Source organism: Mauremys reevesii, linkage group 10 (assembly GCF_016161935.1).
Source record: "Mauremys reevesii isolate NIE-2019 linkage group 10, ASM1616193v1, whole genome shotgun sequence".
Classification (NCBI taxonomy): Eukaryota; Metazoa; Chordata; order Testudines; family Geoemydidae; genus Mauremys; species Mauremys reevesii.
Genome location: NC_052632.1, coordinates 76,901,409 through 77,041,869, shown reverse-complemented (window position 1 = coordinate 77,041,869; position 140,461 = coordinate 76,901,409). Strand labels below are relative to the sequence as shown.

Below are 140,461 nucleotides of genomic sequence, written 5' to 3'. Positions count from 1 at the left end.
AATGATCACTAGTGACTAGTGGAAGGGTTGAGTTTCTTCTCAAGGAAAATTGTGGCAACCACCAGGATGAATGGACTTTGACCAGAAGAGACATGGCTAGTGTCTCCGATTGCATTGATCTTGCAAGGTAGTGGGCACTTCAGTCCAATCCACGAAAGATACAAATATCATCCAGATCTGACTAACTTGTGCCTTGTCCCCACTGAACGATCTCCCCAACCAAACCAACCCCTTCTTATCTGGCGTTGGTCCCTCGTATCCTTTCCACCAAGCCACATTCTAGGACAGGGGTGGCCAACCTGTTGGTCGGGAGCCACCTGCGGCTCTTCAGAAGTTAATATGCGGCTCCTTGTACAGGGACCGACTCCGGGGCTGGAGCTACAGGCGCCAACCTTCCAATGTGCCGGGGGATGCTGATCGGGAGGTGCTGCTGACGTATTACTGTGGCTCTTTGGCAATGTCCATTGGTAAATTCTGGCTCCTTCTCAAGCTCATATTCCCCCCCCCCCCCCCCCCGTGTTCTAGGAGTTGCCAATCCACACATTCCCATAACGGGGTTCTACACAGGTGGCCAGCTGGTCTGCTCCCCTTTTTCTATATTTGGGGGGCAGCTGGTGAGGCTCATATCCTGCTGCTCCTCAGTGTCTTGACACCAGCTAGGGAGAAGGCTACTTGCCTTCTCAGGAATGGCCCCTGTTCCTGCCATTTTCATTTCCCACTGAGCAGGCTGTGCCCTGAGGTGCCCCAGAATGCCCCCCACAGTGGGCTAGGGTTTTATCCAGTGAGTTTGGTCAACTAGGGAACCCTGCAGTCAGCTCCCCCAAAGCATGAGATTCATGCTGCTTGGCACATGGATGCCCATCCCCACCACATCCATCCTGCATACAGGAAGTGAGTCTCCCACGCCAGCAGCGCAGGGTTCACAGGGGTGCAGATGGGCTGGACTGTTCCGAATGCTCAAAGAAAGGAGGGAGGGAGCCATATTCCATTTTGACAGCCAAACTTCCCTTCAATCAAAGGGACAGTCTCAAAATAATAACGCAGCCCGTGCCCTTCCCTCGCCCACCTACATAAGGCTGCTTCTGATTGGTACCACTGGAAGAGTTGGAGAAACCTGATTTGCTGTTCACCCATCAAGGACGTTGCTGACTGTTTTTGCACTTTGCTTAGCTTGAAGCTACACCTGGTCAGTTTCACTTGTGGGGCAAATTTTCAAATACTCATCACCCACAATTAAGGTTGCCACCTGCCCTGGTTTTCCCAGGCTGATCCTTTTTGTGAGGTAGCACAGGGAACCTGTGAGGGAGCTCAGTACACACTGCCAGCTCACCAGTATTATGAGCTCAGGATCATCCCGGATGTCCTGGGTTGTCTTTTTTTACACCTCAGAGGTGACAGCCCTACCCACAACTGGGGCCTGATTGACAAAAGCATTCAGCTCCCAATTAGGCACCAAAGTATGTGGCCGGATTTTCAAATGTGTTCGGTCCCCAGCAGCTCCCAGTGTCACATTTTGTGGCCAGGTTTTCAAAAGAGACCAGTCTCTGATGTCCTGAGCTGTTTTGAAAACCTGGCCCTGATTGTGAGCACTGAGCCTTTCAGAAAAATGCTGCCCACAATCAGTTTCCCTGCCTGCGTCGCAGGCACAAGCACAGGGCTCCCCTGTTAAAATGTAAAAAGCGATCCACTGTACAGTGACATTTTGTTCAATCTTCTTTATACAAAAAACCCCAAGCTAAATGAAGTACTAACCACAGATAATCAAACCTGGGGGGGCACTTTGTATGATAAATCCAATCCAGATCCATTTGACTTTCCTTTATTTAGCTGTGGTTTAATTATACCACTAGATGCAACACTGAAGTCTTGGTATTGTTCAGCCTGATGTTGTTTTTTCCTCCCTTCATGAGCATCTTTCACTAATTTTTAATGGCTTGTCTTGAGGCCATTTCTCTTTTTGAGGAGAATTTGATAACAGGCAGGGGCTGATTTTCCATTGCAGGATTTCCATGGAATTGTTACACTGGTATAAAACCAGCAGTGGAGAACCAGGGCCCACATTCTGAAATGTTATTAGCTATTCTTTATGAGTCTTAGCATGGAGGTTTTCTATTATTTTAATAGCTTCTGAAACGTATAAATAATTAGTAAATAGAGCAGCAATAGCTCAGTGTAGTAGCCTAATTTACCTTCGCTTTATTGCCTGGTATGACAAATCCCTACTTCAGCATTTCCTAAAGTGTGGGGTGCATCCCCCTGGGGGGAGATGTATCGGACTAGCTGAGGGGCACAGACTAAGTCTCTCCTTTGTTCGCCAGGGTCTCAGTTTTCCTTTTCAAAAAAAAAAAAAGCCTCTAGCTCTTATGGTTGAGAAGAAAACTTTGAAAACGTGACCCAAGTGTGACTGACACGGTGATGTCTGCCTGAGTCTGCAGGGAGCCTGAAACAGTAGCTCTGTGGTGTGATCTGCCATGTTCATTTCCGTGGGCACTAACTTAGATGCCACTGATGATGCTTTAAACACCAGCATTGTTAACTGTCTCACTGCTCATCACAGCATGTAAGCAAGGAGGAGACAGCTTAGGAAGAGCTACCCAATCTACTCTGAGTGACCACTCCATTTGTGTAGGCCTTTAACAACACATGAGGGTGCTAAAGATGTGTGTGTGGGGGAGGGGGGATTGGTTTAATTTTCCTGGATGTGGGCTCAGCTTTCAGAAGGCTGGGGAACGCTATCTCACTCTATTGACATTTTAAGTAACAATGTCATTAAATATCTTTATCTTTCAGGAAGCAACACTCTTATCTCTGCATCTAATATGACCCTACATAGGGATGGTTGACTAGGCTTTCCTACCCCTATAGTTTTCCATAGACCATGCCCAATGCACGGCTGAAAAGGGAGCTAGTGAGTGGGATTACGTGTTTCCTGTCCAATGGAGGCTGCAATGTGCCATTTTACTGTGTGAAAGGAGAGGAAAATATGGGGCTAGATTCTCCACTCAGTTACATGACCACGTTGGCTCCCTGTAATTTAGTGGATGGGAGGCTAGACTGGGAGTTGGAAACCTGGGTCCTAGCCCCAGCCTGTCTACTGGTTTGCTGCCTGAGTAGGTTTCTTCCCTTCTCACTTTCTTCACGTGTAAGCTGGTGATCGTGATATTCGGTAAAGCGTTTTGAGACATCTGGAAGATAAGCACCATATCAGAGTTCAGTATTTACAGCCAAGTCAATGGAGTCATACTGGTATAAGTGAGAGAAGAATCAGGACTGTTGTATTGTATGGAATGATTTTAGTGGTATAGTCAGATTTCCTCTTCTTTTCAGAAGCAGCGTGTTATAAGCGCAGGACTTGAGAGGCCAGGAGCTCCTGAGTTCTAATCCCCCTCGCGCTGACAGAGACTCCCTTGGTGACGTTGGCCTGGCTGCCTCGGTTTCCACAACAGTACGATAGGTGTAATAATAATGATGTGATAGGGCTGTTGGAAGGCTTCATTAAAGATGAAATGTTCTAGGTGTTGTGATTTAGGTGGAGGAAATTTTTTTTTTTTTAAAAAGCATTTTGATGACACTTCCCAGCTATCTCTGTCTGCATTGCCAGGGTTCTCACGGACTGTTCTGATTCTGACCTGCTCCCAACACCTGCAAAGCCCAAGTGGATTGCCTGAGGATCTGCAGGTTGCTAACACTGCAGATGCGCGGTGCCGTGTTTCTTTGGCAAAGCTGGGGTCCGGAACTGGACACTGCAAAATGCATTTCAAAGGAAATCCTTGGATCCTTGCGAGATGGGTTGATTTAGCCACAGCAGCGTGCATCTGGCACTGCTCCTGTAGCTGTGATGCGGGGCCAGCCAACCAATCCCCAGCCTACAATGTGATGGAAAAGGGTATGCTTGTTACATTGTATCCCCGGGCACCAGTACCGATTGCAGGAATTGACTGGATCGATTGGTCTAGCTGGCCCTGTGAGATAAACACTAACACGTACAGCTTGGCCAGCTGAGCTCCATGACATTGCTCCTGTCTCAAGGCATCAGCGAAGCACTGGGGTGTCTGGAGGGAATAGGGGTGTCAGGAAGGATCCCCCACTCCACCTCTCTCTGTGTACAGTATTGCACAATTGGCTAGTGCCCAGCCAGGATCCTCTGTACTGGTCCCTGGCCAGGGCAGGGTGCTGGGCTTGATGAGCTGACCCAACATGGCAAATCCATGTTGTTGATTAGCAGGAGAGCAAATGGCACCCAGGGATTTTGTGAATGGTGCTGCCTCTAAGAGGTAGAGTAAGTCACTTCACCCACCACCGAAATGCAGCTACCTCTGGGGAGGAGCACACAGCTGTTTGATACAGCGACACTGCAGAACACATATTTGCTTCCATTTTGCCCTGCTCCGGTTCTGTGTCTGAATGGTAACATGTGTCTTTGTTTTCTCATTGCAGAGTTTCTCACTGGATCTGTTTGGTGAAGTAGCAGCAAAGACTTTGCAGCCTTGGACTTCTCTTCCACAACAGCAGTATTTGGGGGGGAGGGAGGGGCAGGGAAGGGGGGAGGGGAACATCAGAAGGAGTCAGGGAGACCTTGCACGTTCTCTACATGCTTGACTCAGGGATGAGCACAGGCAGAGTCAACGCATACAGCATAGTATCCTCTGAGGAAGACGGGCTGAGGTTGACCACCATGCCAGGAATCAACGGCTTTGGGAACGGTAAGATCCACACCAGAAGGAAATGCCGAAACAGGTTCGTGAAGAAGAATGGCCAGTGCAATGTCGAGTTCACCAACATGGATGACAAGCCTCAAAGATACATCGCGGACATGTTCACGACATGCGTCGACATCCGCTGGAGGTACATGCTGTTGCTCTTCTCCCTGGCCTTTCTGGTGTCCTGGTTATTATTTGGGCTGATTTTCTGGCTCATTGCACTTGTCCATGGAGACCTAGAAAACCCAGCCGGGGATGACAACTTCAAGCCTTGCGTTCTTCATGTGAACGGCTTTGGGGCTGCTTTTCTGTTCTCCATTGAAACCCAAACGACGATCGGCTATGGATTCCGCTGCGTGACAGAGGAGTGCCCGCTAGCCGTCTTCATGGTGGTGGTGCAATCCATTGTGGGGTGTATAATCGACTCCTTCATGATTGGGGCAATCATGGCAAAGATGGCCAGGCCCAAGAAAAGGGCCCAAACGTTGCTTTTCAGCCATAACGCTGTCGTGGCCATGAGAGATGGGAAGCTCTGCCTGATGTGGAGAGTTGGGAACCTTCGAAAAAGCCACATTGTGGAAGCCCACGTGAGAGCTCAGTTAATTAAGCCTCGAATCACCGAGGAGGGGGAGTATATCCCCCTGGATCAAATAGACATTGACGTTGGGTTTGACAAAGGCTTGGACCGTATTTTCTTGGTGTCACCAATCACTATTCTTCATGAGATCAATGAGGAAAGCCCGCTGTTTGGAATTAGCCACCAGGACCTGGAAACAGATGACTTTGAAATTGTGGTGATCCTTGAAGGGATGGTAGAAGCCACAGCCATGACGACACAAGCTCGGAGCTCCTACCTGTCCAGCGAGATCCTGTGGGGTCACCGCTTTGAGCCCGTCCTGTTTGAGGAGAAAAACCAGTACAAAGTAGACTACTCGCACTTCCACAAAACCTACGAGGTGCCGTCAACTCCGCGGTGCAGTGCTAAGGACTTAGTGGAGAACAAATTCCTGCTCCCTAGCACCAACTCCTTCTGCTACGAGAATGAACTTGCCTTCATGAGCCGTGATGAGGAGGAGGAGGAGGAAGAGGATGATGACAGCAGGGGTCTGGATGACCTGAACCCGGACAACAGGCATGAATTTGACCGGCTTCAGGCCACAATAGCACTGGATCAGAGGTCCTATAGAAGGGAGTCCGAAATATGACCCAGGGCCCCTTCGCTAACTGTTCTGAGGTTATTTTTCCTCTCATCTCTTCCCCTACCACCTGCTCAAATTATGCAGAACAATGCAAGTGCCATAGGAATGCTTGAGAAATTAGTATTGTTCGTAGTTTTAAGTTTCATTGCAATAACCACTGAACGGTCTGTGATAGGAAACCACAGCAGGCCACAGAGTGTTTTGAACTTCCGGTGTTGATAAAGCTATTAGAAAATGTACTGGAAGCAGATTCAATATGGCGGCACAGCTAAGGGAGAACACCGGGGGCGGGCTATGCAGGAGTATCGTCTTTGCACGCAGAGAGCTGGTGATTTTGTCTTCTTTCACTCTGTGAAAATGAAAGCATTTTCATGGAGCTGAGCTCTGCGAGGTTCAAAAGCAGGAAATATCAGGAAACAAATCCTTTCTTTGTTTCGTTTTTTTTAACTGAACACAAAAATTATATATATATTTCTGGCAGGAGATGTGATTCAGTTGCACAAGAACGACACTTGAAAACATGTAACGTAAAGTCCTCCTTTTTTAATTTGGGGGAAGGGAAATGAGGTTTTAATTTGTCAACTTTGTGCTCCGGAGACTGTTTACCAATAATAATAATAATATAACAATCATACATTCAAAAAGTGAGTCAATATATTTTTAAAACAAACAAGGCAATGAAGAAGCCGCATGAATTGTTTTAGGGCTGACTCCCAGGGTGCTCAGCAGGCTGCCTCCTGGTTATTGGCTGGCAAAGTTTGTAACCAGGTCGCAGCACTGACTGGCCGAAGCCCAGTGGCAGCGAAAGCAAGGAGCACAATTACTGGCAACGTAGCACAGGGAATGCTAGACTCTGGGATAAACAAATAATTAATAATAATTAACACGCTGATGGAAATATTTATTTTGGGGATGGGGCGGGATTGGACGTGTCTGCTGGGTTAACATTTTTGAGCACTGGTTATTTTGGTTTTTGCACCTTTGGCTAAAATGAGCTGGATTCTCGGTTGGGGTAAATCAGCTTTGCTCCGTTGAGTAGCTGAGGAGCAAGCTTTCTGGTCTGAGTCACTTGCAGTCAGTGGGGTTGTTACTGAGGATGAAATGTGGCCTCATGGGCCAGCCTTTAAATGATGTGAATGGAGCTGCCATCTACTCATTGACTTCAGATTTACACTAGCTTTGGATCTGACTCTCCAGTGGGACCATTCAGAATTTTGATTTTTTTAAAGAATTGAATGGAAGTTCTAGAAGTCAGGTATTGCCCATTTTTCCAGTGAACCTGATTTTTCCCCCCTCTCTCAAACAATTCAGTTGTTTTAAACATGAAAACCTATGTGCAATATTTTTTTTTTGGTACTTTTGCACAAAGCAAAATTCACAAGGAGTTGGTTGCCCTCCCTTGTATTAGCGTCTATTCTATTCTTGAGCGTGTTTGTAACTGATGAATTGCCCCATCATTGGACAATGCTACGTGCAAAGGCCAAAAAAGAGAACCAGTGATTTCTCTGATTCAAACCTCATCTACTCTCAAACCAGGGGTCCCATGCCTTAGAGATGCAAAATTGTTCAGCTGTGCACAGCAGAATCCCTGCTTTGAAATTGTTTCCTAGTCAAGCGCTCTTCCTCCAGCCTTACGGCATGTCATGTGTCACTCCATATGGGTTCAGCCATGCATCAAGAGCACAGAACAAATCATATGCAATAAACAGGGCCCACACTGCACACATTACAGGCTATTATTGATTACCGGCTGTTTGTTATTCCAAAAGGCACAAAAGATCATGCCTGTACTTGCGTGGGAGCTTTTGCTCCCCGAGGGAAAGGACATCAGGGGCTCTCTGGCACTGTGCAGAGAAAGGATCCATCTCAAATCATTACCGGGCCTATCATTACCTGTATCCCAGTGGCCTAAGGTTCATGTGGCCAGCTGTCACTTTCCTACATACTGAACTTCCCAGTGACAGCTCGTGGAGAGCTCAGAAACTCCTGCTCTAAAAATCCAGACTCCTGCCACTTCAAGTAAAGGAGAAACTCTAGTAGCTATTGGCAGCATAGCGCCTATGACACACAGTTGCGCAGCTTTTATTTTGGCCAACAGAGGGCAGTGGTGGGTGCACAGAACCACTAGCCAATTCATTTGCTGCAGCATTCAGATCAGCGAAAGAGGGAATGAAAGGGAGGTGAAGGACCTGAGATATGGTCATCAGCCAAATCATTCATGACCCACACTCAGCTCTCGTTATCTTTCCAGGGCATTGCAAACAGTAATGAACGTCGCCTCCTCCAGTGCATGCGAGGAGTTAAGTATTGTCATCCCCTGTGGCACAGAGAGGTTAAAGGACTTGCTCAAGGCCATCGAGGGAGTTGGTGTCAGAGACAGGATTAGTCCTGTGCTCAGACCACCTGTGTCTCTTGAGACAGCGCCCACCTTTTCCTCAGCAGACCTGCTTCTCCTGTACCGCTGCGTTCTAAGCACTGGCTGGAATGTGCAGCTTGGATGGTAACAATTAGCTCTAAAGAACAGGAGGGGTCCCCAAAACAGAGGTTACCTCTCCAGGGGATTTCCCTCCAAGTTGTCCTGGTACCATTTCCAGCGTCCGTTAGCCTTTCCAGCAGTGATTGAACGCTCCATGCTGCTCACTCAAGGGGCTGCTTTATTTTTGGCTTCCTCTAAATGATGTGCAGTCCTGCTCTGTGGGGAAAGGGGGGAGAAAGCATCTGCTTCTCCTTGACAAATGTCAGCACTGCTGTGACTATTTTCAGCTGGCCTAGCGCCTGGGCCTCCTGAATTCTAATCCCAGCTCTGCAAAGGACTTGATGTGTGGCCTTGGGAAAGTCTCTTAATATGTCTCCCTCATTCCACCTGTAAAATCAGGGCGCTGCAGAGGGGTGCTTGGAAAGATTAACTGTTTCATGTGACTGTCTCCCATGCTGCAGTGGTAGGGTTGCCAATTTTGGTTGCACGTATGCCCGGAGGTTTCATCACATGACACAGTCTTTAATTAAAGATGAGTCTTTAATTCCTGGAGACGCCAGGACAGGAATGGAGGGTTGGCAACTGTTGCAATGTCACTGATGTCATGGGAACTCTGCATCAGTGTATGCCAGTGCAGGATGAGCAATGTTTATCCAGTGCCCTGAAAACGTTTCAGAGCTGAGAATTTGTCCCTTGTGTAACTGGAGCATATGGTCACACCATCAGAGATGGATATAGTCACACCTGCCCTGCGAAGCCCCAGGCCAGAGGCATAACTTTTTTGTGTTTCTAAGGCAGAAAAATGTAGATGTGATCCCACCCCCTTCCCTGCCTGGTTCCAGCTGAACCACACAACTTCCTTTTTTTGATCCGAGGGACAGTTTTGGTGCCTGCTTCTTGAGCAACGGTGGGGACGGGGGAGGGAGGGCAAGGATCTTTCTTGCGGGCATTATTTATTTATTTTTATTTTTTCTAAAATGCTTTCTTTGGGTGGCTCTAGGTTCTTTTGAGAAAGATGCACAACTTTGCTGCTGTCGGGTTCCTTTCGTAATATATATATAAATATTTGTATATAAACCTGAAAAGAGAGAAAAAAATAGAGATGTCTTTAAGTAAATTATTGCTTTTAAAAAATATTATATAACTGTACAGTCCCACCTGGGAGAATAGAATAATATATACATATGTATTTTTAAACTACTGCATAGGAGGATGTGAACTAGCTTGTGGAAAACCCATGCAGCCCTAGTGAATTGAATTTCAAAGACTTTTCCTCAGTCTTGTTCACACGCCCCCTACCCCGAACATCTCGCTAGTGAAGCGCTAGCTCTGGAGAGTAATGTTATATATAATGTATGGTTCTAGAGATGGAACGTGCTGTTACATAATGTATAGATTTGGGTTTTTTTGCCTAACTGTGAGTGCTATAGCTGATCAGTCTTTTTACAACTATCAGGGAACAATATAAGGATGTCCCTCCAGTTTCCTCTAGGCTAACGAATAGTATTATTGCAGCAGAACGCAAACATTCAAAAAGAAAAGAAGCCAAAGTAAGTCTGGGTATTTGACGTTTGTAAAGAGGACCATCTCCTCCCCCCCGCCCCCGTCAAGAAGCCTGCCATGCAATGAGCTGGCTACACGCTAAGAGCGCGCTCCAGGTGCATTGTATGTGTCGACAAGCCAGTCACGCAAAAGTGGTTTGCTCTTAAAAGGGGTGGTCCTGGGTACGGTGGTGGGTGTGGCCAACCCATTAATGAAACGGGGATTGCCTTTAAAAGGCGTGGCCTTCTGAAAGGGATGTGACACCACACCGAAGGGCTGAAGTGGAATAGGTCTGGAGCCACTGGACGGAGTTACTCTGGTACGGGTACATCTAAAGCAGAATTTGCCATGTGAAGAGATACTCTATCAACTTCAGTCCTGGTGTCTTCAGCCTGGATTCCACACAAATCTCAGCCCGACTCAGGGATTTCCTGACTGGCCAAGGAAACAGGATTCTCCATGTGACTGGACAATGTTTGAGCCAAGCTCTTTGTGTTTCTTTGGTTGGTGTGTGGGATTGTTTTGTTTGTTTGTGTTTAATTTCCTGAGTTCAGGGACAAGTAAGAGACCTTCATAGCCAACCAGAGACCGACACCTTTCTGGAAAGGGCTTTTTGAGCAGAGCAGGTGAAGTGGTGGCTAGGCAGAACACCTGCCAGCCATTTCCTTGAAGCTTAAAACCCTGGTTATGTCTAGTTAACTCCCTGGTGTGACTCTTGGTCCTCAGAGAATCTTTGACGTCAGAGATGGAAAAGACCCACCAAGTCCTCTCTGCAATCCCCTCTGTATATAATGAACGCTCCCTTAGTCAGGGCTCGAGCTTTGGAAAGGAATCATTTTGATTGGCTGGCTGGGACCCTGGGCCAGATCCTGCTCTCATTTCTGCTGGTGCAGCTCCAGTGAGGTCAATCCAGTTGCACTAGCGAAAGCAGAAACTGGTCTCTATCCTAAGATCCCTGGTTCAAGAGCACATTCCCTGCATCCTCAAATACAGCCACACCCTGAGGCTTTGCAAAAGAAAAGCTGCTCAGCCTGCACTGGGGAAATCAAATCCCCATCCCTCCTGCCCAGGGGTTGGCAGAAGGTCTCCCGTCCCTCCTTGGCTGGTTTCTGGGTGACTCTTAGCCCAGCTTTCTCCAAATGATAAATAATTCAGCTGTCGCTTGCATACAGGGAATGGAAACTGTCGTGATAAGCCTTAGCTGCTTCTTATTTAATCTAGTGCACTTAGTCTTTAGGGCTGGGACAATCACTTACTTGTAACCTTTTGAGATTCGGTGCCTGCTTGACCTTCAAACCTTTTGTAGGAGATGAATTCAAAGCCACCTTTTCTATCTTTAATAAGGCAGAACAAATGTGTTTATTTTTAAACTTTCCTGCTCTTTTCTTTTCACTTGTGCTGAAGACCAAAAGAGTCACTCCTCTTTTCCTTGCACTTCAAAAGGGAGCGCTGATTGGAGGAGTGAGTTTATAGAGCATGTGTAACAGAGAGAGGCCTAAACCTGCACGTGTCTGATCTGGAGCTGCCTCTCAAACCCCTCGCAATTCAGGGATGCTGGGATCTGGGGTGTGGCCTGTCCGGTTGTAGAATTAAAGCTCAGCCGTGAAATGTGGATCTGGGTTTGGATCTAGGGAACCCCAAACTCTCCAAAATGTCAGGTGTATTTAGATCTGGATCTTTGTTTTAGTCCCATCTTCCAATAACTACCAGTGCAGAATCCTCTTTGAGTCCCCCGTTCGGCAAAGCACTTGAGCGTGTGCTTAAAGTTAGGTGCATGCTTAAGTGCATTGCTTAATCCTGTGGCTATGCCATGGGTGAATCAGAGCCATAGGGCCGACTCCTGAAGCCCTTACTCATGCCTTCTCAAGCTGACGTCAATGGGAGCGTTGCCTGAGCAAGGAACAAGTAAGGAACATCCTGATTGGGTCCATCGTGAACCATTTTCCTCCAAAGAGCACAACCGGCAGATGGTGATGCACAGAGAGAATTCGTTGAATTTCATGTTCTTCTGTTCTGAAAAGAGCTTCGTTGTCTGTCACTTCGCTGTTTCTCTGCTCCACTGTCTGTGTGCCTGTGTGTGTGTACACTGAAAAGCCAAGTGGAAGTTTTCTCCAGACCTCGCCGCCTTTGGCTGGTGCTTTCATGGCCCCCAGTTGACAATGGAATCTGGAACTAATTCTCCAGTGCCCTGATTCACAACTGAGCCTTGTGGAGTCACTCTCACTAGTGCAAAGTGAGTGAACGATCCCACCATTCTGACCTGGATGCACTTGATGCTCACTTTGCACTGGGGTAGGGATTTGTCTAGACAGTGTGGCAATGCGCACTTAGAGGGATCTGAATTGTAAATTGCACCAATGTGTTATGCACTAACTGGCCCGTGTGGACCCTGATGGCATGCAGGGAATGTTCCCAAAGGCATGTTAACATAATACAGTTTCAACAGTACTACGTCAACGCGAACTTTCAGTGCACACCAACAGAGTCAGCACTGGCCAGTTACTGTGCAACACGTCGCTCTTTAGAATTCACACCTCTCCAGTGAGCATTGCTGTGCCGTGTAGACAAGGTGCCAGACACTGGAGAATCAGATACTGTATGCTCAGGCAGGTCAGTTGCTGGAGAGCATTTGCTTCCTGGAAAATAAAAATTAAGTGGTGATAGAGTCCATTCTTGGAGGATTGTTTTTATATATAGTGGTTAGAGACGTTGCTGGGCCTTCTGGGCATATCTGTATCGTTTCCATCAGCACTGTTTGTTATGTGTTTCATGGCACATATATCTGAGATATATGTGACAATATACATATAGAAGTAAAATGTATTTCACGCGACAGAACTGGCCAATTTTCATGTTCTTTTAAATATATATAAATATAAAAGTATCCAAAAGCTATAAATAGCATAGAGAAAATAATCTAAATATGTAATAAATGTATTTTGATCTATTTAAAATATGCTGTATATTTTAAAGATCATAAAAAAATGGTCTGGTTGTATCGTATTTTAAATATATTTTATTACCTTGTTACTTGTCACATATATAATTTAAATGCGCAGCAAACTTGGTGAGACATTGAGCAAAGATCTGGGCCAGCCAAGCTGATCCGTAGGACGTTACAATGAAGAGCATCAAGCCAGTAAGAGCAAAGAAGGAAGAAAAGATCTTAATCCCGTCGTGGTTAGGTTTCCCTGCATCCTCTCTGTAGTAGTAGAAAGCCCAATGATTGTTTGAAGCACTGATCTCTCAGTGGAAAGTTGGCATTCAGAGGTGATGGATCCGGTTCATGGGGCAGCAGCTAAGGGATTAAAAGGGACTTGCTTGTGCTAACAAAACAGAAATTCCCCATGAGCTGAACAGATCTATCCACTTGCTGGTTTGACTGAGATAGCAAAGTTTCAAGGGCTGTGTTTGGGGTGGGGAGGAGCATTGTCAAGCTTCGATGACAGGAAGCTGATGAAATATTTTTTGGGACGTGACGTTCTAAGTTTTTTAAGCTTTTTAGGAGACTGTAAAAATGCGACATTGCTTAAGAGATCTTTAGAGCCACGGGGAATGATGATCTCATTTACACCGGTGTAAATCAGGAGCAACTCAATTGAAGTCAATGAGGTTACGCCATTGTAGAAGTGAGATCAGCATTGGGCCCTACAAAACAATAGGGAAAGGAGTTTCAGCCAACTCTTCTTTCCATCATGCTGGGAGGTTAAAAATCTCCCTCACTTTCAGCAGACACAGGGAAAGGGACACAGGAAGAATCAGTAGGGGGGAGGAGGGCAGCACAATGCCAACAAAGAGATGCTACTGAAGAGAACCTACAATAGACTGGGTCTCCTCTCTGCTTCCACACCCTAAGAGGAAAGGGTGTGGAAGCAGAGAGGAGACTGGAAATGTGTATTGAGCCAGGACAAAAATAGCCCAGCCGTGAAGATGGCTGAGTCCAAATCACTATCCAAAAGTTTCTCCAGAGCAACAATATTCATTGTCCCACATGGCAGCAACAAGGGACCATTTGTCTGAAGTGTCCTTGAATTCCAGTGGGAGCCGTTTTCCGAGTGCACTGCTTCCATGAAAGGATGTTACATGACACCGTGTATAGACTTGAGCTCACATGACAGCTCTCAAGATCTTTTAGCAACAGACGGGAAATATGCTAGGAAGTAAATAATACATAGAGACTTATTACGTGGTGGACACGACACTGGGTCAGCCATTCTGGGTTTTCCTCTTAACTCTTGTACGTGAGTTTTTTGGGGCCGGAGGGCACAGGGGTTGCTGATCTGATCTGGAGCCTTTGCCAAATAGGTCAGAGATCTGAATCCAGGCCAGGTTAGTAGTGTCCACAAGTCAACATGCTTAGATGGCTCCTTGTTTGGTAGCCTAGTTTTTTCAGTCCAGTTCCTTAGAGAGCTCTCAGCATCACAAAAACCATGATCAACAGCTGGCTCTAATCAGCAACCTTTTGGTCACCTCCACAGAAAGACCAAGAACACAAACAATTCAAGGGCTGGAGAAAATGCCTTGCAATGAGAGATGTAAAGCACTCAGACTCTTTGGCTTATTAAAAAGAAGATTGAGAGGTGACTTGATTACAGTCTTCAACTAACTTCCTAGGGAGCAAATACTGGGTTCTAAAAGGTTCTTTAATTTAGCGGAAAAAAGCACTGTGAGACCCCATGGCTGGAAGCTGAAGCCAGACACATTCTGATTAGAAATTAGGCACAAATTTTTAACAGTGAGGCTGATTAACCACTGGAACAAACTGCCAAGGGAAGTGGTGGATTCCCCATCTCTTGACGTCTTCAGATCAAGACTGGAGGCCTTTCTGGAAGAGACGCTTTAGCCAAAGACAAGCTCAGTACATGGGTAACTGGGTGAAATGTAGTGATAGCCAGGAGGTCAGACTAGATGATCTAATGGTCGCTTCAGGCTTTAAACTCTGTGACTGAATCTGTAAACGAAACAGCAGCAGCCCTGGAGGGGAGAAGCGTGCAGAACGGCCAGTGCTGTACCTGTGTTGTGGATAAACAGAGAACTTCGGCCTCGGATCTGGCACCCTTCAACAAAGCAAACATCCACTCCAGAGAGCTCTGGGGCCGGCGCTCTGAGTGTTTGCTTTTCTATTTAATCATAATGAATAACGAAGTCGCTTGCACTATAAAAAACAGAACTCCAAATAAATAAGCACCTGTCTTAATAGCACAGAAGCTAGGAAAGCCCCAGAGGAAGCTCACACTTTGGACCCAACTTGTCCCCTTGCATCTGGTTGGAGCAGGCGTCTCCGCGGCATGGGGGCGACTTACCCATTGAAGCAAATGTGCTGCAAACACATACTCTGCATTTCACTTTAGCGCTACATTTCTGGGTCCTGGTGGGTTAAACCTGAACCCCATTTCCCAAAGCGGATGCACCAGTCGAAAGATGAATATGCCTATAGCAGCTGCAAAAGCTGGGTAGCTGCACGTCTAGTCACTGCTTTGGACTCCTAGCAGGCAGGGAAGTTAATTTAACTGGGGAGGCACCTGATTTGCATGTTCAATTGCAAGTTTCCACAGCAAATGGGGGTGTGCGTGTGCATGTGGCACATGGGTTGTTGTGGGAGTGGCAGGTTCAGGCACATCTTTTGCAGCCACATCCACTGAGTCCTTGTTTGGTTCTTTTTTGTTTTCTCAAGACAGATGTTAGTGGATATTAGGGTGACCAGATGTCCCGATTTTATAGGGACAGTCCTGATATTAGGGGCTTTTTTTAATATGGACTCCTATTACCCCCCACCCTTTGTCCCGATTTTTCACACTTGCTGTCTGGTCACCCTAGTGGATTTGCCTGGGAGGCTAGATGGCTTATATCAGAGAACATGGGTGAAAGGAAGAGATTGAATCTTTGAAGAAGGATGGGGGCCTTGTTCTGTAGGAGACAACCTGTGCCCCCTATTGTCGCTCACGAGTGAGTAGACAAAAAGAATTTCTATCACCACGTCCAACTTGCCAAGCACCATGGCCCCAGCAAATAAATTAAATGCCTATTAGCTGTTATAAATGTTGTGGTTTCTTAAATATGCTAATAGGAAGCGTCTGTGTTCAATCCAGTGAACCCTCAACAAGTTTTGAGGGTTAAGAATCTAATTACATTGCTGATCAAATGAATGTTACATGGCAGGCAGAGGCATTTGGGGCTATTTATTACACCACCAGAAAACCTTTTTAACAATCAAGGCTTGTTTGGCTGCTTAAACACTGACTAGGCGGAGAAGTTTTATCTATTTTCTATTAATCACCACCCTGCCCAAGTACCTTCCTACCTAGATCACAGCCCGGCTTCAAGTAAGTGTCTAGTGCTGTTTATTCATGCACCACTATTGGTACACATAGAACAAAGGACCCAGGGCCTGATCCAGAGACGGGAGTCTTTCCATTGTCTTCTATCGATTTTGGCTCCCATCCGCAGTGAGTTTCAGACAGGCTGGAGTTCGGATCAATGTTGTTGATAGCAGGGCTGACAGGCAGGCAGCCATTACTCGCTAATATATTGTAACATCAGTTGATATTTTTTCAAACCTGTCAGTCCCTGGAGATTCTGTTACTCCCAGGACAGAAGGGTTATGCCCAGTGAAAGATACTCATGTGATGCCAGGAACACACCTTAGCATCAGTCCTGACATCCAAGGGTATAGCATGGGAAGGGTTAAACTGCAGCTTATCTTGGCATGCTCTGTCTCATGCCCAGTTCACTGAAAGAGTGAGAAGGCAGAAGTGGCTGTGCTAAAGCGAACAGGCTGACCAAAGAAAGCTCAGTGTCCTACAGCTAATGGCAGGGCAGGACGGCAGAGTCCAGCAACAAGGGGAGAAGATCTTTTGCTTTAATCTGTGTTTAACTGTGTTGTCTTCCTGTGGGAATTATCGTTAGAGCCAATACTGGGGTCTTGGACTTCATGCACCAGACAACGTCCCCCAGGAAATGCCCCCCACTAGCCCAAGGTCACCGGTGGGGTGCGGGGAATCTTCGTGGAAGGAACCTCACCAGGGAAATCCACACCTGAATTCCCGCCACCAGGCCTCACAGAAGGGAAGCTGGGGTTGCAGCTGATGCGAAAGCCAGACGCTTCTCTCAGTCACTCCAGTGTAAATCTGGAGCGACTTCATTGACATGCACGGGAATTCTGGATGCTCCAGTGTGTGGCTGAGACAAGAATCTGGCCTAACCAGCAGGCAAACAGAATGGTGCGATATGCTCAACAGCATTTCTCTGACCAAAGCGTCCTGAGCTAAATAATAATAATTAGTAACGTTGCCCTTGTGGGGGGGGGTCAGGAGAGCAGGGAATGAGATTTATTAAATTTCTCCCTGTCTTGAGATTGGCTCCCTCTGTCCAGCCTGGAGATGGGTTGACGGTTGCTTGTTTACTGGGCCCAGCTGTTTCAAAGAGAACACAAACCTTTTTGCCCCAGCCCTGTTTATGTCTTTGCAATGCCTTCTGGGAAGGCCCGAACAACCTGTTGTGTGAGGATCTTTGTATCTACCCTAGGGTCTGACACCTCTGGGATGTTCAAGGCATGTCTCACATGAGGTAACCATAGTAACGCATCATCAGCTTCTCTCTGCTTCTACTGTCAATTTTGTTTTTCCTCTTGCATTAAGGTGGAACCTCCCTGCCTTTCTTTTTCTCTTTTGCTCTCCTTTCCTTCTGCCTGCACTACCAAAGGCAAGAAAAACAGCTGGGGTTCGAGTCTCCATTTCCTTACACTAGTTTTGCCCTGGCATAACTCTGCTCCTACTCCAGATTTGCCCTGGTGTATTTAAGAGGCAAATCAGGCAATTAGAGTCCTTTACCATGATGATAAAAACCTGGCTGCTTTAATTTCTCCATCCAACCTTAAGAAGCACTTAAGTATGACTGGGACATAATTAAGGGTGTCCCTTACATTTGTTGCTAACAGGTCACTGTCAGAGTAAAAACCTTCAGTAAGCTTTTTCCTTGAAAAAGTCCCTTATTTCTATTAGTAATAACCCTGTGCATTATTCAAATGGAAAGAGTTTTAAACATCTAATTTAATTCCCACCCTTTAAGTTCTTTGTTCAATGCTCACATTTAATTTAGCTTAGACAGAGAAAACAGATGAGTCAGTTTCACTTTGTTTCTTGTCAGTTTTTAGTCAGTTTTGCTGACAGATCTCCAGGAATCAGCAAAAGGCTGCAAGGTTTGGGTCTGGTGCACTGAAGGGGGAGTATTTCTTTGTTTAAGAAAATCTGTCTCCATTCCAGTAACTTTTTAAAAAATGCAATGGAAATATTTCTACTGGTCTTTAAGTAAAAATTAAATTTGGGCCAAATTTGCCCTGCCAGTACCCCTTTCAAGAGAAGATCAGTGAAACAGTAGCCAATCAGTTATCATGGAGGATAATTCCTGTGTCACTTACAAGTTGCCATCCACTACTCCACAAAGTAGATTTGATGCCCTTTAGGGTTTTTAGTTTTTCCTTTTAGAAAGGGAAGATTATAAACGGCCAAGTTAGTTATGTTGGTAAATGAATGTCTGTGCACAGACAGCTGTTTTCTCCTCGTCTTTTTCTTAAGGGGCATATCTGCATTTGCGATGCCTGTTTAGCACTTTCAGAGCAACTTTTATCTTCAAAGCACTTTACAAACAGTAACTAATAACTCCTCACAACATGCCTGTGGGGTAGACAAGTAGCCCCCATTTTACAGAGGAGGGAAACTGAGGCAGCGGGAAGTAATTTGCACAAGGGGGCATGAGTGTCAGAGCTGGGACTTGAACTCAGGGGTTCCTGGCTCCCTTGTGTGTTAACCACTAGATCTTGTTGCGGAGTAATGAGAGAAATACAACACCAAAGATGGGATTCCAGGATAAGGCCATAAGAGCAGAACTCAAAGGCTGTTGCTGTTTTCTTAAACAAACTTTATAAAGAGAAAAAGCATTTCTACTTTGTAACTGACCTGTGCATTGGGGTCCTTGGCTGGCTCAGTTCTTGCAGACTGCTAGATAGCACTATTTGGGTAATACAGTTTTTAAGGGGCGGGGTGGGAGGTGGGTATGGAGCTCCTGAAGATTAGAAAAGTGGAAACCTTTTCAGTGTTTGACTTCAGTTGCCTTGTGGCTGAGGTTGCTCTGAGGCACCTTTTGCCACCGGTTGTATTAGAGGAAGCAAGACATTAAAACTTGCTGTGTATTGGATTCTGAGCCACTCCTTTCCCAAGGTGACAGGGGACGGGAATGGCATCTCTTGCACACACCCCAAGTCTCAGTAGCTCCTGAAGCCATATGCTTCCAGATTGTCCAGCGGTCCATACACAGCAACATGTGGCTTTTCCTTTCATTTCTCCCTCCTTACACCTGTCCTTTAAAACGTCGCTTCACCGCCCAGATTCCGCACTTAGCCCCCACTCGCTATCCTGTTCCACCTGCTGGCCCTGGGCCCAGGGCAGGGCAAATGGAGCGATGAGTCGCCAAGCGTTGTGGTGGGGGGAGCCTCTGGGTGTGTGTCTTTGTGCACCTCAAACCCTGCTCCGCCCCTTTTCCACTTCCGTGGGTCGCTGACCGCTAAGATCTGCCAGTAACTCTTGCAGTTGAGTTTTCCCGTGTTCTTAGAGCCATCCGGGTAGGCGGTAGCCTTCTGTTTATAGAGACACCCTCCTGATACATGGGCCCTGACAGGACATTCAGTTATTCAGCTGTAATATGGGTCACATAATATCATAACATTACCCCTGGCCCCATCCTTCAGTTATTATTCTTTGTTTTAGCGTTTCATTGTTTTAGGGAGGAAGGGGGTGGCCTCTTCACATCTGCAGGCCGATGGTGGGGCCGTCCTCCAGGCATGCCCCCTCCCCCTGGGATTGTGGCACTCAGACCTTGGTTGCATTCACACACAATCCCCCTTAGCCCTCACCCACCAGAGCCTTCCTCCCTTTGGGCGCTGTCTCATTAACCCCCTCCTGCTTCGTTGGTTCACAGTGTCCACCAGCACAGAAGTTTGTGGTTGTACCGGAGAAAATGGATGTTTATTTCTCTTAAAGGGATGATTGGTTGACCTTTGACCTCTGTAGAAGTCTTCCTCTTTTGCCCAGTTTACGACTTACATGTAAACACAAAGATGATCCTTGTTTTTTGGGAAGTTTTATTTTAATGCTATGGAGATTTAATAAATAAAAACGATTCTAATATGAATGAAGTGGCTGGTGCTGTGCCCTTTGTTTGAAGGTCAGATCCTAGAGCACTGAGCTGATTTTAATGTTAACTAATACAAAAATATTACTGGGTGAAATCCTACAAAAACTACATGCAAAAACCACCTTCAGATTCCATCACATTGGCCCCAAGAGAGTCAAAATCCAGCTCACCATATGGTCAAAATGCAGCAGTAGCACTGCACGTTTCTCTAGCACATTTTAGCCAACAATCTCAAAACTCTTTACAAAATGTCTCATTATCCTCATTTTACAGATGGGGAAACTAAAATGCAGCGAAGGGGAGTGGTCACAAGAGCAGCCAGGAACAGAATACAGATCCCTTGATTCCCACTCCAGGGCTTGACATCCAGCAGGCCATGCTACTTCCCTTTTTGTTAAAACCATCCAAAGCGTCATCCATATCCCTGAACCATTCAAACGCCTGCCCAGTCACCTGCAAGGGCATCTGTGCAAATGCCACGCCGAGAGCTCATTGTGCAGAAAGGAAATCTCCCCACGCTCTGTCTAGACAGCTTCCCAAATACCCATCACATCTTGTGAGCAGGGGGGCCCAACTGACTCTAAAATAAGGTCCAGACACTGTGTAGAGTCAAAACTCACCCCCTGTCTGCTGGGCAGTTTTATTAACCAAAAACTAACAATAGTTACAATTAACAATAAGATAACATCAAGTTCCGCACAATCCTGCCTGCACCCAGCTGCTCCTTGCTCAGCCTATGCCCTAGGATTTGGGTCTCTAGATCGGCGGGACCAACCTGAGCCTGAGAAGGAGCCAGAATTTACCAATGTACATTGCCAAAGAGCCACAGTAATACGTCAGCAGCCCCCTATCAGCTCCCCCCCTCCACTTCCAGCACCACCCACCCCCCGGCAGCCCCACCAATCAACGCCTCCCCCTCCCTCCCCACACCTCCTGATCAGCTGTTTCATGGCGTGCTGGAGGCTCGGGGGCGGGGGAGCGAGGGCACAGCAGGCTCAGGGGAGGGGGCAGGAAGGGGTGGAGTGGGGGCAGGGCCTGTGGCAGAGCCAGGGGTTGAGCAGTGAGCACCCCCCCCCAGCACATTGGAAAGTTGGCGCCTGTAGCTCCAGCCCCAGAGTCGGTGCCTGTACAAGGAGCCGCATAGTAACTTCTGAAGAGCCGCAGGTGGCTCCGGAGCCAGAGGTTGGCCACCCCTGCTCTAGATAGCCACTCCCCGGCTCCATTATTTCCAGGTGGGGTAATGAGCCACCTGCTTCAGTGATTCAGCAGAAGCCAATTACCATTCCCCAACAGGCTCACCACCTGCTACCAGGGTGTGGGGTGTTCGAGGCAAACATATCCATTCCCCTTGACTGCATAGACACCTGCGTGCATGCACACACACACACACACACTCACACACACGCACGTGCGCACGCTCAACCTCTCTGCCAAGGGCTCCTGAGCTAGTTCAAGAGTTTTCTGTTTTGTAGACAGGTGACTCCCAGACTCTTGTGCATGTCCAGGGGACTCTGAGTTTAATACTAATCCCAAGAGCCCAGTGGCAGGTTGGCTGAGCTTCTTCTCATCCAATGGAGGATGAATGGTGGCTTTATTGACTGTTGTTATTATTTATTATTACTACTGTGGTGCCGGGGATCAGGACTTCATTGTGCTAAGCACTGTACAGACATGGAACAAAAAGACAGTCTTTGCCCCAGGACTTCTCCTCCTCTTTTCCAACATATGGGCTCCACCAGCCTGAGTCTCTTTCCACTTGTACGTCCCAAGAGGAGCTCCAGTGGAGCAAAACCCGTGTGAGAGGAGAATCAGGCCTTCCAAACTCATGACTCTGAACTTAAATGCATCCTGGAGACTAGGGGAGCTCAGATATGAACTGAGCGTAGTTCTGAAGAAAAAGCCCAAGCCACGATGTCCAAATTTATCCAAAGACCAGGAGAGTTGGGACCCAGGGTTTCAGTCCATGTTGGGACCCAGGGTTTCAGTCCCAGCCCTTCTCTGGACAGGAATGAAAATGACTGAGACAATTCCAGCAGCTGGGGAGCAGCTCCCATTGAGCTCTCGTTCTCACCAGCAACCGCTTTCCCTCTCCATGGTCCTGGTCTTGGAGGTGTTTGATGCCACAAATATTACTGGGGCAAGTCGAGAGCTGCAATGAGCTGGGGCAGGTTTGAATGACAGGCTGGGACATATCTGGGTTTGTTTCACTATGGGAGATGCACAACACTGGATAAACAACACACGGTAACAGCGCCAATGGTAGCAGTGAAGGGCCAGGTCCCACAGCCCCATCGTCCTGGCCGAGAAACTGCACCGAGTGACATCCAGTCCTGGGTGGAGGCCTATGTGCCAGGACCCTCACTGACTGGGAAGGTGATGTTAATGGGCAGCTGAAGGCTGAACTGGACATTCGTACCAGACTGTGAGAGGACTGGGATGTCTGCCTGGAAGACCATAAGGTGCTGTGTCATTACGGAGTTGGAATGAACCTTCTCCCCTGGAGTGCAGCAACAGGCACTGGGCCGAGAGATACCGACCCAAAGATCCTGGTCAATGTGGGGGTTAAGGGCTGGCTAAAGGGGCAGGGAATGTAACCTTGCTTTGGTTGGATGGTCCATTGGAGGCTGTGGCTGGCTCACCTTAGACTTCCAAAGGTGGCAGAGGTTGGAGCAGCGCAGGGCTAGCAGGCGCAGCTCCCAGAGGGTTGGGGTGCTGAGGCAGGGAGTTTTGTGTTGTTCCCCAGCCATGCCTGCCAGCTGATCAGGAGAGGTTCAGCCAGTGTCTGAGGCAAGCTCTGTTTGCCTCTCCCAGCTGGTGGGTAGTGGCAGGCCCATGGTGGCAGTTTGCAGGGAGGTGGGCTGTACATGGAGGGAGAGGACAACATGGAGACCCTTCCCCAGCCCATGCAGTGCAGGATTTTATACCCAAACAGATTCTCTTCTTGGAGTCCTCCGCTGTTTGGCTGGGCTGTGCCCAAAGTGTGGGGAGCCACTAACTACAAAAACTCATACATCTATAGCATCTTCTCTCCAAGGATCTCCAAGCAATTTACAAACATTAATGGCCTGAGCCTCTCAACAGGTAGGGAAACTGAGGTATGAAGAGGCTAAGTGACTTGCCCCTGATCATGCAATACGTCAGTGTCACAGCTGGGGAGTAGAACCCAGAATGCCTTAATGCTAGTCCAGGGTGCTAATCACTAGGCAACACGCCTGCCACCAAACACATGGTTAGCAGAGGGAGACTAGAAAAAAACTAAGCAGAAGAAGCGGGCTGGCACTCGAACCGAGCAGCTGCAGCAGACGCCCCAGGCAAATATGGAGCTGGTAATTAAGAGAGCACCAAGGTTAAACACAATGCCCTGTGTGAGGCTGGCATTTTAATGAACTTTGCTAGATTACTGAGACATTTGTACACACTAAAATGATTCAATAATCGTTTTCTTGCCCCAGGCAACTGGAAGCCCAAGACCCTCTGCCTGGCCGGGTTTGGATGATTTCCCTCTCCGGAGAGAAAGCAGCAGTGCCCTGTGACTCTGCAGAAGTCTAGCCTCAGGGATGCTTGGGATTCAGACCTGCCTCCAGCCCCTACCCTGACTGCTGTGGGTTGGAAGAGGCTCTTTATTCAATGTGACATGCCTGGTAATTAACCATATGCTGCAATTCACAGGCTGGGCTAAGCACCAGGAGTGGCTTATATATCACCCTATTGTGTATGTGCTTCTCTTTCAAGTGACTTTCACGAAGTGCTCGTCCCCTCAGGCCTGGCCCCGAAACATGGAATCTGGCTCAGTATTATGGCACCTGTCTGCTCCCCATGTGTTCCCTGGGGCGCAGCCGCATAGCTTACCCACAAAAGTACACTCCCACCGGCGTCGGCCCTGCAGAGCTCCCAAGCCATGACCTGGGCTCTCCTCGGCTTTACGCACCTTCAGCAAACTGTCCCCAGTTTTTCACCGATGGCTGCGTCCTCCCCTCCTCAGGAGCGCAATGAACACAGCTCAGTTTCCCAGCCTGGAAGCCGGGCCAGCAATGCTGGCAGTGGGCAAAGGCCAGGGTTCACTTGCAAAAGTGAAGGAAAATCACCCCCGAAGCACTACGGGGAGAATAGGAGCGTTGACCCCTGCTCTAACAAAGTCACTTTCCTGCCGACAGCCAGGCTTCGGAGGCTAGAGAAGGGCTCAGACCACAGATTGTTTTCTGGATTTTGGGAAAGGAAGGGTTAATCTAGGGGGGTGGAGGTTCAGCCCATTGTAGAAGTGGGGGCCACTTGCAATAGTCAAATTCTGAAAGATCCCCATTCACACTTTCCCCACCCTACCTCACCCTCCTTCAAAGGTTGGGGTGCTCAGAGCAGCTGCTTTTAAGGACCTCTCAAAGGCAATGGAAACTCTCCAGTTTTTCGCTATACACACAGATGTGCTGGGCCAACCTGAACAACAGAGGCGCAGGGCTGCACCAGACAAACGCTTTGGCACCTGCCATCATTCGCTGGCATTTAGGAGCAGTTAATAACTAACTACCCATGGTGCACTGGGGCAAAGAGAGCCTATAGCTGGGCAATCAAGGTTAAATGCATCAGGGCGTTGGCCGTGTGGCAGCCTGTAGGTTGAAATGAATGTGAAACTTTCTGAGCAACCAGTGCTGTGTGTGAGGAGCTGGGCTGGTGGGAACCTGTCCCACTGCCATGTTCTGAACGAGCAAGACTTCCTCTGGAAAATCGCTCCATAAGGCATTGCCAGAATGAAGCAATGAGGGGGCGAAGGCGAGAACAAGCTAAATGGTATCAGCAGGAGACAGTAGGAGCATTTCAAGCTGAGAACACCACTCATATGGCAGGAGAAAGTCCAGGCCTCCTGAGGCATGGGACAAAAGACTAAATGAAGCACCTTTAAAGCCAATGGAGGAATCTGTTCATGCCTCAATTAATGCCACTGATGCATTTATGCAGCACCTTCGATCCCAAAGCACTCCTGCAAATTGTCTCTCCTAGGAATCCCCTCAGCCAGCACGAAAAATTCCAGCCAGAGCTCTTTGACAGTACCACCATGCACCGGTTTAGGACAGGAAGTGAAGACACATACTTTATGCCAATAAAAGCCCAGGTGGAATTCTAGGAAGGTAAGAATGTCACAAATACAAAAGACTCAGGTGTGAATTAAGGGCCAACCTTGAGCGTCAGGGCTAAATGTGGGCATGCTTGGCTATCGACTTGGTGGGGGGATGGTAGGGCATAGCATACAGCCCTGCCAATGGGCTAATGGCTCACCCATCCTCAGGGCCACACAGATCTTTGCGTCGTGCCCAGGAGAGCATCATACGGAGAGTCTCCAAGTCGAAGAGAACTGGATTTCTAGGGAACTTGAATCTGGGGATTATGGTGCCACAGCCTGACCAGCCAAAAAATGTTAAAAATCAGAATATCTGTAGCTCAAATCCAGCTTAGGAGTCAAACCAATCATCCAAACCATCTGCCTTGCCTCTGAAGATAATGCTACTTTTATTGTTTCCATAAGCTGCTAAGCAGCTTTTCAGCAAGAAGAAATCCTTCTGCTGGGGCGTTTGTTGCTGCAGGGCTGCATCCTCCCAGGCTGGCTGAGCCAGCTGAGACCCTGAACATCTTGGGACTTCCTAGGGGCAGGGAACAGCCCAGTGGGATAAATGAACTGACTGACGCCATAGGCTACGTCATGGTGGGTGAGACAGCATTGGAGTGGAGGATTCCAACACAAAATTCACCTGCTGCACCGATGAATTTACCAGGTCGGTCCAGAGTATGTGCATGTAGAGTCTCAGACACTCTGCCTGGAAAGGAAGTCAGTGGTCACCGTGCCAGCCTGGGATAGCATTCCAGAGCCATCTCTGTCTCCCTAACCTCCCCAGTGTCATTCTCTGCCCCCCTTCCCCTGTTGTCCACACGCCACCTCCACCAAACTCCTGTTTTATAGGGACTGAGATGGCCAGACCTCCTTGTAAACCAGGTGGGGCCAGATCTTCAGCTAGGGTAGATCAGCAGAGCTCCACTGAATGTCAAGGGAACTTCACCAGTTTACACCAGCTGTGGCTCTTGCAGGCTAGTGACTCTGGAATGGCATGAACTTTGCCATGCTGTGTTTCAGTAAGTGGTGGGCAGCCTGGGTGTGTGAGCTCAGAGCTGGCCGACATTTTTCAACTGAGAAATTTTCCCAATGGAAAAATGTGGCTTCATCAAAATTGACAGGTCGCACTGGAAGTTGTCGGTTCTGATGGAATATATATATTTTTTATTTTCCATAGAGATTTCTTTTGGTTTGAATCGACATTTCAAAATGCAATCACGTTTTGCATTTCCAAGTGGCGCTATGAATTGGCGTTTCGACTGACAATGCCACGTCAGTGTCATTTTTTTAAGTTGTAGCATCAGTTCGAGATGAACCGTTTTGGTTTGAATCACCTTTTTGGAAAAAAAAAATGTGTGTTTCAAAATGCTCGGGATGTTTTGTTTCAATCAAAAATGCCAAAAAATGTTTGTTTCCAAATAAAAAAATTTCAGAACGTTTCATTCTGCAGGAAGTTTTGATATTTCAATTCCTCATCCTGATTTGGAAGGAAAATGTCAGAATTTCCCATGGGAGGGAAATCCCATTTTCTGACCAGCTCTAAGGCAATCTCCAACTGACTGTCCTGTGACTTATCCCTCCCTTCCTCAGCGGGAAGGATCCCTGGCATGGACAGTGGTGTATTATAGGCCAGGGGAGGCTAAGTCTCCTGAAATAGGATGTGACACATGTCCCTATGGGGTGTGCCGCCGACCCACCGCCTTTGAGAGTGCAGACACCTGGCCTATGGTCCCACCTGCGCTCCGCCCTGAGCCCCTGCTCCCGCTCTTCTCCCATGGCCCCGTCTGCGCTGCTCTTTTTCCTGCCCCACTCAGCCTCTCCCCCCAGTCCCTGCCCTCACTCTGCCCCTTCCCCCCAAGGCCCCCACCACCTCATTGAGTCGCTCCTCCAGGGGGGCTGGAACAATCTTTATAGTGGGGGTGCTGCGAGCCATTGAACCAAACTGTAAACCCTGCATGTGATGGAAACCACTTCAAGCCATGGGGTGTGGCAGCCCGCCCCCGAACCCCTAGTTTCAGCACCTATGTGCTCCTCTCCTTCATCCCCTCTCCCCCGAGACCCCCTGCCTGCTGCTCGCTCCTCTCCTCTGCAATGGATTGCCCGGCTCCGTGGAGGGTAGCCACTCTGAGTTCAAATGGTTCAGCCCACCACTAAACATTTGCGACTGCTGGGTCCAGTGTCGAAGCCAGGTCTGCAGCATCCATTTGGACTGCCCCAGTCCAGTGTCAAAGTGAACCCCAAAGCTGGGAATCAGCAGCTGGGCCTTGGTGCCATCGGCAAATTATTGGGTCACGTGCTCTTGAGCAATGCCAGATGCTGACCTAGTCTGGGCAGGTCCTGCCAAAAGAAAGAAAAGGACTTGATGGGCCAGAGTTTGTGTCCATCCCAATTTCCTATGTTCCTGTGGACACCTGAAAAATCAGTAACACAAAACCAAGCCTGCCCTGCTGCTAATTCTGTCTTTGGCGTCAGCACTTTGCAGCAGGAAGAGCACAGCCAATGATACGTTGGGCATGATCGCCCGTGGACACCCAGCCATTCTCCACCGCCACTGATCTGCAACTGCTATAGCAGAGCCATTCTGGCAGCAAAGGGCTCTGCTGGGCCCATTGTTCCAGTGAGAATAATGTTAGTTCCAAATGACTGATGGGTGAGACGCACACGTAACCCTCTTGCTGTGCCTTTCAGGCCTTCTACGAAGCCCTAGCTCACTCTGCAAGGGTACTGGAAGCACATGCTGATTAGGGTGGTCAAACATTTTTTCCCGCTTCACTTTTTTTCGAGAGAAAACTGGGTTTTGGATGAAATGAACTTTTCACAGATGGGGCCAGCTTGCCTTGAAAATATTCAATTTTTCTTCAGAAAAGGGAAAAAAAAACCTTAAAAAAAAACCCACGTCCAGTCAAAAACTGGGGGGTGGGGCGGGAGGAGTTCTTTTTGCAGTTTTTGGTCCTAACACTTTTGGGTTTTAGCTACAAATATTTGCCGAAAACCCAAACATTTAAGGTTTTCAGGTTTTTCCAAGAGAAGTAGAAATTTTCTGCTGAAAATGAATTTTTTGTTTTTGTCGAAATTTCCTGTGGAAAAAAGCCCATTTTCCCACTAGCTTTAAGGCTGATTCTATGAGCTGAGAGACCAAGCACCAGGTTTCGACATGGGTTGTCTTACTATAATACTCAGTATAATACTTACTATAGACCCTGGATCTTACACTGATGGATGCATTAGAAACACCTAAGATGGACGTTGGGATGGGGAGTTACGGGTATTGTGGCAGCATAGGTGATGTCATGTCCACAGGGGAAAAGGCACAACTGAAGGGGCCAGATTTTCCATCTTCAGTGGAACTACTGATGGGTCTTGTGGGGCTCACCCCCTTGAGCAATGGCAGGCGCTGACTTAGGTGTACTTGATGTTTCTGTCCATCCCAATTTCTTTGGCTCCTGGGAACACCAAGCCTGCCCTGTTGCTCCTTCGAGAATTGGTCTAAAAAAACAAATGAGCCAAATCCGCCACCTTCAATGGAGCTCTGCCCACTTACATCAGCAAGACATGAGAAGTCATTCTCCTGCTCTACTCCATGCTGATTAGGCCTCAACTGGAGAATTGTGTCCAGTTCTGGGTGCCACGTTTCAGGAAAGATGGAGCCAAATTGAAGAAAGTCAAGAAAAGAGCAACACATATGATTAAAGGTCTAGAAAACAGGAGCTAAGAGGGCAGATTGAAAAAGCTGGGCTTGTTTAGTCTGGAGAAGAGAAGACTGAGAGGGGACATGATCACAGTTTTCAAATACATAAAAGGTTGAGCGAGGAGCATGACAGCTGGCTGGGGAAGGAGTGGATGCCAAGGGCCTTAGCCGGGGAAAGCGAAGTGTGTCACACCAGCTGATGTGCACACACACACACAAACTGACACACGGCCTCAGTCTGACTCCAGAGGAGTCACCCAGGAGGGCGGAACTTGGACCACAGCCTCCGAGAGAACCCTACACAAGTGGCCTCCACTGATGGCCACCTACCGGCTGAATGCTACTCTGGGGAAATAACCAAAGAGGAGGCTAAGCGGAACCTGGCCTCCCGCCTGGCTCGGGTATTGTGGAGCAAAGTCTCAGCGGCCCGACCCCAACCGAGCTCCCCAGAACCCTGGCTCTGGCTCTGTCATTTGAAGCCAGTGCGATCCCTTTTGCTATTTTTATCCAGCCCGCTGCCTAAGTAAAAGCAGAGCTGACGCTAGCTTTTGTCAAAAAAATGCATTTTTATTATCGTGTGGGAAAAGATGCCTGGGTGGTTTTTTTTCCCCTCTAACTTGGAGATCTACCAAGGCAAACACTGTGGTTAACTGGAAACTGGGATGATTCATCCGTCCCATGGGCAGATGGGACCAAGGGCCTCCGTTCTCCAGCTCTTGACAGATGGCAAATGCCCCTTTTAGGGCTTAAAATAAAGAGCCCATCCTAAATTCACTGAGGGCTCTGTTTGCCAAAGAAGGTGTCTCTCGTGAGTGCCTGTTCAATTTGAACAGACACTGCTTTCACCTGCAAACTTTGCAGCTGCACATGCAGATTGGGTACCTGGGCATTGAAGCATCTGTTTGGAATCTGTAGCAATAGGTTGGTTTATGGTCCACACCAGAAGAGGCTGAGGATAGTTGAGGTCCACACCTTGAGCCCCAGAACTCAACCGCCAACGCTCCGTGTTTGCTCCGTTCCGTTCCTGTTCGGTCACTCATCCACGTGGCTCTGAGGCTGTGTGCAGGAGGCACCTCCTCCTTACAGCATCTGTCATGCTATGCCCTTGCTTCGGGGACTGTCAGAAGCTGCTGACGTTGGAAAAGACAGGCCAGGAGGTCTCCTACAGGGTCCCTCTGTGGTGCTGGAGCAAGAGTGCACTGCTTGTATTTTCTCACCTGCCTGAGGGCTGATCCCACCTAGGGCCATGGGGAGGGTGTTTACACCACATGGCTAACAGCATGACTCTCAATCCCCATATGGAAAGCCCAGGAGTCAGCTGTCCTTCCTGAGCAGGGGCAGACCCTATTTTTAACTATTTTCCCAGCCTCTCCCCCCAAACAGCTCATCCAATCCAGCCAAGGGTCATGCCAGGGGAAGCCCTTATTTTCTTATCACGAGGTTCCCATGAGCAGCTTTCAAATATTGAGCTCTCTGGCTCTAGTCCTAATGGGTACGTCTGCGCTGCGATTAAAAACCCGCGGCTGGCCTGAGCCAGCTGACTTGGGCTCGGGCGAAGGGGTTGTTTAATTGTGGGGCGGGAAACACTCTCATTTCCATCCCGCACTAAAGGCCTCACGCCTAGACCTCACGCCAGAGTAAATCCGGAGTCACGCCACTGACATCAGTGGCACAATGCTGGCGTGAGTGGGAGAGGAATCGAGCTCTGTGTCTCTTAGTGTTAAGAATGCTAGCGGCTGCTCTTTCCGGGCCAGGGCCAGAGATGCCAGGAACGCAGAGTAAGAGAGCGGGAGACAGAGCACGAAGAGCTGCAGCCAGGCTTCCCTGGCCAATTCCCTGCCCCCCGACCGGGGCGGAGGAGTTGGAGCTGCCTGGCCTCACTGTGCCCGGCTATGGCTCAGGGCTGGGGAGGCATAAGGAACTACATTGCTCTCCTTGTGACATGCACTCCCAGCCATTCGGCCCAAGCTGCAGTGCTGTGTCACAGTGCAGGGAAGGGCTTTCCCGCAAGTGCGCTGCAAAAATACACGCGAGAGAAAAGCCGAATGAAAAGATCAACCCCCAGGGCTGAAAAAAAAAACCCAACCTCTGAAGCAGTTCAGCTGTCTGGGGCCTTGGTTATTTCTGGCCTTCCGGCAGCACGCACTGTGTGTATTTTTCACTTGCTTAGGACGAGATCCCGGAAGGCCAAAGGTAACAGCTTTACATCCCCATCCCTAGACACCTAACTCAGGGAGGGCTTCGTTGTACTCCCTGACATTGGCAAACAGCAGACTGGCCGATCCACCTATCCTCAGGGACCAAGGGAACCCCACCCCAGTGCTTTTGACTGCATGAGCCCCAAACTACTAAAGTGTGGGTGGCTTGGATGGAGGGGAAATCAGTCTGTGAGTGGCTTCCCCCACTTGCTTCCCTTATCCAAGGGGAGACTGGTCTGTGACATGGGAACACAGCTCATGGCCTCTGGTGCCGTAAATTCCAGCTGGTGACGTTAAACAAGGCCTCCTGATTGAATCTGCACTACGCTGCAGCCATCAGGTGACATCTCCTCCCACAGAGGAAGGATTCAGGGTTTGCTAGTGGTTTCTTTCTTCTTTCATCAGCCATTTTCAGGCCACTGCTGGTGAAGGCTTCCATTACTATGCTGCCTGCCCCACCACGTCTTCTGGGGCCTCCATTGAGTCATTGCTGCAGCCAGAATTCTGGGTACAGTAGGGAGCACCCAGAGAGGATGCCAAATATCACCTGGGTCTAGCTTGCCGCTGCCAATGCACTGTGCCATCTCAGGACAGAGGAAGATTCTTGGGCCTCCATCAGAAAGAGGATTCTCAAGCCGGGCTGCAGCCAGAATTGACTGGGTCCAAAGCAGGGTCCTCCAATGTCTCCTGCAATGGCCCCATACTGTATCAGCTGCTGCTGGCATCTCCCTCAGCTGCCCCATCATCTCCTGCCAGGAGAGGAGGCTTCCCCAGAACTGGTGATTTCATTTTCCCCTTTCACTCAGCCAGACACCTACACCATCCCAGTCAAGCACCCATGTTCAGCCACACTTGTCCCCTCTCACCCAAACACCCCTAGCTGGCCACACCCAAACACAGCCAGCCAGATCCCCACACCCACCCCTCTGATCTGCCTGAGGATGAGCCTGTTGGATCTTGGGGTTTCACTGGAGATGCAGGGAAGGGGAGAGCCCCTTTGTTACACCAAATCTTTAGAAGATTGAGCTGTTGCAGGGCAGCAACCTATAAACCAGGAAATATTAACACCCGGACTCCGCATCAGTCAGGTTGCTCTGGGTTCAGAAAGCATTTAATTTTGAGGGTGGAAGGGGTATGGGGCAGCTGAGGTCATTCCTTCCACTTCCCCCTCTGGGGTTAGGGGATCTATCTCTTGGCTCAGCTAAGTCCCGGCCCCAGAGATCTCTCTGATCCCACAGATAAGCTTTAGCACAGAAGATTTCAGAAGCGTGGGCAGATGGGTGAGGCTTGGCACTGAAGAGTTCACCCTTTAAACATCCCCCAACCCACCCCCCCACCCATCAGCCCTCCCCCCCCACAAAAAACTGTTCAGCACATTTTTGCTGAGAAGCTGTAACTGCGGTTAATGGCTGTAACCCATGCTCCTCCAGTAGCCTCCCACACACTCTCCTTGCTTCTCCAAGCCAGCTGAATAAGCACCCGAGATCCTGCTATTCATGCCTTAAGAGGTGTCGGGGGGCAGGGAGCTGGAGAAGAGGTGGGGGTGCGTGTGACACAATGTTGACCTTTTGCCTGTAGCACTGGACTCCAGCTCAGGGTCATTGGGGCAAACGAGGTTGGTGGTCTCAGCCGATGTGACCTGAGAAAGGCAGGAGGAGATCACTCAGGACCTCACCGCACCAGAAGCGCTGGGACCAAAGAGCTGGAATTCAGGCCAAGCTTGGAGTCAAAAATAAAAGGCAGGACCCGCCCCCGTGAGTAGCTAAACCGGCCATGGCTGCAGCTGAGAAAGCAGAGCTCTGGCAGCAGAAACCTGGGAGCTGAAACAACCTTGTAGTCTCAGAACTCAAGCCATGTTGCGAAGGACCCAGGGTCACAAGGCCTGGCCTGAACTGACAGGCAGCTCCACGATTAACCACGGGTACCCCACCAGCCACAGCAGGGCATCTGTGCAGACCGTGGGTCTCCATGGGCTGATGGATTAGGAGCTTCCCTGCCGTCAGATCACAGCCCAGACAGTCCAAGGCAATTCCTGGGGGAGAGGGGTGATAAAAGCCACTCAAAGCACAGCTTCCCTGGCTGTGACCTCTGAGGCTGCACGTCGGGAAACCAGCAGGCTGGATCTCTGGAGCCTGCCACGCCCACTCAGCATTCCACGGATTTGCCATGTTGTTGTAGCCAGGTTGGTCCCGGGATATTAGAGAGACAAGGTGGGTGAGGCAACATCTTTTATCGGCCCGACTTCTGCTGGTGAGAGAGGCAAGTATCGAGCTTACCCAGAGCTCCTCGTCTGGTCTGGAGCTAAAGAAGCGCTCGGTGGAGCTCGACAGCCTGGTCTTTTTCACCCCGATAAAAGATATGACCTCACCCACCTTGTCTCTGTAAGAACTCCCATTGGCTGCCAGCGTTACCACACAACCAATCAGTGCTCACTGTCCTGAGGATCGTCGGTGTGGGCGGCAGTGGTGGTGCTTGAGGGACCTCCGAGCCTGGGTCCTGAAGAAGCACTTGCGGTGTGACCATGATACCAATACTGTGGTCTCAGCCCAGCTCCCAGGGTAGCAATGTCTATGCCCAAAACCACCGCTCCATTTGGAACATCTTGTTGGCAGTTTCACTGAAGAGGCCAGCACTGAATGGGACCGGGATGAGGTTTACAAACCTCACGCCAAGGCCAAGGAAGGGGAAAGGCTGAAGCAGTCCTGGCCTGGGCCAGGCAAGCTCCGTTCCTCAGGCACCGCTAAGGAGAGCTCCAGCATCCCAGGCAAGGGGGAGGAGAGAAGTTGTTTCTAGAAGGAGCACTAAGAGGTTACTGACATGGAAGCTGACCCAGCTAATCCCCATAGAGGGGGCTCTAGACTCACGGCACTAAAAGAGCGATTGGAGCAGCAGGCCTTCACCACTGAGCCTGCTGACCGAACAGATAACCCCACTACAGGGACACAGAGACTGACCTACTCTCTCACCCCTAGGCACGGTTCCTACGAGTCAAGGCTAGGGCACAATGATGGGCGTGGAGGGAGCTTTCCCAGCCGCAGGTGTTGTTGGCTTCCTGTCACATGACTTGGTAGTGCCATTCTACAATGTGTTCTGCCCATATGTCCGTGGGGGCTCCCAGTCAGGGGCGGCTCCAGACCCCAGCACGCCAAGTGCGTGCTTGGGGTGGCATGCCGCGGGGGGGCGCTCTGCCGGTCGCCGGGAGGGTGGCAGGCGGCTCCGGTGGACCTCCCACAGGTGTGCCTGTGGAGGGGTCCGGTGGAGCCGCGGGACCAGCGGACCCTCCGCAGGCGTGCCTGCGGGAGGTCCACCGGAGCCGCGGGACCGGTGACCAGCAGAGCGCCTCCCGCGGCATGCTGCCCTGCTTGGGGCGGCGAAATGTCTAGAGCCACCCCTGCTCCCAGTTAATTAGCCTCATCATGTGCTGAGAAGTGATGGCCCTGTGATTTCTCCTTTCGAAACATACTTTCTATCAGGGAGAGGAGTCTTTCACCTCCAGGTCAGATCCAACCTTTATTGACAGTCACCATTGGATGGCTATTTGGGGGATGCTTGTGTGTCATACCATTGTTCCAATGGTGTGCATGAAATAGAAAAGGAGTGGGGGGACACCGTCCCCTCCAAACTCTGGCCAACAGACCCCCCCCACACACACACAAAGCTCACCCACAAATGGGCATCAATTGTCCAGCCCTCTAGCACCCCTCACTGTCACATTTGTTGCTTCCATCTGCCACCGCTCCTCCATTTGCAGCTATTGTTGTTCCTCTGACAACAGATCAAAAACTCAGGAAGCCCAGACTGGCTTTAATTAGATCAAGACGGAAGCTCTTCTCCATGGATCCAGAACCCCAGAATCAATCTGTCTCCTGGATTTAGTGTCAAAACTGCATTATGGGAAATAGTATTGATCTAGCAAGGGGAAGATTTAATTGGAAGGCTCCCTAATGAGCCAAGAGACTGATTTAACGTTATTACCTAAAGGTAAATAGAGCCACTGGGAACCAGTTCCTGGAGCCAGGAACTTTGCCCTGGGTGTTACAGAGAGCTGAGAGCTCGGTTGCAAAGGCTGAGAGGGGGTGCAGGGCATGCGTTATCATCTGAGATGAGCGCCCAGGCTGCAGATTCTGCAGCTGTATTTGCACCTGCACCCTTCCCGTGTTCAGAAGCAGAGTTTTCCTTTGGGCCCTGTCCCAGGGTGAATGGCCCCTTTAAGGGGGCTATAACCGCCTCTCAGCCTGAGCTATAAGTAACTGCCTCTCAGCCAGAAGGGGTGGGACTATTGGGGTCAGGTGTTAGCCGGAGGAACACCCGGGCCTCATAAAAAGGGCGGCGAGAAGTCAGATTGAGGGAGGAATGGCGGGAGGCAGGCTAAGCTTTGGTGGGAGGCCTTGATGGTGGGTCTGAAGCAAGGTCCTGGGGAGAAGTTACCAGAGTCCCCTGGGAGGGGAGCCTGCTAGGAAAAAGGGGCTCCAGGGAGAAAGCCCTGGGGGTCAGTGCTCCAGCTAAAGGGGCAAGGAGGAACTTTGCAGGGCTGAGGAATGGGGCCAAGAACAGGGAACTCTGGGGAAGGAGAGGCTGCCAGAGGGACTCCAGAAGCAGCCTGAAAATCAGCGCTCTAGAAAGGAGCAGCACAGGCTGTAACTGTAGCCTAGAAGGGGCTGAGAACTGAGCCTAGAAGGCTGGCTGAAGAGTAGGCCCAGAGGGGCAGAGGGAAGTTTGGACTCTTTGTTGGAAGGGTTAAATTTGTTTAATGACTTGGCCATGGTGACTCACCAAAACCAACCCACGTGGAGAAGGCCAAGGGGACCCACCAGGGAGGGGAAACTGAGGCAAGGATGCTTCTCTAACCCCTGAGCTATGGGATATTCTGACAGGGGCCTCCCCTCAGTCTCTCGTGAAGCTTTTCCACTGTGGATAAATAATCAAAAAGTAATTGGAGCCAAGGGACTGGGTCTTTCTCGTGCTCAGTGACTGTGCCACTTTGGATAAATACTTAAATAGCCCTGCTCCTAATCTACGGCTAACGAGAGTAATTCAGATTCCAGAGCCATTAATCCAGCACCTTTCATCAGACTTCAAGAAGGGCTTATTGCTCCAAACTCTTCTCCAAGCAAGTGTCCTATAACATAACAGTTATACTCACACTCGGAGGAAGCAGCCACATGCACATGAGGGTATGATTGGCCCATGCCCTCCGTATGTGTTTCTCCCACTGCTGGCTATAAGTGGGCATCAGCACACATGGCATCTGCATCATTTCTCCTCGTCAGCCCTAAGCTGCTGATGGTAGAACTGGAACACACTCAGGGGTGTGTGCTATTGCCAGTCATTCACTGTCGCTGGGATGACTGGCACGTGCCCGTAGGGATATGTCTATCCCCAGCCATAAATAGATATTGTCATGATTGGCATAAGCATTGGCAGAGCATTCAGATACCACGGTGATGGGCACAGGCCAGACAAGACCCCTCCAAGAGCAGGGCTATACCTAGCTCTATGTATGCTGGTACGTGTCAGCCCAGCAGGCTGTGTTTAGGGACTGGTGGGGAATGTTAATTGTCCGAGTAATTCAGGTGCCCCTTGCCTATGGCCATATATGATATTTCTGCTCTTACCAACTGCGGGAGTCCTGGGAAGTGATGGCAGGGCCCACCAGAGCCGGAGCTAGTGTTGTCTTTTGTTTCCACACCCTTCTCATAATACTGATTGCTCCTTCAGGAGCTGTTTTCTCCGAGGGGCCCAATTTACCCCTCCCCACTCCATATGCACACACTGCTGCCCGGACATCATCAGCTGGAGCTCAGAAAGCGCTGCAGCATAGACCCCGTGTGCATACATGCTGCATGCAGTGCACACACACGTGGAGGCCAAGCAAGAGTTAAAATGTGGGGGGGGGGAATATATTAAGCTCTCTCATCCCTCTCCCTTCTATACTCTTCTGCCTTCCTATGACATCCTTCAGCTGCATGTGCAGCCTCAAGCAGACCCCAAACTGGCCTGTATCCTACCGAATCTGGAGTAACTACGGCACTGCTTGCTCACATGCAGAGGAAATGTGGATCACCAAGTACAGGGGCTGGAAAGAGTTTTTCTCCTCCCCAGCACCATGCCAACAGTCACATTTAGTCAGGACATTGCAGGGTTAATGATCTTTCTCTGGGAGCACACAGCCCCCCCCAAACATGGGACCCCCTGACACACCCACATATACACACTCATCCAAACATGCTCCTTGCTCCTGCCTGACATGCATAGCATGCATATTCCCTGCCCCCAGGTGCAGACACGCGACCATCACCTGGAAATGACCATGGAGGAGAGCTGGTGTGATGAGGGCAGCCCTCTGGCACTCACCACATGCAGCAGGAGAGGTGCAAGGAGGTACCCTAAACTCAATCATCCCTCCTATTGTGAATGCACTCAGTACAGTAACAACTCATGAATGGAGCAGCAGTGCCAGAAGGAAAGCCTTGAAGAAGGGAACAGGGGGTGGGGGGAGAGAGAGAGAGAGATTGGAGAGCTGCTGGCCTCTCAGATTCTCTGACAGGTAAATTTCATTTGCTTTTAAAGGCACAACTAGGAATCTTTACCATGCCTATATGGATTCTGGGATAATAGGCCAAGGCCAGGAAGCATCTGCCCCCTGCTGGCAGCTTGGGCTCTTACGCCTCAGTGGCTCACACACCTAGACTATTAGCAGTCCTCATAATGAAATAAATCGGTCCTGGAATTCCCTTGCAGCCTTCAGAGCTGGGATGAGGTGGTTGAATGTTGCACTTTAAGGGCAAATGAAAAATCCAAGGGGCCTTCAACTTTGCAGATCATAGAACAATCTGCCAGTGGGAGGAGTATTTAAGAAGTATGGGCGGGGAGAAACAAGAGGAGCCGAAAAGGTCTGTGAGGACTGGAAAAGGACTGAATGAACGACTGGAAGGGTGCCTGGGTTTTCCAGCCCCTAAGCTCACACTTTTTATTTTTTCCCAAGCACCTTTTGCACGAGGCACCCATTTGATCATTAGAGGTTGCTCAGTAAATGATCCTATTAAAAAAATAACGGGATCAAATGGAAATTCCAAAGGCTGGGGGGGAAAAGTCCCTCTACAATTGGCAATGGGGAGGAGAGGGGATGCTGTGCTGAATTCAGTCAGAGCTCGTTGGAATCAGGAAGAAAGACTTCACTTCTTGCACAGTGTCAATAAAAGAAGTGCCTGGGAGGGATAGATTCCTCCCCTTCGCCTTGAGGCTTGATCTGTTTTGATCCGGAACTGTCTGTGGAGTCTCTGAATCCTGCTGGGGATCGGTGGAATCATGATTCTGGCACTGGATGCCAGAGGGTGTCCTGTCAGGGTAATTATGGGGTGGGTAACAGGCAAGACCAAGCCTTCCCCCCTCATAGCATTTGGCAGTGCTCCTTTATGTAGAATCATAAAAATATCGGGCTGGAAGGGATCTTTACACATCATCCCAGTCCAGCCCCCTGCACTAAGGCAGGACCAAGGAAATCTAGACCATCCTTGATGGGTATTTACCCAACCTGTTTGCACAGCCTCCCCTGGAAGCCTAGTCCAGTGTTTAATTACCCTTATAGTTACATGAGCCTGGCTCCTCCAGCCGTGCTGTACTCCCAATGCATCAGCACTGGTTATGAGACCAGATCCTAGGGCTTCGTTCTGATCTCACACCAGTGTCAAGCAGGAGTAATTCCATTCCAGTTCCCCATTAAACCTGGTGTGAGTGAGATCAGAGCTGAGCTCCGAGGCGTGTGACTTGACTCCAAGGCTTTCTGGCCCAGAAGCAAGAGTGCCATTGGCTGAGCGATCCTGACGCTGATGTAGTTACGCCACCTTTGGAAGTAGTTAGTCAGTTTGTAGCTACTGATCTGGCTTTGTTATTCATGCTACCAGAGCACAGCCAAGTGGGCTGCCTGGCTCTACTGAATACAGTTCAGCAGGGTGCCCAGACATAGATTTTTGCCCACAGGAATCTAGAAATAGTTTGCTATTTTCCTGCTATGCTCAGTGGAAAAATAAAGTTGATTCTCAGTTCTCATGTGATAATGAGAGGAGGGAGAGCTGAGAATGTAGATAGAATTACATGGCCAAATTCATGGCTCACCTAAGCAGGCACCATGCCAGTGGCTTCAGCTGAATGGCCCCCGCCTCCTACATCAGGGTGGAGTTTAGCCCAGAAGATCTAGAGATGGAAAGGAGCTGATACAGACATCAGCTCCATCTCCCTCCCAATGTAGCACTGTCCCCTAGTCTTCATTTTCCAAGGTATTGTCCAGGCTAGGTTCAAGTGTCCCAAATTATGGGACTTCTACCACTTCCCTTGGGAGATTGTTCCACTCCCTGTGAGAGCTCATGCTCAGGAAGTTTTCCAAAATATTCCCCCTATATTTTCTCTTCATTAAGCTTCTTTGCATTATTCCTGGTCATTCACCCTAGGTTTTAGGAAGCAGGAACAAGGCAACCCAGCGGTCTTTCCAATGGCTCCAGCTGATACAGAGCTTTTTGACTTTGCTGACCTGGCTCTGCACCTCTGTCTGGACAAGCGAAATGAGTTTGCTTCCTCTGTTTTGTGCCTCCAAAGCGATGTAGAGCCACACTTTCAAAGCAGTGCCAACCTAGCCTCTAAATTTGCTCGCCCAGCATTGCGAGTGCTCAGAGAACTAGGTTCTGTGCCCCCAAACTACACTTGGGTGCCCAAGTTGGATAGTCAGATACTGAGCTCCCCAAACGGCACTTTTCAGTGCACAAGCAGAGTAATGGGGGTACTCACAGTTGTCTGTCCATCCAAATATAGGGTAGTGTTATTTTGGGGTGAATGAGTTGGAGGCTGCTTTTGAAAAATTGGTCCCATTATTTGCTTTTCAGAACCACCCACAAACTGGCGGGCTGTGTCCAGCAAGGCCAGCCTCAGGCTGGGGGCTGAAGATCTGGTCTGAAGTGCTTTGGCCAAACTGTGTTGGTGGGAGCTAGCGTGACGGCTGGCTGCACGAGGCTGGCATCTAAGCTACTAGCCAACACTATTAGTCCCATTTCACAAGCACCACAAATGTAAAAACTAGCACAACCTTCCCATTGGTTTATGTATGAAGCACAATCTGCTACTCCAGCCCCCTGAAAGCCCTGTTATTTTCAAGAAACCAATATCACCCCAAAGATAGCTTTAAAGACTGTCACAGAGCATGTGTCCTTGTTCTGTAACAGGTTCCGAATGAGAGTTTTGTAAAGTAGCTCTAAAACTGAACAAGTTACTGCTGTTAACTAAGATTGTGGAACATGGCACATGTATCTAGCATAGTTAATGGTTTCATCCTGTTTTCAAATTCATGGAGCTTACAGATATAAAACAGGAGGAGGGAGGAATAGCTCAGTGGTTTGAGCTTTGGCTTCCTTAAACCTAGGGTTGTGAGCTCAATCCTTAAGAGGGCCATTTGAGGCATTAGTTGAATATTGGTCCTGCTTTGAGCAGAGGGTTGGACTAGATAATCTCCTGAGATCCCTCCCAATCCTGATATTCTACAAGACCAATGGTGCAAGCTTCTTGAAGTACACTCTGTTTATACAGTTTGTCATAAATGTAAGCATTTATCTTAGGTGGTTAGAAGTATTAATCAAATCCTGGGGTTAATATAACTCACTGGGAAGTAGGTTAAAAGGGTTGACTAGTATAGATCCATGGGGAAGGAGACCTTGGTGAACTGGCATGTAGGTAATTGACCCATTTGTCTTGTGAGCTAACTTTGGACTGTTTTTCCTCTGTTGTGTTAGCAACACCAGAGTTAATAACCAACTGGCACCAGTGAGGCCCTATTCTGAGGGGCTCTTAGTCAGAAATCTAAACAGTCAGCTTCCCAACATAGTGATTAAGTCTAAGTGTTATTTTCAATTGTGGTTGTGTAATTTGATTCTAAAAACCTAAATGCTTATATCGACCAATTTTCTAGTTTGTCAGCCAAATCATAGTCCACTGCTATTTTTATCTTCTTATATTCTATACTATTAGTTTCTGTTAAAGATATTTAATCAAATGCTATAAAATTAGAAGTCCTTTTCTTTAGTTAAGCAATTGAAATTAAATGAACACTCAGAAGGGTAATCCAAACAATCATTTAAGCAGGTGCTTAACTAAGGTTTGTGTAAGAAAGAGAGGGCATTAAACCTCACTTACATTAGTATAATTCCACTGACTCATGCACATGACAGACACTAGCCATGGCAATTCATAGCCTTTTGGAGGGCACTCAGGTGTCACAGTGAGGGGCATGGTACAGCAAAGGAAAGCTTGGCATTGGTGTGAGATCAGAATCAGGCCCCTGTCTTTTGGCTCAGGGCCATTTCTCGTAAATATATTTCTATTCCGGCAAATGCAGTATAAATGGATTTTCTCCCCCTGGCGTCCCACTTCAAGGACACCGAACAGCCTTTCTTCCACTAGCTAAGACTTTGCTTCCACCATCCTTTGAACATGTTCCTTTGATTAAATAACTTCCACCCGCAACCCACAGAGCTCGTTATTCACACTCCAGATCAATCCCATCACAGCGGACTGGCTGCAGGACACCTTTGGTTGTTGCAGAGATTTCCAGCCACCCTCACAAGCTTCCTTCAAAAACAGAAAAGGGAAACCAGTGTCTGCACCAATCCCCTCTGCAAGCAGAGTTTTGACATTTCGTGTGCAGAGCAAGGAATACAAAGCCACGCACTGGTCTGCCAGCCCCTTCGTCTAGTGACCATGCAGGGGATATGAACTCCTCTGGAGCGCTCCAGGTTGGCTGAAGTTGGGAGCACCACAATGACAATCAGCTCAATTGCTGATGGCAAAAGAAGCCTTTCATAATACCCTTAAGCAATCCCTTCTGTTTGGTGCATGGGGTGACATTGCTGGGTTCTCCAGCTCCCCTTGGTGGGAAAAGAGGGCCACTGCAATACAAGAGATGGGATAATTGATTGGAAACGAGCCTGGAGGTGCATGCAGAAGCAAGAGCTAACGCTGGTGGAAGGAGAAGGGCTTCAATCATTGGTCCAAAGCTTCCAAGTAGGAGAGACTATGATGCCTCCCTCTCATCTCCTCCTGGGAGCTCTTTGCTGCACCCACAGGCTGCTGCTAGAACTGGAGATGGGCCGAAATCACAAAGTTCAGCTCTTGATCCAGGCAGCCCCCAAGTTCTCCAGTCTGGTATTTTGGTTCAGCCTGTTGGGTAGAGATGGGGGCAGTTGTGACGTTCAGAGCCTTTCACAATGTCACAGGCATGGAAAGGCCCTTTCGGTAATAGAATCTCACTCCCATTTCCACCCCGATTCATTTGTCAGTAACGAGTCATTGCCGTGGGCGTTGGGCCCCGTGCTCTGGGGTTGGTCCCAGAATGTTGGCTCGCTGGCCTGGCCTGTCCATGGATTAGGTGAGCTTTGGAAGTCACTGTCAACCTGGCCCTTGCCTGTCCATTCCCAATACTGTGCAGACTCTTTGCTGTTGGCCTATTTTTTCCCCAAAGCCAATGGGAGTTAACTTCCTATTCTCCCGCCGTCCCCGGGAATGCGCAAGTGTCTCGTGGCTGTGGCGATATTGACGTTGCCCAGAGGAAAAAGAAGGGTTCCTTTTGCTGAGACAAGAGCGCCTCCATTTCTGGAGGCACGTCACATCCCTCGGAGCTTTCATCCTCCTGTCACAGTCAAGAGGTTCACTGCCGAAGAGCGTCTCCGGGGGCAAGCACATGCCACAGTGCTGCCGCTCCATTTTGGGAGACCTTCCACGAGGGTAAAAGAAGGTGAGGGCTAAAGGACTCTTACTGCTCAGTTCACCTGCTGTCGTGGTTGTGAGTTACTTCTAAGCCTGAGGATTTCGTTTCTCTGGCATCTTTAGCCATCACTAAAATGAAGAGAGTCATTAGTCAATTGAACCGCGTAGCAAGAGTCCCAGGGGACCCACGGGAAGCGGGGTTACCCTAAGTGACTGCCGGGTCATGGGTGTTAAATATCTGTCTTTCATGGCCCAAAGGGCTAATAGGGTCATTTCTGACTCTTGGACCATGGAGGAAAACTTTGTTCTGGGAGCAGATTTGCTGAGCCTCACACACCCCAGGAGCTTCCCACTCCAGGAGGAGGTTAGTCGTTATTTCATGCCATAAACGAGGCTGCCAACAGCCTGGCATCCCTAAGGCCCAGATCCTCAAAGGGATTTGGCACCTAACGCCCACTGACTTAAATGGGAGTTAGGTGCCTAAATACCTTTTCAGGATCTGGCCCCAAGAGCTCAGAGAGGCCAGCGGTTTACTAAGGGCCCACAGTGAAGCCTCCACTGGCCACAGGATGCCTGGGGACCCCTGGAGAAGCTGTCTCTCTCCTTTCAGCCACATTCTGTCCTTCTGCCCCTTCCACCCGCAGCCCCGGGAGAGTGAAGGGCCAGTTCCCAAGGCGATTGCATTGCAGAGTGAAGAACCTGACTCGGCTGGGCTGACAGCTGGTAACCGGGACAAACCCTCTCTGTTCCCTCAGCACGACAGCTACAGTGGCAGCAGCAGGGGAGCTCGGAAAAGGAGCGGGTGCAAAATGCAATTTTCCATGACAAAGGCCAGGTCAGGCCTGCTCCGAGCAACTGGCAAAGCAGCCTGGGCCATTTAATGAAAAAAACGTAAACAAAACAACTGCAGCCGCTCAGCAATTCCCCCCAGTTTCTCGCAGCACCAGGCCAGCTGCTATGTGGATGCTGGGGGGAGCTCCAAGGTAATACTCTGGGCTTTTTTAAACACAGCTCTTTTCTCCCTCTCATGATTATCTTTCCCCCGAATGCACCAGGGAGAGAGAGAGAGAATGATCTGACAGGTTGAAAAACTTTTGGGGAGGAGGAAGGGGAATTAATCAGTGGAAATATGGATTAAATGCTGGCCTCACTTTGTATGTAGAAGAAAAAAAAATCCAAAGGCTCAGTGGGTTTAGTTGAGTCAGGCATGGTGGGAGTGCACTGTGGAGCTTGTGTCTGAGTCCTGGCCTCTCGGAGAACGGCAGTCGCAAGGGCCCGGGGCAGGTGTAGAAAGTTGTTGACTGACTGCTGACAAATGCCACTTAGCCCCCATTATGCAGCTGGTGTTAGTCTGATCCCAAAGAGTGACAGTATCTTGCAGCTATAGAATCTTTCATCTCAGAGGAGCCCAGAGTGCTTGTGAAACTAGTGACACAATGCAACCACCTCTGGGGTGGAGGGTGGCAGCCAGGCAAACCCTATGCTATATGGCAACAGGGGAAAGATGGGACAAGGACTCTAGGGCAAATCCTTCTATTTATGGACAGTGCTCCAGGATCTCTAATGTCCGGGCTGAGTAGACTTTGGGCTTCCAAGGGTTTGCAGCAGGCACAGAACTCAGTTTATCTACCTCCGAATGAACAGCAAAACCCACCCCACCTGCTGCAGCAGCTCCGGGCTTATGCTCTGCTTCCCCCGGCTCGGCTTCAAATAAAACGCCTTCAAATCATCTCTCCTCCTCCCTCTGCCTTTTGTCTACTTGTTGCTGAGGCTGCCTGTGAGCACGAGCCCTGCCTCCATGGAACCAGAGTGCGGATGACACTTACAGGCCGCCAGGGACAAGGAGGTGGTGGCATGTGCTCTCCCTGCTGCATCCTACATCACACGCTGCCTTAAAGGTCCTGAAATCTCTGTTGGGCACCTCACAAAACCAAGCCCAACCAAATTCCCATGGAGCTGCCACAGGAGGGGAGAGATGTGCCTCGATTGTTTCATGCCACCAACATTATTTAAAGGGCCACTGTCACTCTCGAGCAAGCTTACCATACGGCAAAGCCTGTGAATAGCAGGCACCACTGAAATGGCTGTTTCTTATGGCGATCGATAATAATAACAATGATAATAATCACTAATAATAGAGGGGCTTTCACCTGAAGAGTCAAAGCACTGTCGTAAGATAGGTGAACACAGCTGTCCCCATGGGGAAACCGAGTAACAGAGAGATTGTGTGCTGCCCAAAGTCACATGGTGAGTCAGCGGCAGAGCTCGGAATAGAACTTGTGGCGATAGGGGCGTTTAACTATTACAGTGATGGGCACCCTAAGAGTCCATAGACAGACAGAAAGGGGACGCAGTGTGCACTGCATCCCATGCACATCCCTAAGCGCACTGCAGGCACTGCATCCAGCTGCACGGTGCGCCCCATCTCCCTGGCACCACACCCAAATGTCACTACCTAGGAGCTGTGGAAGAGTATGGAAGTTCACGGTTCTAATTCTCCATTATCGCAAGACCACAAGGTCAAATAGGAAGCAAGTAAACTTTCCCCAGGCGCCCTTTCCCACTCGACGTGCAGCGGATCCTTAACACCCAGAGACATCTTGTTTATATTTTTGAAACCGGGTTTGAATTAACTGGCTGTGACAGGAGAGCTCCTATTTATAGTGAGGAACTCCTAATGCCTCTCAGTCAATGTCATGTTGGCGGAAAAAGTCAAGAAGGAAGCAAACATAAGCCCTGAATTCCGACCTTAAGTAATGGGCATTTCTGCCAACTCCCTAGACAGAAGGAGCACGGTGATTAACCTCATGTTTCACAGCCCAACTCCAGATGGTCATGCAAAAGTTCACATTGTAGACCAACGCTCCTCCCTCGAGTCCCTTCCTTTAATCCTCTGGAACTGAGGGTACTACTGATGCATTTCAAGTATGGAACGTATGTCACCAGACTGGAGATGCAAGAGAGTCCTTCACCTCTAAGGCAGGGATTCTAAGGCCAAGTCTACATTCAAAACTCTTGCCGGTACAGTAAAGTGGTTAGGGGTATGATTCTTCACCACGTCTTTATGCCCTTTGCTGGTACAGCTAAGTTCATTCAGGGAATTGGTATAAACTATAGAGGCAAACAAGCTCTATTGCCAGTATAAGCAGCATCTCCATGGGGGTGTTGCTGGTGTAGCTACACTGGCGTAGCGATACCAGCAAACCTTTTCTAGGATAGACTTGGCCTAACACAGCCTCAGCCCAGGTCTCACTGGGCAGTCGCAAGAATGAAGACTGGGGTCTCATTTAGCACCCTCATCAGAAAAGCTAAGACCAGCCCTTGGAGAGTGGGTTATTAGGAGCAAAAGACTCAGGGAAGTCATCTGCGATAGTCATCATCAGCCAGTTATCCAACCCAGCCATGCCATTGGTTGGGCTGCACAGTTGCCCAAAAGAGCAAAGATGCTCAGCTAAAGATCCCTGAAGGTAGCTCCAGTGGGAGTGCGGCCTACCAGCTGCTCCCTCAAATCTCTTTGCTGATAGCTGTCGTGGGGGACAGTCCCCTGGAGAGCTTCTCACGTGGCTGTACTGATGATTTTTTCTTCCATGGCTGGTGACCCCTGCTAAGCTGAGATTCGTTCAAATGCTAAGGAATGCTGGATGGGATTCCTGGAAGCTGTCACGACATCTCCAGTTATATGCAGTCCTTCCGAAACCCACTGCACATCGGCAGCAACTAGAGGAGCTCTAACATGTGTCTTTATGGGCTGAACTCTTCCAGGAGACAGACCGCATGCAAGACATCTCTCGCAAAAGGAGGCAAGGATGAGTCAGAGCCAGTTGCCCTTTTCCCAGTGGTGCAATTGTACCAGGCCCTGACAGCGTCAGCTGGCTTTTATCGACACGCCACATCGGAGCTGTCAGTTACGAAGACAATGGAAGGTGTGTGTAGGGGGAGGAATTGAGAATCTCTGTGCTCCACAGGCTTCCCAAAGCGATGCCAAAGCGGCGAGCAGAGCGGTTTTGATTAGCAGCCTGTTGCCATGAGAGGATTAGCAGGGACGTCACTGCCTGTGGCATCGACTCAAGCTTTCTCTGCCTCTGCTCCATGGGGAGACATGGCTGATGGAGGTGAGAGCCCAGGAACCCATGTGATCAATGGATACCTCACTCATGCCGACATGCACCCACACATTGACCCACTGGGTCACTTCTGGACAGGAGCTCAGCTCTGCAACTCCTGCTGCCTCCAGTGGGATTTGCCGGTGGTCGGTACCTCCCAGGATGTGGTTCACTGCATAGGCTAGGGCTGGGCACCCTGATCTTTCCCAGTTTGTAACCCAGTGGAAGGCTGCGGCTTACATCACAAAGTGCTGGGAGCCACAGAGAGAGAGGGAAAAATTCAGCTCACATTCAGATGTTATTTGTGTCCCACTCGGCCGTGACTGTGAAAAAGAGAGTGGGGGGAAAAAGAACAGTAGAAACAATAACACGAAAGATAAAATGGAGAGACATTTTACCGGGCCGGTGATAACCACATCTCGTAGATGGCCTTGTCGTGCCAGCTAAGCTTTTCTTTGATGGGATGGGAAGTGTTCTTTTATCCATAATGCATATCACAGGGTCCCCTGGCCTGTAAGCGTGCTGATAACCATACTCCATTGCTGTAGTATCTGAGCACTTGACAAGCATTTATCCTCGTAACGGGCCTGTGAGGTAGGGAAGTATTTTTATTAGCCCCATTTTACAGATGGGGAACAAGGCAGAGTAAGTGATTTGCCCAAGGTCACATGGAATCTGTGGCTGAGGCACAAATAGACTCCAGATCCCCTGAGTCGCAAGCCAGTGCTTTAACCACAGGTCAGTCCTTCTCCCTAACTACTGGTGATTCAGCCAATGGGCATGTGGCTAACGGAGCCGTTAGGTGAAATAAATTGGTTTGGTCTCAGCTAGACCAGGCCAATGGGGTTTCTAAATTAAACCATTCTCAATGGAAACGATGTGACAGTGGTGACAGCAGATCTCTATAGGATCAAAAGCATAACTAGAAAACAAAGTTGGTGAACAGACCCGGCAGTCTGAGTGGTTAATGACATTCCAAGGTATTGCTGAGCCTGGATCCCCACAGAGGGAAGTGGCCACGTGCTTTGGTATCCCATCCATGCCATGTTTCGGCAGCATCAGACACTCGACACGTAAAGGTTAAGAGGCTCCTGGGTGCCAGTGGGCAGAGGAAACCAGCCAGATGTCCTAACAGCCCCGCAGCTCAGCCTGTTCTTGACCTGTGAGTGTCCCTCCAGCGCCTCAGGCGAACGTCTTGTGAGAGCTGAGTGGCATTTCAGCCTCTGGAGCTGACACCTGGCAGAAGGCCGATGTTCCGCGTCAGGACAAACACCGCAATGTAAGCAAAAAGAGAGGAAGTTTAAAATGTAATCAGAACAGAAGCAGAAAGTGCTGTCAAGATTCCCCCCTCCGTCAACCCTGGCCATCACTCAGGATTAAAACGCACAGGCTTACTGGGGCAGAGCAGGGGGAAGCAAGGAGAAGGCTCTTTTCCAGGATCCAGCACAAGCAAAGAAAAATCCTACTGCCCCGTAGCCTGGGAAAGCCCACGCTGCCATTGGACAAGTATAGGGTGATCAGACAGCAAGTGAAACATCGGGACAGGGGGTGGGGGGGTAATAGGAGCCTATATAAGAAAAAGACCCCAAAATCGTGACTGTCCCTATAAAATCAGGACATCTGGTCACCCTAGACAGGTATAATATAGCATCCACTGAGGTGTGTGCCTGGCGACTAGAAGGTAAATCCTCAGGGCCGGCGAGTCAGAATTTGTCTCTCTTGGATATGGTCATTAAAGGCCAAGTCCAAACAACCTTCAGGGCATGATGCAAGACCGAGGGCACGATCCAAAGCTATAGAGTGTCTTTCCATTGACTTAAATGGCCTTTGGGTCAGACCCCCCGATTCCAGTGTAACGAAGAATTTGGTTGGGCTCTTCTTTTTAGGGCTGACTCTCTCTCCTCCCCGTGCCCGGCTGCCATGGTGATAGGAGTTACAGAAGTTAGTCACAGGAATGATGCCGAATAGATTGACAGTCCCGTCTGACCTGAGGTGGTGAAAGGAAAGCTGCCGCCCACTTCCCTTTGCTCGCCACCACAGAGCGGGTGAAATGATGGTTTGCTAGCCTGGCCAGCTCTTTTATTAAAGGCCCCTTTCCGGCTGCCCTCAGCTGGTTGTGCTTCATCACGCAGCAACAATGTGTATGTGTAACCAGCCCTGGATAGAATGCCAGGCCTGCGCAAAAGCATGCGATCAAGACACCCTCTAGTGATGGTACCCTACCGAGGATCCAAAGAGGAATGTTTCATGGGTTACCACTAGCATTTGGGATTAATACTTTGCAATTGGATAATGTTTTTTTATCCAAGGAGCTCAAGGGACTATTGTTCAACCAGGCAGGTATACTGCAGTGCTGAGCAATGGAAATGTTGCTATTGTTTCTGCAGCTGACACACAGAACGATCCCAGACAGAAACAAACAAAATAAGCATGATGGGGATGAAGGGGTGAGAGCCCTTGGCATGGGGAGAGAATGGTGGACCCTGATCTAGGGGGGAAGGATGGAATGAGGAGCACATAGAACCCCTGGCAGGTAGAGGACGGGAGGATGCGGGGACCCCCTGGCATGGGGGGAGGAGGGAATGGGGAGGCACACAGAGTCCCTCTCATGAGGGAAGGGGTGGGGGTTGCAGGGAGTCCCTGAAATAGAGTGAGCTTGGGGGAGGGGGGCATCCAGGGAGCTCGTGGGAGAGGATGAGGAATGAAAGGATGCTGTGGGTTAATGTAATGTACTTGGCCATCAGAAGTGACTAAGTGTGCCACCCCCTAGTCATTATTCCATTAAATGCGCCCTGAGCCTGTGACAACAGGAAAAACATGGCAGGAGACCCGAAGGGCCAGACCCACAGCTGACGGCCACAGGTGTCACTCCACTGATTGCAACGGAGCAACACTGATTCCCACCAGACCGAGGCCTGGCCCTAATACTGCAGCATTTGACATGGGACCCTGCAGGGCTGAGCCAGCTGGGCCATTTTCTGCAGCTTTGTTTTGAGTGAGGAATTGTGTAAAATACAAGCAGAGTGCCAAGCCGGCAAAATGGCTCTGGAGTTTGGAAGCTGGAGTGTCTGGGAGCTGGCTCAGGGGACGAGGTGTCAGGACTCCTATTTTAGGCTCTGGCGTGTGCTAACTGTCACCTTGGGTACATCACATTCACTGCCTCACTTTACCCCTCTAGAACAGGTACAGTTATTCTCGCCTACCCGGGGTGTTGTGAGGTTCAATTAATATTTGTGAAGCTCTTGATGATCCTTGGATGGAAGGAATTATACAAGTGCCGAGTATTATTATTATGTCTTCCAATTCCAGGGAGAACATCCCAGCAGCACTCGGCCTCCTCTCAAATCTGGCGGTAGGTCACAGCGATTGGTGGGTCTCGTGTGCGTGTGACTGTGAGTCACCAGGTATTACTGATCTTCATATTAATCTATTGTTACAAATGACTTGGAGCTGCCTACAGATAATCCTTCAGAATACTGAACAATGCACAGCCTGCATACCTGAAGACAGCCTCCTCTGCATGGCAGATTCATTGCCATCGTAACTAGCATAAACAAGAGCAATTAAGTCAATTTCAAAGCTTCATCTCCTCCCTCTGGGGTCTTAATGAGAGCACTTTCAATATGGGGGGAAGAGCAGAAGCATGCGAGGGATGAGAGTTAAAGTGCGTGGGCATGGAGGGCTGAGAGAGTTTTAGACTTAGATGATATCTTCCCTGACATCATTGAACTGTAATGTTACGGTCAGGTTAGGAAATAGGGGGAGCAACCCCCATTCACATTTATAAACCTCTCTGTAACAGGGTATCAGATTCTAGGAATGGCACAGAGATGTAGAGTTTTTCTGCTGACTCACACTGGTAGCTAGACCAGGTGGGTCGTATTAGCTCCATTCCAGGTATATAAAATGGTTCTTATGCCTCTCTGAGGCAGAAGGGTGCAAGAGTGGGGGTTTGGGCTATGGAGGGGGGGGAAGATCTCTAGAAACAGGTAGTTCAGAAAGAAGCTCAGGCTAGAGTTTACATTTAGGAATAGGATAAAGGAAACCCCAGGAATGTGGTGTGAGTTTGGACACTGACCCTGTGTCTGTTCTGTATCACAGTAGGACAGGAACTCTGCCACTTTTATCTAACCCCCTCTGTAGATTAACACCTCAGCTTGCCGGGCACTAACTGCTCGTTTAGACAGACCCGAACGTTAGAAGCCCTGCAGACACTTAACTGCAGTCCTGAGGAGGTTAGTTGCATTGCAGGACTGGAGTTCCTCTCCTGCAGAGAGCAGGAGCTCTGTAGAAGCAGAGCTTCAGTCAGCTAACTTCTGAGGATCAAACCAACTTTTAACTAACCAGGAATTTCAGCTAACCACACTTCAGAAATATCCAGGAGGCACTATAGCTGTGTTGTTCTTTGACTGGGATGGGTCAAGATTGAAACCTTTTATCTAACCACTTTCGCCTCCCAGCCAATTAAACTTCTACCACGAAGTGGCACCCAGAACCAAACTGCATACGAGGTTTTAGTTGTGCAAAACCTAACTGATATTTTGTGGGCCTCTCCCCACCAATCCAAACCCATCCTCGGTTTGACTCATTGCCCTCTACAATTGCTGAATCTAACCACAGTAAAAGGGACTGAGATGAAGACCCCCAAACACTCTGAGAAAACAGGAACTATAGTGAACAGCACTGACGGCAGTAAAGGAGCTGCTCAATAGCACGGAAATTAGTCAGTGTGGCGAGAAATTCCCCCTTGCCTTTCTCTAGACTTCTCCCTTATTCCGTTGAGAACAAGTTACAGCCAAGCGCACGTGTGTTAATATGGCTTTGATTTTGCAGTAACAGAATTCGAATCAAACACCCGAGACATAATATTTGGACATCTTTGAAGCTGGCTGGTCATTTTTCAGTGACTATTCACGCCATTGTTAACGACAGCAAGTCGGAAGAAATTCCCGTTGCTCATAAAAAGAAAAACACAACAACAATGGTGCTTTCAGTGAAGCTATGTGTGCTGGACACAAGGGCCAAAGGTTTAAGTCCTAGCCTCCAGCGAGATTTGCATGCATGCACAAAGCCGCATTGTGTGGCGGGACAATGTGTTGCTGGGTGAAGAAACAAGGGCCCTGTGTAAGGGCTGAGATGTGAAAATAAGTTGGAGTAAACATTGGAGGGAGGTGAGACTGGTTGCAAACTCACCCCATTTTTTTTTCCATGCAGTGCCTTCAGTGGGAACTGTTGAGTGCTCAGCACTTTTGAAAAATTGGTTCCTCGTTTAGGCACCTAATGGTAGATTCCATGTTTTACTCTGTTGGCCTTTGAGTGAGGGACAAAGGGATCAGAACTCGAGAGTCTGTTTTCTGCTGTTGTGTGAGATCAGGCAAGTTGCTTGGGACTAGACTCGCAAAGGAATGTAGGCGTTACGATGCTCATTGGAGCAGGGAGACTCGCTCCTGCATCTCCCACATCTGAGCAGCAGGTTGTAGTGTGGTCGTTGTGCTTGTTCTCTCTTCCGCTCTTGCTCTCTGGCCCAATGACTCTTTAACTATTTCATCCAAAGTAAAACAGGAGAGACACATCGGAATATCCCAGTGCCCAGTGGTTAGAGCACTCAGATCCCTATTCAAATCCCTTCTCCCACTCTGGCAGAAGCGGGAGCTGAACCAGACATCTCCCACATCCCAGGTGAGTACCCTGAGCCTGCCTAGAGGACTGGCCCTGCAGGTGAGGTGGGCAGAGGAGAACACTTCACTTCCCCCGGTCCACGCATTGCACTGAGGCTTAGGAGTGCAGCAGCTGTGTGTTTGCCCAGATGCAGAACATAGGTAACTAGGGAAATTTTACTGCTAAAACTTAAGTGCCAAGTGAGTTTAGGCACCTACAGGATTTGGCAGCAGCTGAGCGAGGGGTGGGGGTTATGAATACCAGTGGTGTCTGGTCCTGGGATTTAGGCACCTAAAGTGTCAGTTAGTCACCTAAGTCCCCTAACCTCTCTGTGTCTCAGCTACTCTTTCTGTAATAGGAAGACAATAGTGACCTCCCTCGCAGGGAGGGAGAGTTAATGAACAAATGCTTGTCTGACACTCTGCTATCCAGAGGGGTGAAATATTATTATCCCTCCCTAGCTACAGGATAAAAAATAGGAAGCTGTTATAACTACCAGTGGGGATGCCATTCTGATGGCCTCAATGTCACAAATTAACACCATGTGTCAGTATTCTAATGCCACATCCCAGTTAATGCCGTCCCAAGCGTTGTCCATTCGGTGCGGCATTGTGAGATCCCTGCTGTCTCCTTCCCTGACATATAATTGTGGATTTCCCAATACAGCATGCGCCCTATTTCTGAGATTCTTTGTGACGCTAACAACAATAGCAGTGGTGTTTTGCTAACAGCCAAACGATGGAAGGGGATGTGGAAAAACTGATGACATCTCTAGAAATTTAAAGCGCCAGCTCACACCATTCCAGAGGGGAAGAATTTCCTAGCCAAAAGAAAACCTATCAACGTCTCTGAGTATCGCTATGAATTGAAGCGCTACTGGCCGTTCCAAGTGCACTGTTTATGATCAACACTCAATCCAGGCATGAAAGAACTTTCCTTTGGAAGAAGATACTTGGAATTTCTCTAATCCTTTCCTGTGTTGGAAGGTGAATGAAAGCACTTGGCTCGCCTAAGGTTATACAGGGTTTCATTCAATGCAGTTGTTGAACTGATGGTTCATGTGGTAACTGACAATGTCCTTGACATATGGCCAAATGACGGCTTCCTTATCTCAGTCGGAGTTTTCCCTGAAGAAGGACTGAATAAGGACCCCGGGGGTTGGCCTGTGGCTGTTAGTTCTGTCAGCATCAGTTATATTTTCCCACCCAACTTGCTTGAGAATGTTTAGAAATGTCAAGTGTAAAATCCCCCAGGATGCAAACATGAAAGGGTCTCCTATTTGGCCAATCAAATGAGAGGATTTCAGTCCTCCCCTTTGCTTTGATTGGCTGTCCTTGATTAACTGGAAACAGCCTCCCAAATGGAGTGTCATGTGACCCTTTTGCTTAGCAATGTGGAAAAGAAAGGCCCGCCCGCAAGAATGGGTTGAGTGCATATTTGGCACTTGTATGAAACAGACCACAATGGAGTGGATGAGGTCTGTCCCATGCCTATTGAGCCAGGGGAATTTTCTTTCTCACCCAGTGCACAAGGCTACCACCTTCTCTCCATTCAAATCCATCTTCAAAACTCACCACAAAACCAACTTCAAACCTTCTTCAAAACTTCCATGAAATCAACTAATGCCAATCCATGAGAGTACAAATACTGTCACCCACCAACTGACACAAGAAACCCACTGTGCTGTAAAACACAGCTGGTCAGGTATTTTTAGATGAAATATTTTTCATCAGAAAATGCGGATTCATTGACACTGAAACAGTTTGGAGAAAATGGTTGGTTTCAACAAATTTCCTGTTTAGAAAAGATTTGAAAAAAAACCTTTTTGAAATTGTCAAGATGCCCTCTTCTGACATTTTTTTAGAGGGGAAAAAGCTCCATTTTTGGGGTACAAAATGACTTTTAGTTTTGAAATTTAAGTTAATTTACAGGGAAAAAAATGTTTAAAAAGTCTACATTTAAACCAAACATTTCCAAATTCTTAAAGTGAAACGTTTTGATTGACTGGATCTAATTTTATTTTTTAATTTTCTTTTTGTGAAAGTTTTTCAGATTTTGACTTTTCATCCCGATTCACAAAGGAAATTTTTTTTTTTAAATCTTGAAAATCTGCATGCGATGGGAAAACTGTCCCGCCCAGTTCTCCTCTAAAACAGAATCATCCTCTGGGTCACCCAGGACATTTGGTGTCTGATAAATGCTGTTTTTTGTTTAGAAAAGGGCAGGGACCATTGAACTTCAGGGTCAGAGCCACTCTTGGTATTAAGTAACACCACCGTGCTTGAGTCATTTGTCTATTACTTCTACCGCTTTCAAGGTCTAACATTCACACACCAAAGCAATAAACCATGAAGGTGCCAGACTCCAAGAACCTAGTGATATTCACATTGCTTCTGTCCATCCATTTATGTTGAAACATTAAGAAAAAGACTGGGCTTGAGCTAAACAACATTACTATTTTGAAGGGGCAAGGGATAATCTATCTAATCTAATCTATCCATCCATCCCTAATCACTGTAGTATCTGAGTGCAGAGCTTTATATACTGTAATAGCAGCTCATTCTAAATGCTTTAAGAGTTTCAGATTCATCCAGGAAAATTCACCTTCCAGTTCATCAGGGAAAACAAAAGGACCAAAGCAAGGGGGAGGGATGAAACCTGCTCATCTGATTGGCTGGTTGGGACCGTAGGCTGCCTTCTTGTACATGTGACCAGGTGGGTTTTACATATAACATTTCTAAATATTATCAAACACGCTGAAAACAAGTGGGAGGGACTATAGCACAATAAGACCCTATTGGTATCAGACTTTCAGGAGCATTCCCATCCCTCACCCTGCCATCCTAAATCAGGCAATGAGTCTTCAGCTGGAAACTGTACCCTATCCCCCATCTACTGTCCAATCACTTCCTTCCTGCCCGATGATTGGAATCACACCAGTGTTGACTTCACACCTGCTGGTAGTGAATACCCCTGGGTGACCTTTCCGACGAATTTCTCGGTGGCTAGATATGCATACGTGCATGCAGGGGGAGAGAGAACGGGAAGGGGCCTCGCAATGCTGAAAAGGGATTAAAATAGCTCTTGCCCTGGCCGTTGTGGAGTATTAGACTCCAGCAGTGAGGCAGCGGATGTTTAAAACAGATTGAAATGTCTCACTAACAGGGGAGGGTGGAACACAATGTTATCGGATCCCTTCCTCCTTCCTAATCAGCTTGCTCTCTTTGCCCAATTCACTGAGTGATGTCAGTGATTAAAATAACAGGACCAGAAGCAGAGGCCAATAAGCGAAAGGAGAACATTTCAGTGAGAAAATAGCTCCTTGAGAGGCAGAAACTGGGATAAGAAATACTGTACAGAAAAAGTATGACAGTTGAAATGGGTGGGATTTTGGTAAAATATTGTATCTTCTGACCTAATTATTCTCTCCCTTACACAATGTGGTTCTATTCTATTCTGGCTCTTAGAGTGCGTCCATCACCGTGGTCTCTGAGCACTTCCCCGAGGTGCATTAGGATGAGTTAGTAACTCATCCTAATGCACCTCGGGGAAGTGCTCAGAGACCACGGTGATGGACGCACTCTAAGAGCCAGAATAGAATAGAACCTGATTGACTTCAGGGATGTTACTCCTGATTTACAACTGATAGACAAGCACAGGTACTCAGCTACCATGGTGGTGAGACTGGCATGAAACACATGATTAACTAGACCTCGTCCACATTAGAACTGCAGCCTTACGTGCATACTGATTATTAAAGTAGATTTATGGGGCCTGATTCTCTGCTGGCATAACAACACTGAGGTCAATACACTCCACAGTCAGCAGTGTGTGACTGTGTGTGTGTGACTCTTCCCAGTGGACTATAGCCAAACCACTCCGGTCTATGATTTTGGCAGAACAGTCTTAGGTTTAGCCACCACGTGGATGGGGAAATCTAAGTGCTGTAGGAAGTTATGATGGTAGTTCAGTCAATGGCACTCTTCCCTCGGAGCTGCTAATGGATCAATGCCTCAGCATCGTGCTGCCCCTCTGCTGAGATGCCCCTGTACAGCAAATGTCCTGGCTTTGCAGATTGGCTTCCCACTGGAGGAGAAATCAGTGATGTGGTGTATGGGCCTATTCTAGGTATAACTTGTTTATTTACACATATATACACCAGATCTAGAGCAGCACTGGTCAAACAGCATGCAGGGAAATCTCTTCTTTCAGGGATCTCAGCCCGCCACCAGGAAAGAAGTCTGCCTCAAGAATTGACTCCAATCAGAGACCAGGGCAGAAAGCAAACTCTCCAGCTGCTCACACAGCTCCCCACGCCCTCTAACTTGGCATATAAAACTAACAACTACAAGGCACATCTTCCCAAGACTGAACATTTGCTCGCCCAGCACATAAAAGAACGCGGAGGGCTCTGTGTAGCAATGCCAACCAGTGATACCGATCATAACAAGAGTGTTAGGGGGGCACTGGGCTGCTGTAGGAGCCACCTTTCAAGGGAAACATTAAACTGGGTCTTTGCCTGATCCCACTGAACTTTGGGCAAGAGTAAAACTCCAGAGGCCTGACCAAATTCCAGCCTGGGTAATCACATTCTGCCAGTCTAAATTCCCCCTACGGTTTCAACGGCTGACATTACTCTTCACTTCCTCTGCTACACAAACTATGTAGGATAGTGTTGCTTGTGCAGAATGAGGCTATTTCAATGGGAGGTGAGAGATCCTGATATATGGATAGCATGTGCTGTACAGCCCCTTCAGATCCGTCGGGATGGAAGGTACTATTTCAAATGTCAAACTATTTGTAACCGTTATGCCACTGGCTTGGTGACCCCCCCTTGTGAGTTTCAAGGGATATCTATCCCAGTATTCTGTGGCCCCTATCACCCTAGTACCAGCGGATTTACAGATGGAGAGCTCAGAGGCAGAGAATGATCTGATCTTCGCATCTGGAGAGCCCAAAGATTTCAAACCAAATTCTGCCCCGACTTCCACCGTGTGCAGCCCCTTCCACCGGCGTCTGCTAGTTTGCACAAGTGGGAAGTCAGGCAGAACTTGAGGCTGGGGGGTAAATGAGGTGGCAGCAGTTCATACATTAGACTGAGGCCCTGCCGAGCAAGCTTCATGCTTGAAGAAAAAAGTCCAGTGCCACACCGGAGCCCACAGGGAATGACCAAAATGGTCCTTTCCTGCCTCACTGCCTAGGAACTGCTCCCCGAAGTGAGCCCAGCAGGGCAGCACTTGCTGCGAGGATTTCAGATTTCCACCCCTAGAAACCTGCTCAAGTACAGCAGCGTGGCTGGGCCATGTAAACGCTTAGTCCTCTGCTCCAGCCTGGTGATGAGCCACGATTGGATTAGGATTGGGGAGCTGAGATGGGGGGGAGGGGACAGAAAGAGCAGAGGCTGCTGTGATGGGCTTAGCCAAAACCTGCTATTCAAACAAGCGGGGACAATACTCGGTATCTGCAAAACACAATGACTCAGCTATGTGTGGCTCCAGGATTTAAGATGACCTTTGAAGTCGAAGCTGAGATCCAGTCCCTTGCTGGCAGGTGTCTTGCTCCAACGGGTGTGAGCCCAGCTCACGTGATCTACAAACAGCTGTGCACGTGTTTGGATTTAGCTCTGCCTTCAACTGACTCCGCTTAGAAAAGGGTTGTTTGTCTTGTTCTCTTTGTGTTTACAGCTGCTTGACCAAACCAGAGAGTTCATTGGCAGCTATGTGCAGCTTGGCCTTTCCTTAGTGTCGCTCTCCAGTGAAACATCTGGTTGCAACGCAAGGTCAGATGGGCCTGAAATGGACGAGGGTTTCAGATTCTCTCTGCAGAGATGCAGCCTGATGGGAAAAGAGCCTTTTCTGGGCATGTTTAAGACATTAGGCTGGGAAACAGAAACAAAAAAAGAAACAGACATGGCAAAAAGCATAGAATCAGGGGGTTGAGTCTCTAGTTGGTTTAAAACCAAGACCACCCTCGTTGCCACACAAACTGCCAGACTTTGTTAACAATATTTCTCGTTGTTCCTGTGTGTACAGGGGGTCTGACAGATGCTCTCGGTATGCACACTTACCAAGGGGCTATGTAAAAACACCATAAGAGACGCTCAGAAAAAATATATCCCCCAAATCAGAAAAGACAATCAGAGGACTAAAAGAATGCCACTGTGGCAAGAAAGCTGAGTAATAGAGGCTGTTAGAGGTGAAAAGGCACCTTAAAATTTGGAGGTTAAAACCTAGTGAGGATAATAGGAAGGAGCACAAATGCTGGCAGGTCAAGTGTAAAAGTACCGTACAATAGGCCAAGGAAGGATCTGAGAAGGAACTTGCTAAAGGCACAAAAAACTAACGGTAAGAATGTTTGTAAGTACATCAGAAGCAGGAAGCCGACCAAACAGGCAGTGGGACTGCTAGATGACAACGGTGCTAAAGGAACGCTCAAGGAAGACAAGGCCATTATAGAGAAGTTAAATGAATTCCTTGCATCCGTCTTCACTCCAGAGGAGGTGGGGGAGATCCCCACAGCAGAGCTATTCTTTTGGGGTGATAAATCTAAAGTACCGTCCCATGCTGATGTACCCACAGAAGAAGTTTTAGAACAAATTGATAAATTAAATACTAGTAAGTCACCAGGACCAAATGGTTTTCACTCAGAGTTTGGAAGGAATTGAAATATGAAATTGCAGAAATGTAAACTCTGGTATGTAACCTAGTGCTGAAACAAGCTTCTGTACTGGAGTACTGGAAGTTAGTTCATGTAACGCTGATTTTTAAAAAGGACTCCAGAGGCGATCCTGGCAATTACAGGCTGGTGAGCCTAACTTCAGTACCATTAAAACTGGTAGAAACTAGAGTAAAGAACAGAATTATCAGACTCATAGATGAACAAGATTTGTTGGGGAAGAATCAACGTGGCTTTTCTAAAGGGAAGTCATGCCTCACCAATCTCTTAGAATTCTTTGAGACTGTCAACAAGTATGTGAACCAGTGGATATAGTGTACTTGGATTTTCAAAAAGTGTTTGACAAGATCCCTTACCAATGGCTTTTAAGGAAACTAAGTAGCCCCCCCCACCCCCGTCTTTGCAAATAATGTGGCTGTGTTCATGAAACTGGCCATTTTCTCCTTCATTCTCTAACTTGGTGTTGCTTTTGGTCCTGAATGAAGCCTCCTTTTGTATGTAACATTCCCGGTGTGGGTCTCCAAGGGCACATAATCGGGCCTGCAATCAAAACAAAAGTGCAGCCCAACTGCAGTTCCCAGCCAAAAACAGGAGTCAGCAATTTCTTGTGTCATCATTCCTGGTTCGTTTGGCCATCAGAACATAAGAACGGCCGTACCGGGTCAGACCAAAGGTCCATCTAGCCCAGTATCTGTCTACCGACAGTGGCCAATGCCAGGTGCCCCAGAGGGAGTGAACCTAACAGGCAATGATCAAGTGATCTCTCTCCTGCCATCCATCTCCATCCTCTGACAAACAGAGGCTAGGGACACCATTCTTACCCATCCTAGCTAATAGCCATTTATGGACTTAGCCACCATGAATTTATCCAGTCCCCTTTTAAACATTGTAATAGTCCTAGCCTTCACAACCTCCTCAGGTAAGGAGTTCCACAAGTTGACTGTGCGCTGCATGAAGAAGAACTTCCTTTTATTTGTTTTAAACCTGCTGCCTATTAATTTCATTTGGTGACCCCTAGTTCTTGCATTATGGGAATAAGTAAATAACTTCTCCTTTCTCAACATCACTCATGATTTTATATACCTCTATCATATCCCCCCTTAGTCTTCTCTTTTCCAAGCTGAAGAGTCCTAGCCTCTTTAATCTTTCCTCGTATGGGACCCTCTCTAAACCCCTAATCATTTTAGTTGCCCTTTTCTGAACCTTTTCTAGTGCTAGAATACCATGACACGCCCAAAGAGACTCCCCTTGTTTTACACAACTGTGCATGACAAGATACATGCGAAACATCTATGACAAAAGTCCCATATTACAAATACCCTAGAAACTTCTAGTCTGGCTACCTTGGGCTCTGCTGGTGACCCGTCACACAAGAAAGGCAGGGCTCAGTTTGCATGTGGATAGGAGACCTCCGAAGAAAACTCTGGGGGCTTCAGAAAGTGATGTTGATGATTCAATCGGTGGCACTCTTCTCTCAGTCTGTATCGAATGCCCCAACCGAATACTAGTTTTATATCTCATCCCAAAGAATGGTACGTGCCTACAAAGGTCCTGAGCACTGGTGGTCATTAAAGAGTCCATTGCTCTTGCCAGAACAGTGTAGTCTCTGTCCTGGCCTAATTCCAGAACAAGAAATGATTAGATTCTGCCTACCTAAAATTCCTCTAATGGTTTTATATGAAGGAAATATTATTCACAGGGTTGCTGTGCACTGCTGAATAGCCCCACCTCAGAGGAGGCTGCATTATTGCATTATTTCAGTGGAGGATGAAGCTGTGTATCTCCCTATCTCTATCTGTACAGGTCAGTCACTCCCTGCCAATTTTCAAGTCCCTGCTCCAAAGCCGGGGGTTGCTAGAGTTTTTCAAATAAAAGGCCACCAGGATTTTTTAATATGGGCAAAACAAAATATCTTTTCCTAGCCTCATCCTTGGAAATATCTGAGTGATTTTGGCTGAACTGTTGCACAAACATTCAGGTTGAGACAGATACCCACCATAGCTACAGAGAACAAATGGCTCTAAACTGACCATCAACAAGTTTAGGCTCGAAATTAGGTGGAGGTTTCTAACCATCAGAGGAGTGAAGTTCTGGAACAGCCTCCCCAGGGGAGCAGTGGGGGCAAAAAACCTAACTGGCTTCAAGACTGGGCTTGCTAAGTTTATGGAGGGGAGGGGATGATGGGACTGCCAGCGATGGCATGTGGCCCATCAGTGACAGCCAGTAGCAAAAATCCCCAATTATTGGAGACAGGACACTAAATAGGGAGGGCTCCGAGTTACTACCGGGAATTCTTTCCCAGGTATCTGCCTGGCGGGTCTTGCCCACATGCTCAGGGTCTAACTGATCTTCATATTTGGGGTTGGGAAGGAATTTTCCCCTGGATCAGATTGGCAGAAACACTGGGGGGGTTTCATCTTCCTCTGAAGCATGGGGCCTGGGTCACTTGCAGGTTTAAACTAGTGTAAATGGTGAATTCTCTGTAACTTAAAGTCTTTAAACCATGATTTGAGGACTTCAGTCACTCAGCCAGAGGTTAAGGGTCTATTACAGGAGTGGGTGGGTGAGTTTCTGTGGCCTGCAACGTGCAGGAGGTCAGGTTAGATGATCACGATGGTCCCATCTGGCCTTAAAGTCTATGAGTCTATTTCACCCCAAATGGTTAACGTTTGTCAAAGTTATAAACTACTTTAAAAAGATCAGGTAACAGGAAGCGTCAGACAATCATAATAATAGGTGGTGCTACCAACCCCACCTATAATACAATACATATATGGTCACTTTGGGTTGCTTCAGGAGGAAAGGTAATATAAATTATTACTACAGATCTGACACACGCAGCATGTGACATGTTACCTACTAACAGATGCCACAGTACCTATGCCTGCAGTCTACATACCACTACAATATCACTCTGCTCTCTTGGCTTTCCAGTTTAGCAGGAAACCTCAGGGAAGGGATCTGGCATCAGAATGATGGGGGTGGGGGTGGGGGGTGGGGGTGGGAGATGGGGGAAGGCAAATGATCTTCAGACCCCTCTTCCCTCTTTGGTTATTCCCATCAGGGATCAGTAAACCTTCCCTTCAAATCACCTAGCACATCACATCATTCACGTTCACCCACAGTACAATGGACAAGCAGGATACACTGCATACATATCGCTGGTATGCATAATTATACATTACACCGTGCAACCGCTACAGAAATACTGCCATCAAATGATTTCAACTGATCAGAATAGGGAAAAAAAGGAATATTAAAGCCCCAGATACCAAATTAATAAGAATAAAAGCATGTAGGTGAGAATTAAGAAGGCATTAACATTCAGATGGCATCTGCTGACTAAATTAAACTGCAGAAGCTCGGGATCAGGACAAATAGTTCTCAGATGGAAATCAGTTTTTTTTAAATATGCACACAAAAAAGAACACATTTTAGGACATTTCTGACTGTGAAGTTCTTTCTCCAGGTAGGGTTCTTAGGCTAGCTGGAACAGGCTGAAACGTGATAAAAACACTGTTTGTTCCCTTCTCCACCAGAAGGACCAAGGTGGCTAATAACAGGACCCAGAAGTGCTACTGGGCTATGCAATTCCACAAAAGGCTTCATTTGCTGTTGTAGATGGACCTTTATGATGTCATGTTTGAAAACTATTTAATTCATGGTGATGACAAGTATTAATGTGGGCTGAGCCAGAGAAAAAAGGACAAGTATTAGGAATTGAATTAGGCCCAGATATTCAAAGATGTTAGATGTACAATTATATGGGTAATTGCACACATAATTTACATGCAGTTACTGTGACTAGTAACAGGTAGTGCCATAAGTAGCCTTCTAAGCATGTGATTACCTGATCTGAACAGCCAATCATGTAGATTTTGCACACAAATTAGGCATTCAATTGCATACACATTTTGCATCCCTCATCGGGCACTTAATTTCTTTAAAAATTACGGCTTTAATCTCCCAGCACATCTAATCTCAGAAGCAGAGCACAGACAGACCACGTGACACAGAAAATCCAGTGTGAGCACTGTAGCACAGTTCAGAGTGGACCCTCAGTCAGCTAATTAATTTGATCTGCTCTTTCCTAAGCTGTAAATTACCCTTCAGTTCCCAGATTTCTGTCCCATTTCGTTCCTCCATTCAGTAGCAAAGCAGTAAAAGGAGAAAGTGCCAAATAATGAGCTCCCATTCTGATAGAAGCAGCCGAGACTCACTCATGCTTCATATGCTGTCCTTTGCCTGCGTCCAGAATACAAAGGCAGTCAGCGCTTAGAAAGGCTGCCAATGAGTCCTGGCTTTTTCTGGAGTTAGGGAATTCTTACTCTGTAAAAAAAACAACATTGCTCTACTCACAGTTGAGAACCTCTTTAGACAGGCTTAATATTGTGACAAAGTTTTATTTAATACCATTCAGGTCTGTCAATGCTGTAGGCACAGCACAAGGCCCAGGACTGATGCAAGCCCCAGCGTGCAGTGGTTGGGAAGATAGGTCTACCCGAACTTCATAAATTCATGGATTCCAGAATGGACCACTGTGATCATCTAGTCTGACCTCCTGCACAACACAGGCCAGAGAACTTCCTTATGCTTCAGCTGAGCTAATGCAACCTGCCATGCCTCGTCCCCACTATGGCCAGGAAGCAAGCCTTTCCTATTCAGGGAAACTCTTCTGTCCACACCTTCCCGGGGTCAGTAGAGAGACTGCTCTGGACAAACGGCGCCTTCAGCCAAGAGGGTCTGGCATGGGGGGGGCATCTTTCCATCCACTACGGCCCAGGCCAGAGGCAAAAGCTGCCCACTTCTTTTGCTGTTTTTAGATTGTAAAATCCTGCTGAGAGAAATCTAATGATGTCTGTGTCTTTATTTAGAAGGCTCCTCTGGAGGGGTTTCAAGGATCAAAGCTAAGAGATAAATGTGTTCTCCCTTTCATTGGCTTACAAGCCCATTGAGATCCAGGAAATTTCCATTCATCTGTTACACATCTCAAACATCAATTGCAGCAATTATGTCCTCTAATGTCTCCTTTGCGTCCTATTGCTCTGATTTTCTGCACCACATATGATGAATTCCCCTCCCCCACTTCTTTCTCTTTAATCATGTCTACACTGCCAACCTGTTCTGAAGCTGGCTTCCCCGGCTGATGGAAGATGTCCCCTTTGCAGGACAATCTGCAGGTGGCATAGAGCTGCCAGAGAGGCTTTTATGCCAAGCCCCCTCCTGCTGAACATGTGGATTGTCTGGCTCAGAAAAAGGGGCTGCCAGAACCGCCTGCAAATCAGAGCATCCTTTAATTTGCACCAAAGACCAGATCAGCACCTGAATGACCGCAGGATCTTTAGTGCAAATCCTTGTGGTATTTAAGGGTGCTAGAGACTTACCTGCTAAATAGCCTCTAGTATATATAACTGTCGGAGAAAAACTCAGTTCTCGCTTTTTGTTTGGGTGCAGCAAAATCAAATACTTTATTATTTCTCCAGTAATTACAATGGAGGGAGAGAGTGCCATAGGACACAGGGTCGCCCCAGTTCCGGACAGGTCTCTCAACTAGTAAACAATTACATCAAGCCTTTATACCTTTGTTACAGACAATTTCTATCTATCATGGAGACAGTAAAAAGCAACAAATACATTTTGTTTATACATAAGCTTTTCTGCTATCTTATTTATCTCACTACTAAGAAAAGCAAGCCTGCATATTTGCAAGGTCGTAATAACTTTTCACACAGTTCAGTCTGTCTCACATTATCTTGCTTCTACAAATCTCACGTCATTAGGGTCACAGCTAGCCTAACTCATGCTAACTGACTAACATGCATTAAAATCCCCTTCAAATCCTTATTAATTCTTTACTGGCTTCCACAATAACGCAGTAATCACATGGAGAAAAAAATGTTTGCCCACATGGCTCAGGGAAATGGTGCTTTCAGTAGCCGTGCTTAAGTACAGATGTGACATGCTAGCACAATGCCACCCATAATGCGGAGGCTGGTCCCCTAACAGCAGGGACACCACATAAACACGCTTACAGTAAACTGCCTGTCCAGTCTCTTTGTTTTAGTGGGTAACTGAATCCATTATTAACCACTTTCCTTTGGCTGCATGGGCCTGGGCCTTCGGCAAAAGCTGATGTTCTCACCCCCGTGTGGTTGTGGGTGTAAAGTGAGCTGCTCAGGTGTGTGTTCCGCTGATGATCTCACAGGCGACGTTTCCCGCTTTTTCGATGTTTCCCCTCTGCTGACTTTTCTCCCCTTACAATAAACAAATGAAAGCTCTTTCAGTGGCATGGCTTTGGAGTTTGCTGGTCAGTGGGTTTCATTTCCTCCGCAATTCTCAGGCTGTAATTAAAACTGGTTCCACCTGCATTTATTTATTTCCCCTTCTCCTGGTGCTGAAAGGCCCGGACACAGACACTTTGATGTAACTAGCTCTAGTCCCTCGTCCTGTCTTTTCTTATTCTATTTCTATATGGGCATACTGTGTTTCTCTTCACCCAGCCACGTTGCTCCTCTCTCCAGCTACCTCCCTCCCGCTTGCTGCTATTACACAGCTCTCCAGCCAGCTTCCCTCATGCCCCTGGGGGAATGGCAGCTCTGGGCTGTTGCCACACAATGGACGCCCTCTTCCGTCATGGCAACAGAATGCTCTGGCCTGATTATCACAGAACCCCCTGTTGGAAGGACATTGAGAGCTTCCTCATGCCATTTCCACAGCACATTTTCAAGGGCCATTTGTCTACTCTGCAACAAGCTCCTTCCCCATTGCCTCCTGATTAGTGGGCTTTATGGTAGCATGAAACCTCAATATATTCAGTAAGAATTCCGGAAGAAAAGGGACTTCCCTTCCTGTATCATTCCTGTGTGCTAAGGAAACCTCTTCCAGCCGTCTCCCTTTATGGGATTTGCTGGGGATTTGTTCTGCCTTTTGTCTTGCTATGAAAACTCTTATGCTGATGAGGAAGCATAACTCTGATGCATCAGCAGTGCCTAGGATGACCAGACAGCAAGTGTAAAAAATCAGGACCGGGTGGGGGATAATAGGTGCCTATATAAGAAAAAGCTCTCCAAATCGGGACTGTCCCTGTAAAATCGGGACATCTGGTCACCCTAGCAGTGCCAGTGGTAACCAGTGTGTGTTAGATACTTGGTTGGAGCTTCTTGTTCACATTTCCATGCGGCCAGAGGGGATGATTCTCACTGCTTAGGAGGCCGTGGAGCAGTTTTCCAGTGGAATGATGATTTATAGTTATATTTTGGTTCAGCTCTCTTAAAATCAGGAGCATCCCACTACAAGCAGAAAATCCAGCTCCGGTAGAACTGATCTTCTTGTCCTGCCAACAATAACACTGTAAATAGTAACAAGCCCAGAGTGAATGAGATGCCGGCTGTGACTGTAGAGGAAATGGGGCTGACTTACTGTCTTGCTCTGAATGGCAGCATCTAAATCTCCATGAAACCCTTGTCAAAGCCTGGGAAGGGACAGTACACTGGAGGAAGAAAAAGATCAGCTGGCTGGGTTGTGTGGCTGAACTGTATAAAAAGCGACATTGAAAGAGTGCAACAGATTTGAACTCAGGACAAGAGCAGCCTCAAAATCTGTCCTCTTTCAGGACACTTAAAGGACAAACTCTGCTAGTTCAGTATTATGATCAATTCTCCTATTCTCTGGGAGAGGGCGGCGTCGCCCAGGCACCACAAATCAGCACATACTTCCTTCTCTGGCTATGGCCTCCAGCAGGAGACAGAGTATCTGACGTTCACCAACTGGTTGGGCACCAATCTGTAGTGATTCCCATAGGCACAACATCCAGAGGAGGCCAAGGACTTTGGACTTGCTGGTTTTGTCTCCAGAATGCCTGGCATCTAGCCTGTAAACTGAAAGAGCAGCTCCACGGGTTCTTTTATGGTCGAGTTCTCCACTGATGCTGCTGTCACCCAAAGCAGCGACATTCAGCCACACTGCTGTTGCAATCTGCCTGGAGTATTCAGGAGCATCACAAGCTATAAAACTAGCTACTTCCAGCTGAGACCAGCTTAGCACTTCTTCCCTCTGACGAGAGTTGCTTCACTCTCGTATCGGGCCGCCAGTTTAGAGCTAGTTCTGCTAATGAGAAAGAAGTATTCCTGGTATATTACTATAAACTCATCCCTCATATAGCACTTTGAGCGTGGTGGCACAAGACAATACTGCATCGTGCTGGATCAGTCCACCCATTTAAGTCAATGACAAACTTCCGTTAACTTCAATAGGATCAGGATCATATGAGTGAGATCCAGCTTCTTCTGCGCTAATGGAGCCTCTTTTATCTTCCATAGAGAGGAAACTACCTTAGAGCTGCAGATTCTGAGTTCCAATCTCAGCCAGATGTGTATGTGCAATAGGTTAATGACCATAAAGCTGGGACATTTGTTACCTTGAATCATTTACATGGTGTCATTGCCAAGGCCTGAGCCGGTTAAAAAGGGCCAATTAACTGTATAGGCTGCACCTGAAGGAGAGTCAGGGCCTGATAAAGCCTGATTGAAGGTGAAGCCCTGCCGGGCAGAGGCACGCTGGGCTTGTACAAAATCAGAAAGCTGAACACAAGAGGGGCTAGCAGGGGGGAGCTCTGCAGTCCTTGCTGAGGGAAACAGGGAGCTGGCTAGGGATAAGGAGGAGTTTTAGGGGGGGTGTGTAAGCCCTGGAATCCTGCCCTGGATTACAGCATTTGGCAAGAAGCTGAGGGGGTGAAGAAGCCACTGGGAGTGGAGAAAGCTTGGGCCGGGAAACCCACAGTGGGGCAGGAAATAGAGAAACGAGGTAGGAAGGAGCCCAGGGAAACAGCAACAAGGCTGGAGATTGAGTAGACTGTTGCTAAGCACAGGGTTCCTGGGCTGGAGGTCAGAATAGTGGGTGGATCCGGGTTCCCCTACCAGGCACTGGGAAAGAGGTACTGGACCTGCACTTTGATCGGAAGACTGCCTGACACAGCATGCAGACGGTTTGTCTAGGGGGACTCTGATACTCTGGAAAGGGAGGATTAAATAGTGACTTGCCCGGAGGGACAACTCACAAACAGGGAGCAGCCTGAGTCACACGGAGAGAGGGGGGAACGGCGCAAGCAATCGATGACAAGGGGTTCCAGAGTGGGCAAGAGCCAATTCCCAGACCCGGCCGCAGGGCAGTGCCCCCGCTGTGAGTGAGACCCGTCACACATGTGCAACACATTTTACCACACCTACAGACTGACTGATTCCCGAAAACCTGAAGCACGGGATTAATCATTACTCTTGGGAGGTTGAAACCGGATAGCAGATTGGACTTCCAAATGAGGCATCCAAAAGTCCTGCATTTTCCAGGAGGGAACTGTTACATTTCCCTGTTAACAGAAACGGAATCAATGGTACGTGTGCAACATTCCCAGCTCCCGCAAGTCCTTTGTCTGCCTAGTTAGACCTTGCTTGGATCGTTGCTTTGTGTAATGGCTGGAGAACCACTTTCCCTAGGCTACTGAGATGTAAAGAGGAAACGTTTATTGCATAATGTGAGACAGCCAATGGGTCTGGGCCATGGTTTAGAGATAAAGACATGGCTTTCTTCCCCTCAGAAATAGAAGTCACTAAAAATAGCAGCTCCGCAGAAACAGGGCTGCCTGAAAATAGCCGTTTCTCAGGAGCAGGGCTGGCTGCTTCTGAAAGACGTAGCTATTAATGTATAATTGTCCCTTAGGCTGGCATCCGAGAAAATGCTATATATACAGAAATCTGAAATGAGATCTATTCACAAGCAAGGAACAAGGGCACCGCTTAGTTGTCAACTGTCCTGTGAACTACTGTGGATCACACTAGCTCAATCAGTTCATAGGCGATTGATCCGCTGTCATGCATATCTAGTTCCATCACAGGAGTCAATTTACTGCACCTTAGTTAAAACAGGGCTATAAGAATGGCCATACTGAGTCAGAAACAATGGTCTATCTAGCCCAGTATCCTGTCTTCCAACAGTGTCCAATGCTAGATACTTCAAAGGGAATGAACAGAACAGAGTATTATCAAATGATGCATCCCTGTTATCCAAATCCAAGCATCTGGCAGTCAGAGGTTTAGGGACACCCAGAGAATGGGGTTTGCATCCCTGACCATCCCTAGGTCCATGGATGGACCTATCCTCCATTAACTTCTTTAATTTTTTAACCCAGTTTTGGCCTTTACAACATCCCCTGGCAATGAGTTCCACAGGTTGACTGTATGTTGTGTGAAGAAGTACTTCCTTTTATTTGTTTTTAAACTTGCTGCCTATTAATTTCATTGGGTGAGCCCTGGTTCTTGTGTTATGTGAAGGAGTAAATAACCCTTCCTTATTCAATTTCTCCACACTGTTCATAATTTTATAGACCTCTATCATATTCCCTTTTAGTCATCTCTTTTCCCAGATGAATAGTCCCAGTCTTTTCAATCTCTCCTCACATGGAAGCTCTTCCATACCCTTAAGCATTTCTGTTGTCCTTCTCTGTACCTTTACCATTTCTAATATATCTTTGTTGAGATGGGGCAACCAGAACTGCATGCAGTATTCACGGTGTGAGCATACCATGGCTTTATATAGTGGCATTATGATATTTATTGTCTTTTTATCAATCCCTTTCCTTATAGCCCCTGACATTGTTAGCTTTTTTTGATGGCCGCAGTACGTTGAGTGGATGTTTTCAGAAACTATCCACAATGACTCTACGATCTCTTTCTTGAGTGGTAACAGCTAATTTAGATCCCACCATTTTGTACGTATAGTTGGGATTGTGTTTTCCAATATGCATTATTTTGCATTTAGCAACAGTGAATTTCATCTACCATTTGTTGCGTGGTCACCAGGGCCAGATAATTTAATGGTCAAGATTGGTAAATAACAAAGCTAGGATAATGATATTGCAATCCACTCTCAGCTAACCTAGCTAGGTTCTTATACCATGCCCAACACTGTGATATCTGAGCACCTTACAAATCTAAAGCCAACTTGGAAAAATCAGAAGTCTATCTGCCTCAGGTTCAGGTTCTGCAGCTGCATGCCCACTTGTGGAACCTAGCCCCCATTTTCAGCTCTGCTCAGCTTTTTCAGTTCTCATAACCCGAAAACATCACCCGCCAGCTCCAGGTCTTCAGAAGAAAGGCCTTGTGCCACTCTAGCCACTGTACTTCACAACAAATATGGAGAAGCAGCAAGTGCTAATGAGATAGGAGACTGCTTGGCCAGTCTTTCTCTAAAATGTCTCAACCTCCCTTCTTGCTTCATCTCTGTCTTAACGGATCATGTCTCAGGCCTCCTCTTTCCCTTCCCAACCCAGACAGCCCATGTCTCTGCAGCTGCCATTTCTCTTCCTCCTTTTCATCTTGGGGAAAACTCCAACTGGCAAAGAGCCTCAGACCAAAAGAGAGAAGAGGAAGAGGCCCCAGGATATGAGGGCTTGCCAGGGCAGCAACTCTAAGGAAACATTAATGATAGCAAAGTGCAGATTGCGCTGGCTGCTGCTATGTTTTGCATGCCCTGTGTGCACCAAACTTAACACCATGCCTGCAGCCAAGCTATCATCTGCTGTGGTTGCCCTGAGATCTCAAAAGATAAGTAGGATTGGGTTGCATCACTACTTGGCTAGGAGACCTGCAAGTAACATCTTCCTGTTCTAGGGAGTTGTGCTAGCAATTCATTAAGCGGTACCCTCCCTTCTAGTCATTGGTAAACCAATACTCCATTAAGGTGTTAGGTGGGGGTGGGGGGCGGAGACAGTCTTCTGGATGTGATGTAAAACTGAGGGTCTGATCACCATGGCCATTGAAGATCCCATAGTACTTTTTGTTAGCATAGGAAATGAATCCTTGTGTCCTGACCAAATTCCAATATAGATAATTGCAATCTGCCTGCTTGAATTCTCTCTGCAGTTTCAGTTAGCTGTGGTAGCCTTCTTTACTTCCTGTCCTTATTGCTAAGCAGTGCTGCTATGTGTTGCTAAACTGCTGCATTATAGCAATGGATAGAAGGGTCCTCATATATCCCTTACCTACCTTAATTCATTAATATTTGTAAAGTGCGTTGAGGGAAGGAGCTAGAGGAATGCAAAGTATCATTACTGTAGGATAAAAGCTAAGTGTGTGGACCCTTTGCAGTTTGGATTGGTTTGATTTATGCAAACATTCTGCTACATCAGTAATACAATAATAATATTAAATAATAATATTCTGTAGCACTCATCACCCAAGAATCTCAAAATATGTTACGAGGCATAATGGACGTTATTATTATTTGTTTTACCATAGCACATAGGACCAGGACTCCTTTGTGCTAGGCACTGTACAAACATTAATTTTAAGCTACTTCTCATTCGGCTGGCTATAAAACCTTTCTTTACTCAGTGGCAGATTAGCCACTGGGCCAATGAGGCCCATGCCCAGGGGCCCCAGACAATTCCGGGGCCCTGGAAAAATGGGTGCTGCCATGCCCTGATCTGCTCTGCCCACCCAGCACTCCTGCGGGGCTTCTCCCACTCCCTGGTAGGAGCACCGGGCGGGGCAAGCCCCTGCGCCCCGACCTCATTTCCCCAGCAGGAGCGGACTGCAGGCGGAAGGAATCGGGAGGGGCCCCCACTTGCTCTGGCCCAGGGCCCCACAAAACCATAATCCGCCTCTGTCATTGCTCTTTGGCTTACAATTGGCTTCCCCAATGAAGCATACTGTAATACCGTGAATCAAAGATGCTATATAAAAAGAAAGACGTCCATCGCATTCACTGAATTCTGTTACAAAACGCTCTGTATATTTGAAAGATGAAATCCTTGGTGTTTCCATGTGATTACTTGTGAAGTAACTTCCCACCATTTAGGAGGTCCCCGGAGGAATGAGTGAAAGCCTCAGGGCAGCACTTCAGTAGGCTATTACATGTCACAGAACCACTGCACATATTTACATCAGTTAAATATTGTGCTCAAATCAGGGCTGAGGTTGTATAAAAACTAAAACTCAGCTCCTCAAAACCTGTTTAGGCACCTAACGCTGACTGATTTCCATGGAAGTTAGGAACCTAAACACCTTTAAGGTTCTGGGCCTAAACAGCTTCTATCTCTACTCTTACTCTTAAAGAAGGTGGACAGTTCTTGTCGGGGTTAGATCACTGCTGTCTAAGTGAACCTGTATTGGAGATTTAAAAAAAGAAAAGCTGATTTCAATTCCACCCCTAACTTCCACCAGCCTGACATTATCTTCTTTGCACAGTGCCAGGCACTTTTCCACAGGACAGGAACTGCTTGAGAACAGGGACCTGACCCTACAGATTTTCCCCCTGCAAATGATCCTTGCTCACATGAATAGTCCCATTTCAGACAACAGGACTACATGCCTCAGGAAGGGAAGCAGGACTGAGCCTATAGAGTCTAGCAATACAAGAAAAAGGCCATATGAGAGTTCGTCAGGGGCCAGTTTTGCAATATAAAAAGCATTAGCGGTAAGTGCAATAATAAAATAAAACTTAATTTAATAGAAGGATTTTTAACTCATTTAACAGAGAATTGGGGAGGAATAATTCCTTTAACTGACTGAGCACATTAAATTTTCCTAATACTGGTTCCTACTAATAAGTAAAAGAAAATAACAGGCATTAATTTATGCCATCCTTTTTCTTATTTAAGGGAGAGAGCATCCTTCTAAGTTAAGAAACTGATTAAGGCAAGATATGAGCTGAACACGTAGAACACCTGAGGATAAAGTCTATTAAACTGTAGAACGGTATTATCAGGATGAGGGGTAGCAAAGCTTGGGCCTTCCCTGGCACTCCAGAGGCACCGGTGGACGGCTAGTCTCTGTTTCCTACCGTATCATTTTGCTTTCACAGAAAACCCAACGCTTATTTCATGAGTTTGAATTATGTCGTTTTAAAACCTCTAGAGGTCGGGCTAATGTAGAGATTATTTCTAGATGAACAGTTCTGCTAAGCAAGGCTGACACCTGCTGGGGTTTTCTACTTGTTAAAATGATCATTCATTTAATCCTATCTAGTTTTTTCAGACTCCCTCCCTCCCCTCTGCATAAAGAGATCTCCTTGCTGCCCAGCCCACACATGCCAAGGGACCCCAATAGTGACTCATGGGCAAAGAAAATTAAACATGAAACAAATCTGGATGCTCTGTTAATATTTATAGAAATGAGGAAATAGCACTCATCACAGCAAGGCACAGCTCCTGCAGGTAATATGCCAACTATCCTTACAGGCTTCTGCCTATGCAACGGCACAGCAGTTCTTAGTTACAGCTACTGCTGTACTACTCCTTGGCTGCTTTCGCCTGTGGTGCTGAAGGGTGGGATGGTTCTGACATGTAAAAAAAGCCACAAAGGGACTAAGATGGGACCACGTGATTCATTTTTCACTTGTCATATAATCACTAGTATAGGAAAAGCTGGTGGCCTAACTCACCCCCTTCATCCTATAAGTAATTTCACAGCAGAGCTTACACTGCACTGGAGACCACACTGTAAGGCACAATCCTGAGACAGAAGGGGGATGTGGCAAGAGCACAGATGTGTGGGGAACAGAAAGAAGTGGAGTAGGAGGATAGAGGCAGATGCTAATTATAAACCAAAATCCATGACCCCAGAAAGGGCCCAGGAATAGTTTGGGGGTTCTGCAGTGACAGGCTCGTTCCAGCAATAAAATTAACATATTTTAGATTCACACTGTTTTGGGTGAGGAAGGAGGTAGCAGGTCCTCAGCTTCAGAAACATTAAGAAACACTGGAGGAACATAGCTAGAAAAAAAGATCAACCCCTCCAACTCTCTAATATCTTTGAAATGGTAAAAGAGAAAGAGCTCTATGGTTGTTTCACTCTCCAGCCCTTAGACTCCTGACATCATCTGAGCTGACAGTGTGAGGATCATCCTCTTTTTGTTGCACTGATCCTACATCCTGGAAATGTCACTTGCAAGACATTAGCAAACCCCAAATAACTTTTGGGAGGGTTGTGAAACATTATTACACTGCAAAGTTCTGATGTGATGTGGCAACAATATCATGTAACTTCATCATGTGGCGCTGCCAGTGATTTCCCTACACCCCCGCTGAATTTCTCCAACACTCCTCCTCCCCCCAGTTTTGTGAACTAGTTACATGCCAAACCTGGTGGCTGAACATTGCGACTTTGTCCTCACCCACAACTATTTCACATTTGTGGACAATATATACCTTCAAGTCAGTGGCACTGCTATGGGTACTCACATGGCCTCACAGGATGCCAACATTTTTATGGCTGATTTAGAACAACGTTTCCTTAGCTCTCATCCCCTAAAGCCCCTACTCTCCTTGCGCTACATTGATGACATCTTCATCATCTGGATCCATGGAAAAGAAGCCCTTGAGGAATTCCACCATGATTTCAACAATTTCCATCCCACCATCCACCTCAGCCTAGATCAATCCACACAAGCGGTCCATTTCCTTGACACTACTGTGCTAATAAGCGATGATCACATAAACACCACCCTATATCGGAAACCTACTGACCGCTATACTTACCTACATGCCTCCAGCTTCCATCCAGGACACACCACATGATCCATTGTCTACAGCCAAGCTCTAAGATACAACCGCATTTGCTCCAATCCCTCAGACAGAGACAAACACCTACAAGATCTCTATCGAGCATTCTTAAAACTACAATACCCACCTGCTGAAGTGAAGAAACAGATTGACAGAGCCAGAAGAGTACCCAGAAGTCACCTACTACAGGATAGGCCCAACAAAGAAAGTAACAGAACGCTACTTCATCCCCCAACTAAAACCTCTCCAGCGCATCCTCAAAGATCTACAAGCTATCCTGAAAGATGATCCCTCACTCTCCCAGATCTTGGGAGACAGGCCTGTCCTTGCTTACAGACAGCCCCCCAACCTGAAGAAAATACTCACCAGCAACCACACACCACAGAACAAAAACACTAACCCAGGAACCTATCCTTGCAACAAAGCCTGATGCTAACTCTGTCCACATCTCTATTCAAGTGACACCGTAATAGGACCCCATCACATCAGCCACACCATCAGAGGCTCGTTCACCTGTACATCTACAAATGTGATAGATGCCAAACTAGACAATCTCTACACAAAAGAATAAATGGACACAAACCTGACATCAGGAATCATAACATTCAAAAACCAGTAGGAGAACACTTCAACCTCTCTGGTCACTCAGTAACAGCTTTAAAGATGGCAATTTTGCAACAGAAAAGCTTCAAAAACAGACTCCAACTAGAAACTGAACTTGAATTAATATGCAAACTCGATACAATCAATTTAGGCTTAAATAGAGACTGGGAATGGCTGAACCATTACACACATTTAATCTATTTCCCCATGTTAAGTATCCTCACACCTTCTTGTCAAACTGTCTTAAATGAGCTATCTTGATTATCAGTACAAAAGTTTTTTTTCTCCTGCTGACAATAGTGCATCTTAATTAATTAGCCTCTTAGAGTTGATTGGGCAACTCCCACTTTTTCATGTTCTCTGTATGTATATATATCTCCTCACTATAAGTTCCATTCTATGCATCCGATGAAGTGGGCCCATGAAAGCTTATGGTCAAATACTTTTGTTAGTCTCTAGGTGCCACAAGTACGCCTGTTCTTTTTGCGGATACACACTAACATGGCTGCTACTCTGAAACACGCCAATTTAGTGACTGTTTGGGAATTTGAATTGAAATTGAAACATTAATACACACTTTAAAAGCATATACAGTGTATGATAAAATATGTGTATCTGAAAGTATAATAGATTTGAAAAGTATGAAAATACACTAGCTTCCTTATACAGCTGTTGTTTTTACAACAATGTCAGTGCATTCATTTCGGTGATGTTGGCCAACCTAATAATTTCAAATGATGATTTGTAAGCAAAGTCTAAATGAGCTCTCCCTGACAGCTAGTGATGAGCTGGGGGCTGGGGAGAAAGGCTTCAGGACCCGTCGACTCCCCCTACTCTTCTCAATCCAGTGGAGTTCAGGGGTCGACAGGCGAGCAATCTGCAGTCGATTTAGTGGGTCTTCACTAGACTCACTAAATCAGCCACTGATGCATCGCTCATTGATTCCCCCAGTAAGTGTAGACAAGCCCTTAATGTGGGGGATAGAGTTTCCCACATCTGCCTAGTGCAGGGTTCTTACATCTTCCACTGAAGCATCTGGTATTGGCTGCTATCAGCGGCAGGACATTGGACTAGAATGGACCTTGGGTCTGATCCAGCCTGGCAATTCCTATGTTTCTATGTCTTTGCCTTGAGATGCTAGGCGATATTGCATCTGACTTGATCTTATTTGCATACAAAAATCATTGCATTGCATCAGTTCTGCACTGAAGTCCTCATGCTGCAGTTGCTGCCTCTCTGCAAGATGATGTACAGATGCACAGTGCAGACATTCTGATGCAATGTGACACCGCTTGGTTACATGTCAAAGATGTTATCATATGTCACCACAAGTCACTATGTTTTCACATGGATTTCCTCATCTTGCATCCCTAGGTCATATTTTCATGAAAAGTGTTGTCAGTTCGATACGAGGCATTGAGTCCCGGGATGGGGATGACAACCCTGAATGCAAAATGGAGCCGTTCCCACACAGACACAACACAGGGTGGGGTAACATTTTGTGGAAAAGTCCAAATGGTGCCCACGCACAACTGCTGAGTGTCAGGCATCAAATAAAGATCACCCCTGAGAGCACAGGGTGGCCCCATGTGTGGGGTGCAGGGCCCTGAGAGGGGAGGTGACACACCAGGGTCTGTTCACAGGGGTGTCTCCTTGCACGTGACACACGAGTGGTCTGTTCACATGAGGGGGTAAGGTAATAAATGTAATAATAGGAGATATACCAATCTCCTAGAACGGGAAGGGACTCTGAAAGGTCATTGAGTCCAGCCCCCTGCCTTCACTAGCAGGACCAATTTTTGCCCCAGATCCCTAAGTGGCCTCCTCAAGGATTGAAGTCACAACCCTGGGTTTAGCAGGCCAATGCTCAAACCACTGAACTATCCCTCCCACCTTGCATGTGACACGTGGGTGGTCTGTTCACACAAGGGGGTGTCCCCTTGCACGGGACACGCGGGTGGTCTGTTCACACGAGGGGTGTTTCTTTGCACGACATGCGGGTGGTCTATTCACGAGGGGGTGTCCCCTTGCACGGGACACGTGGGTGGTCTGTTCACACGAAGGGAGTCTCCTTGCACGTAACACGCAGGGAGGGCCCGCTCGCACGTGGCTCGGAGCCAGCCAACCCCGCCCTCCCTATCATGGCGCCCCGCCCACGCCGGCAATGGCTGCCTCACTTCCGGCTTCTGAGCCCTTCCTCCCGTGAGTCTCAGCGCCACGCCCTGCCCGTCTTCCTCTCTTGCGCACCGGCACCCCGCGCAGCTGCAAGATGGCGGACCGGCCCGGTGAGTGCGGCCCCGGGGGCTCCAAGGTGACCGGAGACTGCGGCGGCTGGTTCCCGCCCAGCCCCCGGCCCAGGTCCTGCGGGGCGCCTCTGGCCCTAGCCCGGCCTCCTCAGCGTGCCCCGTCCTGCCCACCCCGTACCCCCGGGATTCCCTCCCTCCCCCCATCCTCGCACCCCCGGGATCCCTGCCCATCCCCCCCGGAGGGTCCCCTCCCGTCCAGTGTGATTCTCTCCGTGCCTGTCCCCGGGTCCCTGTGCTGCAGCCCCTCCCAGACAAACGGGCAGTGACCGGCCTTTCTCTGTCTCTCAGTTCCCCTCAGAGACACCAGGCTGCTGGACGTGAAGCTGGGCCAGATGCCCAGCTGGATCGCAATGCGGGATTTCACCCCCTCCGGGCTGACGGGGGCTGTGCGAAGAGGTGAGTCTGCCCCAGGAGCTGGCAGGGGTAAAGCAGGTAGCCTTGGTAAAGGGTAATGCCAAGTACTACTGATGGCAAGGACAGATGTGGAGCTGCCCTGCCCTCTAGATCCCTTCCACATATCCTAACCCTGCACACATTTTCAGATCCTGCTTAGAGCCAGCTGAAGGATCTGGGCCTAACTGGCCATATCTGGCTTTGCTGGGGAGGACTAGGTGGTAGTATTTGCCCCACCCATCCTCTCAGACTTAAACCTTGTCTACCCATCACAGTGAAAAACCGCCTGCATCCACACTTGCTGCAGTGTGTAGATACACATGGCAATGAAAAGTTCCAGCAAGGGGGAGGCAGTGAGGAAAGGCTCTGGCAGCTCCTGCCTTTCCCTGCTGCTGGAGTTTCACTGTGGCAGTGGCATGCTAAACTGCTAAAAATAACTCTAGCCATGGGAGGCACTGCTTGGACTTGTAGAGAGCCACATAGGGCATATACCCTAGAGTTCAGGCATGTAGGGTACTTGACCCTACTTGCCAAAGCTGTGCCTCATCGTCTGTGGTGGTGTTTATACCTATGCTAGCTGGGTGTGCAGCTTCTGTACCCTGCATGCCACTGCAGTGTGGACCTATCCTCAGTGGGGAATGCTGCCCCTCATTAAAGAAGTGGGAGTATCTCCTCTACTGACACTGACCAGCACCATGCACATATTTAAATATACTGTCACCATCCTTCCTGTGAGGAAGAAACTTAGAGGCTGGCTTATGCTCCAAACTATTGCAGGGGCTAGGCAGAAAGTTTTCCTTGGGGACAGGTTATCCCATAATTGCCTGGTGCTGCTTCTGAAGCAGCTGGTACTGGCCATTGATGCAGACAAAATACCAGACTAGATGGCCCACTCATGTGATTCAATATGGCAGTTCTTATGTTCCTAAAGCAGGCACAGAAATGTTGCCTTCTATAGTATATTGTTCTTTTCTTATGAATGTGTGTGAATTCATTAAGGTTGCTTTGTCAGCCTGTTCAGAGGTTTAATATGCTTTAGGTTTACATATAGATAAATAGATCTTTTAAATGGTTTAAATCAGTAAAATGGCCTGCTTATTCCTTAAAATTAGTGTGTGGGACCTGAATTTATTTGCTTAAAATAAACAATCAGTACTTTTTTCATATCACAAGAAGCAAATAAAATGTGTAATGTTAGGTGATGGTGGTTTGGAAAGAAACAAGCTTTTGTAGAGATTAACATAATACAGAGACTAATAAAATTCAGTAACAATTTTGCAAAAACCCTAAAGACTAAGCAATTTTTAAATACTGTACTTCTGCTGTAACTTCAATTTATGTAGGTGCCATATACATCTTTAGATATCTTTAAACACAAGTATTCTTGACTACTAGTAGTTGGGTAGACAGAGAATATCGTTCTTTTAAAAAATTGGATAACTGGAGAAACAACTTTGATCTCATAAAAGTCACAGTAATGTCTCGCTTGAAACAAGATACTGGATCACTCTTATTCCTTTCCATACACGAGTCTAAAGCTAATACTAACCCTATTTTTCTTAACATGAGAGTTGTCTTCTGGTAGACTTGTTTCATTAGTACCGTGGTTCTCAACCTGTGGCCCAGTCAGCACACAGATGTGGCCCATGTGACATCCCCAGGGCCATACAGGTAGTATTGAATGCAGCCCACAATGATAAATAGGCTGAGAACCACTGCATTAGTAGGTTTAGAAAATAGCATCTATGATCTCCAGAGATTTTTCTTGTGGTTTTTTCTCATCTGAATTGCTGTTGAAAGTGGTGCATTAAGTAGTTGTACAAAATGACTTTTGAGTTATAAGTATAACTGTATACAGGGTATAATTGACACTGAACTTAAGAAAATAACTCTCCCCTATTTAGGTTATGACAGATACTTAAATAAGTACATCAATGTGAAGAAAGGGAACATCGGTGGTGCCGCTATGGTGCTTTTTGGTTATGTTGTTGTCAGCTACATTTGGAACTATGAGCACTTGAGTAAGTAAAACCTTGTTTTGTATGGTTGGGCACACTAGTGTAGTCTGTAAAACTATGGGGGAGGATTATTTCAAAACCTGTTCCTGGAAGAGGAAGCAAAGTGAGAGAGAGTGCTTAACTTTATTTATATATCTGAGAAACGCTGACAAGACCTGTACTAACAGATTGAGCATGGGACTAGAAATAAGGAGCTAAAGTCTAACCCTGCTTCTGCTGTTTTGTGACCTTCACTAAATAATTTTAACCTATGTGGAAAATGGGTATACTTGCCTGTCAGAAGTTGTGAAGATGAATTAGCTGTTTGGTAATATTTAGGAATTAAATAATTTACAAAATAATCTTTGTTCACCACAAGTACAATCTTAGACTGTACTTTAAATACCTAAGTACTAAAAATGGTCTCTGACTTCAGCATACTGACTTGTTTTAATTTAATTGATGCAGAGCATGATCGTTGGAGGAAGTATCATTGAAACATTAACTTACTGCAGCAATGCAAGTTGCAGACCTGGACGCAGCTGCTGGAACAACTTTCCCTGATGAAGGCATATAAGCCAGTCACACTGAATTCTGTAACTGTTATAATTCCAGGCAGATTCTATGACCAATAAAATATGTACTTTAAGGTTGGTTGGTTTATGTAACTAATATTCTTGTGAGACTTTCACTTGCTGGTGCTGAAAAGTGTTTGTGTGTCTCTTCTCACTTTTCCCCCCTATATGGTAGGTACAATGAAGATGGTTAGAAAGCCTTTTGCCATTTAATAATACATTGATCTAATGTGCAGTGCAAATGACTAAGGATAAGACTGATTAATCTTTAACTATTTTACCAAGAAGTATTACTGCTATATAGGGTACCTCTACTATAATGATCCCTTCACTTCAACCAAATGGGTGCAAATATTACTGGTCAGAACTTGTTTTAAGATTCTTACTGGAGCAAAGGAAAATTCAACTGTTTAAGATGCCAACAGACACTTTATTGTAGCCACAGACAGGGCCGGCTCCAGGGGTTTTGCTGCCCCAAGCAGCCGCCCCCCCCCCCCAAATAGCCGTGATCATGATCTGTGGCAATTCAGCGGGAGGTCCTTTGCTCCGAACGGGAGTGAGGGGCCCTCTGCCAAATTGCCGCCACATACCTGAAAGTGCCGCCCCGCTCCGGAGCTGCTGCCCCAAGCACCTGCTTGATAAGCCTAAAACTGATAATCATAGTTGCCTCATACAAAACACAGTTTCTCTGCTACAGGACCACTTCCACTGCTTTTATTCTGTACTCTTTTACTAAGTAAGATCTCCAGTAATGATTGTCTTCAATAGTATGTTGCCAAGCAGCTCCTACCATGGGTCCTAAAAGGCTTCCATAGAGTTGTGTGTAGAACTACCCTTGCCCAAGTGATGGTAAAGGCCAAATGAAAGCAAATGCATAGCCTGTATTTGAAATGGAATGTGACATTCTAAATGCCAGGGACAAGCAACTATGTTAAAGCTATTGTTTGTTTTTTTTTAAATAAAGTGGGGAGGGATGAAATGAAACTTCTACAGCAGCAAATGTTTGCCAGCTGATGCTTCCAACCATGATGGTGAAAGTCTAAATAAGCAATGGAGTACATGGTTGTCACTTAAAGAAGCACAGCTTTGATGTGCTTGGGACCACCTACATTAACAAAACACATCAGTAAGTAATGATGCCACTGTTCAGAAGGATGCAGGGGTGAGTGCTATATGGATAAGGTACAAGAGGTTGTTTGTCTAAAGCTAACAGCTGTTAAGAGGGTACAGAGGCCCCTGCCTATTAAGAACATGGTTAGAATAAAGGTCTTGCTGGAGGATGGCAGGGGTCACTTCTGTGTTCAGCAGTATTATAAAGATAAAATTACTGTCTGGCTTGAAAAAAGTTACTTATGCAAGCTAACCATACTCTCAAGCAGATATGCTTTAGTTTACAAAGTGTAGACTGGGTACTTGCTTAGAGATGCAGTTTCTAACAGCCCTGTGCTGGAAGTACAAACAAGTTTAGCACCTGTTTATAGACTGCAGGGACAGAAGGCTTGATGTGTGTGTTCTGAAAAATGCAGAATGAGCAGTGCTACAGTCAGCCAACTTACACCTGTGGATTTAATTTTAACTTTTAAGCCTGAATATCCCACTGTGTACTAGAGGGCGTATCAGTAAGTACAGCTTCTTCTACAATTTTTTTTTTAAATCAACAGTCCTGTGTAATCATTTAAACCAACACAGGGTCTTATCACTTCCCAGGCATACATTACCCTTTTCATGAAAAAATCACAACCTAAGTTTTACAGCCAACTTTAAAACAGGAAGGAAAAAACACAAAGGCAGATAAGCAAATGTAGATAGATGCTTGAGACTAGAAAAAGCTCACATAGTCCAGGTACAAGAGCTGGGCTTTTTTTTTTTTTTTAATTCCCTTTGTCATTGGCCCTTTGAAATAAAGTCTTACAAAATTAAGGTGTTTTGGCTTGGAAAAACATGCTCCTAAGAGGATACTCTAACACTCAAGAGTCCAATCCAAAAGCAATCTCAAGAAAACATAGTTCCATTTATTTGTTTTGAGAGCCTGTGAAGATGCTTGTGGGAATGCCAGCTAACTTCATCTGTTGGTATCCATACACTGTTACACCTTCAAAGCTACTTCAGGTCTGAGTTCAGGGTTGCCATGGTGCGAACAGACCTGCGCCTCTTCTACAGCCAATGCTTTTGTGATTTCAGTTAAAACCATAAATGTACATTCATTCCCCTACAAGTGGTTTTCACATACAAGGACCAACTTCTCACCCTGCACAATAGCGAGGTGAAATGCTTCCGGCCAAAGCATACAAACTTTTATTGCAGTCGGACAAATACTTTACATCTTGGTACACAACATGTTATGTAAGCCATCAGAGGAGGTTAAGAAACCTCAGATTGAATAAGGGAACATAGGGCCTCCTTCCAAGAACTGCATGACAAGCTCCCTCACTGAAGTGGGAGGCATTTCAAGTACTAGTTCTTCCAGTCTGTCTTCCTCCTTGAAGAAGCATTGCTGAAAGGTTGGAGGTTCCCAAAGGCTATCCTTTACAGAAACACACTGGAGCAAGATGTGTATTACGCTGAATGTTACGTTGGTGAGGGTTTGCACATCTATTTGCCGTTAGATCTACCTCCCAGCTAGGCTCAGTGAAAGAAGGCAGAGGCCAAGATCTATTTTAAAAGGTTAAAACATAAAAAAATTGGACAGTTACAAAAATGTTTATCAGCAGCCAGCCCCTGGCCACAGTTCTTTCACTAATGGCGTTAAAAAACAAAACAAAACTGATCGATAGTTCAAGAAATAGTGCTAGGTGGAAACCTTTCCCCAGTGTAAAGAACCTCCTTGCACTCTCCTCCCTCTATGCTGTCTCACTGTCCGCTTAGAAAGGCCAGGTGTCCTTTGGTGCATCTGTTGGCGTAATGTCCTTTTTCACCACACTAGGAAGGAAAAAAGTGAAGTTATTGTGGCTTTTCCCAAAACTGCCTTTAACAAATCAACTGGCAAGTAGTTCTAGTTTGGAAGCGATGCCATTTGACCACAAGAGACAATATTCAGTAAGTTAATGCATTCTGTACTATACCATAAATGAGATTCTTGCCACAGACCCTTTTGGGGCCACTTGACTGTTAGGACCAGAACTTGCCTGCCACTATAACCTGAAGACCCAGGTTTCCTCTGAACGTTGGTGTTCTTGGCACTACCAATGGGAAAGGGCTGCAAAAGAGACACTCAAAGCCCTGAGGAGATCTAACTGCATTACTCTGCTGTAGAGACGGGGGCTTTTTACCTGCTATATTTCAGCACCTGAAGTCTCAAGGACACTGCTCTGACCAGTATGTATGATGAACATAGAAGTTCAGATGAGCATCTCCTTGTCAGTCACCCTGGACTACAAGGGTAAAACACAATCTGAACAAAAGATGCTTTCTATGCTCTGAAACAAACAGCCTTCTAAGCCGTGAAGCCATGACATATCCTAGTCTGACCCTCCTACTTTCTCCAGATGTGCAATTTATTTGAATTACTTCCTTAAATCCCAGCCTATAGCACTCTTTTATTGATGACTATGCAGAGAAACTGCTTAGCCTTGGGTAGGGTAGTGACTTTTCAATGCTACAGCTGCAGAAAAATGGAAAGTCGTGCGTTGATAATAAAACCAAGCAAATGCACGACACGAGTCATGGGGTAACTAACTGAAATCAAAATATCCTTTATTTTCCAATAAAAATCTGACTGAAATGTTAGAACCTGTTAAACATACGATCCCTGTGCCTGGTGGGGAAGCCCTGTGGTGAGAGAGAGAACGGAGAGGGAGGGAGAAGAGAACTGCTGCTGCCCCCATATCCTCTTTTGTGCTGCTTTCCTGCTTTACCTTTGACAAAGGCAACAGCGCTGCATAGATTAGTCATAAAAGAGCTTTGAAAGCCTATGACTTCTCCCCTGCTCTCCCCCCAACTATGACATACAACTAGCCCCAATTAGAGTTTCTGCTACAAAGGAAGTTAATGGCAAGACTCACAAGGATAAATGTAGTGGGTAGGTTTAGGCCCTTTGCCTTCACTGAAACCCAAGTATTGTATTAAATTGGAGCCTTTGAGATTCTCAGTGAAACTGATTCAGATGTTTGCTGTTATAATCATGTAGCCAGAATAAATGTCAAAGTTATAGAAGATAATGACGGAATGAGTCCAAAAAAAGTCTTAGTTTTATGTTTGGATTATTAAGAGACTTAGTTTGGAATAAAGAAATGTTTAGGTTCATTATTAATGCTAGTGCTCATCTTGGGCAGACTCACTGAAAAGAGTGGCTAAGAAGATCCTTTGCTACCTACAGTAGCATTTGGGGATGTTTCTGCAAAATGTTCATGGAAAATGAGGTTTCAGTTTCATTGAGGAGCTGCCTGCACCACTAACTGAGGAATTTGGGTTTGACGTCTTGTTTCTCGGTTTGGCAGGAGCTACGTGTGCTGTGGCAGAACCATCTTCAGCCTTTCTGGATTTGACTGTGTATAGTCACTTCCCCCTGTTTGGGTGAGTTTTTCACACAGCAACAGGGGAGAAGCCTTTTTAAAAATAGCAAAATGCAAGGAGGAACACTCAGGCGCAGGGATAGCATCTGAAACTACTTTTAAGACGTTTTTTGAAACTGGCTCAATTTCGGGTTGACAGTGTCCTTTTAACTGGCACCAGTGGGGTTTTCTGTGATTAGCAAGTGGATCAAGTGCATTGAATCATTTCATACAGGCCACCGAGGGGCCATCTAACAGTCATTACCAACCCACAGACTAGGTAACTGGTAACCCACAGGCTCCATAGCTCAATACTAACTCCCTGATCCCAAGCTGCACCCACTGTCCAAAATACATGTCTAATAACCAGTGCATACATTTCAATACTTTTCTTTACAATGTCAGTGCTTCTTCACAGGCCCTGCTGCCCCAGCAACTCAGCCACCTGTTCCCTTTACTGCAATCTGCACCAAGTTGAAAAGCGATGTGACAGGTGGCTAGCAGCATAAAGGATGCACTAGTCAGTTTAGGTGACTTTTACTTTGCATTTTTCAAATACAAACACCCTCTGAGAGTTACCTTGTAACAGGTGACCTGCTCCAGCGGCCGGGGACCTCTGTTCCCCACATTGTTGCTTTGAGACTGCATAACACCGATGACTTGTGGGGTCCTCTGCTGGTTGGGAGAAGAGTTCTGACTCGTTAACTGGATCAAGGATGATGACCTTTGTAATGGCGGATTGTTATTTTGCTGGGAGGGAAGAGAACATCCCACACATTGAATGATAACCTTCTAAATAAATTCAGAGGAAAATTTATCTGCCAGCCCAAGCACCAGAGATGAAAGTTCAGAAACAATAGGGCATACAGGGCTTGACCTCGCAACCAAGACTTCCCTCACAAAACCGATCTACAGAGCTGGGCGAGGCTGCCAGATATGTCCATTAGAGCTCCATGACAGGTGTCAAGCAGATTTATTATTTTAATCTGGCAGATGGTTGCTTGGAAGAAAGAAAACACAGATGTATATGATATACTATGTAACATGGTAGTGCTCTGTGACCGAGGGCTTACACTGCAATATACGAGTGATCTTAGGACTTGTGCTTGTCAGTGTAGCAGAGCTCAGGTGCACTGCTTAATGCTTACACAGTGCCCACCTTCCAGACAGTCCATGGAACAGAACTGTCACTACTGGCCATGCATTTGCCCTCTCAGCTGAAGGAAGGTGGCAACAGCAGAATAAGGAAATCAGGGGTTCAGCTAGAAGGAAAAAAAAAAACAACCCCAGAATGAAGAAGGCAGCAATTGTGATCAATGCCAAAAGTAAGAGGAGAGAGGAAAAGGATAATACTTTGCATTTTTATGGTGGATTTCCTCCAATGATCACAAAGTTCTTTAAAAACTTTTGGTCAAGTTTCAATATGTCTGTGAAATAGGAAAGAATTACCCCATTTTCCAGATGTTTGCCCAAGACACAATGAGTAGGATAAGAGTCCTGATGGCTTGTTCCTGTTCTAACCACTACACCACATGCCCTCTTTAAAAAGAGAGTCAAATTTGTTATCTAAATGAGTTGTGCTTCGAATGTGTTGTCTCTGGGAGAGGCAGGGAAGTCGTGTACCTTTTGCTGTGGTTGTGTTGGCTGAGGCAGTGGTGGTTGCTCTGTGGTTCCCATAGGCAGTTCAAATCGAGGACTGGTTTATAAACACACAAAGAGAAAAGAGACACATAGAGAATTGATACTCAAACCAGAAATTGGCATATACCACCACCACAGCACTGAACTAGTTCCTTAAAAGACAAATAACTGTCCAGAGAGCAAAGCAAACCTTTAGTTATCTAAACTGTGCTTCACAACAAGTGGACCTTCTCTCCTTCGTTCTGCTGCTTAGCCTTTATAAACTAAAGTGGTAGGGGAGGTACTGAGACAGTAAAGAGTATTTCTGTATGCAGCTGTGAAGCATTCTGGGATATATACTCATCGAATCTGCAGTTGTCCTCACAACCTTTGTTTGATGTCCCAGAGTTGTGTGTGTAAATATCTAAATAGCCACTTGCCTCCTTAGTCTGATATTTGGAAAATGCAATGCAATATAGTAAATGTCCATACCAATTTTGACCACTGAATGAACTGACTCATATGCAAGGATTAAAAAAATATATACTATGAAATAAAACAGTTGTGTAGCTGAAAGCTAACTGCTGGAATAACGTGTCTAGAGTTAAGAGGACCAGATCAACTGTAATTAATTAAATTGCTTTGTACAAGTTGTATTGACCATACAAGCACTGACTGACATTTTCAGTGTCTTCTTGGGGAACGTTGGGCAAATCACACCAATCTCTTTTGATCATCCTGACTACAAATTCTTTTCACTTTTAAGAGGTAAACTCAAATATGAACAAAACTTCAGCTGTGTGGTACAGTACAGTTATTGCATCAGTGCTGCAAATGTTCTACACTGATGGGTGCAATATAGTAAGATAGACCTGATGGTTAACTGATCAGAGAGGAAACTACAGATGACAGAAAAGACCCTAGAACATACTCACTGCATGAATTTACAAGCAGGCCCTTCCGGACAGAATCCCACCAGGTAATTCACACAAATGACTCTTCGAGTGTGTCTGTGTCTGCAGAGGGGACCTACAACATAAAACTTCGTAGATCACATATATTACACACATACACCAGCACCTACCAGTGGCACATATGGGAGGTGGATTACATTAGCCTCATTTTTATAGCCACAAAAGCAGCACCTATGCACCATACATACCATGTTTACAGAAGCCTCTGTCATACCAGGGGCAGTCTTTGATCTTAGACTCTGGGTCAATGTGCAAGAACGGACATTCTTTGTTACTGCACTCTCCTGTACCAAAGCCAAACACACACTTTAGGAAACAGAGCACGTGTGAGGTAGAATCCCCTCCCAAAACAATACCTAGGTCATCTAGTCCCAGCAAAACTGTCATGAATATTTCTAAATCCAGGCACAAAATCTGTTTGCCTGCCCTTTACCAACAACAACAAATACTCACTGCAGGTGAGTAAGATTTTGCTAGATTGGATTATTTAGATGTGCATTTAAAAATAAAGTACACTGGGAAGGGAAGCAATTACAGCAAAACTAAACATGTAATGCAGCAAAAGTGTGGCGAAACTACAAATTACATGCTAACCTTGATCCAAGGAAACCTACGGGACTATAATTTTCTAACAAGTTGCCTCAATATGTTAATTTAATTTAGCCCAGGTCTCCAGAGCTGAAGGTTGAGGCATTCAATTTTTGGACCCTTAAGCCTCCTGTCACTCATCATCTGCTGAAAAAATAATTCATGTAGAGACCACCTATTCAAGTTAGGGCAAGCTATGAAGGACAAAACATTTTAAATGTGTGAAGAGTTAAGGGGGTAAAATACAATGTGGAACTAAACAGATCTGATCAGAGCGTGTAAATTACAATCTAACAAGCATCAGTAGCAGACAGAGAAGGGTAGAGAGGGCAGATGAAGCAGAGATGACAGGTATATACCAGGGTCCTCTTTGCCAGTCATATTCCCACACTGGCAAGTGAATGAGAAGCCACAACACCCCTTACCAAATTTGGAGTAGAAATAACACTCAGGCATCTTGGTCATGTCATACTCATGAAGGAACTCACACTGGTCTCCCTTCTTGCACAGCCCTCGGAGCCAGTGTTTGCAAACAACTGTTTTTTCTCCACTGATGTGTCGGAAAGGACACATGCCTCCTATAGGTGGAGAGGGGAGAAGAAAGAATGAACAGTTGGAACTTTTAGTGCAAGAAGCTTCGTGCAGGCCTACAGGGCAATGGTGGTCCTTTGTTTGAATCCTAGAAGAGGAGGAGTTTCAGAAGTCTTTACATTTGCATATGAATTTACCATTTAGTGCTAGTGAAAGGTCCTGAACTGACAGCCTTAGAAAAGCGAGGTCTTCTGTTTATCCACATGGATGGCTGGGAGTTCAACAGCCAGGTCCTCTGCATGGCAGTCTAGTACCCAGTGCCTATCACTACCATTGCCCAAACCCCTCAAAAGGGTTTGTATGTAATCAATTCAAGCCTCACCCTCTTGAATTTCTTAGTTCACGCATCATCCACCTTATAGGGATCCCACCATTGCATCTTCGCTTTGGAGAGCTCTACTGCGTGAAACATAGTCCCTCTTGATCTCCATTTCACTGTCTCTCTCCCCAACCCCTGCAATATAACTAGGGTGTTATAAATTAAGATAATGTAATTAATGAACTGCCAACACCCCTATTTCTCCTATTTTTGTTTCTGTCAGAATATAGTATTAGGAATGTCACTTGCCTTTTCCACAGGCAGCTCTTAAAAAAAATTCACAGACAGCAGCACCCGATTCTGTGGAGAAAAAAATATTCACAGTGAAGGTTTCTGAAACTCTGCAGCCATGTTAAAAGTGTTTCCTTCCATCTGGAGATGAGCTAGTTCTGGGCATCAAAAACAGTCGAGCAGTATTAAAAATCCCCCTGGCAAACTGCATGTTAATGGAATATATGAACTTTCTTGTGCTGGTCTCAGCCATTTGGCTCTTCAGACTATTTTTTGTTACTTTTAATTCAGTTTCACATTTATGAAAGAACCTGTCCAGTCCTGGAGACTGAAATCTCATACAGTATTTATCCACTGAACAAGTACAGAGTGGTCAGCAGCACACTGCCCCTTGTTATGCACAATGACCCTGACTTAGGGCATCTGCAGTGAGCAAACAGAGTCAAACACAGGGACACTAGGCTAGCCAGCACATATTGTTAAAGGGTGCCTCTCCTCCCACTACTGGTGTCAATCATCAGAACACAAGGTTTTGAGGTTCAGCCACAGACCTGGTGTGACCAGGAACAAGTCACTTCACCTCTCTGTCCAATCGTTTTCCCCATCAATAAGGTGAGGATACTAATGCTGACCTACCTCACAGTAATCTGATCCCTACTGTCCCTTAATTAATGAGAAAGTCTGTTTTCAAGCAATAATCATGCAGATCAGACACCAAAATACAAAACACATTCCATTAGGCCATGAATGAGCACCTGTGGGGCCATCTGCCCAATGCTGCGGTTGGGGGGTAGGTTAAAGGGATGAAGGATAGAAGTAGGAAGAAAGATATGGAGGAGCCTCTCACACAAGGGTGGGGTGAGGAAAGGAAGGAGGGGGTTTTCCCCAGGGGAGAGGGGTGTTTACCCCCCAGATCATGGGGTGGAGTCTCCGCAGGAGAGGGGGGTGTTCCCCCCCGGGACCATAGGGTGGGGTCTCCCCAGGAGAGGGGGTGTTCCCCCCCCGGGACCATGGAGTAGGGTCTCCGCAGGAGAGGGAGATTCCCCCCAGGACAATGGGATGAGGTCTCCCCAGGAGAGGGAGGATCCCCGCTGGGACCATGGAGAGGGGGGGGTTCCCCACCCCCGGGACCATGGGGTGGGGTCTCCCCAGGAGAGGGAGATTCCCCCCAGGACAATGGGATGAGGTCTCCCCAGAAGAGGGAGGATCCCCGCTGGGACCATGGAGAGGGGGGGTTCCCCACCCCCGGGACCATGGGGTGGGGTCTCCCCAGGAGAGGGGGGGTTCCCTGCCCCCGGGACCATGGGGTGGGGTCTCCCCAGGAGAGGGTCCCGCCCGGGACCATGGGGTGGGGTCTCCCCAGGAGTGGGGGTGTGTCCCCCCCCGGGACCATAGGGTAGGGTCTCCGCAGGAGAGGGGGTTGTTCCCCCCCCCGGGACCATGGGGTGGGGTCTCCCCAGGAGAGGGGGGGGTTCCCCGCCCCCGGGACCATGGGGTGGGGTCTCCGCACAAGGGATGTTCCCCGCCCCTGGGACAATGGGAGGGGTCTCCGCAGGAAAGGGGGGTTCCCCCTCGGGACCATGGAGTGGGGTCTCCCCAGGAGAGGGGGGGTTCCCCACCCCTGGGACCATGGGGTGGGGTCTCCCCAGGAGAGGGACCATGGAGAGGGGGGGGTTCCCCGCCCCCGGGACCATGGGGTGGGGTCTCCCCAGGAGAGGGGGGGTCCCCGCCCCCGGGACCATGGGGTGGGGTCTCCCCAGGAGAGGGGGGGGTTCCCCGCCCCCGGGACCATGGGGTGGGGTCTCCGCAGGAGAGGGGGGGGTCCCCCCCGGGACCATGGGGTGGGGTCTCCGCAGGAGAGGGGGGGTCCCCCCCGGGACCATGGGGTGGGGTCTCCGCAGGAGGGGGGGTTCCCCGCCCCCGGGACCATGGGGTGGGGTCTCCGCAGGAGGGGGAGGTTCCCCCCCGGGACCCTGGGGTGGGGTCTCCACAGGGGGGATGTTCCCCGCCCCCGGGACCATGGGGTGGGGTCTTCGCAGGAAAGGGGGGGTTCCCCCCCGGGACCATGGGGTGGGGTCTCCGCAGGAGAGGGGGGGTCCCCCCGGGGGTGGCGATGGGGAGCGGACTTCCCGGCCCCTCACGCACTGTCCATGCCGGGGAAGGGCAGGGGCTGCGCCCCCAGCTGCTGCTCCACCGCGATCTCCAGGTCGAACTTGATGTGGTCCACGCTGGCGATGAGCTCCTGCATGGTGGCGGCGGGGCGGGGGCCTGGGCCGGGGACTCGCGGAGTTGGGGGCCGGCGGGGCCACCGGCTCAGCCGCTCCGGACCGCCCGCCCGCGGGATGCTGGGATCTCACCCCTCACCCGCCGCCACCTCTGACCCCCCAGCGCCCAGCATGCACCGCGCGGGGCCGCCTCCGCCAATGGGAAGGCGAGCCGGCCAGGACCCCGCCCCCTAGCGCGAGCCGAGGCGAGGGTTGCGGGTGAGTTGAGGGGGGTTGTGCCGCGCGCGCTGGGGCTGAGGGGCGGGAAGGGCTGTGCCCCCCCCCAGCAGCAGCAGCCCCCCCGGTACTCGGTAGCGCCCCCCCCGGGGGCTCCTCGTGGGGCCTGGCCCCTGGTGGGCGGGGCGGGAGAGAGCAGCTCATAAGGTGCCTGGACACCCCGCTCCCCCCCATCTCTGCTCGGGGAGGAGCCCGGTGCAGGGGCTGGGACTGGGACTGGGACTGGGACTAGCACTAGCCCTGGCAGCAGGTGCAGCGTCCTGGGCTTTCTCCACCCTCCGCGGAAAAGCCCTTCAGCCCCTGCCTTGCTAGTGCCTCGTGTGGCTCCCGCCCGCGCTGACCCCGCTCAGGCGCCTCTCATCGGATCGCTTTTCTCGTTGACTTTAGGAGATGGACGTTTAACCTCGTCGGGAAGGGGAGTGAGACAGGAGGTGCATCATGAGGTTCACGCGGTTGGTTTCCCGCCAGCTCCCTGGAGGATTGTTCTCCCTGAAATGCTGCTATCCCTTGGTGTGTCCCACTCCAATGTTGTGGGCAGCTCCAAAGAGCTTTTCAGGGTGTCCCAAAAATATATCGGGTCTGCTCAGATTCCTGGGCCAGAGACTGCAGTGCATGAGGCTGAGGCCTTTCAGCTCATCACAGGGTCTCTGTAAGTTACACAACCGGGGCTTGAAACAGATTGACCCTGCCAGCTCTCCTGAAGCTATCAGGAAACATGAAGAAGAATCAGAAGACGGTGATGCAGATGTAGGCTTCGGAACCCTATCTAATAAATTTTCTTCTAGAAAATATTTTCACAAAACAACATCAGAGTTGCAGAACTTAAGATTTCAAGAAGAGGAGGAAAAAGAGCCAGAATGGAAACCTAGACGTGGTCCTAAGAACACACCATACTGGTACTTTCTGCAATGCAAGGCACTGATAAAGGAAGACAAGGTTGGTTTCTCAGGTCTTGTAATCACTAGAGTAGTTAACAGCATTCGATAATTGAGGGGCAGTATGATCTATTAGATTGGTTGTGGGACTGGGAGACAAAAATTCAGAAGTAGAGTTAAAGCCCAGGACAGTTTGGCTACCTCCTTATATGCCTCAGTTTCCCCAGGAATAATATCTATCTACCCAATTCACAGGAGTGTTGGAGAGAATTAATTCTTTAAAGAGTGCAATGTGCTATATGAATGCTAAATGGTCGTTAGTGGGTTTATGCTCCAAGTTCAGATGATACCAAGAAAGAGAGGCTATACAATGGTATTGCACAACTGCAGAAAGAAAGATAATAATTCCCCTTATATGTAGTGTTGCTTTGGGAGGGTATGATTCACTTAACAGTGTTGCTGGAAAAAAAATCCTAAAACTAGATTTCAGCAGAGGATGCAGAAATACGTACAATAACACTAGACCACTTTTCAATCCATTTATTAGAGCGTGGTTCCCATTTCATGGCTGTTGAAACCCTAATAACAGTTGGGGGGAGGGATAGCTCAGTGGTTTGAGCACTGGCCTGCTAAACCCAGGGTTGTGAGCTCAATCCTTGAGGAGGCCACTTAAGGATCTGGGGCAAAAATTGGTCCTGCTAGTGAAGGCAGGAGGCTGGACTAGATGACCTTTCAAGGTCCCTTCCAGTTCTAGGAGACTGGTATATCTCCAATTATTTTATTTATTTATTTTTTTATTTTAGTGTTGAGCAATGAACACTAGTCTGTATTAGAGTATCTTAATAAACAGCACAAAAATGACTACTAGTGTCTTATCAGGTCTTGTGGCCTCAGAAGAACACAGGAAATATAGCATTTTCATACTTCTTGAACCAAGTCACCAGTAAAGATCAAAAGCACAGTCCAGCTATATTCTCTTTTTGTCTAGATGCCAAGTTTAGAAGTTCTTCTTTTGTTGGACTTGTTGCCCCTGATCTGAAGCAGTGACTTTGACATCTCGGTAAAGGAAACATGGTAGTTGTTCCTGGACAGTGAGTAGAGAGAGGAAGAAGTTCATGCAGGGACCACCACAAACATACATAGATGCTGTAATAGTGACATTAAAAGACCTGAAGAAGAGCTCTGTATAAGCCTGAAAGCTTGTCTCTTTCACCAGCATAAGTTGTTCCACTGAAAGATATTACCTCACCTACCTTCTCTCTAGGCTGACCAGACAGCAAGTGTGAAAAATCAGGACGGGGGTGAGGAGTAATAGGAGCCTATATAAGAAAAAGCACCAAATATCAGGACTGTCCCTATAAAATCAGGACATCTAGTCACCCTACTTGTCTCTGTAAAAAGCATCAGTCCATCGTGATAACATCTGGAAAAATACACTACTACTTAAAATGCAAAATATGCTAATAACAAAAAGTGCAATGGTACAGTTCTGGTGCATGCCCTTTCTGTGTTCTTGTTGCTTCCATCAACTCTGGTGCAGCATAAAATCTACCTTTTGATAAGGAAAACACCCTGAGCTCAGGTACTAATTCTCTGTTCAGTGGCTCGCTACCTCACCTTTTGCAGTTCACCATGCCAAGCCCTGCAGCTCTCTGTCCCATCTCCACTGTGCAAAAAAAAGTCAATTTGCTAACCTGGCATCAAGTCCTTTTTTGCAGGTGAGAAATGAGGCAAACAGATTCCAATCCATGTCATGGGGTGAATGTTCATTCACTTCCTGGTCTTTCTCCAGGCTAGCATGGACTGCGAGTATTTTAAAGCCATACTTGGATTGTATGCTTTTGGGGGCAGGGAACTGTCTCTTTTTTCTGTGTTTGTACAGCATCTAGCACAATGAAGGCCTGGTCTATGACTGGGGCTCCGAGGCGCTATGGTAATATGAATAATAAATGACAATTGCTCTTAACCTCTGAGTGGGAAGGAGAGGGCCTCTCACTAGTCACCCTTTTGGGCAGAGGAATTATGATTGCATTTCTGTGGCTTCATAAGGAATGGAGAGGTAGTGGTTTCCATCCCAAGGTGAAATATAAACATGCACCTCTTGTCTCATCATAGTGTGTCTCCATATTTGTCTATGTATCTGCTTTATTAAATGTTAGCTAAGGAACTGCTTCTCTTACCTTCTCATCTTTGTCTCTCATGTCTGTAGCTGGCAGAGGCTCTGAAGCTGTTTGAGGTGCAGATGCTGAAGGAAGAGCGTCTGCAGCCAGAGGAAAGCAACTACACTGTTCTGATTGGTGGCTGTGGCAGGGTCGGCTATGTGAAGAAGGCATTCAGACTTTACAATGATGTAAATATTATAGCTGTTTCCCGAAGAAAGGGGCCAGGGTCACTGGCAGGTAGTACAATGGGGGTCTTTCATGAGTTAAAGTATAGCCATTCGCGTTCTGTCCCATAGAAAGAGCTCATTCTGGAGACACTTCCTCCAAAATGCCATTCCATGGGTGTTTCCACTTTGCTTGGGGACTCAGAAGACTGGAGCTCAAGAATTTACTGTAGCCTTGAATCTTACATGTTGTATCTAATCTATTTTAGGTTTTCCTAATGTGTCGCCAGGGTATCTGTACAAGTTGGAACTATTTTTTTAATCTTAATTCTGGGCTCTTTATTTAATATAATTATTTCCTTAAATTTTTTCCCCCTGAGAGTAGATGAAAAAGCGGGGTTTAATCCCCACAGACGCTACATACACAGCCCTCTTCAATGCCTGTGCTGAGTCGCCATGGAAAGATTCGGGCCTGCAGAGTGCGCTCAAACTACGGCAAGAACTAAAGAGCAAAAATCTGGAGCTGAATCTGATAACATATCACGCTCTGCTGAAAGTATGTGCCATCTGCTCAGATCTCAGGACATGCTTTGACGTACTGAAGGTAAAGAGGAGTATTTTCTTGTACTATACATATCTCCATCTCTAATCAAAGCACTTTAGGGAAGCATGTGGCTTTTCTTGCAGACAGGTTGTAATTATGCATTGTTATATTAGCCTTTAAGCTTGGGTGAATAGATTTAAAAAAAAAAAAATTCAAAGGATCACTCTTTTGTGCTTGCGTTGAGTTGTGCAATCAGACTGGGTAGTTCGATATCTTAAGTATTCAGTTTAAACAGACAAAAACAGGATTTTGCAGGCTCAGACTTAGAGGTTTTGAAATTCTGCTCTCGAGTATTAACTGTTGTGTAAAGGTCAGGTTTATGGTCCCTTTTTCCACAAACGTGTATTCATCTAAAGCGGTTGCTTTTGCCCCTACTGCAGCTCCTCCTTGAAAGGCTGACAGTGGAGCAGCTGAGCAGTTCCTTCCCATATCCCACCCAGATTTCCTACACTATTCCCTATAGTACCTTCAGCTGGGACAGGCTGAGATTGGAGTAGCTGTCAGATGTTGTTTTTCTCTTTTCTGCAGCCATCATTCTGCTTAAAGTACTTGGAGTCCTTAGACCTCCCATGCAGTTTGCTGCAGATGTGTCTCCAAAAAGTGATTCCATTGAGCAGCAAGAGACGCAGTACTTTCAATTAAGCAATCAGCTGCAGAATAAACTCCCTTGGTGTAACTGTAAGCTTCCTTTTCCTTCTCTAGGAAATTGTGCATAAAGGCCATGCTGTCACCACAGAGACCTTCAGCTTCCTTCTCATGGGCTGCATAAAGGACAAGGAGAGTGGCCTCAGATATGCCTTGCAGGTCTAACTCTATCCTGTGTTTTGCTGTTGAAGTGTTCCTTCATTTAACTGTTGTATCTCTAATTTGGGATTGGAACCTGCGGGAGGGGCCTTTGGAGCTGATGGAGGTGGAAGGTGCTTAAACTGTAAGCTCCTCAGTCAGGCTTCTTATCTGATGCCCATAAAGTGCCATGTGCACTACGGGATTGTACTAATAATAGTTTGGATGGATGTCTGGTCTGTGGTGTGGAGGTCTTTTCTGTTGAAGAAGTGTATTCATTCCAGTTCGTGCAGCTAGAAACCCCAATGGTGGGTACCTAAAATGTTACAATAATTGGGTCTAAATATGACAGATTACTTCTAACTAAAAATATCCCACTTCTTTAATGCTGTACACAGTTCACATACATTAACTCTATCTATGCTTCTCTCCTTTTTTCCCTTTCAAAACAGGTTTGGCGACAAATGACTAAATTGGGAATTAAACCTGATGGTTACATTTACAATTTGATGCTCCATGCTGCAAGGGATTGTGGAATAGGTGACCCAGTTGTGGCTTCTGACTTGTTGCTAAGAAGCACAGATGAAAACCCTACTCAAGTAAAGCTCATATCGGGTAGGCGGGGTCAAAAGGTGAAAGGTCAGAAAAGGAAGGGAGCTGATGGTGGAATTTCTACTCAGTTGGATGTGGAAACCATGGAAAAACAAATATTTCAAGAAAATTCCAGAAAAGCTGAGGAGCACTTAATCAACCATGAAGACGAAGATGTGAGTGAGGTTCAGGCTGAGCCGGGAACTGGATTGGCTGGTCTCACTAATAAGACAGTAGAGTGCAGTAAGATTGGAGACTTCAGAAGAAACCAGGCTATTTCAGATCCACCTCAAACAAACCGAGGTCAATTTGTTGAGACTGCTTGCAACCTGCCCAATTTGTTGGACTTGAAAATCTCCAATAAGAGCTTGGTTTCCTTAGGGACAGTAGCAACGCCCTCCGATAGACTGGCTTTGATGGGGAACATGGAGGGGTTTTTGAATAAAATGAAAGAGGACAATGTGGCACCCAATATTAAGACTTTCACACTGTTGGCTGAGCTGCTTGAACCTCTTAGCCAGTCAGAATCCTCTTTATTGACAGTCCTGGATGAACATAAAGTGAAAGTAGACGTGACCTTTTTTAATACTTTGTTGAGAAAGAAGAGTAAACTGGGAGACCTAGAAGGTGCAAAGGTAAGAATAAGAGACCCTAAATGATGACTATACTGCAAACTTTTATCTTCATACTGGTGTCATGTTAGCTGCCTTTTAACCTGTGATGAGATCAACTCTCTACTCATAGCAGAAGGCACAGAATCCTGTATTCTCTCCTGCTCCCATAAGGGACCCTTAAAGTACTTACTGGAGCCCTGAGGATTCTGTTGCATTCTCAGATAGCAGCCTTCTGTCTAAAGAGAACTAGATGGAACTTATTTTGGAAACCATCAGTGCTGCACCTTAAATCATCTAGAATGGTCTGAGTATAAAAGTATTGTGTTTTGCAGGGCATGCTGACAGCTCTAGTGCAGAGGGGAATATCACCCAACATACAGACGTTTTGTAACTTGGCAATAGCCTGCCGCAGAGAGAAAGATGGACTGCAGTTACTTTTGGACATGAAGGTACAAAAACTACAGCTCTGGCTACTGGAAAGTATTACTACTTTGTTATTGGGACAGGAGTAACTATGGGATTCCTGCAGCCAGTGATCCTATACCTTTCTCTACATGAGCTTTCACGGAGGCTAAAGTAACAGAACTCCCTCTAGTCAGATTTTCTGCAACTCCTCCTTTTGTGGTACAGTAGCCTAGCTTAATGCATAGGTCATGGGAAGGAGAATTGGATTGTAAACTTCATTAGTACTGTACAGGTAACCAAAAGCATAAGAGGAAAGGCAGCTGTACTCCCTAGGCAATGGGCCCTTCCCCCTTATCTGCAGTGGAGTTGTGACACACGTCTCCCAAAGTGCTTGTTAGCAGGCAAAAGTATTTATGCTTCAGCTCTTGCATTCTTAGCCTAAGTGTGATGTGACTTGCCAGCACTGAGGTCAAATAACATTGGTCACAGCTCCTCAGTTAGGATGTGCTCATATCTCTCAGGCAGAAAGGTCTGCAGAGATCAGCTCTGTAGTAGATAGCAGGCACTAATAATTCTGACACTGTGTTTTCAGAAGTCTGGGATTACTCCCAACACCCACATCTACAGCACCCTTATCAATGCAGCTGTGAAGCAGTTGGACTATACTTACCTCACAGAAATCCTACGAGACATGAGAAAGAACCAGGTCCCCCCCAACGAAGTTGTCATACGCCAGCTGGAGTTTGCAGCTCAGTATCCACCTCAGTTTGACAGGGTAAGTATCAGTGTCATTTATTAGGACAGGACCAATGTAACCGATTAAGGCTGAAGTGAACATTGTAATGTGGAAACGCACAGAAGCGACTAAGCTGTTTTGGATAAGGACCGTCTGTTTATGTAATGCCTAGCAGGAGAGGGAAGTAATTTTTAAAGATCTCTGCCTTTCCTCCCTGCCCCAATAAAATTATATCTTCCTCATCTACCACCTGTTTTAGCATCAGCTGAAATGGTGACAGTTAAGAGTACAGTGCAGCTGCTAAATATTTTCTATATTGGCTTAGTAGTGGAGTATTCTGTCTTCTTCCAATTTGCAGAATCAGAGCAGCCTAGTTACTTTTCCATAGTATAACACGTACTATTGGGTTTTCACTTGCAGTATAAGTCAAAGAACACATTTCTGGAGAAGATTGATGGGTTCCGAGGCTACTATTTCCGCTGGCTAAAAGCAATGGTAGCAGAGGAGACTCCACACCCATGGGCAAAATACAGAACTAAGGATTCAGCAGCCAAGGGCAGTACAGAGGACACCCAGCCCCAGGGCACCAGGGAACAGTAACTATTGCGAGCAAGTCCGTATTCTCCCTGTGAGGAATGTGCACTATGTCAGATGCTGGAACTACCTAGACAGAGGAATTTGGAGGGTTGTTTTCTTCAGGTGCCTTATAGCTCGCAGCACTGTACTTGTATGTTCTGACTGTTTAATAAAGTACCATCTCACCAGAAAGGAGAAATGAGAACTAAAAAGGACTGGGTGGTCATCAGCTCACATAGCTTCCCACTACTGTTAACAGATGCTTTAATAAGTGTTAGATTCTGTAAGAGGTTTGAATTGCCAGAGTTGTTAGAAACAACTACTCAGTGGTTCTCCAATTCATCTGCAGAGGTAGATCATAAGGCAGTTTTTTATTCCATCTGCCTGTGTATGTCCAGGCATCACTGAAGAAAAGGGCCTTTAGACCTGAACAGCAGCTGATGTCTGCTGCTCCCTATGTGAGGAAACTAGCACCTTCTTAGGGAACTAACATTACCCCTAAAACCTGAGTAACAAAGGAAATGAAGTAAAAAGTAAGGGGATTATTTTTTTCAAAGGTCAAAACCCTTAGATATAAATACTTTCCTATTAATTTTCCACAGAAGCATTTTCTGCTGTTTTTAGAAGGGATACAATGTGATCACATGTGGCAGAGGAGATGGAGTATATGATAGTGTTAAGCATTTTAAGTTCTCCATCTAACAGCTGCTTGTGGAATACAGCTGCTAAGCATTTGTAACATTGACAACCTTAAGCCAGTTTTTGGCTCAAAGAGGAGACAATACACATTTGACCTTAGGTTACTTTCCTTACTGTTTGCCAAAGGGCGTGATTATCCATGAAATTAAGTACTCAGCGTGTACCTCTATGCTGTCCCACTAACCTTACACTGCCATTCCTGTTAAGCAGTTTATTGAAAGCTGCCTTCCCCTCCACCTAGAGAAGTGTTCAGGGCTTGAAAGTTGGCAGTCTGGGATTTGCTAGATTTAGTAACAGACAAGAATTCCAAAGCCCAGAAACTCACTCCTAACAGAAAGCTGTAACCCAGGGAGAATGAGGAAGCTCGACTTTCCAGTGGTACACCATACAAGCCAGGCCAGCTAGCCTCACTAGCACTGAAATTTGAAGTAAGAGAACTTGTACAGTAGTTTCTGTATACCTGCCTCACTATCTTGCTTTAGGGAGTCACTTTGTAATTAGGACACTACTATTAAAGACAAAGGGATAGCTATACAAAGTCAGCTTCCTGGATATGGCATAGACTTGTCACTTGTTAAGGATTACACCCCATTCATAGATGCCTCTATTACTGACAATACAGCTCTGTTGCCAAGAGCCATATGCCATTGCGTGTGTGAATGTGTAATCAATCTTTGAACTGCCTTGTCACAAGATTCTGCCACTCCACTGTGGGGGGAGGTAAGATTTTATTTTAAAATAAAATGTTTATACAAGACTAGTCAAAATCATTCACTACTGCATTTTATGATCCAGGTGGGCATATTGCTGTTCAAACTGTTAAAGGAAGCTTCACTCACTGCAGGGTTTATACAAGACAATTATAGCAGGAATAGTCCATGATGTGGAATCAGCACTTTTCAGAACCCCAAAAGTGTCCAGTTTTTAAAGATTTCACCCAGAGCAGCCTCTGCATCCACAGTGAGTGCACTCAATGATTCTCCCCTATAAAGCAACAACAAGCATTAGTCACCACATTCCAGATAAGTTACTTTATATCGAGAACAAGTATTCTTAATAAAAAAACTAGTGTACTATGCTACATCTCAAACAGGGGAAGCCCTCTGAAGCTTCCATAACTCTTGAGTTTCCTGCTACTTTACATACAGTCTTCCACCACCACTTTATGCAACATTATGCAGAACCTATGCAAGCCCCACCTTCCCTCAGGGGATGAAGCAAGAATCAGGCATTACTATAAAAACAAATGGAAGTGAATATTCAACCAAGAAAGATTATAGAATCCTACAGAACTAGATTTGGCCAAGAAGTGCATCAGTGGGACTCTGCTGTCTGGAACTATGAATATCCCTTGAATGTTAATTGGTTCCATGACTAGAACATCTAGGACTATCAGTTTTCCTTCCTACGATTACAAATTTTCATCTAAAGCAGTGGGAACTTCTGCACTATAGCTATGTTACAAGCTTGAGTTACCAAGAAGAAAGAGAACACATCAGAAACTAGACAGTTGTATTTAAGATTCCTTTCACTGTACTTTGCCACAGTCAAATCCCTCTCAAAAATAGCTCAGTCTGACTTGCAGGAGACAAGATTTGTTCTGTGTTTGTGCAGTGCCTAGCACAATCTGGTCCTGGCCTATGACTAGGGCTCTTAGATGCCACAGTAATATACGTAATTAGGCTCAAGACACTATGTATAGGAAGTAAGTGCTCTGGTCTCAAGTGTTGTTCTAGCACCCTAAACACTGCACCAGAATTTTAGTTGGTTACATGTGGAGGTAACTGGGGCAAGTCTATATTAGCCCCTTAATGTCATTTTCATGGGCAAATGCTTCAGGAAACAGGAAAAACAGAGGATAGCCACTTAACAGCAGAATCCAGGGCTAAGAAACTAGAAATTGATACTATTGTCAAAGGTAGTAGAGGAAATATAATTACGGTAAGTCTTAACTGCTGGCTCAAAATCCAAGCAAGGAAAATAGCATCAGAGCAAACAAAAAATTCATACCACTTCCAACTTGCTTTTTGGGACCCTGCAAATGCAGTTAGTTCCGAAGTTGGTATCCCGAGTCTGGATACAGCGCAGGCAGCAGAGGTTCTCATAACCCTGTTTCTTCCACTTTGCAATCAGGTTTTTGTCAGCGTATCCTTCTCTGATACAATACTCATACAGTTCTGCACGAGAGAGGTGACTGGTGAGCACCACAGAATTCTCATTGGAGGCAGATAAATGAACAGTTTATTTAAAAAGTTTTAGTCTTTACACAATCTAGTTCTCAGTGCTAGTTCCACTTGCTAGCAAATACAGACAGAGGGAAAGTCACTTTTTTTTTTTTAAAAAGAACAATTATTTAATCCTTTCCCATCAATAATCTAATTCTGGTTTACACTCACTGGCTAATGATTCAGACACTCCGTATGGAAGCTGTGATCTCTTCACCACAAGAGCAAATATTTAAGCTTTTTACCTCTGCTAATAGCTTTTCTCTTATAGAAGAGATCAAAGATGTAGCGCGTTTTCTGGTGATGAATTCTGAAGATAGGCCAGAGGGATTCCACCTTCCTCTTCCCTTCATGAGGCTCAGTCTCCGCTGAGGAAAGAGGGCACAGAAATCAGATTTCACTGTCAGTGGCCTACAAGTTATACAGCACTATATATCCTAAAAAAGCACAATTGTTCTGAGAAAAAAAAGTGTAGTTTTAAAGGGGTGTGGGGAGATAGTCAAAAACAAAATTCACTGAAGTAAAAATACACACAGGAGGTATTTAACTCTCATTAACTCCCTTTGGAAAGGAAGTCAAAGCGCTAAAGGGATGGTAAGGAAAATGCAGATATAATGATTGGATAGGACAGGCACACCCATGAAACCAAGAGTGACAGCACAGACTAGAACTAAATACTGCTGGCCTTTGCAATGCAAGCTTCCCCCTGTACATAGTTATATCAGTGTGCTTCAATCCTGGCCTACAGTAGTCCTTAGAGCTTGGGTGGAGTACTATGGACCCAGAACAATATTCATTTCATTTGCAAATTAAGCCATAGATCCAGAGATGATCCACATAATTTATTCTGCCATGTCCCAACCCCATGTGTCTTAAATTAGAATTAGGAATTTGTCTTCTAGAGGGTAACTTTCAATGCAGGAAATTAACACACTAAGTTATCACCATCAAAATATTTCATCTTCATTATTAGCCCCTAATGAAAAGAGATTTAAAAAACCACACTTGCTGTCCTTTTATAAAACGTGTATCCTGAAGCTCTTAAGGATTGTACAATCACAGGGTCACATGCTAACCAGCATCTGGCTTCATGACTTACCTTCTCTCATTTTCTGATCCAGCTCATCCAATGTTGGTTCGATCAGTTCCCAGCCATCCGGAGGAGCTTTCCTGCTTCTCTTTACTTTGGGCATCTTCTCAAAAAAAGCCTGTTGTAGGGATAAATGCAGGTCAAGTTTCAATAGTACTTATGTTTCCAGATATCATAAGGTCATCGTGCACCCCCACCCCAAAAAAGCATAAGGAAGCCCTTAAGACTTTTCAGCATTATTTGACTCCCTTGCAGTCATTACCCCTTTTTCAATGAAAAAGATAGAGGTGGGTTTTCTTTAATTTAGAGGTAAATGAAACTAAAGAACAAACAAATGACATGGTCTTATGCTTTTTTAAAAAAAAACAAAACAACGAATAAGTGTTTAATGTGTTCCCAGTGTATAGGAGGGAGGGAACCTTTCCTAATTCCCCTTTTAATTCATATTCCTTTACTTTTGAGGGCCAGCCAGAGCAGGTTTCCCAGTTAATAGTACTTTACCCTTCTCTAATGCCTTCAATCCAAAGACCTATCTATTATGCTTCACAAATTACTGAGCGATACATAGGCACCATAACTGCCATTGTAAAGACGGGGAAGCCAAACATCACCCGGCAAGTCAGTGACAAAGCTGGGAATCCCAGTCTTAGCTCCCCTCACGTTTGCTTTTAACCACAGACTATGGCCGTAACCATTATACAAGATATTGTGACATCACCCTGCCAAGTCAAGGAAAACCGGAGTTTAAACATGCTGGGCTGGGCTGAAAGCTGGTCATATTGACCCGTAGTTGCTGCGTGTCGCTAAGGGACTATCTCTGTACGAGACCCAGACTAGACGCCCCAAGCGATGGTCGAAGCGGGCTGGCTGGAATAAGGAGCAAGCGCAGGTCTCTCGTTGCCAGGCTCTCAGGGAGAACACGCCACCTCTCACCATAGCCTGCCTGGGGCCTCGTACCCCCCGCCCAGCGGCGTGTCGGGCAGTGCAATGCGACCCACAGCCGCCCCGAGGGCCAGCGCCCTCCCTGAAAGAAGGGAGCTCACCTGCCAAGCCGGGGATGAAAAGCGACGATCGCTAGTTACAGCTTCCGCCTTTTCAAATCCGTCGCTCCCCTCTGGCGTCACAAGCAGGTGGGGTCCTTCCGCTGCCTAGTCGCTTTAATGACTCCAAACTCACTCGCCGTTTTCTGGGTAGGGAGCGCGAGTTTACTTCGTCACAGCAATCCTCGCGTGTATTTGGTGTCCATTGTAATGCCTGTAAGGAATTTCCCTCTCTTACCCCGCCCCGGGTGGCGGGTGCGGAAGGAAGGAGCAGGGAGAGGCCTCCCCACTGGTGCCGTGGGTGAGGCGCAATGGGAAGGTGGCGGCTCGGTTTGTACTCAGGCAGTGCTGCCGTTAGCCCTTGGGCTGGGGGCCTCGTGCTCCAGGGCCAGGCTTGGTGACTGGGCTGAGGAAGGAGCCGCGCGCTGGAGCTGCGGTTTGCGGCTTCCGCTTCCGGGTCAAGGGCTGGAGGCTGGGGGACTCGCTGTAGCTGCTGCCGGAGCCGCCATCGCCGCTATGCCTAAAGGAGGTGAGGGGAGGGAGGGGCGGATGAGAGGAAACAGGCCCCAGGAACGGCGGGGCTAAGGGGGGGGTATAACCCCCCCCGGAGCGGTGGGGTTTGGGGGGGAGCAAGCCCTAGGTTCCTGGGGGAGGGGTATAAGCCCCCCCGGAGCGGTGGGGTTTGTGGAGGCAAGCCCTAGGTTCCTGGGGAGGAGCAGTGGGGTTTGTGGAGGCAAGCCTTAGGTTCCTGGGGGAGGGGGAGGGTTGGGGGGGCCCAAGCCCTAGGTTCCTGGGGGAGGGATATAAGCCCCCCCGGAGCGGTGGGTTGAGGGCGGGTCCAAGCTCTAGGTCCCGGGGGGAGGGGTATAAGCCCCCCCGGAGCGGTGGGTTGAGGGCGGGTCCAAGCTCTAGGTCCCGGGGGGAGGGGTATAAGCCCCTCAGGAGCAGTGGGGGTTGTGCAGACAAGCCTTAGGGCTCTGGGGAAGGGGTTTAAGCCCCACAGCAGGGATAGGATCAAAGAGGGGGCAAGTCCTAAGTCCCTGGGGGAGGGTTATATGCCCCCAGGAGCGATTGAGTTGAGAGGAAGATGCAAGCCCCTAGGAATGGAGTGATGGGTTATGGAGAGGTGCAAGCCCCAATGCACTGATGGAAGGTTATGGGGAGTACAAGCTTGAAGCCCCTGTGGGTGGTGGGAGAAGCATGAGGGGGCATAAGCCCCTGGGAACTAAGGGGTGTGTGCAAGTTGTTGGGGTACTGTGTGCAGGGGAAAAGTGGTGGGACTGGTGGCCCTTAGCAGATCTAGTGCAGGGTGATGGGTTTTGTTCTGCACTGGGGAGGAGACTGGCATCTGTTGAGCATGGAGTGTATGGTTGGTGCTGTAAGAATACATGAGGCACTGAGCTCACAAGCTAAATCAGGCACAGAATGCAGTTCATATGCACCCAATGTACTGACTGCTGGGGCCTGACTGACTGTTGTCAGACTGTTAGAGAATTCTTTAGGCATCAAATACATTTCCCCCCTCCCCCCAGTCTTTAATATCATAAGATTTGTTTCCCAGTTTTTTTTATACAGGTTCTTTGATATCTTGATCTAGGCCAGACATCCTTCATACCAGTTTGTACTATATAAAACTATTGCTAGATAAGGAAAAGGCTCCAGACTTATTTGTATGGATGCTCATAATTATTTTTGTAATGAAGGCTAATAAATTCAGTTTTTTCTGTTCCAAATTCATCACACAAGTCTAAACATACCCCTCTCAAGTTTGTCTGGGCTCTGCAGGGTGAAACCCTGGCCCCAATGAAATCAATGGGTGTTTTGCCATTGACTTCAGGGGGGCCAGGGTTTTGCCTGAAGTGTTTGGTAGCAGATGTGGATTTAATCCTATCAATAATTTAAAAAAAACAAAAACCCCAGCTGTGTATGTTACAAATACATCTTGCTCCAAAAGGATCCACTCAGTGAATGCTCTTCTCTTTTCTGTAATGTGTGTGTGTAATTTTTTATAATCTATGTTCTGTAAAGAAATAGCGCTATTGAAGAAGTAGTTCATAATGTGTTGGGGGAGAAACCCTTTCTGCTGCACTAATACGAGCTTGTCTGCTAATACAGAACAAGTAGTTTCTGAAGTACTTCTTGATCTCTCTTTAGAGGCTGTCAAAACCCGTTTTCCCAAGTTTTTTTTTAAACTCATAGCTCCATAAAATTCTTCTAAGCTTAAATTCACATTAATAGTAATAATCTTATAAACTGAAATAAATATGTATTTAAAAACATGCCTATCTTAGGCTCTGTGTGCCTTTACCATAATTTAAAAATACAATCATCTGTGGGTTTCAAAGTGCTTTGCAAAGGAGGATAAGACTCCTTATCCCTATTTTACAGATGGGGAAACTGAGGCACAGAGGTGAAGTGACTTGCCCAACGTAATGCAGCAGGTCAGTGGCAGAGCTAGGAATAGAACTCAGGTTGCATGACTCACAGTCGAAAGCCCCTTACAGTCCTGCCTCCTTACCATGAGCAAAGACATTCCCTATGCCCTCCTTGATTAAATATCTGCATACTAATGTGACTCAAGTCTCATCTCATTCTAGTTGATGAGATGATAATAAAAGTATTGAGCGGTACAGTACTTAATTCTTTGGTACAGGCTTGAATGTAGAATGGGTAAAGCTTAGAACTAATAAACTTTGCTCTTCATATCTATTGCTTTTCACAACACCTAATGTGAAGACAAAAGGGTTACAGGCTAGTTTTATTTTTTGAAAAAGTACATTGAAATCTTCTGTTATAAGCTGACCTTACACATAAAGAAAACAAATGCCTGAAAATGCATCTGCCAGACAACAAAGAGCCTAGTTACCCTGGTAGTATTGTAGCAGATCATTGTTTTAGATCATGTAGCCCTTCATGGTGTAGAATAATGGATAAAGTTTACATCATAGTAGTTACTTTGTACCTGTATCAGTTATTCCACACTTTTTTTTTTAAATAAGTAACCAATTTTGAATTGTAATTCTACTCTGGCATCCCTATAAGCTGTGAGGGGAAAAAAGGTGGTTTAAAGGGGTGGATAAGTCCTTTAATGTACAGCGCCATCTATCAATGGCAGCGGACACTGTAGTTGAAATCACAACTGAAAATCCATCACATGCTCTTTTAAGGTGAAGTGAAGGCAGCAGGCACATGTAAGTTCTTTGAGTGAATATCACCTTTCAAGGCCACTAGTGTACAGAACCTCACCTCTCATGTAAGAAAACATAGAAATACAGAGGTGAAGGGGCCATGAGGCTTCCTAAGATTTGTGGGGAGGTGGCTCATTGAGCTCCCTAAGATTGGCTGGGAATTCTCCCCTCAAGCCTCCTGCTTTTTTCATTTCCCCCCTTCAGATCTTCTAAGAGCTGCATGTTCAAAGCTCCCTTCCTAGAGACATTAGAAAATCTGCAGTATTAAACAGTGTGAGGAAAGAGGCCAAGGGGGGCGGGGGGGAGGTAGGTTGGAGCTACTGAGCTATTGAGAGCCCTCCTCATGAACAATTGTGCCCCCCCCCCCTGGTCTTGGTAGGTTCCTCAAGACCACTCCACCCACACTCACAGTAAGTGGCTCAGCTCTGATCAAGAAAACAGGGGTTGCCTGCCTCTGCTGGACTAACGTACTAATGCTGGTTGACAAACTTACAGCCCAAAAAGGGACAATTTTTTTGTGAACATTTTCCAGTTATTCAACCTGATTAACAAATTAGGTTAGATGGGCACTACTGAACCTATGCAGGGGGGCTGAGTGCTCTCCCCTCATACAGATCTCAGGAAGAGTGTGCCCTTGATCTCTCGCCCCCCGACCCCTTCCCCCCAAGGCTACCTACTGACCTCAGGGAATAAAGGGGGGGGGGCGGGGGAAGAGGTCAAAGGGATGTCCCATGGCTCCTGCCAATGGCCCTCCTGAGATCTGCAGGAGGAGAGAACCCCCTTGTGAACTGTTTGGCAAAAAAATAATTGCAAAGTACTTTTAGTGGTCAGATTGTACTTCGAGCTCTGTGTCTGCAGGGAAAAGGGTAGAGACTATTTAAAAATGAAAGCTCAGGTCTCCAGCAGTCCTTGGATGTCTTGTGCCAAGACCACTGGAGCTGCCATTCTTCAGGAAACATTAATAGTTTCAGTGATTTCACATCACTCATTTAAAGTTTGGCGATAGGTACTGGATCTCAGCTAGGGCAATGCATCCAGGGAAACTGATTTCATCTCTCATTTTTCTGGGGGTGTGTGTAGGGGCGGTGGGCAGTCAGGAAAAAATCAGGGTTATAGTAGAAACTCACTTACAATTGCTGTCACTCCCTAGTGTTTCTGTGGCAGCATAGCTAGAACGCAGCTCCCTGCTGTGTAGTAAATGCAGAGTAAGGAGCGGTTGTGGGATTTATATTTGGTTGCCAACTCAGGAAGTGAATCAGAGGCAACTGTGGATGTGGATGGAAGGGGAAGGATGGTGTCATTCCACTATCTGAGCCCTTGGAAGCATAATTCTCATCCTTCTGTAGCCTGACAGAACCATGCTGCAATGCCTGGTGTCTATAGTAGCTGAGATGAGAACAGTAGTACCTACCCTGAGGAGTGGTGAGAACGTCCCTAGTGAACTACAGGAAAAATTGAAATTGATCAGAGCTTTTATTTGCTAACATGATGTAGAGACTCTTATGGAGATGATGGGCTATGTGCTTTTCTGGTGATGCCAGGTATAAACTGGGCCCTCTCAAATACAGACCATTGATTAGATGGTCCAACTGGCGTAGGCTTCCCTAGAATCTGGAGGGATTAAGCTAAGTGCTCGGTGGTCTGAAAGTTTTTCTCTGAACACTTCTGTGGTTCAATAACAGTTCTCTGTGTATTTATTTAAGGGCTCAAAGTGCTTGACTAAAGTCAGTGAATTATTGGGCTCCTTCTGTGGTTTTTAGTTTTTACTAGAAGAAGAACTGGTCTGTACTATGCACAACCACAGCCAAGAGAGAATGGGGGACAGGCTTTTGAGTGTGTAGAAACATCTCACTAAATCAGCTACTGACTTAATTTCTCATGCAGGTAGAAAAGGAGGCCACAAAGGCCGAGCAAGACAGTACACAAGCCCTGAAGAGATTGATGCACAGCTCCAAGCAGAAAAACAAAAGGCCAGGGTATGTGTTCTGTCTGGTCCCGTGCTTAGCCAGATAAACTGCTGCTCTTATACTCAATTATTTTGCAGTTCATGAGCAAAGGCAGCTTAGAGTCAAGTGTTGTAAATCATGCTGTCACCTGAATTACAATATGTGGAAAAGCTTCTGTGTTGGGTTTGACAATCTGCTATTCTCCAGATTTTCTGTTGGTGACCTAGAGTTTTAGAGCTGGATCTAATTTGTAGTAATGTTTGGGCAGTTTCTATCAAAATCACTGGGGCATTGAGCACTTGAAACCAAAGTCAGAATGTGTCCCTTATTCTCTTCCTCTGTGGGAAGTAAAACGTGAAACATAGAATGTGGTGATCAAGTTACCTAGCAATGGATTGTATATAGAAAGCAGTGGAGTCTCTTATTGAGGACCCTGTTAATGCAGGTGATGTGAATAATGGGACACATTTAGGGGACAAAATGTATCTTGCTCTTGAATGCAATAAAAATAAAATCGATTATAGGAGACATGCCAATAATACTGACATTCTTGGCCATGCAGTTGTGTCCCTTGCCTATTAATGTTTTCACTGTGCTTGCTTCTTTTAAAGAGTCATTGCTAGAGGTTGCAATTTCATCAGTTTACATTTTTTCTTAATCTCCTCTAAACTCATAGGAAGAGGAGGAGCAAGAAGAAGGGGGAGAAGGGGCAATAGGAGACCCCAAAAAAGAGAAGAAATCCTTAGATTCAGACGAGAGTGATGAAGATGATGAGGACTATCAGGTACCGTAACTCCCAATGCTTACGTAGATGAACACCCCACATTCTCAAGGCACAACCAACCTGCTAATCCTTGATTTTTATTTTCCCCATGTATTTGTGGGCTCCTGAGCCCAGATTTATAAGGATGGTGGGATTTTTTAAAGTTAAACTTAGTGTGTGTCTCCTCCCAGTTAATCTTCACTCCATTACTAATCTGTTCATTGCTGCACACTGAAGTGGAAGAAACAGAGGTGATAACTTTCACTATTAACAGTGGGGTTGAAAACACATGGTAAAGTAAAATATGATGTGGCAGCAGATATATTCCCTGGTAATAAGAATTTTTTTAGTATCTGTCTAGGTTTGGTTTCAGAGGTAATGACCACATGAGTGAACTTTCTCCACCAGGACACATGTGAAGAAGACTCATTGAGCATTGACAGTTACAGAACTCATTGATAACATGTATGTCCTTTGTTTCTAAACTCCAGCAAAAGCGCAAAGGCGTGGAAGGGTTGATAGACATAGAGAATCCCAATCGAGTTGTTCAAGCAGCCAAAAAAGTAACTCAGCTGGATCTGGATGGACCCAAGGAGCTGTCGCGGAGAGAGCGGTAACAATCTCCCTTCTCTCTTATAGCTTGGAGAGCTGTGTGTGCTGTGTTTGTTCCTAGAATAGCGTTCTGCCCCCTGCAATAGCCAAGCCATGTAGTGCCAGTAAATCTGACATGCTGGGAGGGAAGTTGATGTCTCAGTGAGGTCCTTTATTTATTTGAGCCCATTGTCACAGTAGGTGTGAAGATAATTATCAGGATTCACTTTGGATCCCAATTTTATTGGGTAGGAACTTACATGGTGAAGTAGAGCCAGCCTATGTTGGTGGCTGCCATCCTTCATGTGTTAACTACTTATACTAAACAATCTGTAGTTAGCTGTGACACTCTGAGCACCTTTCCCAGACCTGAAGAAGAGCTCTGTATAAGCTTGGAAGCTTGTCTCTTTCACCAGCAGAAGTTGGTCCAATAAAAGATATTACCTCACCCACCTTGTCATCCTAAAGTCAGGCAGCTTTGCGAAACTCACTGAGATGGGCATAAATGTTTGTTCCTCTGCTAATTATAATAATAATTAATAATCATTTGTGTTAAGCACCTAGGAGCCCTAGTCATGGACCCTGGCTATCTAGTTTTCCTTTCTAAAAGCCTGATGTCAATAATCAGAAATAACTGCCCCTGTGCATTAGCATGTAGTGGCAGAAAAATACCATACCAAGGGTCACTGTGTTAGTTCCTGGTGTGGCAGGAGCCCTAGTATTGATGGGAGTGCGTTTTCCAGAGTCCTGGGGTCAGAATGAAGTTACTTGCCCCAGTGGACACTTAGATTTTGTTTTCAATCTTGAACTCCGTTGCCATTTCACACGTGAGTTTTTAGAGAGAAAAGTGCGAGTTTGATTCAATACCGATTCCTACAGCTGAAGGGTGGCTTGTGGGTAGGGCACTAGACTGGCAAGCAGGAGGGCTGTGCTCTGTTTTGTCACTGTCTTGCTGTGGGATATTAGGCTAAGGCCTGGACTACGCTAGTGGGGGAGGGTTCGAACTAAGATGCGCAACTTCAGCTACGCTATTCGCATAGCTGAAGTCGAAGTATCTCAGTTCGACTTACCTGGCTGTCCTCATGGCGGCGAGTCGACTGCCGCAGCTCCCCCGTCGACTCCACTTACTCCTGCCAAGGTGGAGTACGGGCGTTGATTCGCGGATCAATTTATCACGTCCCGACGAGACACAGTAAATTGGTCCCTGATACATCGAACACTATCCGGTGGGTAGTATAGACATACCCTAAGTCTCTTAACTCTTTGTGCCAGAGTTTTCCCTGGCACAGTGGGAACAGAAACAATCCCTAATTCACCGAGCTACTGTGAGGCACTTGGGTGTGGGGATAACGAATGTTAGAAAGAAGCCTTTATTTAGGTAGCTTTTCAAGCCAGAAGCCGTCTTCAGCATGGCTTTTCCCAAGCCCCATGACTGCTCTGAAAAGGATTTAAACATTATTTTGATCTTCAGCCTCCTTGAATTGCTCAATCACTAACATGCTAATTAGAGATTGAAATGACTGTGTGCATTTGTGCTCCAAGATCAGAGGTCGATGCTGCTCGAGATCATGCCTTCTCTTAATCCCCTTTCTAATGCTAACGATACCTGTGTGTTAATTTGGATACCATGATGACTAGTGTATTTCACTCAAACAGAGAAGAAATAGAGAAGCAGAAAGCAAAAGAAAGATACATGAAAATGCACCTAGCTGGTAAAACAGAACAGGCAAAGGCAGATCTCGCTCGACTAGCCATCATCCGGAAACAGAGGGAAGAAGCTGCCAAAAAGAAAGAGGAGGAAAGAAAAGGTAAGGCTGTTACAATTATAGTAATGATTCCTCATTCAGTCCACCCCTAACTGTCCTCACCGACAGACAGACCTCCAGGAACTGTGATCTCAGTATCACAAGCGAAGTAGGCGTAGTATTCCCTTTCTACCAGTGCTGTTACTGTGTGCTGTTAAACAGCTGTTCTGTTCAACCCTAGAGTCAGCTGTGTTTCATCCTCTGCTTTATGCTGCATCATAAAGTGGTAGATTAGTTAGGCAGTGAGAAGGCAAAGTAAGGAGGGAATTGCTCTCTACACCTACAACGCTTCAGATGAACAGGCAAAGGTAGTGGATTTTTGTACGTGTTCGCACCAGCAGTTCAGTGAATTCCCTGCAAAAAGCTTGGATATTGTTCATCAGAATTACATATGGGGTGGGGCCTCAACGGCTCAGGGAATTGGTAATGGGATATAGAGCTTTGCACCTCTAGGTCACAGGCTGACCCTTAATTCAGCTGAAGTATCTTGTGAACCAAAGTGGGGATGGGGGTTTGGTCTCAGTCCGTTTCGCACTGCACAGATCTCTTCACAGCTGGCACCAATGATTGAGGCCAGGGTCAGAATGGACCGTAGAGATGGCATTCTCCTTTCACTCTGGATGTGGGCCCACCAGGACTTTTAGCATCTAAGCAGGGGGGTGGCAGAGGGACGCTTGCTAAGCTGTTGTCCGTGCTATGCGTGTGGTGTGGCTAAACGGAGCTCTGTCTCTAGGGCCACCGAGACAGCACCAATTCCCCACGTGCATCTGGAAACATTGACAAGTCTCTCTCTTTTCTTTCTCTCTCCCTCCCCGCCCCCCGACTCCAACAGCAAAAGATGACGCGTCTGTGGCAGGCAAAAGACTGCAATCACTATCCCTTAACAAATAAACCCAGGACATGCAGGAGGAAGAATTCCAGGGAACTCTGCCTGGTGCCTGCCAGGAACTCTGCCATGTTGCATACCACATAGGGTGTGCTGCAACATCGAAGTCAAATTCACCTCCAAGAGACACTGACAGTGTGTTCGTCTTCATCTTGGCACAGAATTCCATTTTGGGTTGGGGGGGCAGCTGCTACCTTCGGGGCAGAACCGTGCTGAACAGCACTTCTCTGTGTAACAGTTTGGAAACCTGAATGTTTTTGCGGTTTTTAGGACTAAGAACACATTAGGGGCACGGTGGGGGAGCAAGGTGGGAGGGCAAATGCTTCATATATTAGATCGCAAAGCCTAGATTTTCTGTCAGCTTGGGGGTGGGGCATGGGGTCGGTAATCTTGATGAAAACCCAAAGGTTGGGGGTGTGTATCGTGAGGACCCACTTCTGCAAACAGCCCGTGAATTTGAGCTGCAGAGTGTTGTAAGAATAGTCTGGAAGCCTAACTTCATGGCTGTTTTTCTGGAGTGCTGTTCATTCCCATTTTCACCCTCCACCCCGCCACCTTTTCCTTCCTTTTTTCTCTCCTCTGACTAGGGATAGTGTCAGTTTTTAACCACATCATCCTTTGTTTAAAGCAAAGCCTTCATTGATTGTACCAACACCCAGGTAAAAAGGAAAATTCAATAAATTAAAAACAAACCAACCCAAACTTGTATATTTGGCCGATTAAAATTTAAATTATCGTAAACGCTTTGCCCTTGTCTTTTGTGCATGTCGGCATGAAATCTCATGGGCACCGAGTGTGCCTCTGCGGGGTTTCCAGTTACAACAACTTGTGGGAGATGGCCCGTACCTGTGAGCTGTGATGGTGACTTGCTATTTCATGTCTCTGTTTTGCTGTGCTTTCCTGGCACTTTCTGCCGCTTGCACTGTCAAAATGGAGCCCGTAGGACAAGTCTGACTGGAGCATCTGGACTGTACCGACAGCTACAGCCTGAAGGTAACGTGCTTTCCCTGCTTGGACCTGCTGGACATCTCATTCGAGCTGCTCTACCCACACAATTGGCTAGTGGCAGGGGATAATTGTCCTCTAACTTCTTCCAATCCATGTCCTCTTCCGTGTGGATAGGGCTAACCCTGGACTGTTACACCTTGCAGAATTGGGTGGCATCAGAGGTGGGGGGGGTTAGTGTGAGGTTTCTGGGAGGAGGGAAAAGGGGGCGTATTTATCATAAAAAGCTCTGACTTGAATGTTTGTAGAGGGAGTTGATGTATCCGTAAAAGTTTGATCAGTGTCTGATGATCTGATCTACACTGAGTCTCCCATGTTAAACACCTGTCTCAGAACCGCCTATGATTACACACACTGGAGATGTAAACTCCCAACAATCAAAAATGCCACTATGCTACTGGGAGAGAGTTGTGCCTTAGCTGGGCGCCAGAACATGATCCTTGGAAGTCTGTATAAATGAGGAGGAGACATTTAGAAGTGGACACGACTGGTTCAAATCCAATGGAAAGAGAACATGCCACACACCATGGCTTATTACTTGTGTCTTTGAAAAGCCCCCACCTGTCTGGAAGCTCTGCTGAACTCAAACCCTGAGGATGGCACGCTGGAGGCGCAAGCTTTGGGTCCCATGTTTGCAGGTGGAGTTGTGAAACCAAGGCAGCAACATCGCAGGTTGGGAAACCTGCTTCTCTTTGAGCAGACTGGGTGGGGCTGTACATCGCTGAGACAGGCATGGGCAGAACCCCTCCCAGCTTTCCCAGGCACAAGCTGTTTCTGTTCTGGCAATAAAGGGTGCCAGGTGTCAGTGCAGCGATTGTTTGAAAGAGGAAGTGGTTATGAGGTGTGACACAGACGCGGAGACAGCCCTAGGAGACTCCCCCATGATATCTGCTACCCTGGGGAGAACTAAACAGTGACACTGACCAATATATATTAGAAAGCAGCCGCTTGATTCACATGAAAAAGACACTTTTTATTTTGTTTCTTCAAGCAATTTATGACCAGCATAGGTGCATTGTTTTAAAATTTAAAAAAGTCTTTTAAAAAAACTACTTAATTTCTTTGTACTTAATTTACTTCAGCTGACAAGTCTCCCAAGTGCCTTTGAGCCCAGGCAGCTGTACCGCTGCCAGGGGAGATGTGTATCTGCAAATATCAGTCGTCTTGATCTAAACATCTTACAGAAAAAGAAGCAAGCAGAATTGGAATAAGAGAGTGAGGCTGGCGGTGCTGCAAATGGCCTTTCCCCACAGGCTCCATCACTTGATCTTGAGATCCTTCAGTGCGGACTCCAGGCTCTACAAGGAAAACAGCAAAGATTTCTAACAAGCACTTCTCTCCGGGCGCGTGAGAGCACAGCGAATGAATAAACGGTCTGGGCAGCCTGGCCATTGCAAATTAGGGGGCTTGCTTGCTCGGCCAGAGTGCAAGCACAAGCCATGGAAATATGCCTGCTTCCTGCAGCAGACTCCTTGCCTCTCAACCAGTCACCTCTCTAATGCAGGGCCCTCTGTGACCTCATCTCGTAAGCCTTGTCCACACACATGAGATGAACTGCTTTAACGGTATTGCTAGAGCTCGCGTTACCACCCGCTAATGTAGACACAGTCATCCCCGTGTAACTGATTCCATATGGGAAGGGGACTAAGCCACATTTCCATAGAACATCTTTCTACCACTAAGGGTGTGATTTGGTGTGGACATATTGAAACTGCAAAAACTGGATGTAGACCACAGCTGGTATTTGTTTTATGCTGGGGGGCGGGGGGAATAGACAGACATTGTGTCCAGCTATGTAAAAATACAAGCTAGTATGCATTTAGCATTCCCCAAACACCCCCTTCTCTTCCCCTCTCTTCCTCCCACCCCCCCAGCAAGAGGATAAATCATGACATGCTCTTCTGTGGTGCTTAGCATTTACAGCTCTCCATTGCTCCAAAGGGCTGTTCAAGTCGCCTGTCTGACAGAGCCAGTTGGGTGTGTCCGTTTCTTTTGCAGGATCCTCTAATCAGAGGGGCTAGAGGTCGTGTTCCAAATTTCCCTTTGATCAGGCTGAATTTTAAAAATACCATCCCAGGAATATTTCCCCCCTCCCCCGGCCTGGTGGACTATCTGGGTAGGTCAAATCATGGACAGAACATCTCTGCCGAATGTTACTAGCTGTGATGGAATGGTGGAGTCGCACAAGGTGAGAGCCATAGGCTAGGCTGCTTTCATTCTGATGCACGTCTGATCCCATTCCAAGCAGCGTTTATTACACAAGGACTCAATCATTTGTGCTCATGCGAGAGTGGCTGTGATGGGCGCAGCACCGGCGTGGAACACTCCCTGGGGCATGCTGATGAGCTTTCAACGGAAGCAAAGGTTGAAAAGCTGCTCCATGTTCTGGGGTAGGAAGGTGAGGAAATAGCCTCCTGTGGACATATATCCCCCTAGAGCTAGCGAACGGCAGCAGAGAATGGCAGTAATATGCCTGCACCAGCAAACAGACAGCGTTCGGTGCCGTCAGCTCCCAGCACGGCGGCTTTGTGAGGCTGGATAGTGTAGTGTTAGGTAAAGGTATGTGCTCTCTGTACCAGGACTGGCCTGTGAGCAGTGCCCGGTGCTGAGCAGTAGCTCCCAGGCATTTGGGTGCCGCAGAACTGCAAATCAGTGGGATGCTGGGCACGTGAGCTTGACGTGAAATAGAAGCTTTTGTTACAATACAGGTCTGTCTCATCTTACGCGTAAACTGAAAACCACGTACAGTCAAAATTACGTTGAGTTGAATGGCGGGCGGAATCGCCCGCACTACAGAAACAGTATTTAAATTGTTATTTTTCTCTCTCTTTTGTTTTTGCTGACCGCGTAAAGCTGAAATCACGCATGTTAAATGTGCGTAAGATGCGACAGACCTGTATAACGTTTCCTGAGCACCTTCCAATGGCGAGAACCCAGCTTCCTTCTTGCTGTCTAGCCCTGTAATCAGCCACAAGGCTTCTGAGCTACTGAGTCCTTCCCAGCAGTTTGAATTTTGTTACCTGCTGCTAATCAGCGGCTGAATGCTGCCACCAGGCATAATAAAAGCAACTAGAAAGCGCAATCAGGGCAGAGATTAGCTTGCTAAGCAGCCTAATAACTGTCGTGGGGGCGGCTCCTAAAGAAGTCATTTGAAATGTCTGGGAAGGCTTCCCCTGCTGTTTGGGGCTTTCGTGCCGTTTGAAAACAACCCTGGTAAATAAAAACCCAGCTTGGTTAAGGGCTCAGAGTTGGCCTGGGAGAACCCTCCCACAGTGACTGCAGAAGCACCACTACCCAGAGCCAGCAATACACTCGTGTAGAAGGGCTGCAGGGCCCAGGGCCGGTGCAACCATTTGGGCGACCTAGGCGGTCGCCTAGGGCGCTAGGATTTGGGGGGCAGCATTTTCTTTGGCAGCGACCGGATCTTCGGTCGCCCCACTCGCTGCTGGCATTTAGGCAGAGGGAGCTGGGGCAGGGGAGCGCGGGGAGGGCCGCCTGCAGCAAGTGTGGGGGGGGGGCGCAGCACGCAGGGGAACTCCCCGCTCCAACTCACCCCTGCCCCGCCTCCTCCCTGAGCACACCGTGGCTGCTTCACTTCTCCCGCCTCCCAGGCTTGCGGCGCCAATCAGCTTAGGCGGCACAAGCCTGGGAGGCGGGAGAAGTGAAGCAGTGACGGCGTGCTTGGGGTGGAGGTGGAGCGGGGGGGTGCCTCAGGGTGGAGGGTGGGGAGCTGCCGCGGGGGGGGGCTCGGGGACGGGCGCAAGGTGGAAGTTTCGCCTAGGGCGTGAAACATCCTTGCACCAGCCCTGGCTGGGCCATGTTTTATTTTCCTTTACAGCTGGCCGCAATGACACTGACTCTACTGGAACTGCGAGCAAAGCCTGCACCTCAGGCTGTGGGCTGAGGTGACCCAAGGAAGCCCCAAACCTTGCAAACATCTCTCCGGTCACGGTTGGGGTGGTTTACCTTGATATCCCAGATGCTCAGCCCCCCGTCCATTCCTGTGGTGCAGAACTGGGTACACTTGGCTTTGCCACCGGCAATCACAGAAATCTGGCTGGAGAGCAGACAGACAGACACCGGAAAGTCAGCTGCCATTTGGCTTCCCTGGCCTCAGCATTTCAGAGAGTCTTTCTAATCTGGCATGTTCGACTCAGAGTTTATTAAGCTCGGGGGTTATTTTACCACCTGCCAACTTTCCATGCCTGCCGCACGGGAAGGCTGGCTCCAGCAGGACAGCTTTGCCCGAGTTTCTGTCTCGCGCAACCCAACTCACCACCTTCAGTTGTGAAGGCCACCAGCCGGGGCTCTCCCAGCTACCAAGGCTCCATGGAGCAAGAGGGGGCAGGTTGTCCCTGCAGAACGGCCAGGGAGAAGCTCCTGGCCTTTTGGGCTCCTGCAGTGCAAGCCTCTGCCTCAGCCAGTCCCACACTAACCTGGTCAGACTGGAAGCCGAACCTCCTCGAAGTGAGGCGGCAGCTCTGGGGTTTGGGTTTGGCTGGACTTAGCTCCATCCCCCACCCTGTCTCCGGGACTAACGTGCGGCGGGGTCCCTCCCGGCCCTTGCCTGATGCTGTTCTTGTGCAGCGTTTCCAGCGTGACGTTGTTGGTCTCGGTGCTGGCTTTCTTATCCAGGTTCTGGAAGCGCTCGCGAGCAGTCAGGCCCCGCTGGGAGCTCTGCTTGGGGACCTCCAGCTTCCCGCCAAAGGTCAGCGAGCCCTGGCTCTCGTCGTAGGTGAAGAGCATCGGGTAGCAGTCGTGGCCCTGGGGAAACACCAACAGTGTGTCCTGCTCAAAGCTGCCAGGCACCAGAGCAGCCACTCAGCTTCCCGGCGCGAGCCGCAGACTTACCGCTGCCACCAGGCTGTTCTCGGTAATGAAGGTGACAGCTAGGAGCGGCAGAGTCTCCACAGACAACGAGGCGACACTAGGCAGGGAGAAGAAGCCAAGAGCTATTAGCACCTCTGAGCCGCTTTCTGGCTTCACATCACATACATCCTCCTTGGAACCACCAGGGAACCCAACAGGCGTCCCAGATTTCCAGAGCGCGAGCAATGAGCCAGGCTGCAGCCAGGGTTAGCCGGCTCTTCCTAGGGCTGAGCCCATCCTGGGCTCCAGCACCGTGGGGTGAGCAAGGGAAAGGGGCCCATTGAGCAGGAAGATTGTGACGCGTGGCCCCTTCCTCGCCCAGGCAGCCTGGCACAGCAGGATCGGGCTGGGTCGGTAGGCGGCTGGGAGAGCGGCAGGAGATGGCGTTGGATTCAGTCTTTGCATGCTGCCCTAGGCTATTCTCGAGTGTCGCTGGGCATGGGCCAGCTGCTGCCACCTTTTGCCCCCCGAGGTGGCTGCAGCACCAGCAGAGAAGCAACAGAGGCTAGAAATGCAGACGGCTCAGCAGTCAGCCCCGGCGTTCTCAACCCTTCCCAGACCTCTGACTGCAGAGCCCCCGTACCCCTGGGGGGTTGATCAGCGCATGGGGCTGAGCAAGGCTCTCAGCCGTGGGTCTGAAATACCCAACCCCCGGCCACTCCAGCGGCCAGGCTACCTGCAGCCAGCTCAGGCCTTCACAGTCAGATTCTCCCTGCTTTGTGCAGCCCAGGGCTTGTCCCACGGGCTGGGGTTCGCCCCGCTGTGCGTCCAGCCAGCCCCACTGGAGATGCAAGTGTCCTGGCTGCAGCTGGCACGTCCTGCTCAGTTAAAGAAAACGGTCCCACTTACGCCATTTTCTTGTTGGCGTCCCAGAGGCAGACGGTGCTGTCGTGGCCGACCCACGCCACGCGGTTGCCGCTTTCAGAGAAGCAGATGCTGTGGACCCAGCCGCAGCTGCTGCTCGACTCAAACATCAGCTCCCCAAAGGGCATCTTGGAGCCCCACGGCGTGGGGGACGGCCGCTCCTCCACTTCCTTAATGTAGGCCGAGAAAATCCTATGGGGAACGGAAACAGAGATCTGGGCTGCTGCATGCGCTGGCTGAACGGTGGCTACGGCGCTGAGAAGCAGCTGAGACTCCTCAGCCAGGGCCCAGGCTGCTGGATAGGCGACCAGGTTTGTAAGCCTGGCTGTGACCTCGAGCGCGTCCCTTGGCCCTCTCCAGAGAGGGGCTGAGTGTTGTTAGAACCCAGACGAGGGAGTTACTCTTCTCCCCCCCGACAGGCCTCACTCATTCCTGATCAAGGCCCAGCTGTGTTATGAGGGGCTACAGATGACGGAGCTTTTGCCAGGGAGCTGGGCGGGGCCACATCATTAATGAGACACCCCCAGGGTGGGGAATAACAAATCGGAAGCTCCCTGCTGGATGCTTAAGGCAGGCAGTGACTCCACGATCACCTGGAGACTCCCCTCACGCCCCCGGGTCCCGAACAACACTCCGAACCCTGGAAGGCCCGGTCCTGCCTAGATCTGGCAAACCCGCCCTCTCGGCTGCTGCCTGGATCTTTATTTTAGTCCCATGATGGTCCCTTGTGACTCTCACACGAGAGGCTTTGCGGTTTGCCCAGCGGACGTTTCTGGTTCTGAAGAGCCAGCGATGGGCCTGAGCTGCACAGCTGGGATCCAGTCGAGGGTCAGGGCTTCCCCAAAGCTTGGGGTGCTCTGATCTAGGGCCCACTTCTAGTCAGAAATCAACAGGGGAGGAGGGTGACCTCAGCTTTCCCTGAGGACAGTGATGGGGCACGGCAAAGGGAGAGGCAGTTCTGTGCAAGCCCGAACCCCAACAGGGCCCCATTTCTAACCCTGGCGCGCCTAAGAGCATGTCCGGCCAGACAGGGCGAGGGCTCCCCACTAGAGAGCAGGCTTCCTGCTCCTTTCCAGAACCCCCTGTTCCTTGCCAGCCCCGGGACTCAGGGTTGTCTCACCTGCATTTGAAGTCACAGGCGCCGGCGGCCAGCAGGACATTATTGGGGTGCCAGTCCAGGCTGAGGACGGTCGACCGAATGGGCTTCTTGATGTGCTTGCAAACCCACCTAGGGCACAAGACAAGCAGGTAGCACAGGGCCTGAGAGCAGCAGGGCTGAGGCGCCCTACCCCTTGGGAGCGTGTTCCCCCGGAACGCCGAAGGGCCAGGACTCACCAGTCGTTCTCCTGCTCGAAATAGCAGATGGAGATGACCCTGGAGCCGCTGCCCACAGCAAACTTGTTCTCCTTGGGAGACCACTTCACGCAGCGGGCGGCGCGGTTGATCCTCAGGATAACCAGGGTGGGTTTCCAGACATTGCCCTTGAGGGTCCACACGTAGGCGTTCCGGTCGGTCCCGCAGGTCACAATGCGGTTGCTCTCGGGGGCCCAGTCAATGCCTGAAACACAGAGAGCCGTGGGCTGGGGCGGGGACTGCTGGGGGAGGGTCCCTGCCTGTGCTTTGCCGGAGGGGGAGGGTCCCTGCCTGTGCTTTGCCGGGGGGCAGCCTAGATGACATAACGGTTCCTTCTGGCCTGAAGATCTGAGTCTATGCTCCCAAACTCCTTTCTCCCCGGCTCTTCGAGCCCCTCCCCAGTCCCCACATTCACAGCTGGGCTTACGGGGCCTCAGCGGTCGGGGTGTTTGGTGCCAGGGTTTTGGGTCAGGCCATCGCTGGCATCAGTTTACTGCCCCCTGGAAAGCTGGTGAGAAGAAACCAACAAAATGGCCAGCAGGGGGCACCCCTGCCCTTTCCTTCCCCCTCTGCTGCCAGCCTCCACTTCCAAAGCTCTCCCCTCCTCGCCCGCCTTTCACTAGTGCCATTTCACGTTCAGTGCCCCAGGCTGCCACACTAATCTGGGGTTCCTGCTACTGAGCCACAACCTCCTAGAAGGAGCCAGCCAGGCACAGGCAGCCTTTCCAAGCACAGATCTTTGGGGGCGGGAAGCTGCAAGCCTATTGATTTTGAGGAAGGAGGCTCAATCCCGCCCCCCATACCCTCTCCTCTAGAAGGCCTACCAGGGGCGGGACAGGGCTGGACGCTGTTCCAATTGGAGACTGTTGATGCCACTCCAAGCCTCTGTCTCTCCCAGTCTGCAGTGACAGGGTGGTGAGGCCTTGAACACCAATGTGCTGCCACTAGACTGTCCCTGCCCCAGATCAGCTTTAAGGACGTCTTAAAGCCATCTCTCCTGTTAGCTGCAACGCCCACCTCAATTTATACCTCAGGGAGGCCCTCTCAGCTGCTGCTTCCCTCAGCTGGCTAACAGCAAAAGCTTCGATTTCCACTGTTCCTTTCACAAGATCCCTCACTGCCTAACAATTTACATAAATTCCTTCACGCACCCCTGAAATGCAGCCACGTCTGGGTGGAACATGGCAGTGGTTTGACAGCCTAAAGCAACACAACAGTTTAGTACAGGGAGTGAAGAATGAGACCAATGGGGAATTCAGCCAGTACAAGCCCTGTTATGGAAAGTGCCCTGGGATTTTGATGCCTCTGGGTCAGGATCTCCTTTGCACGTCTCCTCTGAAAGACAGCACAGCGCCCCCTACCACCGCGCTAGGACTCTGGGCTCAGTACTGACAAGGGGACAAGCACCACCTACTGACTCATACACCACCACCTCCTGCAGCTCTACTGTGGTCCATGGATGGCTCCCATCTAAGGGCTGATCCAGCCCAACCCTGCTTAGTTAGCAAGATGACCAAGTGCAGCCTGAAGGGTTCTGGCTGCAGCTGAGACAAGATCTCAAGGACACCTGTCCCCCCACTGCAGACACAAGCACATCCTTCTAAGTGCGTTACCAGGCAGGGAGTCCTCCCATTAGCCGGGGATCTGTCTCCTCCAGCCCTGTCTCTCACGTGCGGCTGTGTCTAGGGGCTGTGTTTCCTGGCTGCTCTCAGAGAAGAGAGAGGGACCCTTGGCCCAATGACGTGTTGGCTCACCTGTCACCTGCCCGTTGTGCTCCTTCAGCTCATGGACCTTGTTCCACTTTTCCCCAGCTTTCTTGTAGATGTGGACCTCGTGGTTGTTGGGGCAGATGGCAAGCTCTGGGGAACAATAACAGCGGTTACATGACCTGCCATCGCAGGTGGGGTTAAGTACCACAGCTGGGTTCCAGTGAAGAGCGGGATCAGCTGATGCTCATGAATACAGCATGTGGCTAGTCAGGCTAAGCTCATGGTGAGACAGGCCAGTCTCAAGCTTCAGGGTGTTCACTTATGGCCGACAAGGGTCAGGCAGGAAAGCCTCTACCCTGACTGGTGCTCGCGGGGGGCGGTGTCTAAGCAACAGCTGCGAGCTGCAGCCAGCGGCCGAATACCAGAGCCAATGGAACAGTTGCACACTTCAAAGGAGCTCGCTCTGAGCGACCCCCAGCTCTTCCTCTTTCAACCTTTCCCTGCTGGTACCTGCCCCGGTGCTCCTGCTCTGTGGGCCTGAGTCTGGAGCCAGAGCCCAGCTTGTAGCACACAGGCTGTGGACACGGAGTTCGCTGTTGTGGAAAAGCTACTAAAAGCAACATCCCTCTTGCCTTGTGGTGAGGGGCTGCAGGGATGGGTGGTCCCTGTGCACAGAGACAAAGAGAGGTGCTAGGAGAGAAACTTCACACCTGCTGGTGCGCTGACGCTGACTCCATGGGTGCTCCAGCCCTGGCGCAGCCATGGGGAAAAAAATGGTGGGTGCTCAGCACCCACTGGCAGCCCCTCTATCAGCTCCTCCCCAGCCCCTCAGTGCCTCCCACCCCCTGGCCAGACCCCGCTCATCAGGGCCTCCGCCTTCCTCCCAGCTCCTCGCTGCGGATCAGCTGTTTCGCGGCATGCAGGAGGGGCGGGGGAGGAACGAGGGCAGGGTGCGCTTGGGTTGTGGGGGAAGGGACAGAAAGAGGCGGGTTGGGGCAGGGCCTGGGGCGGAGCGGGAAAGTCGGCGCCTGTGTGCTGGTGAACCTGGCACTGGCACGTGGCGGGCAGGGGCCTCTACGCAGGAAGGTGGAGGTTATAAAAGGGACACGAAGGGGAGCCTGAGGCCTTGATTCAAGCATAGCTTAGATCTTGTGCCTTCCGTTGCTCAGGCCTCAACTACGTGAGGGCAGGAGCACAAGGGGAAGAGGCAGCTGGGTGAAGCCAGGCGAGACTTAGTGGTGGAGGGGAGCAGCTGAATGTGACTTGTCCCAGCCGAGCTCCCCTGACCCAGCCCATCCATGCCACACTCTGCCACCGCTGTGCAGCCCCCGGCGTTGATTTTCAGCTCCGAGTTAAACTGGCAAGTGGGAGGAAGGCCCTGCCCACCACCAGAAGAGGCCCTGCCCACCGTAGGTGAGCCATTCTGCTGGCAGGTTCCCTATGGAATGCCAGCTGTCGAGGGGTGACCCCCTGGCAGGCACTCTGCCTGTGCCCGCCCCATCCTGCCTACGCCTGCCCCATCCTGCCTACAGCCAGCCGCATGGCCCATTTCCCCCCTGCCCCTGAAAGAAAGTGCTTTTTGTTCTGCTGAGCCGCTCCGTGCTCACTGCAGCCCTTTTATACCCTCCACCCCAGGGCGCCACGGCAGCACGACTTGGGAGGAGACAGCGTCACTCACCATGACTCGCCCAGGGGCTCTGCCGGCAGGCCACAAAGGCAGCTCAGATTGTCTTGAAATGTATTTATCTGTGTTACTAACAGTAACAGGCTGTTCCCTTCAACCTCGATTCTGCCCACTGCTGCACCATGGGGGCTGGGCCTCCCAGAACACGGCACATATGGTGCGCCTGGCTCCTAGTAAACGGGGCTGCAGGATTGTCTCTCTGAGCCTGCTGTGTTGGGCTGAGCCTCCTCCTACACGCCCCCAATCTCCTGGTAGGAAGACATGGGGAAGGCGAGGAGTGGGAGCCTGCTGGGACGCCTCCCCAGATGTGTTACCCACTTGCTCCTGGGCGTTATCCCTCTGTACGAACTCTGGGATCTCCCCCCCCCCCGATCCCCAGGCTTGCTGGGTGTTTGGAACTGGGACCTGGAACTTGCAAATGGCCTCCTCTCTCTGTTAGGGTCCTGGATTTGAAAACCCCTCTGCCAAGTTTGAGGCACTCAGAACCTGGACAAACATTGTCTCTCTTCTTTCTGACAAATAGCATGACTGGGTCATAGGCCCAGCCCAGTAAGTCATTGCACTTGGCAAAGCCAGATGCGAGGGGTCTCCACAGCCTGCACATCTGGGGAGAGTTGGCAGCAGGGGAGAACATGGGAAGCAGTCTTGTGAGGCAGCCCTGAAGGGAAGCCGATGCGGCCAGCTCGGCACTCTCTGCGCTCTGAGGCTGGGTCCTGGGAAATGGTATGCATGGAACACGCTGCACTGGTAAAGGTCCCATGGGCCAGTTCTGCTAACTCAGTTATATCAGAGTAACCTGTTTTCACTCCAGGGTGCTGGTGCGCATGGAAGAGAAGGGATCTGTATACTTACGGGTTCTGTCCTTATTCCAGGCATGGCAGCTGATGGGTTCAAGCAGGAAGCTGTGGTAGGCCATAGCTTTTCAGCTGGAACGGAAGTGAAAAAGCAGAGATGTAATAGCCAGGTTAAAAGATGGCCCTCGTCAGCCACATCTAAAGGAAATAGCCACCAAAGGGCGGTAAACTGGAATCTGTTCATTGGTCACCCAATCGTTGCCTGACTCGGCAGATTCATGGTGATTCTCACATTGGTGTTCAATGACAACTGAAACCGAAGGCCAGCTCCTCAGTTGGTGTAAATCTGCACAGCTCCATTGACTTCGATTGGCTTTCATATTATCATAGAAATGTAGGGCTGGAAGGGACCCTGCGAGGTCATCTAGTCCATCCCACTCTACTGAGGTAGGCCAAGTCCACCTAGACCAGTGTTAGACCAACCTGTTCTTAAAAACCTCCAGTGACAGAGATCCCACAACCTCCCTTGGAACTCTATTCCAGAGTAATTATCCAACAGACACGTTTCCCTAATATCTCAGCTAAACCTCCCTTGCTGAAGATTAAACTGATTACTTCTTGCCCTACCTTCAGTGGAGATGAAGAACAATCAATGACAGTCGTCTTTATAGCAGGCCTGAACATATTTGAAGCCTATTACTAGGTTGCCTGTTAGTCTTCTTTTCTCAAGACTAAACATATCATTTTAAAGATTTCTTCATAGGGCAGGTTCCCTAAACCTTTTATCATTTGTGTTGCTCTCCTCTTGACTCCCTCCAGTTTGTTCACATCTTTCCGAAAGCATGGTGCCCACAATTGGACACAGTGCTCCAGCTGAGGCTTCACCAGTGCTGAGTAGACAATTAACTCCTGTGTCTTACCTACAACCCTCCTGTTACTACACCCCAGAATGATGATAGCCTTTTTTACCACTGTATGTTCATATTCAACTTGTGATCCACTATCACTCCCAGCTCCTTTTCGGTAGTACTCCTGCCTAGCCAGTTATTCCCCACTTTATATCTGGGCATTTTATTTTTCCTTCCTAACTGTAGTACTTTGCACTTATCTCTGTTGAATTTCAGATTTGATTTCAGACCAGTTCAACTAATCATGACCTGTGTAGCTGTTTGGGCCACTAGGAACTGGGATGAGGACCCATCAATTAATTGTTAACCTAAGGCTAGAGCTGAAGTCAGATCTCCAGCTGATGAAAAGCCAGTAAGTCACACACTCCTCTTTCTGTGGTCAGCCCTTTCTGGTCAGTAGCCTCAAGCATTTCTTAAGACTGTCTGATTCTCACAAGTCAGCACTGGAATGCGTTACTAATTTAGTCTGGTAAATTACTCCCCTTATGCCTTTGGTGGAGGGAGATTTGTGGTGCAAAATGAGAAGAGAGTAGGCTAGGGCCTCATCCCACAGGATGGACCCGGCCCTCTAGCAATGATATTACCATCCAGTCGAGCCTTATTGCTGGAAGGACACAGCAAGGCCTTCCCCCAGTTCGAGTCTCCCTGGAATGGCCCTTTGGCAGCAACCTGTCACAGTCAGGGCATTGAAAGGAAACAAGAAGGTCCTGATAACCTTAAAAAACAGGAAGCTGGCTCAGAACGTTAAGGGACTTTCTAATCACTCATGAACCTTCTTGGCGCTGGTTCCTGCTCCTGAAGCGAACAGACTCGGCACACAGCACGTGCCGGGGTTTTACAGGAGGGGATTGGCGCAGGCTAAACACAAAGTCACTTGTGATCTCAATCCGTTCTTGTGGCTAGTCTGATGCTCTCATCGAAATCAGCTGTATTGTTATTACTTCTTTGCACTGCAGCAGCCCCTAAGGACCTCAGCCAGGGCAGTGCATTCATTGCTCATTGCTGTGTAGACACGTACCGAGGACAGGCCCTGCCCCAAAGCTCACGGTGTAGGGTGGATAAAGTCAAGCTGCAACAAGTGGAAGGAGATAGAAAGGGGGGGAGGATGCGGTGACAGTCAAATGGACGCATCAGGCAGGATTTTGGGTTTCTGCAATGTCTATAAACGTCAGGGAAGCTCTCGGCATTTGGGGCAGAGGAGAAGAATTCTGCAGAAAGGCCAGGACCAAAACCACTTGGAACTGCTCCATCCCAATGGACACATATGTTCTTGGCTTATTGCTACACGTGGTTTATGGGAAAGTCTGCTGTACTGGTGTGGGGGTGCAGGAAATCATTCTGCTCCATGGCCTCTTATCCCAGGTGACTGGCACATAACTATCCATCAGCAGATCATTTCAGCAGGGCCATTCAGTCCACTTCACATGGACGGTCCTGACTGGCCCCTTAATGAAGGGGAGGGAGGAGAGGTGACCTATCTGGTGAACCAAGCCCAGAACTGGGGTTCCTTGCAGATGAATGAAGTGCAAAATTCTTCTACTTCGTAGGGTCAGAGAGGAACTGCTGCCAGCCTTGCCAGCCTCCCTTCTTCCTGGCCAGGACCTTCAGTGTGATCTCAGAGAGCCACTAACCTCCATCAGCTGGAGCACAGAGCAGCTGGCGTGCTAACCCCTCCCCTGTCCTTGTGCCAGACCCCTCCTTCACATGCCTGTCACATTCCTCAGATGCCCCTGCTGCGTGCAGCAGAACATAGCAGAGCCTGAATGAACAGCAGCGGGCCTGGGAATTAAGTGCCCTGGGAAAGCCTGCTCCATCTGGAAGTCCTCAGTGTCTCCACACACTTAGTCACCTCCTTGCTGAGGAAACTGCCTGTGGTTGGGAATCTTCTCTTTCCTATGGCTCAGGTTCCTTCCTGACTTTCCCCCTCAAAGCCACAGGCAGTTGGACACAGCCACCTACTGAGTGCCATGTCCCCACTAAGCCTCCACGGAGGGGGTGAATTCAGTGCTGGGTTGACTGCCCTACAGAGGCTAGTCCTCCCTTTATTTATAGGAGGAGGATGGGGTGGGGGGGAGCTTCAGACTCAGTACAAACCTCCCCTGGCTTCCTGCCTCCAGCTGGGGTCACTGCAGGATGTTGCAAAAGAAGGAACCATTGTCTGACTGCTGGGAGGTGCCTCTCTGAGGTGCAGTCAGCCAAGTCAGAGCTGGTAGCTCTTGTAGATGTGCCTGCTCGAGCTCTGTCTAATGGTTGGCGTTGCCCACTTTACGCGTGCATCCAATCCCCAGTAACACACTGCCTCGTTCCGTCTGCATTCACTACGCTGCATGTTTTAGTCCAGCTTCCAATTTAGTCAATGCTGACGACACCGGTTTTAATCTGGCTAATGCTCAGCTGTTCCACTGAACATCCCAAACAGAGGCTGTGGCAAAGGCTATGGGGCCAGGCACACATGTGCCTCAAGATGCTTCCGTACCGAAATCAACCGAGATCAAAATTCTCTTAGCAACATCAACCATGATTGTCTTAGCAAGTTGCTCCCAAGTCAGAGAACCTTTTAAACGAGAAGTCGTCCCCTTCTTCTGGAAACTGTCTTGCCGACAGTATGTAACAGTGTGCAATCTCTCAGCCTGCTTGGTTGCTTCATCTTAGTTTCCTCACTTTGGTTCCTCTGTGAGTTCCTTCCTCTTTAGAAACGTCTCAACTCTTATGGTTAAAACGTTCCTTTCTCTTCATCTCCCCACAGCAATCAATCTACATTTCTATTAAGCACAAGCTGCCTGGCTGTTCAACCCCAGTGTAGATCATGACTAATATCTTCCACTAGCTTAGCTCATCACTGGTTTTTGCCAGGGTACAGAATTCATCATGAAAGAACCATTGTGGTGCTGCTTGAAATACTCAGCGTTGGAGTGGGAGGGGTTATTTTTACAGTTGTTTAATCAGGGCGGCCCGGGGGGGGGGCAAGTGGGGCAATTTGCCCCAGGCCCCACAGGGGCCCCCATGAGAATATAGTATTCTATAATATTGCAACTTTTTTTTTTTGGAAAGGGCCCCCAAAATTGCTTTGGCCCGGGCCCCCTGAATCCTCTGGGCAGCCCTGTGTTTAATTAACCCACCCTTGACTTTTAAACAGGCCTCGGCCAACTCTATGGAAGATACTGGAACCATCAGACAAGGAACAGACCCCAGTTTGCTGAGCTGGGCTGCACTGAACCTAGAAGCCAATTTCATGAGGAGCACTCAGAAATTGCCACGGTTCTCTGCGCCACCCTTGGGCGGGACAGCCAGGATGTTAATTGTAGTGTTTGCCGCTTGTTATTATTGGAGGCAAAAAAGCAAAGTCTCTAATAACAGATTCCAGCCTCCTAGGCCTGTGAAGAGCAAGAGAAACAGGGCCCCACACTCAAGAATTAGCAAAAACCAATGCCTAGTGGATTGAGTCCCAGCAAAGCTCAGATCCACAGCATATAATGTGCCAACTCCCCATGCCTCGAACAGCTGTAACATCCAGCCCCGCCCTCCAGGGATTGCTCATGAGAATGGTAATGGTGGAGGATGTAGGACTTGCCACAGCAGATCAAACCAAGGATCTACTAACCCTGTTGCAAGCAGTGCTGCAGGCTGATGCGCACACAGCTGTAAAACCCGTAATAAATCTAAGTGCACAATGCAGTCGGTGACAGATCTGGCAATTTCCCGCACGCTCCTTCACAAACCTTATCAAATTAAGCTTAAGTAGCTTTGGAGGCCGTTGTATCAAAAATGCAAAGGTTCTGTATTATTACGGGATTGTACGCATCATCTGCAAGGGGGAAATGTGACCGGCGGCAACCCTGGGAAGTGTGATGAGCATCAAAGGACTATGCTATAATCACATCCAAGTGTCAATGAGGTTACACTGGGGATTCGTTTGCCCCAATGAACCAGACCGTATATTTCAGTGATCACCGTGCAGTGCTGCCGCTGTCCTGAAACCTGCTACAGCACATCCCATTTACACTGCTGGCGTGAGATGCACAGGAAGCAGGCAGGCTGCTGCAGCGGGTGTCCCAGGAGGCCTGTCTGAATAAAACTGGCTGCAAACAGTAGTCTGGGCCCAGCTCCTCAAAGCTATTTAGGTGCCTAACCCCCATTGAAAGCAGGGCCTTTTGGAGGAGCTGGTCCTGGCTACTAAAGTGAGGGAAAGCCTGGAGCAGAAAACATGTGAAGTCACTAACCAGAACTGAGCAGCAGATGTTGCTTTAGGAGAGAGAGGGGTTTGGGGGAAGGGTGCATTTACTCTGTCCTTTTCAACAGTGACCTGCAAAGGAGAAAAGGGGAGTTGTGTCCCCGTTCCCTTCTTTTTGATGCATCAAGACAGCCTGAAAGGTTTAAAATAATATCAGGAGGGGGGAAGTTTTGCTTAATTTTGCCTTGGGAATATCAAGTTCTGCCTTCCCGCTTTTGCAGGGGGACTCGTTGGCTGCCTTCCTCACCCTCCGACGAAGGCGTTGGGTGCTGAATGGTTAAAAATGGAGGTGCTTTGCTGCCAGCTGCCTGCACCCAAGTGTTTTAAGCAATCTGAATAACAATCACTTCCCCTCCTAGGTTAGGTTTCACTTGCTTGGCAGCTGATTTCACAGATCCACTATTCTGGCAGACTAGACAAGAGCTGAGGTTGTAATGCAAGGACAAAGCAGGACATAGGTTAACAAAACAAGCTTTCTGGTCACCTTTATGCACAATAAAGAACCAAAAAAAGGGTCCAGAAAAATTCCCCCCTTTGCTCGTCACCTTTCATTCTATGCTAACATCCGCTCCAACAGCCAGTCCCATTCACCTCCTGAATTGCTGGCTCCACAGCCCCTCCTGCCCCAAAATAATCAGATACCTGCTCCCTCAAGTAAAACAAAGGTAAGTTTCAGGGGGCAGCCGTGTTAGTCTGGTGGCATCTTAAAGACTAACATTTATTTGGGCATAAGCTTTCGTGGGTAAAAAGTTCAGTTTGAGGGTCGTTGCCTGCCTGAGACAGATGAGTTGATCCCCAGCGCTGAGATGGCTTAGAATTAGAGAACTTCCTCAGGTTTCACTCCTTTTCTGCCCAGGCTCAAGGCCTCACCAATGAAGGGACAGGCGGTTTCACTCCTTTTCTGCCCAGGCTCAAGGCCTCACCAATGAAGGGACAGGCTGGGGGAAGTAACTGAATGTTGGATCCAGAGCTGGGCAATTTCTCTCCTCCCCCCCCAGCTAAGGAAGTTGCTCAGTAGGAAGGGCTTTGATTGCAAATTTTGTGGGGAGCATTGAATTAGGACAGAAACAGGCAAAATGCTGGATCAGCTTCTCAGCTGTCACTGCCTCCCCTAGTGAAAAGGCTCAGCAGGAAATTGAATTTAGCACATGCAGCTTAATATAGTCCTCCTCCCCGCCCCCGCCCTGAGCCAGGCGGGTTGTCCGTGTTAACCCCTGCCCCGCTGGACTGTCAAGCAGTTAATATGGGGAGGGGGCTCAGAATCAATGTTCCCTTGGGAGTCCAGCCAGGCTCCTCGTGGCGCTAGGGGAGCTGAGATGCTCTGCACTAAGCTGACCAGACAGCAAGTGTGTAAAAATCAGGACAGGAAGGGGGGGGGGGGGTAATAGGCGCCTTCATCAGACAAAGCCCCAAATATCAGGACTGTCCCTATGCAATCGGGACATCTGATCACCCTGCTCTGCACAGCGGTTAAGTTTGCATCTCCACTGCCCTGCTTCAGCCTGGGGGGAGGGAGAGCCAGGCCAGGGATGGGACTGAGTGTCCCAAAGCCTTTTACGGTCAGGCCACTGGCCCAGCCCTGTATTACTGACAGTGCCCTCGGGCCTCAATGGTCAATCTCCAGCAACAGCTGCAGGGAGGGAGAGGCAGAGTCGTGCCCCCCCCCCCGCCGGCCCTGCTTTCTACCCATCCGCTCCATCCACCTGTGCTTTCCTTTCCTCCCCTCCTCTCCAGCCAAGCCGGCGGGGTGACACGATCCAAAGCATCTCTGTGACTCAGGAGCCTGCGACCCACTGATTTCCCCTGGGAGTCAGGCAAGGCGCTTTCGCTGCGACAGAGTGCCCGGAACCCCACCTTGGGAGAAGGAGCCAGCAGGAGCCCACTGCTGAGGGTGACAATGGCTCCGCCCGCCACGGTTTTCTCTTCCGTCTTCCAAATGAACTGATTTAACTGAAGGCCCCCTCCCCCCACCCTAGGCTATCAGACATCACCACAGCCAAGGCAGTTCCTCTATGACAGACACAGCAGATTATAGACTGGGAGGAGCTCTCTGTCTGCCTGCTGCTGCTAGGTCTCTGCTCCGAGAGCAAAGCCTGATGTTTTTAATCAAAGAGCAGAGCATCCAGCAGATCAGCACCCAGTTCTGAGATCCCACGACTCTTCCATCTTCACTTGCCCACGCTGTTACGTAGAAATCCGCGCGGGCTCTGTCCCGCTGGCTGGAAAGACAGCACCCCTAGCCGGTTCCAGCAGATGTGCCAAGAGACACCTTTGCATCAAGTATCCGTGTCAGGCTTAGAGGGGAACAATCAAGGAGGGGAAAGTGCAAACGTGGAGCCCGAGGCCCTGATTCTCCTCTCACTCCCACGGGTGTAACTCAGAAGTAACTCTGCCAAACGGAGCAGTGTAAGCAAGGGGAGAGTCAGACCCAGCGTGCACACAGAGGGGATCTCTGGGGAGGGATCTGGGGAACAGCAGCAGGGCTAACGTGTGTGCGGTCCAGCACACCGTTTTCATTAATTTCTGTGGTATCCCTGCTCAGGGATCTGTTCCAAATCAGTGGCGCTTTCAGGCCTCCTAGGGGGAAAAAATGCTACAATGGAAAAGAAACATTTAAAAAGTGCGTGGCGGGGGGAGAAGCCAACAGCTCTGAGGACCTATTGATTCAAAGGGGAAGTTCATTCCAATCCCAGCGCCGTTCTTGTAGCTCCGGATCTGTTCTGCTCAAGCAAAAGGAACAAAGATTTTTCTTTTGGTGGCCCACTCCAGGGTTAAACAGTAACTCCGCTAGGAGACGAGGACGAGCCTCCCATTCCCCTGTGGTAAAAGAGAAGAAACTCCTGACAACTTACCTTCAAGAGAAGATGAGGAAAGCAGGGTGAAAATCTCTCTCCCCAAAGCGGGTTCGCTAGTTCATGGACTCTGGGCAGTCGACACGAACTGCAGCTGAACCAGCCCCGAATGAAAGGCAGAAGTTGAGTTCTCGCTCTGAAGTAGCCTGACTTCCCTCTTCCTCTCTGAGAAATGTAACCACTTCCTTGCGTGGGCGTGTGGGGACTGCAGAAAGCTGCACAGGCTGCCTCCAGCTGAAGCAGCAGCCACAGCAGGCTTGGGTTGGCTGCACGAGCCCTGGCTCAGTTCTCCAGGCCTCTGTGCGAGGCTCCGGGGCCGACACGTGGAAGTGCAGGAGCCTGGAAAGAGCTTCCCTCGCTACAGCTTGGCAGATGCCCTTGAAGCTCAGGGGATCGCTGCCGTGCTCAGCAATCGATTGCGTTCGCATCTGGCCCAGAAACCTGGCAGATTCGAGGTGCCTGGGCTCAAGAGGAGACTGGGCTGTGAAAGGCCAAAGGGAAGGGGCAGAGACAGGTGGATGCAACAGGAAAAGTTCCTGCTCTGCTCCCCAGTTTGACAGTTTCATAACTGGAAGGGACAAGCTGGTGGCCCTGGAGGCCCTGATGCCCGGGAGTAACAGCATTTACACCTGAGATCAGCAGGGCTGCTCACGAGGGCAGTTACTCGCAGAAGCGTGTGCAGGATCAGACCCAAAGCATCCTCATTTACAACAGAGAATAGCCGCCCTCTGTTTCTTCTGAGCAAAATAGTTACTGCTCTCCCTGTTGTGAAGCGCCAGCCCAGGGTATCCCAGTGCAGTTTGAGGCTATGGCTTTCCACGGCTGGCAGGTTGGAGAGAGGACGGAAGGATCAAAACGTCCCCAACAGTTTTCCAGCACGGCAGGGTGACGCGGGTTTCATGGTGGGCCCAGTTGTGCTAGTGAAGCTTCTTAAACATTTTAAAAACCTTATTTACTTTGCAGACAACAATAGTTTAGTTCTATATTATAGACTTCTAGAAAGAGACCTTCTAAAAACGTTAACATGTATGACTGGCACGTGAAACCTTAAATTAGAGTGACTCAATGAAGACTCGGCACAGCACTTCTGAAAGGTTGCCGACCCCTGGGCTAAGCATTAATATGCATGGGCATTGCTGGGTGGGGAGGAGAAGTAGCTGAAATGGCTGCACAAATGCCAGATCCAAAAAGGCTTTGACAGCTTTACCTTTCACATATTCCTGGCCCACTCTGCAGATTTCCTGCTTAACTGGATAGTCCGGATTTCTGCAGCATGCAAGGAGAGTTGTTCTCAGAGCGTCCCTAGAAGCCTGCAGGAGTCTTTAGGTCTGAGCCTGAGAAGGAGCCAGAATTTACCAATGGACATTGCCAAAGAGCCACAGTAATACATCAGCAGCCCCCCCATCAGCTCCCTCTGGCTCCCACCCACCGGCAGCCCTACCGATCAGCGCCTCCTACTCCCTCCCCGTGCAGAAGGCTCTGGGGTGGATGGGGAGGAGCAAGGGCACGGCAGCCTCAGGGGAGGGAGTGGGAAGGGGTGGAGTGGGGGCAGGGCCTGTGGCAGAGCCAGGGGTTGAGCAGTAAGCACCCCCCGGCACACTGGAAAGTTGGCGCCTGTAACTCCAGCCCCAGAGTCGGTGCCTGTACAAGGAGCTGCATATTAACTTCTGAAGAGCCGCAGATGGCTCTGGAGCCACAGGCTGGCCACCCCTGCTTTAGGTGCTGGGAGGGCTAGGGCAGGGTGACCAGATGAGAGAAAGAAAATATTGGGACACAAATACTGGGGGGGAGGGAGGGGTGTCCGCTGGCAAAGACAAAAAACCAACAAGAACAACACCAAAAACGCAAGTGCTGGTCACCTGGAGAGGGCTGAAGGTAACAGAGGATGATCCGGCAGGAAAATACATCTCTTAAAAATCAGGCAAGAGGCCTAACTCTAAGCTTTGAGAGGGGAGATGCAAAGCCCACCAAGGCAACTTGGCAGGTGTAACCACTCCTTGTCCCTCATTGGGTGACTTGGCTAACAATGCACCTGCTACAGGCTTCTCAGAGCTGAAAGGGGTTCGATTTCCTACCCTGCGCATCTCATGTCTTCGGACCAAGAAAACCCGTTCTCCCTCCAGGCTACTGGTGGCTAGAAGCTGCTGTGATCTCAGCAATGCCGATCTTAGCTGCTCTGCCAGGGATCTTTTCCTGAATACACCAGAATATTGACTCTTTTGTTGCAAGGATACTGCCACTGATCACTGGCCACGGAGAGACCTGACAGAATGAACATAGGTTTACTTCACTGCAGAACAAAAGATTCTCCCCTCCAGGCTACCTTAAGACATTCAGCTGCCTGGAGCACTCCACTCCCACTCACTGCTACTACATGTTAAGACTGTGGGAAGGAACCCTTACCTCACTAAACAGAGAGAGCTTGGAATGAAAACCCAGCAGCATCCCCTGCAAAGCAGTTCCCTATCAGCTACTGCACTTCCTCTTTGCTTTGGGCTGAGGTGTGGCTGCTGCTACACATTCTCCTGTTCAGATGTGTTGTAATTAACAAGGACAGAAAGAAGTTGCTACTGAACATGTGCAGCTCTTGCAGAGATCTGGCTTGTCTCTCTCTCTAGTCTAGAGTATGATGCCAATGTATCCCCTGCAAGAGAGTAATCGGACACTGCTGCCTCGGACTGGTCTCAGGACTCCTGGGTTCTATTCCCAGCTCTGCCACAGTGGTGGCTACCTGTTCACTTCCAGAGGCAGGTAAAGCATTGGTTACACTCCAGCGTCATCCTGAAAGCTTTAGGGGCTGGGTTCTTCTCTTAGCCAGGTCCCACTTGCTGGTGCTGGGGTCAAACTCTCTCGGCTATCATGGGGTTTCCACACACTGCTTCTCACAAGTGCACCGAAGGGCCTAAGACCCCATGTGCTAGGCCCTGTACAAACACAGAACAAAGCCAATCCTTGCCCAAAGAGCTTACAATCTAAGGTACCTACACGATGGGCACTATTGTAGATCTTTCAAAATTAGGGTTCTAAGTTGGCCTGGTCCAAAAAATACATATTTTAAAACACGTTTCTGCTCAAATCACGTCATCTGGTACATTGAATGCAGCAGGCCCGGGCAACGCTACAGCTCCTTCAGAGCCCATGAGCTTCCTCCCATAGTTATTCCTGCTGGCAAAAATTAAAATGAAGCCACTACAAAAGGTTCCTTGCTTCAAACAAATGAGTTCCCCCTGGGGGAAAAAAAGACATTTGTCAAAAGCAACTCTCCAGTTTTGCTTCCCCCACTTCAGCCTCTCCATATAAAGCAGGCAGCAGGAGAGGATCAACTTACAAGAGGGAGAATCATTGAGCACAGAAAGAGAGCCAGATTTTAAAATGAATTAGGACCATAAGGTCAGGCTGCCCATCTTCCTGTTCTAGGTCCTTGCAAGCTTGACGATGTGACAGAGAATGCAAGCTGCTCCTTATCCTCTGGCTAGTGTAGAACATACTACTTGTGGAATTGAAAGTGAATTGAATTGAAAACAGAATTCTTTGACAAGGTGCTAATTCTTCACTGTAAGGAACCTCTTGACCAGCTGAAAAGAGGACAAGACCAGTCTTATGCATTGCTTGACTTACGATTTACCTGACATTCAATGGACAGCTTGCACGGATTTCCATTGCCAAGTTTCAGGAAGGCATATGCACAGTAATGACGTGAAATGCTACACACAGAATTTGTATGTGCATGACACCCAAGAAACCCCTCGATGACCTAAACCCAGCTCAGCATAAGTGCAGACAACTAAGCAGGATGTAGACCTGGCCAGCTCACTGTGCTTCTATTGTCCAATTGCCTTAAAGCAGGACTGGAGTGAAGACTGCTAGAAAAACCAGTAAGATTGCTTGTTCCCATAGAATTAAGATGGCAGCTATGAGTTGTATTTGTTAGGAATAGAGCTCTCTATGCCCTTGTCTACACGACAAACTTATGTCGGTGTAACTACATCGCTTCATCACTGACCGAACCCCCGGTGTGGACAGTGCAATGTCTCCCATCGACATAGCTACCGCCTCTCAGGGAGAAGCTTTCCTGTCGGCTGTCACTAAGCACGACAGCTGCCCCATAAGTGAGACAAGACACCACTGACCAAACTGGGTGCGTAGTCTGGTGCTGCAACTGGCTAAAACGTACTAGCTGATTCTTACCAAAGCAAGATACAAAGAACGCCCCTTGGCCTCCTTAAAAGGTGGGAAATCAGGGCAAGGAGACTGCTTGACTCAGCCAGGCACTGTACAGACCTTGTTTGGTTTAAGGGAGAGGAAAGATGGTCATGTGATAAATACAAAGGGTACAGGAAAAGCTCTTCCAGATGAGACCAGTGGTCCCTATCTGAGAGTTGCCTCAACCGGATGCTGCAGAGCAAGGAGCAAGAAATCCTGCATGTCTTAAAGGATGTTGTTTTATATCCCTTAACTTCATAATTTTATCCTCTCTTAATCTAACAGTGAATGTGTTCATTGCCCATACATGTTTAATCCATTCTGAATCCCACTAAGCTTCTGGCATACACATTTTTGTGGCGATAAGTCACACAGCTTGTGTTACGTCAAGGAGTTTGAAAATTGCTGATTTTTGCAGTTTTATGACGCCTTCTCAGTTTGGAATTTGCTGGTTTTTGCCTTTTTTGTACTAAGGACAACAGAGTTCAGTTTAACTTCTGAAGACCTTCCATTCTACCCTCTTCTCTGCATTAAACACGCCCACTTTTCACTCTTCCAGCAGATGTCTCTCTCTTTCTGCCTCTACTCATTCTTGCCACCTATTTCTGAACTCCCGTTTCTGCTACTGTCTTTCTGAGGTGGGAATAAAAATTTCAAAAGCATCCACACAACTTGGGGGACTAACTACCATTGACTTCAAACGAAACAGACACTTCTGAAAGTTTTACCCCAGGTGACCAGAAGTCAGCAGTATTTGAGACATTCCAATATGATGTGTAATAGTTCTAATATTTTCTATCCTAGTCCTACCAGATTATTATTTTTGGCTGGCACTAGTCTACCCCTGAACAGGGCTCTCCTTACAGTGATGCTTAATTCTTTTTTCTGAGTTGTTTCAGTTAACTTAGGTCCCAGCAATATGTAGTAGTTCAAATATTCCTCTACAGAGTATATAGCAATAATGAATTTAGAGATAGTGCTGCCTCCATGCACCAGACTGAAAAAGATTCCTCTGGAGTTTCTCAGTCTTCTCAAGCTTTGAGGAGCCAAAATAACTCATCTGACTGGCTCCCCCCTTTTCCAGATGATTAATATATGTAACACTGGTCCAAATATAGAACCTTGGGACATTCCATTGTTACATTTTTGCTAGGTTTGGAATGGACCATTTGTTATCCTAAGCTGTTTCAAAAACAGTTCCTTATTCATGACATTCCCTGAGTCCATCACTATCTTAATGTTTCTAATAGTTTCTTGTGACAGGTTTTCACCAGGGGGATATTTTCCTAGCTCTGAAACAGACTTGTCTACAAGAGGGAGGTAATACCTATGCAATAGCAGCATAAGAGGTTTAATTCACTACTGTTTCAAGCACAGAGAGCCTCACATGGAACATACAAGGAAATGCCCTGTATTATAACGGATGAAAACAGTCACGGTTCTTTGCAGATCATTGCAGTAGATGGTGAATGAGAGGTTCATTTCAGCCCCACTGATTCTATGCTCTTGAGATGAAGGAAAAACTGCAAAATGTTGACTTCCCTCCCCACACCCCTGGAAACCAGAAACAAGAGGAATTGGAAAATAATCATTTTTCTGTTTTACAGACACCTTACCTGAAAAAAGATGCGCCTTGGAGTTGCGGGTAGCTTGTTTTTTAGACATGCAAGAGAGATCTAATGCCTTGTGGGTTCCCTCTCACCCTCCTTTTCAAACCATTCAAAGGGGAGCAATAAGTAGTGTATCAAGTTACATGCTGGTTTCAGAGGAAGTGGTAAATATAGCCAGTGGTTTCCACCCCCCGCTCTTCATTTCTTGCGTTAAAAATGCAACACTCAAAGATGAGAGACCATGCAAACTGCCCTTAGCCAGATAATCCCCTCTAATGCACTGCCAACCTCAAGGCATGCTGCAAGATTCAACAGTCACCTTACACGGCCATATGGACAAAGTTATGAATAACTGCTTCTGTGAGTTATCAGGAGGTCAGAAATGAACTCCAGCAAGTATGACCAGTCCAACATTACTTTTTACGTCTCTGGAGAAGCTGGTCTGTGCTCTTTGTGCTGCTAAACAAGCTGCACTCCTCCAGCAGTCATAATAAAGTAGAATTTTATACACCATGCCTAGAAGGTCATTGTCTCACTTGTCCTACTAGACTCTAGCTCAGTATTAATTATGCTTTAACGCCAGTATGCAGTGTCCATCCCATATCATAGATACTTTGAGCTAATG

General features: G+C 48.0%; 7 protein-coding genes across 11 annotated transcripts; 4 read left to right on the top strand and 3 right to left on the bottom strand.

The window, feature by feature from the left end:
• Positions 1–4,549: 4,549 nt before the first annotated feature.
• LOC120372830 (ATP-sensitive inward rectifier potassium channel 12) lies at positions 4,550–6,812 on the top strand. Its single transcript, XM_039490241.1, has one exon. The coding sequence runs from the start codon at positions 4,592–4,594 to the stop codon at positions 5,903–5,905; it is 1,314 nt and encodes a 437-aa protein (XP_039346175.1). The 5' UTR covers positions 4,550–4,591; the 3' UTR covers positions 5,906–6,812.
• A 70,780-nt stretch (positions 6,813–77,592) lies between these two features.
• Positions 77,593–80,794, top strand: ATP5MF (ATP synthase membrane subunit f). Its single transcript, XM_039490452.1, has 4 exons — positions 77,593–77,711; positions 78,021–78,128; positions 80,030–80,146; positions 80,591–80,794. Exons 1-4 carry the CDS (start codon positions 77,696–77,698, stop codon positions 80,617–80,619), a joined length of 270 nt encoding a protein of 89 aa, XP_039346386.1. The 5' UTR covers positions 77,593–77,695; the 3' UTR covers positions 80,620–80,794.
• Positions 80,795–82,628: 1,834 nt separating this feature from the next.
• On the bottom strand, positions 82,629–91,906 carry CPSF4 (cleavage and polyadenylation specific factor 4). 3 transcript variants are annotated; one of them, XM_039490446.1, is made up of 8 exons: positions 91,656–91,906; positions 89,529–89,579; positions 88,795–88,947; positions 87,970–88,065; positions 87,743–87,836; positions 86,811–86,883; positions 85,767–85,862; positions 82,629–83,616 (listed from the first exon to the last, which is right to left on the bottom strand). In XM_039490446.1, exons 1-8 carry the CDS (start codon positions 91,756–91,758, stop codon positions 83,548–83,550), a joined length of 735 nt encoding a protein of 244 aa, XP_039346380.1. In that variant the 5' UTR covers positions 91,759–91,906; the 3' UTR covers positions 82,629–83,547. The 3 variants fall into 3 exon arrangements, with proteins under 3 accessions (XP_039346380.1, XP_039346381.1, XP_039346379.1); XM_039490447.1 differs by having other exon boundaries at positions 85,767–85,859; XM_039490445.1 differs by having other exon boundaries at positions 85,767–85,937; positions 91,656–91,902.
• PTCD1 (pentatricopeptide repeat domain 1) lies at positions 91,874–100,980 on the top strand. Its single transcript, XM_039490443.1, has 9 exons — positions 91,874–91,993; positions 92,399–92,947; positions 95,096–95,236; positions 95,598–95,816; positions 96,519–96,620; positions 97,052–97,825; positions 98,137–98,253; positions 98,802–98,984; positions 99,366–100,980. Exons 2-9 carry the CDS (start codon positions 92,450–92,452, stop codon positions 99,543–99,545), a joined length of 2,214 nt encoding a protein of 737 aa, XP_039346377.1. The 5' UTR covers positions 91,874–91,993; positions 92,399–92,449; the 3' UTR covers positions 99,546–100,980.
• On the bottom strand, positions 100,888–104,794 carry BUD31 (BUD31 homolog). 3 transcript variants are annotated; one of them, XM_039490449.1, is made up of 5 exons: positions 104,579–104,794; positions 103,545–103,653; positions 102,691–102,813; positions 102,231–102,397; positions 100,888–101,204 (listed from the first exon to the last, which is right to left on the bottom strand). In XM_039490449.1, the coding sequence occupies exons 2-5, from the start codon at positions 103,636–103,638 to the stop codon at positions 101,154–101,156; spliced, it is 435 nt and encodes a 144-aa protein (XP_039346383.1). In that variant the 5' UTR covers positions 103,639–103,653; positions 104,579–104,794; the 3' UTR covers positions 100,888–101,153. The 3 variants fall into 3 exon arrangements, with proteins under 3 accessions (XP_039346383.1, XP_039346382.1, XP_039346384.1); XM_039490448.1 differs by lacking the exon at positions 104,579–104,794 and adding an exon at positions 104,469–104,490; XM_039490450.1 differs by lacking the exon at positions 104,579–104,794 and adding an exon at positions 104,037–104,199.
• A 162-nt stretch (positions 104,795–104,956) lies between these two features.
• Positions 104,957–114,495, top strand: PDAP1 (PDGFA associated protein 1). The gene is made up of 6 exons (XM_039490444.1): positions 104,957–105,104; positions 109,648–109,739; positions 110,386–110,493; positions 110,964–111,085; positions 112,720–112,871; positions 113,701–114,495. The coding sequence occupies exons 1-6, from the start codon at positions 105,092–105,094 to the stop codon at positions 113,757–113,759; spliced, it is 546 nt and encodes a 181-aa protein (XP_039346378.1). The 5' UTR covers positions 104,957–105,091; the 3' UTR covers positions 113,760–114,495.
• A 1,216-nt stretch (positions 114,496–115,711) lies between these two features.
• On the bottom strand, positions 115,712–134,179 carry ARPC1B (actin related protein 2/3 complex subunit 1B). Its single transcript, XM_039491587.1, has 10 exons — positions 134,024–134,179; positions 126,091–126,164; positions 123,600–123,704; positions 121,828–122,050; positions 121,613–121,720; positions 120,478–120,684; positions 119,611–119,686; positions 119,327–119,523; positions 118,726–118,816; positions 115,712–116,057 (listed from the first exon to the last, which is right to left on the bottom strand). Exons 2-10 carry the CDS (start codon positions 126,152–126,154, stop codon positions 116,019–116,021), a joined length of 1,110 nt encoding a protein of 369 aa, XP_039347521.1. The 5' UTR covers positions 126,155–126,164; positions 134,024–134,179; the 3' UTR covers positions 115,712–116,018.
• Between the last annotated feature and the right edge of the window lie 6,282 nt (positions 134,180–140,461).

Excerpts from the sequence above, each read along its gene's own strand:
- LOC120372830 (XM_039490241.1), top strand. The coding sequence starts at position 4,592 with ATGCTTGACTCAGGGATGAGCACAGGCAGAGTCAACGCATACAGCATA.
- ATP5MF (XM_039490452.1), top strand. Across the intron at positions 78,129-80,029 it reads GACGGGGGCTGTGCGAAGAG|GTTATGACAGATACTTAAAT; the intron begins GTGAGTCTGCCC and ends TCCCCTATTTAG. Across the intron at positions 80,147-80,590 it reads TTGGAACTATGAGCACTTGA|AGCATGATCGTTGGAGGAAG; the intron begins GTAAGTAAAACC and ends TAATTGATGCAG.
- CPSF4 (XM_039490445.1), bottom strand. The coding sequence starts at position 91,758 with ATGCAGGAGCTCATCGCCAGCGTGGACCACATCAAGTTCGACCTGGAG. Across the intron at positions 88,066-88,794 it reads TTATTTCTACTCCAAATTTG|GAGAGTGCAGTAACAAAGAA; the intron begins GTAAGGGGTGTT and ends GCTTTGGTACAG. Across the intron at positions 86,884-87,742 it reads CCTGCTTGTAAATTCATGCA|TCCTCGATTTGAACTGCCTA; the intron begins GTGAGTATGTTC and ends TTTATAAACCAG.
- PTCD1 (XM_039490443.1), top strand. The coding sequence starts at position 92,450 with ATGAGGTTCACGCGGTTGGTTTCCCGCCAGCTCCCTGGAGGATTGTTC. Across the intron at positions 98,254-98,801 it reads AGTTACTTTTGGACATGAAG|AAGTCTGGGATTACTCCCAA; the intron begins GTACAAAAACTA and ends CTGTGTTTTCAG. Across the intron at positions 98,985-99,365 it reads ATCCACCTCAGTTTGACAGG|TATAAGTCAAAGAACACATT; the intron begins GTAAGTATCAGT and ends TTTCACTTGCAG.
- BUD31 (XM_039490448.1), bottom strand. Across the intron at positions 102,814-103,544 it reads GGATCAGAAAATGAGAGAAG|CGGAGACTGAGCCTCATGAA; the intron begins GTAAGTCATGAA and ends CTCTTTCCTCAG. Across the intron at positions 101,205-102,230 it reads CAAAAAGCAAGTTGGAAGTG|GGGAGAATCATTGAGTGCAC; the intron begins GTATGAATTTTT and ends GTTGCTTTATAG.
- PDAP1 (XM_039490444.1), top strand. Across the intron at positions 109,740-110,385 it reads CAGAAAAACAAAAGGCCAGG|GAAGAGGAGGAGCAAGAAGA; the intron begins GTATGTGTTCTG and ends CTAAACTCATAG. Across the intron at positions 110,494-110,963 it reads AAGATGATGAGGACTATCAG|CAAAAGCGCAAAGGCGTGGA; the intron begins GTACCGTAACTC and ends TCTAAACTCCAG.
- ARPC1B (XM_039491587.1), bottom strand. The coding sequence starts at position 126,154 with ATGGCCTACCACAGCTTCCTGCTTGAACCCATCAGCTGCCATGCCTGG. Across the intron at positions 121,721-121,827 it reads TTCGAGCAGGAGAACGACTG|GTGGGTTTGCAAGCACATCA; the intron begins GTGAGTCCTGGC and ends CTTGTGCCCTAG. Across the intron at positions 119,687-120,477 it reads GACGCCAACAAGAAAATGGC|TGTCGCCTCGTTGTCTGTGG; the intron begins GTAAGTGGGACC and ends CTCCCTGCCTAG.